Here is a 144,179-nt window from a genome sequence, read left to right on the forward strand (position 1 = left end):
AGCAGCAGCACAGCTCTTCCAGTGCCAAAACAACTCCACCTGCCTCATGAACTTCACATACCATCAGCTGTCCTGGAAGCTATTAGGAAACCCTGTTGGGTCACTTCCGGTCCCATGCCCATTGAGCCCAGTGGGATGGAATCAAGCAGCTTCAGCACCCACACAAAACGAACATGGAGCTCCTCACTCAAGGCGCTCAAAACTCCAAAGCCAAAGACAAGTTCAGTGCCCAAGCCATTTCCCGCTGCCATGGAAACCAAGTGCTTTGGCAGCACATATGTCTGAAAGTGGATATGACACCTAGGGAAGGGAGTGTGCTCGTGAATGGCAACTGCCCAAAGCTGCAGCAGCACAGCTCTTCCACTGCCAAAACAACTCCACCTGCCTCATGAACTTCACATACCATCAGCTGTCCTGGCAGCTATCTAGGAAACCCTGTGGGTCACTTCCGGTCCCATGCCCATTGAGCCCAGTGGGATGGAATCAAGCTGCTTGAGCACCCACACAAAACGAACATGGAGCTCCTCACTCAAGGCGCTCAAAACTCCACGGCCAAAGACAAGTTCAGTGCCCAAACCATTTCCCGCTGCCATGGAAACCAAGTGCTCTGGCAGCACATATGTCTGAAAGTGGATATGACACCTAGGGAAGGGAGTGCGTTGGTGAATTGCAACTGCCTGAAGCAGCAGCACAGCTCTTCCACTGCCAAAACAACTCCACCTGCCTCATGAACTTCACATACCATCAGCTGTCCTGGCAGCTATCTAGGAAACCATGTTGGGTCACTTCCGGTCCCATGCCCATTGAGCCCAGTGGGATGGAATCAAGCAGCTTCAGCACCCACACAAAACGAACATGGAGCTCCTCACTCAAGGCGCTCAAAACTCCACAGCCAAAGACAAGTTCAGTGCCCAAGCCATTTCCCGCTGCCATGGAAACCAAGTGCTCTGGCAGCACATATGTCTGAAAGTGGATATGACACCTAGGGAAGGGATTGTGTTGGTGAATGGCAACTGCCCGAAGCAGCAGCACAGCTCTTCCAGTGCCAAAACAACTCACCTGCCTCATGAACTTCACATACCATCAGCTGTCCTGGCAGCTGTCTAGGAAACCCTGTTGGCTCACTTCCGGTCCCATGCCCATTGAGCCCAGTGGGATGGAATCAAGCAGCTTGAGCACCCACACAAAACGAACATGGAGCTTCTAACTCAAGGCGCTCAAAACTCCACGGCCAAAGACAAGTTCAGTGCCCAAGCCATTTCCCGCTGCCATGGAAACCAAGTGCTCTGGCAGCACATATGTCTGAAAGTGGATATGACACCTATGGAAGGGAGTGTGCTGGTGAATGGCAACTGCCCGAAGCTGCAGCAGCACAGCTCTTCCACTGCCAAAACAACCCCGCCTGCCTCATGAACTTCACATACCATCAGCTGTCCTGGCAGCTATCTAGGAAACCCTGTTGGGTCACTTCCGGTCCAATGCCCATTGAGCCTAGGGGGATGGAATCAAGCAGCTTCAGCACCCACACAAAACGAACATGGAGCTCCTCACTCAAGGCGCTCAAAACTCCACAGCCAAAGACAAGTTCAGTGCCCAAACCATTTCCCTCTGACATGGAAACCAAGTGCTCTGGCAGCACATATGTCTGAAAGTGGATATGACACCTAGGGAAGGGAGTGTGCTGGTGAATGGTAACTGTCCGAAGCAGCAGCACAGCTCTTCCACTGCCAAAACAACCCCGCCTGCCTCATGAACTTCACATACCATCAGCTGTCCTGGCAGCTATCTAGGAAACCCTGTTGGGTCACTTCCGGTCCCATGCCCATTGAGCCCAGTGGGATGGAATCAAGCAGCTTGAGCACCCACACAAAACGAACATGGAGCTCCTCACTCAAGGCGCTCAAAACTCCACAGCCAAAGACAAGTTCAGTGCCCAAGCCATTTCCCGCTGCCATGGAAACCAAGTGCTCTCGCAGCACATATGTCTGAAAGTGGATATGACACCTAGGGAAGGGAGTGTGCTGGTGAATGGCAACTGTCCGAAGCAGCGGCACATCTCTTCCACTGCCAAAACAACTCCACCTGCCTCATGAACTTCACATACCATCAGCTGTCCTGGCAGCTATCTAGGAAACCCTGTTGGGTCACTTCCGGTCCCATGCCCATTGAGCCCAGTGGGATGGAATCAAGCAGCTTTAGCACCCACACAAAACGAACATGGAGCTCCTCACTCAAGGCGCTCAAAACTCCACAACCAAAGACAAGTTCAGTGCCCAAGCCATTTCCCGCTGCCATGGAAACCAAGTACTCTGGCAGCACATATGTTTGAAAGTGGATATGACACCTAGGGAAGGGAGTGTGCTGGTGAATGGCAACTGCCCAAAGCTGCAGCACAGCTCTTCCAGTGCCAAAACAACTCCACCTGCCTCATGAACTTCACATACCATCAGCTGTCCTGGCAGCTATTTAGGAAACCCTGTAGGGTCACTTCCGGTCCCATGCCCATTGAGCCCAGTGGGATGGAATCAAGCAGCTTCAGCACCCACACAAAACGAACATGGAGCTCCTCACTCAAGGCGCTCAAAACTACATGGCGAAAGACAAGTTCAGTGCCCAAGCCATTTCCCGCTGCCATGGAAACCAAGTGCTCTGGCAGCACATATGTCTGAAAGTGGATATGACACCTAGGGAAGGGAGTGCGTTGGTGAATGGCAACTGCCCGAACGCAGCAGCACAGCTCTTCCACTGCCAAAACAACTCCACCTGCCTCATGAACTTCACATACCATCAGCTGTCCTGGCAGCTATCTAGGAAACCCTGTTGGGTCACTTCCGGTCCCATGCCCATTGAGCCCAGTGGGATGGAATCAAGCAGCTTCAGCACCCACACAAAACGAACATGGAGCTCCTCACTCAAGGCGCACAAAACTCCACAGCCAAAGACAAGTTCAGTGCCCAAGCCATTTCCCGCTGCCATGGAAACCAAGTGCTCTGGCAGCACATATGTCTGAAAGTGGATATGACACCTAGGGAAGGGAGTGTGTTGGTGAATGGCAACTGCCCGAAGCAGCAGCACAGCTCTTCCAGTGCCAAAACAACTCACCTGCCTCATGAACTTCACATACCATCAGCTGTCCTGGCAGCTCTCTAGGAAACCCTGTTGGCTCACTTCCGGTCCCATGCCCATTGAGCCCAGTGGGATGGAATCAAGCAGCTTGAGCACCCACACAAAACGAACATGGAGCTCCTCACTCAAGGCGCTCAAAACTCCACAGCCAAAGACAAGTTCAGTGCCCAAGCCATTTCCCGCTGCCATGGAAACCACGTGCTCTGGCAGCACATATGTCTGAAAGTGGATATGACACCTAGGGAAGGGAGTGTGCTGGTGAATGGCAACTGCCCGAAGCAGCAGCACAGCTCTTCCACTGCCAAAACAACTCCACCTGCCTCATGAACTTCACATACCATCAGCTGTCCTGGCAGCTATCTAGGAAACCCTGTTGGGTCACTTCCGGTCCCATGCCCATTGAGCCCAGTGGGATGCAATCAAGCAGCTTCAGCACCCACACAAAACGAACATGGAGCTTCTAACTCAAGGCGCTCAAAACTCCACGGCCAAAGACAAGTTCAGTGCCCAAGCCATTTCCCGCTGCCATGGAAACCAAGTGCTCTGGCAGCACATATGTCTGAAAGTGGATATGACACCTATGGAAGGGAGTGTGCTGGTGAATGGCAACTGCCCGAAGCTGCAGCAGCACAGCTCTTCCACTGCCAAAACAACCCCGCCTGCCTCATGAACTTCACATACCATCAGCTGTCCTGGCAGCTATCTAGGAAACCCTGTTGGGTCACTTCCGGTCCAATGCCCATTGAGCCTAGGGGGATGGAATCAAGCAGCTTCAGCACCCACACAAAACGAACATGGAGCTCCTCACTCAAGGCGCTCAAAACTCCACAGCCAAAGACAAGTTCAGTGCCCAAACCATTTCCCTCTGACATGGAAACCAAGTGCTCTGGCAGCACATATGTCTGAAAGTGGATATGACACCTAGGGAAGGGAGTGTGCTGGTGAATGGTAACTGTCCGAAGCAGCAGCACAGCTCTTCCACTGCCAAAACAACCCCGCCTGCCTCATGAACTTCACATACCATCAGCTGTCCTGGCAGCTATCTAGGAAACCCTGTTGGGTCACTTCCGGTCCCATGCCCATTGAGCCCAGTGGGATGGAATCAAGCAGCTTGAGCACCCACACAAAACGAACATGGAGCTCCTCACTCAAGGCGCTCAAAACTCCACAGCCAAAGACAAGTTCAGTGCCCAAGCCATTTCCCGCTGCCATGGAAACCAAGTGCTCTGGCAGCACATATGTCTGAAAGTGGATATGACACCTAGGGAAGGGAGTGTGCTGGTGAATGGCAACTGCCCAAAGCTGCAGCACAGCTCTTCCAGTGCCAAAACAACTCCACCTGCCTCATGAACTTCACATACCATCAGCTGTCCTGGCAGCTCTCTAGGAAACCCTGTAGGGTCACTTCCGGTCCCATGCCCATTGAGCCCAGCGGGATGGAATCAAGCAGCTTCAGCACCCACACAAAACGAACATGGAGCTCCTCACTCAAGGCGCTCAAAACTACATGGCGAAAGACAAGTTCAGTGCCCAAGCCATTTCCCGCTGCCATGGAAACCAAGTGCTCTGGCAGCACATATGTCTGAAAGTGGATATGACACCTAGGGAAGGGAGTGTGGTGGTGAATGGCAACTGCCCGAAGCAGCAGCACAGCTCTTCCAGTGCCAAAACAACTCCAACTGCCTCATGAACTTCACATACCATCAGCTGTCCTGCCAGCTATCTAGGAAACCCTGTTGGGTCACTTCCGGTCCCATGCCCATTGAGCCCAGTGGATTGGAATCAAGCAGCTTGAGCACCTACACAAAACGAACATGGAGCTCCTCACTCAAGGCGCTCAAAACTCCACGGCCAAAGACAATTTTAGTGCCGAAGCCATTTCCCGCTGCCATGGAAACCAAGTGCTTTGGCAGCACATATGTCTGAAAGTGGATATGACACCTAGGGAAGGGAGTGTGCTGGTGAATGGCAACTGTCCGAAGCAGCAACACAGCTCTTCCACTGCCAAAACAACTCCACCTGCCTCATGAACTTCACATACCATCAGCTGTCCTGGCAGCTGTCTAGGAAACCCTGTTGGGTCACTTCCGGTCCCATGCCCATTGAGCCCAGTGGGATGGAATCAAGCAGCTTCAGCACCCACACAAAACCAACATGGAGCTCCTCACTCAAGGCGCTCAAAACTCCACGGCCAAAGACAAGTTCAGTGCCCAAGCCATTTCCCGCTGCCATGGAAACCAAGTGCTCTGGCAGCACATATGTCTGAAAGTGGATATGACACCTAGGGAACGGAGTGTGCTGGTGAATGGCAACTGCCTGAAGCAGCAGCACAGTTCTTCCACTGCCAAAACAACTCCACCTGCCTCATGAACTTCACATACCATCAGCTGTCCTGGCAGCTATCTAGGAAACCCTGTTGGGTCACTTCCGGTCCCATGCCCATTGAGCCCAGTGGGATGGAATCAAGCAGCTTGAGCACCCACACAAAACGAACATGGAGCTCCTCACTCAAGGCGCTCAAAGCTACACGGCCAAAGACAAGTTCAGTGCCCAAGCCATTTCCCGCTGCCATGGAAACCAAGTGCTCTGGCAGCACATATGTCTGAAAGTGGATATGACACCTAGGGAAGGGAGTGTGCTGGTGAATGGCAACTGCCCGAAGCAGCAGCACAGCTCTTCCAGTGCCAAAACACCCCCGCCTGCCTCATGAACTTCACATACCATCAGCTGTCCTGGCAGCTATCAAGGAAACCCTGTTGGCTCACTTCCGGTCCCATGCCCATTGAGCCCAGTGGGATGGAATCAAGCAGCTTGAGCACCCACACAAAACGAACATGGAGCTCCTCGCTCAAGGCGCTCAAAACTCCACGGCCAAAGACAAGTTCAGTGCCCAAGCCATTTCCCTCTGCCATGGAAACCAAGTGCTCTGGCAGCACATATGTCTGAAAGTGGATATGACACCTAGGGAAGGGAGTGTGCTGGTGAATGGCAACTGCCCGAAGCAGCAGCACAGCTCTTCCACTGCCAAAACAACTCCACCTGCCTCATGAACTTCACATACCATCAGCTGTCCTGGCAGCTATCTAGGAAACCCTGTTGGGTCACTTCCGGTCCCATGCCCATTGAGCCCAGTGGGATGGAATCAAGCAGCTTCAGCACCCACACAAAACGAACATGGAGCTTCTCACTCAAGGCGCTCAAAACTCCATGGCCAAAGACAAGTTCAGTGCCCAAGCCATTTCCCGCTGCCATGGAAACCAAGTGCTCTGGCAGCACATATGTCTGAAAGTGGATATGACACCTATGGAAGGGAGTGTGTTGGTGAATGGCAACTGCCCGAAGCTGCAGCAGCACAGCTCTTCCAGTGCCAAAACAACCCCGCCTGCCTCATGAACTTCACATACCATCAGCTGTCCTGGCAGCTATCTAGGAAACCCTGTTGGGTCACTTCCGGTCCCATGCCCATTGAGCCCAGTGGGATGGAATCAAGCAGCTTCAGCACCCACACAAAACGAACATGGAGTTCCTCACTCAAGGCGCTCAAAACTTCACAGCCAAAGACAAGTTCAGTGCCCAAGCCATTTCCCTCTGCCATGGAAACCAAGTGCTCTGGCAGCACATATGTCTGAAAGTGGATATGACACCTAGGGAAGGGAGTGTGCTGGTGAATGGCAACTGTCCGAAGCAGCGGCACAGCTCTTCCACTGCCAAAACAACTCCACCTGCCTCATGAACTTCACATACCATCAGCTGTCCTGGCAGCTATCTAGGAAACCCTGTTGGGTCACTTCCGGTCCCATGCCCATTGAGCCCAGTGGGATGGAATCAAACAGCTTGAGCACCCACACAAAACGAACATGGAGCTCCTCACTCAAGGCGCTCAAAACTCCACAGCCAAAGACAAGTTCAGTGCCCAAGCCATTTCCCGCTGCCATGGAAACCAAGTGCTCTGGCAGCACATATGTCTGAAAGTGGATATGACACCTAGGGAAGGGAGTGTGCTGGTGAATGGTAACTGCCCGAAGCAGTAGCACAGCTCTTCCACTGCCAAAACAACCCCGCCTGCCTCATGAACTTCACATACCATCAGCTGTCCTGGCAGCTATCTAGGAAACCCTGTTGGGTCACTTCCGGTCCCATGCCCATTGAGCCCAGTGGGATGGAATCAAGCAGCTTGAGCACCCACACAAAACGAACATGGAGCTCCTCACTCAAGGCGCTCAAAACTGCACAGCCAAAGACAAGTTCAGTGCCCAAGCCATTTCCCGCTGCCATGGAAACCAAGTGCTCTGGCAGCACATATGTCTGAAAGTGGATATGACACCTAGGGAAGGGAGTGTGCTGGTGAATGGCAACTGCCCGAAGCTGCAGCGGCACATCTCTTCCACTGCCAAAACAACTCCACCTGCCTCATGAACTTCACATACCATCAGCTGTCCTGGCAGCTATCTAGGAAACCCTGTGGGTCACTTCCGGTCCCATGCCCATTGAGCCCAGTGGGATGGAATCAAGCTGCTTGAGCACCCACACAAAACGAACATGGAGCTCCTCACTCAAGGCGCTCAAAACTCCACGGCCAAAGACAAGTTCAGTGCCCAAACCATTTCCCGCTGCCATGGAAACCAAGTGCTCTGGCAGCACATATGTCTGAAAGTGGATATGACACCTAGGGAAGGGAGTGCGTTGGTGAATTGCAACTGCCTGAAGCAGCAGCACAGCTCTTCCACTGCCAAAACAACTCCACCTGCCTCATGAACTTCACATACCATCAGCTGTCCTGGCAGCTATCTAGGAAACCATGTTGGGTCACTTCCGGTCCCATGCCCATTGAGCCCAGTGGGATGGAATCAAGCAGCTTGAGCACCCACACAAAACGAACATGGAGCTCCTCACTCAAGGCGCTCAAAACTCCACAGCCAAAGACAAGTTCAGTGCCCAAGCCATTTCCCGCTGCCATGGAAACCAAGTGCTCTGGCAGCACATATGTCTGAAAGTGGATATGACACCTAGGGAAGGGATTGTGTTGGTGAATGGCAACTGCCCGAAGCAGCAGCACAGCTCTTCCAGTGCCAAAACAACTCACCTGCCTCATGAACTTCACATACCATCAGCTGTCCTGGCAGCTGTCTAGGAAACCCTGTTGGCTCACTTCCGGTCCCATGCCCATTGAGCCCAGTGGGATGGAATCAAGCAGCTTGAGCACCCACACAAAACGAACATGGAGCTCCTCACTCAAGGCGCTCAAAACTCCACGGCCAAAGACAAGTTCAGTGCCCAAGCCATTTCCCGCTGCCATGGAAACCAAGTGCTTTGGCAGCACATATGTCTGAAAGTGGATATGACACCTAGGGAAGGGAGTGTGCTCGTGAATGGCAACTGCCCGAAGCAGCAGCACAGCTCTTCCACTGCCAAAACAACTCCACCTGCCTCATGAACTTCACATACCATCAGCTGTCCTGGTAGCTATCTAGGAAACCCTGTTGGGTCACTTCCGGTCCCATGCCCATTGAGCCCAGTGGGATGCAATCAAGCAGCTTCAGCACCCACACAAAACGAACATGGAGCTCCTCACTCAAGGCGCTCAAAACTCCACGGCCAAAGACAAGTTCAATGCCCAAACCATTTCCCGCTGCCATGGAAACCAAGTGCTCTGGCAGCACATATGTCTGAAAGTGGATATGACACCTAGGGAAGGGAGTGCGTTGGTGAATGGCAACTGCCCGAACGCAGCAGCACAGCTCTTCCACTGCCAAAACAACTCCACCTGCCTCATGAACTTCACATACCATCAGCTGTCCTGGCAGCTATCTAGGAAACCCTGTTGGGTCACTTCCGGTCCCATGCCCATTGAGCCCAGTGGGATGGAATCAAGCAGCTTCAGCACCCACACAAAACGAACATGGAGCTTCTCACTCAAGGCGCACAAAACTCCACAGCCAAAGACAAGTTCAGTGCCCAAGCCATTTCCCGCTGCCATGGAAACCAAGTGCTCTGGCAGCACATATGTCTGAAAGTGGATATGACACCTAGGGAAGGGAGTGTGTTGGTGAATGGCAACTGCCCGAAGCAGCAGCACAGCTCTTCCAGTGCCAAAACAACTCACCTGCCTCATGAACTTCACATACCATCAGCTGTCCTGGCAGCTCTCTAGGAAACCCTGTTGGGTCACTTCCGGTCCCATGCCCATTGAGCCCAGTGGGATGGAATCAAGCAGCTTCAGCACCCACACAAAACGAACATGGAGCTCCTCACTCAAGGCGCTCAAAACTCCACAGCCAAAGACAAGTTCAGTGCCCAAGCCATTTCCCGCTGCCATGGAAACCACGTGCTCTGGCAGCACATATGTCTGAAAGTGGATATGACACCTAGGGAAGGGAGTGTGCTGGTGAATGGCAACTGCCCGAAGCAGCAGCACAGCTCTTCCACTGCCAAAACAACTCCACCTGCCTCATGAACTTCACATACCATCAGCTGTCCTGGCAGCTATCTAGGAAACCCTGTAGGGTCACTTCCGGTCCCATGCCCATTGAGCCCAGTGGGATGCAATCAAGCAGCTTCAGCACCCACACAAAACGAACATGGAGCTTCTAACTCAAGGCGCTCAAAACTCCACGGCCAAAGACAAGTTCAGTGCCCAAGCCATTTCCCGCTGCCATGGAAACCACGTGCTCTGGCAGCACATATGTCTGAAAGTGGATATGACACCTATGGAAGGGAGTGTGCTGGTGAATGGCAACTGCCCGAAGCTGCAGCAGCACAGCTCTTCCACTGCCAAAACAACCCCGCCTGCCTCATGAACTTCACATACCATCAGCTGTCCTGGCAGCTATCTAGGAAACCCTGTTGGCTCACTTCCGGTCCAATGCCCATTGAGCCTAGGGGGATGGAATCAAGCAGCTTCAGCACCCACACAAAACGAACATGGAGCTCCTCACTCAAGGCGCTCAAAACTCCACAGCCAAAGACAAGTTCAGTGCCCAAACCATTTCCCTCTGACATGGAAACCAAGTGCTCTGGCAGCACATATGTCTGAAAGTGGATATGACACCTAGGGAAGGGAGTGTGCTGGTGAATGGTAACTGTCCGAAGCAGCAGCACAGCTCTTCCACTGCCAAAACAACCCCGCCTGCCTCATGAACTTCACATACCATCAGCTGTCCTGGCAGCTATCTAGGAAACCCTGTTGGGTCACTTCCGGTCCCATGCCCATTGAGCCCAGTGGGATGGAATCAAGCAGCTTGAGCACCCACACAAAACGAACATGGAGCTCCTCACTCAAGGCGCTCAAAACTCCACAGCCAAAGACAAGTTCAGTGCCCAAGCCATTTCCCGCTGCCATGGAAACCAAGTGCTCTCGCAGCACATATGTCTGAAAGTGGATATGACACCTAGGGAAGGGAGTGTGCTGGTGAATGGCAACTGTCCGAAGCAGCGGCACATCTCTTCCACTGCCAAAACAACTCCACCTGCCTCATGAACTTCACATACCATCAGCTGTCCTGGCAGCTATCTAGGAAACCCTGTTGGGTCACTTCCGGTCCCATGCCCATTGAGCCCAGTGGGATGGAATCAAGCAGCTTTAGCACCCACACAAAACGAACATGGAGCTCCTCACTCAAGGCGCTCAAAACTCCACAGCCAAAGACAAGTTCAGTGCCCAAGCCATTTCCCGCTGCCATGGAAACCAAGTACTCTGGCAGCACATATGTTTGAAAGTGGATATGACACCTAGGGAAGGGAGTGTGCTGGTGAATGGCAACTGCCCAAAGCTGCAGCACAGCTCTTCCAGTGCCAAAACAACTCCACCTGCCTCATGAACTTCACATACCATCAGCTGTCCTGGCAGCTATCTAGGAAACCCTGTAGGGTCACTTCCGGTCCCATGCCCATTGAGCCCAGTGGGATGGAATCAAGCAGCTTCAGCACCCACACAAAACGAACATGGAGCTCCTCACTCAAGGCGCTCAAAACTACATGGCGAAAGACAAGTTCAGTGCCCAAGCCATTTCCCGCTGCCATGGAAACCAAGTGCTCTGGCAGCACATATGTCTGAAAGTGGATATGACACCTAGGGAAGGGAGTGTGTTGGTGAATGGCAACTGCCCGAAGCAGCAGCACAGCTCTTCCAGTGCCAAAACAACTCACCTGCCTCATGAACTTCACATACCATCAGCTGTCCTGGCAGCTCTCTAGGAAACCCTGTTGGCTCACTTCCGGTCCCATGCCCATTGAGCCCAGTGGGATGGAATCAAGCAGCTTCAGCACCCACACAAAACGAACATGGAGCTCCTCACTCAAGGCGCTCAAAACTCCACAGCCAAAGACAAGTTCAGTGCCCAAGCCATTTCCCGCTGCCATGGAAACCACGTGCTCTGGCAGCACATATGTCTGAAAGTGGATATGACACCTAGGGAAGGGAGTGTGCTGGTGAATGGCAACTGCCCGAAGCAGCAGCACAGCTCTTCCACTGCCAAAACAACTCCACCTGCCTCATGAACTTCACATACCATCAGCTGTCCTGGCAGCTATCTAGGAAACCCTGTTGGGTCACTTCCGGTCCCATGCCCATTGAGCCCAGTGGGATGCAATCAAGCAGCTTCAGCACCCACACAAAACGAACATGGAGCTTCTAACTCAAGGCGCTCAAAACTCCACGGCCAAAGACAAGTTCAGTGCCCAAGCCATTTCCCGCTGCCATGGAAACCAAGTGCTCTGGCAGCACATATGTCTGAAAGTGGATATGACACCTATGGAAGGGAGTGTGCTGGTGAATGGCAACTGCCCGAAGCTGCAGCAGCACAGCTCTTCCACTGCCAAAACAACCCCGCCTGCCTCATGAACTTCACATACCATCAGCTGTCCTGGCAGCTATCTAGGAAACCCTGTTGGGTCACTTCCGGTCCAATGCCCATTGAGCCTAGGGGGATGGAATCAAGCAGCTTCAGCACCCACACAAAACGAACATGGAGCTCCTCACTCAAGGCGCTCAAAACTCCACAGCCAAAGACAAGTTCAGTGCCCAAACCATTTCCCTCTGACATGGAAACCAAGTGCTCTGGCAGCACATATGTCTGAAAGTGGATATGACACCTAGGGAAGGGAGTGTGCTGGTGAATGGTAACTGTCCGAAGCAGCAGCACAGCTCTTCCACTGCCAAAACAACCCCGCCTGCCTCATGAACTTCACATACCATCAGCTGTCCTGGCAGCTATCTAGGAAACCCTGTTGGGTCACTTCCGGTCCCATGCCCATTGAGCCCAGTGGGATGGAATCAAGCAGCTTGAGCACCCACACAAAACGAACATGGAGCTCCTCACTCAAGGCGCTCAAAGCTCCACAGCCAAGACAAGTTCAGTGCCCAAGCCATTTCCCGCTGCCATGGAAACCAAGTGCTCTGGCAGCACATATGTCTGAAAGTGGATATGACACCTAGGGAAGGGAGTGTGCTGGTGAATGGCAACTGTCCGAAGCAGCGGCACATCTCTTCCACTGCCAAAACAACTCCACCTGCCTCATGAACTTCACATACCATCAGCTGTCCTGGCAGCTATCTAGGAAACCCTGTTGGGTCACTTCCGGTCCCATGCCCATTGAGCCCAGTGGGATGGAATCAAGCAGCTTTAGCACCCACACAAAACGAACATGGAGCTCCTCACTCAAGGCGCTCAAAACTCCACAACCAAAGACAAGTTCAGTGCCCAAGCCATTTCCCGCTGCCATGGAAACCAAGTACTCTGGCAGCACATATGTTTGAAAGTGGATATGACACCTAGGGAAGGGAGTGTGCTGGTGAATGGCAACTGCACAAAGCTGCAGCACAGCTCTTCCAGTGCCAAAACAACTCCACCTGCCTCATGAACTTCACATACCATCAGCTGTCCTGGCAGCTCTCTAGGAAACCCTGTAGGGTCACTTCCGGTCCCATGCCCATTGAGCCCAGTGGGATGGAATCAAGCAGCTTCAGCACCCACACAAAACGAACATGGAGCTCCTCACTCAAGGCGCTCAAAACTACATGGCGAAAGACAAGTTCAGTGCCCAAGCCATTTCCCGCTGCCATGGAAACCAAGTGCTCTGGCAGCACATATGTCTGAAAGTGGATATGACACCTAGGGAAGGGAGTGTGGTGGTGAATGGCAACTGCCCGAAGCAGCAGCACAGCTCTTCCAGTGCCAAAACAACTCCAACTGCCTCATGAACTTCACATACCATCAGCTGTCCTGGCAGCTATCTAGGAAACCCTGTTGGGTCACTTCCGGTCCCATGCCCATTGAGCCCAGTGGATTGGAATCAAGCAGCTTGAGCACCTACACAAAACGAACATGGAGCTCCTCACTCAAGGCGCTCAAAACTCCACGGCCAAAGACAATTTTAGTGCCGAAGCCATTTCCCGCTGCCATGGAAACCAAGTGCTCTGGCAGCACATATGTCTGAAAGTGGATATGACACCTAGGGAAGGGAGTGTGCTGGTGAATGGCAACTGTCCGAAGCAGCAACACAGCTCTTCCACTGCCAAAACAACTCCACCTGCCTCATGAACTTCACATACCATCAGCTGTCCTGGCAGCTGTCTAGGAAACCCTGTTGGGTCACTTCCGGTCCCATGCCCATTGAGCCCAGTGGGATGGAATCAAGCAGCTTCAGCACCCACACAAAACCAACATGGAGCTCCTCACTCAAGGCGCTCAAAACTCCACGGCCAAAGACAAGTTCAGTGCCCAAGCCATTTCCCGCTGCCATGGAAACCAAGTGCTCTGGCAGCACATATGTCTGAAAGTGGATATGACACCTAGGGAACGGAGTGTGCTGGTGAATGGCAACTGCCTGAAGCAGCAGCACAGTTCTTCCACTGCCAAAACAACTCCACCTGCCTCATGAACTTCACATACCATCAGCTGTCCTGGCAGCTTTCTAGGAAACCCTGTTGGGTCACTTCCGGTCCCATGCCCATTGAGCCCAGTGGGATGGAATCAAGCAGCTTGAGCACCCACACAAAACGAACATGGAGCTCCTCACTCAAGGCGCTCAAAGCTACACGGCCAAAGACAAGTTCAGTGCCCAAGCCATTTCCCGCTGCCATGGAAACCAAGTGCTCTGGCAGCACATATGTCTGAAAGTGGATATGACACCTAGGGAACGGAGTGTGCTGGTGAATGGCAACTGCCCGAAGCAGCAGCACAGCTCTTCCAGTGCCAAAACAACCCCGCCTGCCTCATGAACTTCACATACCATCAGCTGTCCTGGCAGCTATCAAGGAAACCCTGTTGGCTCACTTCCGGTCCCATGCCCATTGAGCCCAGTGGGATGGAATCAAGCAGCTTGAGCACCCACACAAAACGAACATGGAGCTCCTCGCTCAAGGCGCTCAAAACTCCACGGCCAAAGACAAGTTCAGTGCCCAAGCCATTTCCCGCTGCCATGGAAACCAAGTGCTCTGGCAGCACATATGTCTGAAAGTGGATATGACACCTAGGGAAGGGAGTGTGCTGGTGAATGGCAACTGCCCGAAGCAGCAGCACAGCTCTTCCACTGCCAAAACAACTCCACCTGCCTCATGAACTTCACATACCATCAGCTGTCCTGGCAGCTATCTAGGAAACCCTGTTGGGTCACTTCCGGTCCCATGCCCATTGAGCCCAGTGGGATGGAATCAAGCAGCTTCAGCACCCACACAAAACGAACATGGAGCTTCTCACTCAAGGCGCTCAAAACTCCATGGCCAAAGACAAGTTCAGTGCCCAAGCCATTTCCCGCTGCCATGGAAACCAAGTGCTCTGGCAGCACATATGTCTGAAAGTGGATATGACACCTATGGAAGGGAGAGTGTTGGTGAATGGCAACTGCCCGAAGCTGCAGCAGCACAGCTCTTCCAGTGCCAAAACAACCCCGCCTGCCTCATGAACTTCACATACCATCAGCTGTCCTGGCAGCTATCTAGGAAACCCTGTTGGCTCACTTCCGGTCCCATGCCCATTGAGCCCAGTGGGATGGAATCAAGCAGCTTCAGCACCCACACAAAACGAACATGGAGTTCCTCACTCAAGGCGCTCAAAACTTCACAGCCAAAGACAAGTTCAGTGCCCAAGCCATTTCCCTCTGCCATGGAAACCAAGTGCTCTGGCAGCACATATGTCTGAAAGTGGATATGACACCTAGGGAAGGGAGTGTGCTGGTGAATGGCAACTGTCCGAAGCAGCGGCACAGCTCTTCCACTGCCAAAACAACTCCACCTGCCTCATGAACTTCACATACCATCAGCTGTCCTGGCAGCTATCTAGGAAACCCTGTTGGGTCACTTCCGGTCCCATGCCCATTGAGCCCAGTGGGATGGAATCAAACAGCTTGAGCACCCACACAAAACGAACATGGAGCTCCTCACTCAAGGCGCTCAAAACTCCACAGCCAAAGACAAGTTCAGTGCCCAAGCCATTTCCCGCTGCCATGGAAACCAAGTGCTCTGGCAGCACATATGTCTGAAAGTGGATATGACACCTAGGGAAGGGAGTGTGCTGGTGAATGGTAACTGCCCGAAGCAGTAGCACAGCTCTTCCACTGCCAAAACAACCCCGCCTGCCTCATGAACTTCACATACCATCAGCTGTCCTGGCAGCTATCTAGGAAACCCTGTTGGGTCACTTCCGGTCCCATGCCCATTGAGCCCAGTGGGATGGAATCAAGCAGCTTTAGCACCCACACAAAACGAACATGGAGCTCCTCACTCAAGGCGCTCAAAACTCCACAACCAAAGACAAGTTCAGTGCCCAAGCCATTTCCCGCTGCCATGGAAACCAAGTACTCTGGCAGCACATATGTTTGAAAGTGGATATGACACCTAGGGAAGGGAGTGTGCTGGTGAATGGCAACTGCCCGAAGCAGCAGCACAGCTCTTCCACTGCCAAAACAACTCCACCTGCCTCATGAACTTCACATACCATCAGCTGTCCTGGCAGCTCTCTATGAAACCCTGTAGGGTCACTTCCGGTCCCATGCCCTTTGAGCCCAGTGGGATGGAATCAAGCAGCTTGAGCACCCACACAAAACGAACATGGAGCTCCTCACTCAAGGCGCTCAAAACTCCACGGCCAAAGACAAGTTCAGTGCCCAAGCCATTTCCCGCTGCCATGGAAACCAAGTGCTCTGGCAGCACATATGTCTGAAAGTGGATATGACACCTAGGGAAGGGAGTGTGCTGGTGAATGGCAACTGTCCGAAGCAGCGGCACAGCTCTTCCACTGCCAAAACAACTCCACCTGCCTCATGAACTTCACATACCATCAGCTGTCCTGGCAGCTATCTAGGCAACCCTGTTGGGTCACTTCCGGTCCCATGCCCATTGAGCCCAGTGGGATGGAATCAAGCAGCTTCAGCACCCACACAAAACGAACATGGAGCTCCTCACTCCAGGCGCTCAAAACTCCACGGCCAAAGACAAGTTCAGTGCCCAAGCCATTTCCCGCTGCCATGGAAACCAAGTGCTCTGGCAGCACATATGTCTGAAAGTGGATATGACACCTAGGGAAGGGAGTGTGCTGGTGAATGGCAACTGTCCGAAGCAGTAGCACAGCTCTTCCACTGCCAAAACAACCCCGCCTGCCTCATGAACTTCACATACCATCAGCTGTCCTGGCAGCTATCTAGGAAACCCTGTTGGGTCACTTCCGGTCTCATGCCCATTGAGCCCAGTGGGATGGAATCAAGCAGCTTTAGCACCCACACAAAACGAACATGGAGCTCCTCACTCAAGGCGCTCAAAACTCCACAACCAAAGACAAGTTCAGTGCCCAAGCCATTTCCCGCTGCCATGGAAACCAAGTACTCTGGCAGCACATATGTTTGAAAGTGGATATGACACCTAGGGAAGGGAGTGTGCTGGTGAATGGCAACTGCCCGAAGCAGCAGCACAGCTCTTCCACTGCCAAAACAACTCCACCTGCCACATGAACTTCACATACCATCAGCTGTCCTGGCAGCTCTCTATGAAACCCTGTAGGGTCACTTCCGGTCCCATGCCCTTTGAGCCCAGTGGGATGGAATCAAGCAGCTTCAGCACCCACACAAAACGAACATGGAGCTCCTCACTCAAGGCGCTCCAAACTCCACGGCCAAAGACAAGTTCAGTGCCCAAGCCATTCCCCTCTGCCATGGAAACCAAGTGCTCTGGCAGCACATATGTCTGAAAGTGGATATGACACCTAGGGAAGGGAGTGTGCTGGTGAATGGCAACTGTCCGAAGCAGCGGCACAGCTCTTCCACTGCCAAAACAACTCCACCTGCCTCATGAACTTCACATACCATCAGCTGTCCTGGCAGCTATCTAGGAAACCCTGTTGGGTCACTTCCGGTCCCATGCCCATTGAGCCCAGTGGGATGGAATCAAGCAGCTTCAGCACCCACACAAAACGAACATGGAGCTCCTCACTCCAGGCGCTCAAAACTCCACGGCCAAAGACAAGTTCAGTGCCCAAGCCATTTCCCGCTGCCATGGAAAACAAGTGCTCTGGCAGCACATATGTCTGAAAGTGGATATGACACCTAGGGAAGGGAGTGTGCTGGTGAATGGCAACTGCCCAAAGCAGCAGCACAGCTCTTCCACTGCCAAAACAACTCCACCTGCCTCATGAACTTCACATACCATCAGCTGTCCTGGCAGCTATCTAGGAAACCCTGTTGGGTCACTTCCGGTCCCATGCCCATTGAGCCCAGTGGGATGGAATCAAGCAGCTTCAGCACCCACACAAAACGAACATGGAGCTCCTCACTCAAGGCGCTCAAAACTCCACGGCCAAAGACAAGTTCAGTGCCCAAGCCATTTCCCGCTGCCATGGAAACCAAGTGCTCTGGCAGCACATATGTCTGAAAGAGGATATGACACCTAGGGAAGGGAGTGTGCTGGTGAATGGCAACTGCCCGAAGCAGCAGCATAGCTCTTCCAGTGCCAAAACAACCCCGCCTGCCTCATGAACTTCACATACCATCAGCTGTCCTGGCAGCTATCTAGGAAACCCTGTTGGGTCACTTCCGGTCCCATGCCCATTGAGCCCAGTGGGATGGAATCAAGCAGCTTGAGCACCCACACAAAACGAACATGGAGCTCCTCACTCAAGGCGCTCAAAACTCCACGGCCAAAGACAAGTTCAGTGCCCAAGCCATTTCCCGCTGCCATGGAAACCAAGTGCTCTGGCAGCACATATGTCTGAAAGTGGATATGACACCTATGGAAGGGAGTGTGCTGGTGAATGGCAACTGTCCGAAGCAGTAGCACAGCTCTTCCACTGCCAAAACAACCCCGCCTGCCTCATGAACTTCACATACCATCAGCTGTCCTGGCAGCTATCTAGGAAACCCTGTTGGGTCACTTCCGGTCTCATGCCAATTGAGCCCAGTGGTATGGAATCAAGCAGCTTCAGCACCCACACAAAACGAACATGGAGCTCCTCACTCAAGGCGCTCAAATCTCCACAACCAAAGACAAATTCATTGCCCAAGCCATTTCTCTCTGCCATGGAAACCAAGTGCTCTGGCAGCACATATGTCTGAAAGTGGATATGACACCTAGGGAAGGGAGTGTGCTGGTGAATGGCAACTGCCCGAAGCAGCAGCACAGCTCTTCCACTGCCAAAACAACCCTGCCTGCCTCAGGAACTTCACATACCATCAGCTGTCCTGGCAGCTATCTAGGAAACCCTGTTGGGTCACTTCCGGTCCCATGCCCATTGAGCCCAGTGGGATGGAATCAAGCAGCTTGAGCACCCACACAAAACGAACATGGAGCTCCTCACTCAAGGCGCTCAAAACTCCACGGCCAAAGACAAGTTCAGTGCCCAAGAAATTTCCCGCTGCCATGGAAACCAAGTGCTCTGGCAGCACATATGTCTGAAAGTGGATATGACACCTAGGGAAGGGAGTGTGCTGGTCAATGGTAACTGAATCAGCGGCACAGCTCTTCCACTGCCAAAACAACTCCACCTGCCTCATGAACTTCACATACCATCAGCTGTCCTGGCAGCTATCTAGGAAACCCTGTTGGGTCACTTCCGGTCCCATGCCCATTGAGCCCAGTGGGATGGAATCAAGCAGCTTCAGCACCCACACAAAACGAACATGGAGCTCCTCACTCAAGGCGCTCAAAACTTCACAGCCAAAGACAAGTTCAGTGCCCAAGCCATTTCCCGCTGCCATGGAAACCAAGTGCTCTGGCAGCACATATGTCTGAAAGTGGATATGACACCTAGGGAAGGGAGTGTGCTGGTCAATGGCAACTGCCCGAAGCTGCAGCACAGCTCTTCCACTGCCAAAACAACTCCACCTGCCTCATGAACTTCACATACCATCAGCTGTCCTGGCAGCTATCTAGGAAACCCTGTTGGGTCACTTCCGGTCCCATGCCCATTGAGCCCAGTGGGATGGAATCAAGCAGCTTCAGCACCCACACAAAACGAACATGGAGCTCCTCACTCAAGCCGCACAAAACTCCACAGCCAAAGACAAGTTCAGTGCCCAAGCCATTTCCCGCTGCCATGGAAACCACGTGCTCTGGCAGCACATATGTCTGAAAGTGGATATGACACCTAGGGAAGGGAGTGTGTTGGTGAATGGCAACTGCCCGAAGCAGCAACACAGTTCTTCCACTGCCAAAACAACTCCAGCTGCCTCATGAACTTCACATACCATCAGCTGTCCTGGCAGCTATCTAGGAAACCCTGTTGGGTCACTTCCGGTCCCATGCCCATTGAGCCCAGTGGGATGGAATCAAGCAGCTTCAGCACCCACACAAAACGAACATGGAGCTCCTCACTCAAGGCGCTCAATACTAGTGAGCGAAGGACAAGTTCAGTGCCCAAGCCATTTCCCGCTGCCATGGAAACCAAGTGCTCTGGCAGCACATATGTCTGAAAGTGGATATGACACCTATGGAAGGGATTGTGCTGGTGAATGGCAACTGCCCGAAGCAGCAGCACAGCTCTTCCAGTGCCAAAACAACCCCGCCTGCCTCATGAACTTCACATACCATCAGCTGTCCTGGCAGCCATCTAAGAAACCCTGTTGGGTCACTTCCGGTCCCATGCCCATTGAGCCCAGTGGGATGGAATCAAGCAGCTTGAGCACCCACACAAAACGAACATGGAGCTCCTCACTCCAGGCGCTCAAAACTCCACGGCCAAAGACAAATTCAATGCCCAAACCATTTCCCGCTGCCATGGAAACCAAGTGCTCTGGCAGCACATATGTCTGAAAGTGGATATGACACCTAGGCAAGGGAGTGTGCTGGTGAATGGCAACTGCCCGAAGCTGCAGCACAGCTCTTCCACTGCCAAAACAACTCCACCTGCCTCATGAACTTCACATACCATCAGCTGTCCTGGCAGCTATCTAGGAAACCCTGTTGGGTCACTTCCGGTCCCATGCCCATTGAGCCCAGTGGGATGGAATCAAGCAGCTTGAGCACCCACACAAAACGAACATGGAGCTCCTCACTCAAGCCGCACAAAACTCCACAGCCAAAGACAAGTTCAGTGCCCAAGCCATTTCCCGCTGCCATGGAAACCACGTGCTCTGGCAGCACATATGTCTGAAAGTGGATATGACACCTAGGGAAGGGAGTGTGTTGGTGAATGGCAACTGCCCGAAGCAGCAACACAGTTCTTCCACTGCCAAAACAACTCCAGCTGCCTCATGAACTTCACATACCATCAGCTGTCCTGGCAGCTATCTAGGAAACCCTGTTGGCTCACTTCCGGTCCCATGCCCATTGAGCCCAGTGGGATGGAATCAAGCAGCTTCAGCACCCACACAAAACGAACATGGAGCTCCTCACTCAAGACGCTCAAAACTCCACAGCCAAAGACAAGTTCAGTGCCCAAGCCATTTCCCGCTGCCATGGAAACCAAGTGCTCTGGCAGCACATATGTCTGAAAGTGGATATGACACCTATGGAAGGGAGTGTGCTGGTGAATGGCAACTGTCCGAAGCAGCGGCACAGCTCTTCAAGTGCCAAAACAACTCCACCTGCCTCATGAACTTCACATACCATCAGCTGTCCTGGCAGCTATCTAGGAAACCCTGTTGGGTCACTTCCGGTCCCATGCCCATTGAGCCCAGTGGGATGGAATCAAGCAGCTTCAGCACCCACACAAAACGAACATGGAGCTCCTCACTCAAGGCGCTCCAAACTCCACGGCCAAAGACAAGTTCAGTGCCCAAGCCATTTCCCGCTGCCATGGAAACCAAGTGCTCTGGCAGCACATATGTCTGAAAGTGGATATGACACCTAGGGAAGGGAGTGTGTTGGTGAATGGCAACTGCCCGAAGCAGCAGCACAGCTCTTCCAGTGCCAAAACAACCCCGCCTGCCTCATGAACTTCACATACCATCAGCTGTCCTGGCAGCCATCTAAGAAACCCTGTTGGGTCACTTCCGGTCCCATGCCCATTGAGCCCAGTGGGATGGAATCAAGCAGCTTCAGCACCCACACAAAACGAACATGGAGCTCCTCACTCCAGGCGCTCAAAACTCCACGGCCAAAGACAAATTCAATGCCCAAGCCATTTCCCGCTGCCATGGAAACCAAGTGCTCTGGCAGCACATATGTCTGAAAGTGGATATGACACCTAGGCAAAGGAGTGTGTTGGTGAATGGGAAATGTCCGAAGCAGCAGCACAGCTCTTCCAGTGCCAAAACAACTCCACCTGCCTCATGAACTTCACATACCATCAGCTGTCCTTGCAGCTATCTAGGAAACCCTGTTGGGTCACTTCCGGTCCCATGCCCATTGAGCCCAGTGGGATGGAATCAAGCAGCTTCAGCACCCACACAAAACGAACATGGAGCTCCTCACTCAAGGCGCTCAATACTAGTGAGCGAAGGACAAGTTCAGTGCCCAAGCCATTTCCCGCTGCCATGGAAAACAAGTGCTCTGGCAGCACATATGTCTGAAAGTGGATATGACACCTAGGGAAGGGAGTGTGCTGGTGAATGGCAACTGCCCGAAGCAGCAGCACAGCTCTTCCACTGCCAAAACAACCCCGCCTACCTCATGAACTTCACATACCATCAGCTGTCCTGGCAGCTATCTAGGAAACCCTGTTGGGTCACTTCCGGTCCCATGCCCATTGAGCCCAGTGGGATGGAATCAAGCAGCTTCAGCACCCACACAAAATGAACATGGAGCTCCTCACTCAAGGCGCTCAAAACTCCACAGCCAAAGACAAGTTCAGTGCCGAAGCCATTTCCCTCTGCCATGGAAACCAAGTGCTCTGGCAGCACATATGTCTGAAAGTGGATATGACACCTAGGGAAGGGAGTGTGTTGGTGAATGGCAACTGTCCGAGCAGCAACACAGTTCTTCCAGTGCCAAAACAACTCCACCTGCCTCATGAACTTCACATACCATCAGCTGTCCTGGCAGCTGTCTAGGAAACCCTGTTGGCTCACTTCCGGTCCCATGCCCATTGAGCCCAGTGGGATGGAATCAAGCAACTTGAGCACCCACACAAAACGAACATGGAGCTCCTCACTCAAGGCGCTCAAAACTCCACGGCCAAAGACAAGTTCAGTGCCCAAGCCATTTCCCGCTGCCATGGAAACCAAGTGCTCTGGCAGCACATATGTCTGAAAGTGGATATGACACCTATGGAAGGGAGTGTGCTGGTGAATGGCAACTGCCTGAAGCAGCAGCACAGCTCTTCCACTGCCAAAACAACCCCGCCTGCCTCATGAACTTCACATACCATCAGCTGTCCTGGCAGCTATCTAGGAAACCCTGTTGGGTCACTTCCGGTCCCATGCCCATTGAGCCCAGTGGGATGGAATCAAGCAGCTTCAGCACCCACACAAAACGAACATGGAGCTCCTCATCAAGGCGCTCAAAACTTCACAGCCAAAGACAAGTTCAGTGCCCAAGCCATTTCCCGCTGCCATGGAAACCAAGTGCTCTGGCAGCACATATGTCTTAAAGTGGATATGACACCTAGGGAAGGGAGTGTGCTGGTGAATGGCAACTGCCCGAAGCAGCAGCACAGCTCTTCCACTACCAAAACAACTCACCTGCCTCATGAACTTCACATACCATCAGCTGTCCTGGCAGCTATCTAGGAAACCCTGTTGGGTCACTTCCGGTCCCATGACCTTTGAGCCCAGTGGGATGGAATCAAGCAGCTTGAGCACCCACACAAAACGAACATGGAGCGCCTCACTCAAGGCGCACAAAACTCCACAGCCAAAGACAAGTTCAGTGCCCAAGCCATTTCCCGCTGCCATGGAAACCACGTGCTCTGGCAGCACATATGTCTGAAAGTGGATATGACACCTAGGGAAGGGAGTGTGCTGGTGAATGGGAACTGCCCGAAGCAGCAGCACAGCTCTTCCACTGCCAAAACAACCCCGCCTGCCTCATGAACTTCACATACCATCAGCTGTCCTGGCAGCTATCTAGGAAACCCTGTTGGCTCACTTCCGGTCCCATGCCCATTGAGCCCAGTGGGATGGAATCAAGCAGCTTCAGCACCCACACAAAATGAACATGGAGCTCCTCACTCAAGGCGCTCAAAACTCCACGGCCAAAGACAAGTTCAGTGCCCAAGCCATTTCCCGCTGCCATGGAAACCACGTGCGCTGGCAGCACATATGTCTGAAAGTGGATATGACACCTAGGGAAGGGAGTGTGTTGGTGAATGGCAACTGTCCGAGCAGCAACACAGTTCTTCCAGTGCCAAAACAACTCCACCTGCCTCATGAACTTCACATACCATCAGCTGTCCTGGCAGCTGTCTAGGAAACCCTGTTGGCTCACTTCCGGTCCCATGCCCATTGAGCCAGGGGGATGAATCAAGCAGCTTGAGCACCCACACAAAACGAACATGGAGCTCCTCACTCAAGGCGCTCAAAACTCCACGGCCAAAGACAAGTTCACTGCCCAAGCCATTTCCCGCTGCCATGGAAACCAAGTGCTCTGGCAGCACATATGTCTGAAAGTGGATATGACACCTAGGGAAGGGAGTGTGCTGGTGAATGGTAACTGTCCGAAGCAGCGGCACAGCTCTTCCACTGCCGAAAACAACTCCACCTGCCTCATGAACTTCACATACCATCAGCTGTCCTGGCAGCTATCTAGGAAACCCTGTTGGCTCACTTCCGGTCCCATGCCCATTGAGCCCAGTGGGATGGAATCAAGCAGCTTCAGCACCCACACAAAACGAACATGGAGCTCCTCACTCAAGGCGCTCCAAACTCCACGGACAAAGACAAGTTCAGTGCCCAAGCCATTTCCCGCTGCCATGGAAACCAAGTGCTCTGGCAGCACATATGTCTGAAAGTGGATATGACACCTAGGGAAGGGAGTGTGTTGGTGAATGGCAACTGCCCGAAGCAGCAGCACAGCTCTTCCAGTGCCAAAACAACCCCGCCTGCCTCATGAACTTCACATGCCATCAGCTGTCCTGGCAGCCATCTAAGAAACCCTGTTGGGTCACTTCCGGTCCCATGCCCATTGAGCCCAGTGGGATGGAATCAAGCAGCTTCAGCACCCACACAAAACGAACATGGAGCTCCTCAGTCCCAGGCGCTCAAAACTCCACGGCCAAAGACAAATTCAATGCCCAAGCCATTTCCCGCTGCCATGGAAACCAAGTGCTCTGGCAGCACATATGTCTGAAAGTGGATATGACACCTAGGCAAAGGAGTGTGTTGGTGAATGGGAAATGTCCGAAGCAGCAGCACAGCTCTTCCAGTGCCAAAACAACTCCACCTGCCTCATGAACTTCACATACCATCAGCTGTCCTTGCAGCTATCTAGGAAACCCTGTTGGGTCACTTCCGGTCCCATGCCCATTGAGCCCAGTGGGATGGAATCAAGCAGCTTCAGCACCCACCACAAAACGAACATGGAGCTCCTCACTCAAGGCGCTCAATACTAGTGAGCGAAGGACAAGTTCAGTGCCCAAGCCATTTCCCGCTGCCATGGAAACCAAGTGCTCTGGCAGCACATATGTCTGAAAGTGGATATGACACCTAGGGAAGGTGAGTGTGCTGGTGAATGGCAACTGTCCGAAGCAGCGGCACAGCTCTTCCACTGCCAAAACAACTCCACCTGCCTCATGAACTTCACATACCATCAGCTGTCCTGGCAGCTATCTAGGAAACCCTGTTGGGTCACTTCCGGTAACATGCCCATTGAGCCCAGTGGGATGGAATCAAGCAGCTTCAGCACCCACACAAAATGAACATGGAGCTCCTCACTCAAGGCGCTCAAAACTCCACGGCCAAAGACAAGTTCAGTGCCCAAGCCATTTCCCGCTGCCATGGAAACCAAGTGCTCTGGCAGCACATATGTCTGAAAGTGGATATGACACCTAGGCAAAGGAGTGTGTTGGTGTATGGGAAATGTCCGAAGCAGCAGCACAGCTCTTCCAGTGCCAAAACAACTCCACCTGCCTCATGAACTTCACATACCATCAGCTGTCCTGGCAGCTGTCTAGGAAACCCTGTTGGCTCACTTCCGGTCCCATGCCCATTGAGCCCAGGGGGATGGAATCAAGCAGCTTGAGCACCCACACAAAACGAACATGGAGCTCCTCACTCAAGGCGCTCAAAACTATACGGCCAAAGACAAGTTCACTGCCCAAGCCATTTCCCGCTGCCATGGAAACCAAGTGCTCTGGCAGCACATATGTCTGAAAGTGGATATGACACCTAGGGAAGGGAGTGTGCTGGTGAATGGCAACTGCCCGAAGCTGCAGCACAGCTCTTCCACTGCCAAAACAACTCACCTGCCTCATGAACTTCACATACCATCAGCTGTCCTGGCAGCTATCTAGGAAACCCTGTTGGGTCACTTCCGGTCCCATGACCTTTGAGCCCAGTGGGATGGAATCAAGCAGCTTGAGCACCCACACAAAACGAACATGGAGCTCCTCACTCAAGGCGCACAAAACTCCACAGCCAAATACAAGTTCAGTGCCCAAGCCATTTCCCGCTGCCATGGAAACCACGTGCTCTGGCAGCACATATGTCTGAAAGTGGATATGACACCTAGGGAAGGGAGTGTGCTGGTGAATGGCAACTGCCCGAAGCAGCAACACAGTTCTTCCACTGCCAAAACAACTCCACCTGCCTCATGAACTTCACATACCATCAGCTGTCCTGGCAGCTATCTAGGAAACCCTGTTGGCTCACTTCCGGTCCCATGCCCATTGAGCCCAGTGGGATGGAATCAAGCAGCTTCAGCACCCACACAAAACGAACATGGAGCTCCTCACTCAAGACGCTCAAAACTCCACAGCCAAAGACAAGTTCAGTGCCCAAGCCATTTCCCGCTGCCATGGAAACCAAGTGCTCTGGCAGCACATATGTCTGAAAGTGGATATGACACCTAGGCAAGGGAGTGTGTTGGTGAATGGGAAATGTCCGAAGCAGCAGCACAGCTCTTCCAGTGCCAAAACAACTCCACCTGCCTCATGAACTTCACATACCATCAGCTGTCCTCGCAGCTATCTAGGAAACCCTGTTGGGTCACTTCCGGTCCCATGCCCATTGAGCCCAGTGGGATGCAATCAAGCAGCTTCAGCACCCACACAAAACGAACATGGAGCTCCTCACTCAAGGCGCTCAAAACTTCACAGCCAAAGACAAGTTCAGTGCCCAAGCCATTTCCCGCTGCCATGGAAACCAGGTGCTCTGGCAGCACATATGTCTGAAAGTGGATATGACACCTAGGGAAGGGAGTGTGGTGGTGAATGGCAACTGCCCGAAGCAGCAGCACAGCTCTTCCAGTGCCAAAACAACTCCACCTGCCTCATGAACTTCACATACCATCAGCTGTCTTGGCAGCTATCTAGGAAACCCTGTTGGGTCACTTCCGGTCCCATGCCAATTGAGTCCAGTGGGATGGAATCGAGCAGCTTCAGCACCCACACAAAACGAACATGGAGCTCCTGACTCAAGGCGCTCAAAACTCCACAGCCAAAGACAAGTTCAGTGCCCAAGCCATTTCCCGCTGCCATGGAAACCAAGTGCTCTGGCAGCACATATGTCTGAAAGTGGATATGACACCTAGGGAAGGGAGTGTGCTGGTGAATGGCAACTGCCCGAAGCAGCAGCACAGCTCTTCAAGTGCCAAAACAACTCCACCTGCCTCATGAACTTCACATACCATCAGCTGTCCTGGCAGCTATCTAGGAAACCCTGTTGGGTCACTTCCGGTCCCATGCCCATTGAGCCCAGTGGGATGGAATCAAGCAGCTTCAGCACCCACACAAAACGAACATGGAGCTCCTCACTCCAGGCGCTCAAAACTCCACGGCCAAAGACAAGTTCAGTGCCCAAGCCATTTCCCGCTGCCATGGAAACCAAGTGCTCTGGCAGCACATATGTCTGAAAGTGGATATGACACCTAGGGAAGGGAGTGTGTTGGTGAATGGGAAATGTCCGAAGCAGCAGCACAGCTCTTCCAGTGCCAAAACAACCCCGCCTGCCTCATGAACTTCACATACCATCAGCTGTCCTGGCAGCCATCTAAGAAACCCTGTTGGGTCACTTCCGGTCCCATGCCCATTGAGCCCAGTGGGATGGAATCAAGCAGCTTCAGCACCCACACAGATCTAACATGGAGCTCCTCACTCCAGGCGCTCAAAACTCCACGGCCAAAGACAAATTCAATGCCCAAGCCATTTCCCGCTGCCATGGAAATCAAGTGCTCTGGCAGCACATATGTCTGAAAGTGGATATGACACCTAGGCAAAGGAGTGTGTTGGTGAATGGGAAATGTCCGAAGCAGCAGCACAGCTCTTCCAGTGCCAAAACAACTCCACCTGCCTCATGAACTTCACATACCATCAGCTGTCCTTGCAGCTATCTAGGAAACCCTGTTGGGTCACTTCCGGTCCCATGCCCATTGAGCCCAGTGGGATGGAATCAAGCAGCTTCAGCACCCACACAAAACGAACATGGAGCTCCTCACTCAAGGCGCTCAATACTAGTGAGCGAAGGACAAGTTCAGAGCCCAAGCCATTTCCCGCTGCCATGGAAACCAAGTGCTCTGGCAGCACATATGTCTGAAAGTGGATATGACACCTAGGGAAGGGAGTGTGCTGGTGAATGGCAACTGTCCGAAGCAGCGGCACAGCTCTTCCACTGCCAAAACAACTCCACCTGCCTCATGAACTTCACATACCATCAGCTGTCCTGGCAGCTATCTAGGAAACCCTGTTGGGTCACTTCCGGTCCCATGCCCATTGAGCCCAGTGGGATGGAATCAAGCAGCTTCAGCACCCACACAAAACGAACATGGAGCTCCTCACTCAAGGCGCTCAAAACTGCACAGCCAAAGACAAGTTCAGTGCCCAAGCCATTTCCCGCTGCCATGGAAACCAGGTGCTCTGGCAGCACATATGTCTGAAAGTGGATATGACACCTAGGGAAGGGAGTGTGCTGGTGAATGGCAACTGCCCGAAGCAGCAGCACAGCTCTTCCACTGCCAAAACAACTCCACCTGCCTCATGAACTTCACATACCATCAGCTGTCCTGACAGCTATCTAGGAAACCCTGTTGGGTCACTTCCGGTCCCATGCCAATTGAGTCCAGTGGGATGGAATCAAGCAGCTTCAGCACCCACACAAAACGAACATGGAGCTCCTGACTCAAGGCGCTCAAAACTCCACAGCCAAAGACAAGTTCAGTGCCCAAGCCATTTCCCGCTGCCATGGAAACCAAGTGCTCTGGCAGCACATATGTCTGAAAGTGGATATGACACCTAGGGAAGGGAGTGTGCTGGTGAATGGCAACTGCCCGAAGCAGCAGCACAGCTCTTCCACTGCCAAAACAACCCCGCCTACCTCATGAACTTCACATACCATCAGCTGTCCTGGCAGCTATCTAGGAAACCCTGTTGGCTCACTTCCGGTCCCATGCCCATTGAGCCCAGTGGGATGGAATCAAGCAGCTTCAGCACCCACACAAAACGAACATGGAGCTCCTCACTCAAGGCGCTCAAAACTCCACGGCCAAAGACAAGTTCAGTGCCCAAGCCATTTCCCTCTGCCATGGAAACCACGTGCGCTGGCAGCACATATGTCTGAAAGTGGATATGACACCTAGGGAAGGGAGTGTGTTGGTGAATGGCAACTGTCCGAGCAGCAACACAGTTCTTCCAGTGCCAAAACAACTCCACCTGCCTCATGAACTTCACATACCATCAGCTGTCCTGGCAGCTGTCTAGGAAACCCTGTTGGCTCACTTCCGGTCCCATGCCCATTGAGCCCAGCGGGATGGAATCAAGCAGCTTCAGCACCCACACAAAACGAACATGGAGCTCCTCACTCAAGGCGCTCAAAACTCCACGGCCAAAGACAAGTTCAGTGCCCAAGCCATTTCCCGCTGCCATGGAAACCAAGTGCTCTGGCAGCACATATGTCTGAAAGTGGATATGACACCTAGGGAAGGGAGTGTGCTGGTGAATGGTAACTGTCCGAAGCAGCGGCACAGCTCTTCCACTGCCAAAACAACTCCACCTACCTCATGAACTTCACATACCATCAGCTGTCCTGGCAGCTATCTAGGAAACCCTGTTGGGTCACTTCCGGTCCCATGCCCATTGAGCCCAGTGGGATGGAATCAAGCAGCTTGAGCACCCACACAAAACGAACATGGAGCTCCTCACTCAAGGCGCTCAAAACTCCACGGCCAAAGACAAGTTCAGTGCCCAAGCCATTTCCCGCTGCCATGGAAACCAAGTGCTCTGGCAGCACATATGTCTGAAAGTGGATATGACACCTAGGGAAGGGAGTGTGCTGGTGAATGGTAACTGTCTGAATCAGCGGCACAGCTCTTCCAGTGCCAAAACAACTCCACCTGCCTCATGAACTTCACATACCATCAGCTGTCCTTACAGCTATCTAGGAAACCCTGTTGGGTCACTTCCGGTCCCATGCCCATTGAGCCCAGTGGGATGGAATCAAGCAACTTGAGCACCCACACAAAACGAACATGGAGCTCCTCACTCAAGGCGCTCAAAACTCCACGGCCAAAGACAAGTTCAGTGCCCAAGCCATTTCCCGCTGCCATGGAAACCAAGTGCTCTGGCAGCACATATGTCTCAAAGTGGATATGACACCTATGGAAGGGAGTGTGCTGGTGAATGGCAACTGCCTGAAGCAGCAGCACAGCTCTTCCACTGCCAAAACAACCACGCCTGCCTCATGAACTTCACATACCATCAGCTGTCCTGGCAGCTATCTAGGAAACCCTGTTGGGTCACTTCCGGTCCCATGCCCATTGAGCCCAGTGGGATGGAATCAAGCAGCTTGAGCACCCACACAAAACGAACATGGAGCTCCTCACTCAAGGCGCTCAAAACTTCACAGCCAAAGACAAGTTCAGTGCCCAAGCCATTTCCCGCTGCCATGGAAACCAAGTGCTCTGGCAGCACATATGTCTGAAAGTGGATATGACACCTAGGGAAGGGAGTGTGCTGGTGAATGGCAACTGCCCGAAGCTGCAGCACAGCTCTTCCACTGCCAAAACAACTCCAACTGCCTCATGAACTTCACATACCATCAGCTGTCCTGGCAGCTATCTAGGAAACCCTGTTGGCTCACTTCCGGTCCCATGCCCATTGAGCCCAGTTGGATGGAATCAAGCAGCTTCAGCACCCACACAAAACGAACATGGAGCTCCTCACTCAAGACGCTCAAAACTCCACAGCCAAAGACAAGTTCAGTGCCCAAGCCATTTCCCGCTGCCATGGAAACCAAGTGCTCTGGCAGCACATATGTCTGAAAGTGGATATGACACCTATGGAAGGGAGTGTGCTGGTGAATGGCAACTGCCTGAAGCAGCAGCACAGCTCTTCCACTGCCAAAACAACCCCGCCTGCCTCATGAACTTCACATACCATCAGCTGTCCTGGCAGCTATCTAGGAAACCCTGTTGGGTCACTTCCGGTCCCATGCCCATTGAGCCCAGTGGGATGGAATCAAGCAGCTTCAGCACCCACACAAAACGAACATGGAGCTCCTCACTCAAGGCGCTCAAAACTTCACAGCCAAAGACAAGTTCAGTGCCCAAGCCATTTCCCGCTGCCATGGAAACCAAGTGCTCTGGCAGCACATATGTCTGAAAGTGGATATGACACCTAGGGAAGGGAGTGTGCTGGTGAATGGCAACTGCCCGAAGCTGCAGCACAGCTCTTCCACTGCCAAAACAACTCCACCTGCCTCATGAACTTCACATACCATCAGCTGTCCTGGCAGCTATCTAGGAAACCCTGTTGGGTCACTTCCGGTCCCATGCCAATTGAGCCCAGTGGGATGGAATCAAGCAGCATGAGCACCCACACAAAACGAACATGGAGCTCCTCACTCAAGCCGCACAAAACTCCACAGCCAAAGACAAGTTCAGTGCCCAAGCCATTTCCCGCTGCCATGGAAACCACGTGCTCTGGCAGCACATATGTCTGAAAGTGGATATGACACCTAGGGAAGGGAGTGTGTTGGTGAATGGCAACTGCCCGAAGCAGCAACACAGTTCTTCCAGTGCCAAAACAACTCCAACTGCCTCATGAACTTCACATACCATCAGCTGTCCTGGCAGCTATCTAGGAAACCCTGTTGGCTCACTTCCGGTCCCATGCCCATTGAGCCCAGTGGGATGGAATCAAGCAGCTTCAGCACCCACACAAAACGAACATGGAGCTCCTCACTCAAGACGCTCAAAACTCCACAGCCAAAGACAAGTTCAGTGCCCAAGCCATTTCCCGCTGCCATGGAAACCAAGTGCTCTGGCAGCACATATGTCTGAAAGTGGATATGACACCTATGGAAGGGAGTGTGCTGGTGAATGGCAACTGCCCGAAGCAGCAGCACAGATCTTCAAGTGCCAAAACAACTCCAACTGCCTCATGAACTTCACATACCATCAGCTGTCCTCGCAGCTATCTAGGAAACCCTGTTGGGTCACTTCCGGTCCCATGCCCATTGAGCCCAGTGGGATGGAATCAAGCAGCTTGAGCACCCACACAAAACGAACATGGAGCTCCTCACTCAAGGCGCTCAAAACTCCACGGCCAAAGACAAGTTCAGTGCCCAAGACATTTCCCGCTGCCATGGAAACCAAGTGCTCTGGCAGCACATATGTCTGAAAGTGGATATGACACCTAGGCAAAGGAGTGTGTTGGTGAATGGGAAATGTCCGAAGCAGCAGCACAGCTCTTCCACTGCCAAAACAACTCCACCTGCCTCATGAACTTCACATACCATCAGCTGTCCTTGCAGCTATCTAGGAAACCCTGTTGGGTCACTTCCGGTCCCATGCCCATTGAGCCCAGTGGGATGGAATCAAGCAGCTTCAGCACCCACACAAAACGAACATGGAGCTCCTCACTCAAGGCGCTCAATACTAGTGAGCGAAGGACCAGTTCAGTGCCCAAGCCATTTCCCGCTGCCATGGAAACCAAGTGCTCTGGCAGCACATATGTCTGAAAGTGGATATGACACCTAGGGAAGGGAGTGTGCTGGTGAATGGCAACTGTCCGAAGCAGCGGCACAGCTCTTCAAGTGCCAAAACAACTCCACCTGCCTCATGAACTTCACATACCATCAGCTGTCCTGGCAGCTATCTAGGAAACCCTGTTGGGTCACTTCCGGTCCCATGCCCATTGAGCCCAGTGGGATGGAATCAAGCAGCTTCAGCACCCACACAAAATGAACATGGAGCTCCTCACTCCAGGCGCTCAAAACTCCACGGCCAAAGACAAGTTCAGTGCCCAAGCCATTTCCCGCTGCTATGGAAACCAAGTGCTCTGGCAGCACATATGTTTGAAAGTGGATATGACACCTAGGGAAGGGAGTGTGCTGGTAAATGGCAACTGCCCGAAGCAGCAGCACAGCTCTTCCAGTGCCAAAACAACTCCACCTGCCTCATGAACTTCACATACCATCAGCTGTCCTGGCAGCTATCTAGGAAACCCTGTTGGGTCACTTCCGGTCCCATGCCCATTGAGCCCAGTGGGATGGAATCAAGCAGCTTCAGCACCCACACAAAACGAACATGGAGCTCCTCACTCAAGGCGCTCAAAACTCCACGGCCAAAGACAAGTTCAGTGCCCAAGCCATTTCCCGCTGCCATGGAAACCAAGTGCTCTGGCAGCACATATGTCTGAAAGTGGATATGACACCTAGGGAACGGAGTGTGCTGGTGAATGGCAACTGCCCGAAGCAGCAGCACAGCTCTTCCAGTGCCAAAACAACTCAACCTGCCTCATGAACTTCACATACCATCAGCTGTCCTGGCAGCTATCTAGGAAACCCTGTTGGGTCACTTCCGGTCCCATGCCCATTGAGCCCAGTGGGATGGAATCAAGCAGATTGAGCACCCACACAAAACGAACATGGAGCTCCTCACTCAAGGCGCTCAAAACTCCACAGCCAAAGACAAGTTCAGTGCCCAAGCCATTTCCCGCTGCCATGGAAACCAAGTGCTCTGGCAGCACATATGTCTGAAAGTGGATATGACACCTAGGGAAGGGAGTGTGTTGGTGAATGGCAACTGCCCGAAGCAGCAGCACAGCTCTTCCAGTGCAAAAACAACCCCGCCTGCCTCATGAACTTCACATACCATCAGCTGTCCTGGCAGCCATCTAGGAAACCCTGTTGGGTCACTTCCGGTCCCATGCCCATTGAGCCCAGTGGGATGGAATCAAGCAGCTTGAGCACCCACACAAAACGAACATGGAGCTCCTCACTCAAGGCGCTCAAAACTCCACGGCCAAAGACAAGTTCAGTGCCCAAGCCATTTCCGGCTGCCATGGAAACCAAGTGCTCTGGCAGCACATATGTCTGAAAGTGGATATGACACCTAGGGAAGGGAGTGTGTTGGTGAATGGGAAATGTACGAAGCAGCAGCACAGCTCTTCCAGTGCCAAAACAACTCCACCTGCCTCATGAACTTCACATACCATCAGCTGTCCTGGCAGCTATCTAGGAAACCCTGTTGGGTCACTTCCGGTCCCATGCCCATTGAGCCCAGTGGGATGGAATCAAGCAGCTTCAGCACCCACACAAAACGAACATGGAGCTCCTCACTCAAGGCGCTCAAAACTTCACAGCCAAAGACAAGTTCAGTGCCCAAGCCATTTCCCGCTGCCATGGAAACCAGGTGCTCTGGCAGCACATATGTCTGAAAGTGGATATGACAGCTAGGGAAGGGAGTGTGTTGGTTAATGGCAACTGCCCGAAGCAGCAGCACAGCTCTTCCAGTGCCAAAACAACTCCACCTGCCTCATGAACTTCACATACCATCAGCTGTCTTGGCAGCTATCTAGGAAACCCTGTTGGGTCACTTCCGGTCCCATGCCCATTGACCCCAGTGGGATGGAATCAAGCAGCTTGAGCACCCACACAAAACGAACATGGAGCTCCTCACTCAAGGCGCTCAAAACTCCACGGCCAAAGACAAGTTCAGTGCCCAAGCCATTTCCCGCTGCCATGGAAACCAAGTGCTCTGGCAGCACATATGTCTGAAAGTGGATATGACACCTAGGGAAGGGAGTGTGCTGGTGAATGATAACTGTCCGAAGCAGCGGCACAGCTCTTCCAGTGCCAAAACAACTCCACCTACCTCATGAACTTCACATACCATCAGCTGTCCTGGCAGCTATCTAGGAAACCCTGTTGGGTCACTTCCGGTCCCATGCCCATTGAGCCCAGTGGGATGGAATCAAGCAACTTGAGCACACACACAAAACGAACATGGAGCTCCTCACTCAAGGCGCTCAAAACTCCACGGCCAAAGACAAGTTCAGTGCCCAAGCCATTTCCCGCTGCAATGGAAACCAAGTGCTCTGGCAGCACATATGTCTGAAAGTGGATATGACACCTAGGGAAGGGAGTGTGCTGGTGAATGGCAACTCCCCGAAGCAGCAGCACAGCTCTTCCACTACCAAAACAACTCACCTGCCTCATGAACTTCACATACCATCAGCTGTCCTGGCAGCAATCTAGGAAACCCTGTTGGGTCACTTCCGGTCCCATGACCTTTGAGCCCAGTGGGATGGAATCAAGCAGCTTGAGCACCCACACAAAACGAACATGGAGCTCCTCACTCAAGGCGCACAAAACTCCACAGCCAAAGACAAGTTCAGTGCCCAAGCCATTTCCCGCTGCCATGGAAACCACGTGCTCTGGCAGCACATATGTCTGAAAGTGGATATGACACCTAGGGAAGGGAGTGTGCTGGTGAATGGCAACTGCCCGAAGCAGCAGCACAGCTCTTCCACTGCCAAAACAACCCCGCCTACCTCATGAACTTCACATACCATCAGCTGTCCTGGCAGCTATCTAGGAAACCCTGTTGGGTCACTTCCGGTCCCATGCCCATTGAGCCCAGTGGAATGGAATCAAGCAGCTTGAGCACCCAAACAAAACGAACATGGAGCTCCTCACTCAAGGCGCTCAAAACTAGTTGGCGAAAGACAAGTTCAGTGCCCAAGCCATTTCCCGCTGCCATGGAAACCAAGTGCTCTGGCAGCACATATGTCTGAAAGTGGATATGACACCTAGGCAAGGGAGTGTGCTGGTGAATGGCAACTGCCTGAAGCAGCAGCACAGTTCTTCCACTGCCAAAACAACTCCACCTGCCTCATGAACTTCACATACCATCAGCTGTCCTGGCAGCTATCTAGGAAACCCTGTTGGGTCACTTCCGGTCCCATGCCCATTGAGCCCAGTGGGATGGAATCAAGCAGCTTCAGCACCCACACAAAACGAACATGGAGCTCCTCACTCAAGGCGCTCAAAACACCACAGCCAAAGACAAGTTCAGTGCCCAAGCCATTCCCGCTGCCATGGAAACCAAGTGCTCTGGCAGCACATATGTCTGAAAGTGGATATGACACCTAGGGAAGGGAGTGTGTTGGTGAATGGCAACTGCCCGAAGCAGCAGCACAGCTCTTCCAGTGCCAAAACAACTCCACCTGCCTCATGAACTTCACATACCATCAGCTGTCCTGGCAGCTATCTAGGAAACCCTGTTGGGTCACATCCGGTCCCATGCCCATTGAGCCCAGTGGGATGGAATCAAGCAGCTTGAGCACCCACACAAAACGAACATGGAACTCCTCACTCAAGGCGCTCAAAACTACTTGGCGAAAGACAAGTTCAGTGCCCAAGCTATTTCCCTCTGCAATGGAAACCAAGTGCTCTGGCAGCACATATGTCTGAAAGTGGATATGACACCTAGGGAAGGGAGTGTGTTGGTGAATGGGAAATGTCCGAAGCAGCAGCACAGCTCTTCCAGTGCCAAAACAACCCCGCCTGCCTCATGAACTTCACATACCATCAGCTGTCCTGGCAGCCATCTAAGAAACCCTGTTGGGTCACTTCCGGTCCCATGCCCATTGAGCCCAGTGGGATGGAATCAAGCAGCTTCAGCACCCACACAAAACGAACATGGAGCTCCTCACTCCAGGCGCTCAAAACTCCACGGCCAAAGACAAATTCAATGCCCAAGCCATTTCCCGCTGCCATGGAAATCAAGTGCTCTGGCAGCACATATGTCTGAAAGTGGATATGACACCTAGGCAAAGGAGTGTGTTGGTGAATGGGAAATGTCCGAAGCAGCAGCACAGCTCTTCCAGTGCCAAAACAACTCCACCTGCCTCATGAACTTCACATACCATCAGCTGTCCTTGCAGCTATCTAGGAAACCCTGTTGGGTCACTTCCGGTCCCATGCCCATTGAGCCCAGTGGGATGGAATCAAGCAGCTTCAGCACCCACACAAAACGAACATGGAGCTCCTCACTCAAGGCGCTCAATACTAGTGAGCGAAGGACAAGTTCAGAGCCCAAGCCATTTCCCGCTGCCATGGAAACCAAGTGCTCTGGCAGCACATATGTCTGAAAGTGGATATGACACCTAGGGAAGGGAGTGTGCTGGTGAATGGCAACTGTCCGAAGCAGCGGCACAGCTCTTCCACTGCCAAAACAACTCCACCTGCCTCATGAACTTCACATACCATCAGCTGTCCTGGCAGCTATCTAGGAAACCCTGTTGGGTCACTTCCGGTCCCATGCCCATTGAGCCCAGTGGGATGGAATCAAGCAGCTTCAGCACCCACACAAAACGAACATGGAGCTCCTCACTCAAGGCGCTCAAAACTGCACAGCCAAAGACAAGTTCAGTGCCCAAGCCATTTCCCGCTGCCATGGAAACCAGGTGCTCTGGCAGCACATATGTCTGAAAGTGGATATGACACCTAGGGAAGGGAGTGTGCTGGTGAATGGCAACTGCCCGAAGCAGCAGCACAGCTCTTCCACTGCCAAAACAACTCCACCTGCCTCATGAACTTCACATACCATCAGCTGTCCTGGCAGCTATCTAGGAAACCCTGTTGGGTCACTTCCGGTCCCATGCCAATTGAGTCCAGTGGGATGGAATCAAGCAGCTTCAGCACCCACACAAAACGAACATGGAGCTCCTGACTCAAGGCGCTCAAAACTCCACAGCCAAAGACAAGTTCAGTGCCCAAGCCATTTCCCGCTGCCATGGAAACCAAGTGCTCTGGCAGCACATATGTCTGAAAGTGGATATGACACCTAGGGAAGGGAGTGTGCTGGTGAATGGCAACTGCCCGAAGCAGCAGCACAGCTCTTCCACTGCCAAAACAACCCCGCCTACCTCATGAACTTCACATACCATCAGCTGTCCTGGCAGCTATCTAGGAAACCCTGTTGGCTCACTTCCGGTCCCATGCCCATTGAGCCCAGTGGGATGGAATCAAGCAGCTTCAGCACCCACACAAAACGAACATGGAGCTCCTCACTCAAGGCGCTCAAAACTCCACGGCCAAAGACAAGTTCAGTGCCCAAGCCATTTCCCTCTGCCATGGAAACCACGTGCGCTGGCAGCACATATGTCTGAAAGTGGATATGACACCTAGGGAAGGGAGTGTGTTGGTGAATGGCAACTGTCCGAGCAGCAACACAGTTCTTCCAGTGCCAAAACAACTCCACCTGCCTCATGAACTTCACATACCATCAGCTGTCCTGGCAGCTGTCTAGGAAACCCTGTTGGCTCACTTCCGGTCCCATGCCCATTGAGCCCAGCGGGATGGAATCAAGCAGCTTCAGCACCCACACAAAACGAACATGGAGCTCCTCACTCAAGGCGCTCAAAACTCCACGGCCAAAGACAAGTTCAGTGCCCAAGCCATTTCCCGCTGCCATGCAAACCAAGTGCTCTGGCAGCACATATGTCTGAAAGTGGATATGACACCTAGGGAAGGGAGTGTGCTGGTGAATGGTAACTGTCCGAAGCAGCGGCACAGCTCTTCCACTGCCAAAACAACTCCACCTACCTCATGAACTTCACATACCATCAGCTGTCCTGGCAGCTATCTAGGAAACCCTGTTGGGTCACTTCCGGTCCCATGCCCATTGAGCCCAGTGGGATGGAATCAAGCAGCTTGAGCACCCACACAAAACGAACATGGAGCTCCTCACTCAAGGCGCTCAAAACTCCACGGCCAAAGACAAGTTCAGTGCCCAAGCCATTTCCCGCTGCCATGGAAACCAAGTGCTCTGGCAGCACATATGTCTGAAAGTGGATATGACACCTAGGGAAGGGAGTGTGCTGGTGAATGGTAACTGTCTGAATCAGCGGCACAGCTCTTCCAGTGCCAAAACAACTCCACCTGCCTCATGAACTTCACATACCATCAGCTGTCCTTACAGCTATCTAGGAAACCCTGTTGGCTCACTTCCGGTCCCATGCCCATTGAGCCCAGTGGGATGGAATCAAGCAACTTGAGCACCCACACAAAACGAACATGGAGCTCCTCACTCAAGGCGCTCAAAACTCCACGGCCAAAGACAAGTTCAGTGCCCAAGCCATTTCCCGCTGCCATGGAAACCAAGTGCTCTGGCAGCACATATGTCTCAAAGTGGATATGACACCTATGGAAGGCAGTGTGCTGGTGAATGGCAACTGCCTGAAGCAGCAGCACAGCTCTTCCACTGCCAAAACAACCACGCCTGCCTCATGAACTTCACATACCATCAGCTGTCCTGGCAGCTATCTAGGAAACCCTGTTGGGTCACTTCCGGTCCCATGCCCATTGAGCCCAGTGGGATGGAATCAAGCAGCTTGAGCACCCACACAAAACGAACATGGAGCTCCTCACTCAAGGCGCTCAAAACTTCACAGCCAAAGACAAGTTCAGTGCCCAAGCCATTTCCCGCTGCCATGGAAACCAAGTGCTCTGGCAGCACATATGTCTGAAAGTGGATATGACACCTAGGGAAGGGAGTGTGCTGGTGAATGGCAACTGCCCGAAGCTGCAGCACAGCTCTTCCACTGCCAAAACAACTCCAACTGCCTCATGAACTTCACATACCATCAGCTGTCCTGGCAGCTATCTAGGAAACCCTGTTGGCTCACTTCCGGTCCCATGCCCATTGAGCCCAGTTGGATGGAATCAAGCAGCTTCAGCACCCACACAAAACGAACATGGAGCTCCTCACTCAAGACGCTCAAAACTCCACAGCCAAAGACAAGTTCAGTGCCCAAGCCATTTCCCGCTGCCATGGAAACCAAGTGCTCTGGCAGCACATATGTCTGAAAGTGGATATGACACCTATGGAAGGGAGTGTGCTGGTGAATGGCAACTGCCTGAAGCAGCAGCACAGCTCTTCCACTGCCAAAACAACCCCGCCTGCCTCATGAACTTCACATACCATCAGCTGTCCTGGCAGCTATCTAGGAAACCCTGTTGGGTCACTTCCGGTCCCATGCCCATTGAGCCCAGTGGGATGGAATCAAGCAGCTTCAGCACCCACACAAAACGAACATGGAGCTCCTCACTCAAGGCGCTCAAAACTTCACAGCCAAAGACAAGTTCAGTGCCCAAGCCATTTCCCTCTGCCATGGAAACCACGTGCTCTGGCAGCACATATGTCTGAAAGTGGATATGACACCTAGGGAAGGGAGTGTGCTGGTGAATGGCAACTGCCCGAAGCTGCAGCACAGCTCTTCCACTGCCAAAACAACTCCACCTGCCTCATGAACTTCACATACCATCAGCTGTCCTGGCAGCTATCTAGGAAACCCTGTTGGGTCACTTCCGGTCCCATGCCAATTGAGCCCAGTGGGATGGAATCAAGCAGCATGAGCACCCACACAAAACGAACATGGAGCTCCTCACTCAAGGCGCACAAAACTCCACAGCCAAAGACAAGTTCAGTGCCCAAGCCATTTCCCGCTGCCATGGAAACCACGTGCTCTGGCAGCACATATGTCTGAAAGTGGATATGACACCTAGGCAAGGGAGTGTGTTGGTGAATGGCAACTGCCCGAAGCAGCAACACAGTTCTTCCAGTGCCAAAACAACTCCAACTGCCTCATGAACTTCACATACCATCAGCTGTCCTGGCAGCTATCTAGGAAACCCTGTTGGCTCACTTCCGGTCCCATGCCCATTGAGCCCAGTGGGATGGAATCAAGCAGCTTCAGCACCCACACAAAACGAACATGGAGCTCCTCACTCAAGACGCTCAAAACTCCACAGCCAAAGACAAGTTCAGTGCCCAAGCCATTTCCCGCTGCCATGGAAACCAAGTGCTCTGGCAGCACATATGTCTGAAAGTGGATATGACACCTATGGAAGGGAGTGTGCTGGTGAATGGCAACTGTCCGAAGCAGCGGCACAGCTCTTCAAGTGCCAAAACAACTCCACCTGCCTCATGAACTTCACATACCATCAGCTGTCCTCGCAGCTATCTAGGAAACCCTGTTGGGTCACTTCCGGTCCCATGCCCATTGAGCCCAGTGAGATGGAATCAAGCAGCTTGAGCACCCACACAAAACGAACATGGAGCTCCTCACTCAAGGCGCTCAAAACTCCACGGCCAAAGACAAGTTCAGTGCCCAAGCCATTTCCCGCTGCCATGGAAACCAAGTGCTCTGGCAGCACATATGTCTGAAAGTGGATATGACACCTAGGCAAAGAAGTGTGTTGGTGAATGGGAAATGTCCGAAGCAGCAGCACAGCTCTTCCACTGCCAAAACAACTCCACCTGCCTCATGAACTTCACATACCATCAGCTGTCCTTGCAGCTATCTAGGAAACCCTGTTGGGTCACTTCCGGTCCCATGCCCATTGAGCCCAGTGGGATGGAATCAAGCAGCTTCAGCACCCACACAAAACGAACATGGAGCTCCTCACTCAAGGCGCTCAATACTAGTGAGCGAAGGACCAGTTCAGTGCCCAAGCCATTTCCCGCTGCCATGGAAACCAAGTGCTCTGGCAGCACATATGTCTGAAAGTGGATATGACAGCTAGGGAAGGGAGTGTGCTGGTGAATGGCAACTGTCCGAAGCAGCGGCACAGCTCTTCCACAGCCAAAACAACTCCACCTGCCTCATGAACTTCACATACCATCAGCTGTCCTGGCAGCTATCTAGGAAACCCTGTTGGGTCACTTCCGGTCCCATGCCCATTGAGCCCAGTGGGATGGAATCAAGCAGCTTCAGCACCCACACAAAATGAACATGGAGCTCCTCACTCCAGGCGCTCAAAACTCCACGGCCAAAGACAAGTTCAGTGCCCAAGCCATTTCCCGCTGCTATGGAAACCAAGTGCTCTGGCAGCACATATGTTTGAAAGTGGATATGACACCTAGGGAAGGGAGTGTGCTGGTAAATGGCAACTGCCCAAAGCAGCAGCACAGCTCTTCCAGTGCCAAAACAACTCCACCTGCCTCATGAACTTCACATACCATCAGCTGTCCTGGCAGCTATCTAGGAAACCCTGTTGGGTCACTTCCGGTCCCATGCCCATTGAGCCCAGTGGGATGGAATCAAGCAGCTTCAGCACCCACACAAAACGAACATGGAGCTCCTCACTCAAGGCGCTCAAAACTCCACGGCCAAAGACAAGTTCAGTGCCCAAGCCATTTCCCGCTGCCATGGAAACCAAGTGCTCTGGCAGCACATATGTCTCAAAGTGGATATGACACCTAGGGAACGGAGTGTGCTGGTGAATGGCAACTGCCCGAAGCAGCAGCACAGCTCTTCCAGTGCCAAAACAACTCAACCTGCCTCATGAACTTCACATACCATCAGCTGTCCTGGCAGCTATCTAGGAAACCCTGTTGGGTCACTTCCGGTCCCATGCCCATTGAGCCCAGTGGGATGGAATCAAGCAGATTGAGCACCCACACAAAACGAACATGGAGCTCCTCACTCAAGGCGCTCAAAACTCCACAGCCAAAGACAAGTTCAGTGCCCAAGCCATTTCCCGCTGCCATGGAAACCAAGTGCTCTGGCAGCACATATGTCTGAAAGTGGATATGACACCTAGGGAAGGGAGTGTGTTGGTGAATGGCAACTGCCTGAAGCAGCAGCACAGCTCTTCCACTGCCAAAACAACCCCGCCTGCCTCATGAACTTCACATACCATCAGCTGTCCTGGCAGCCATCTAGGAAACCCTGTTGGGTCACTTCCGGTCCCATGCCCATTGAGCCCAGTGGGATGGAATCAAGCAGCTTGAGCACCCACACAAAACGAACATGGAGCTCCTCACTCAAGGCGCTCAAAACTCCACGGCCAAAGACAAGTTCAGTGCCCAAGCCATTTCCCGCTGCCATGGAAACCAAGTGCTCTGGCAGCACATATGTCTGAAAGTGGATATGACACCTAGGCAAGGGAGTGTGTTGGTGAATGGGAAATGTACGAAGCAGCAGCACAGCTCTTCCAGTGCCAAAACAACTCCACCTGCCTCATGAACTTCACATACCATCAGCTGTCCTGGCAGCTATCTAGGAAACCCTGTTGGGTCACTTCCGGTCCCATGCCCATTGAGCCCAGTGGGATGGAATCAAGCAGCTTCAGCACCCACACAAAACGAACATGGAGCTCCTCACTCAAGGCGCTCAAAACTTCACAGCCAAAGACAAGTTCAGTGCCCAAGCCATTTCCCGCTGCCATGGAAACCAGGTGCTCTGGCAGCACATATGTCTGAAAGTGGATATGACAGCTAGGGATGGGAGTGTGTTGGTTAATGGCAACTGCCCGAAGCAGCAGCACAGCTCTTCCAGTGCCAAAACAACTCCACCTGCCTCATGAACTTCACATACCATCAGCTGTGTTGGCAGCTATCTAGGAAACCCTGTTGGGTCACTTCCGGTCCCATGCCCATTGACCCCAGGGGGATGGAATCAAGCAGCTTGAGCACCCACACAAAACGAACATGGAGCTCCTCACTCAAGGCGCTCAAAACTCCACGGCCAAAGACAAGTTCAGTGCCCAAGCCATTTCCCGCTGCCATGGAAACCAAGTGCTCTGGCAGCACATATGTCTGAAAGTGGATATGACACCTAGGGAAGGGAGTGTGCTGGTGAATGATAACTGCCCGAAGCAGCAGCACAGCTCTTCCAGTGCCAAAACAACTCCACCTGCCTCATGAACTTCACATACCATCAGCTGTCCTGGCAGCTATCTAGGAAACCCTGTTGGGTCACTTCCGGTCCCATGCCCATTGAGCCCAGTGGAATGGAATCAAGCAGCTTCAGCACCCAAACAAAACGAACATGGAGCTCCTCACTCAAGGCGCTCAAAACTCCACAGCCAAAGACAAGCTCAGTGCCCAAGCCATTTCCCGCTGCCATGGAAACCAAGTGCTCTGGCAGCACATATGTCTGAAAGTGGATATGACACCTAGGCAAGGGAGTGTGGTGGTGAATGGCAACTGCCCGAAGCTGCAGCACAGCTCTTCCACTGCCAAAACAACTCCACCTGCCTCATGAACTTCACATACCATCAGCTGTCCTGGCAGCTATCTAGGAAACCCTGTTGGGTCACTTCCGGTCCCATGCCCATTGAGCCCAGTGGGATGGAATCAAGCAGCTTCAGCACCCACACAAAACGAAAATGGAGCTCCTCACTCAAGGCGCTCAAAACTAGTTGGCGAAAGACAAGTTCAGTGCCCAAGCCATTTCCCGCTGCCATGGAAACCAAGTGCTCTGGCAGCACATATGTCTGAAAGTGGATATGACACCTAGGCAAGGGAGTGTGCTGGTGAATGGCAACTGCCTGAAGCAGCAGCACAGTTCTTCCACTGCCAAAACAACTCCACCTGCCTCATGAACTTCACATACCATCAGCTGTCCTGGCAGCTATCTAGGAAACCCTGTTGGGTCACTTCCGGTCCCATGCCCATTGAGCCCAGTGGGATGGAATCAAGCAGCTTCAGCACCCACACAAAACGAACATGGAGCTCCTCACTCAAGGCGCTCAAAACACCACAGCCAAAGACAAGTTCAGTGCCCAAGCCATTCCCGCTGCCATGGAAACCAAGTGCTCTGGCAGCACATATGTCTGAAAGTGGATATGACACCTAGGGAAGGGAGTGTGTTGGTGAATGGCAACTGCCCGAAGCAGCAGCACAGCTCTTCCAGTGCCAAAACAACTCCACCTGCCTCATGAACTTCACATACCATCAGCTGTCCTGGCAGCTATCTAGGAAACCCTGTTGGGTCACATCCGGTCCCATGCCCATTGAGCCCAGTGGGATGGAATCAAGCAGCTTGAGCACCCACACAAAACGAACATGGAACTCCTCACTCAAGGCGCTCAAAACTACTTGGCGAAAGACAAGTTCAGTGCCCAAGCTATTTCCCTCTGCAATGGAAACCAAGTGCTCTGGCAGCACATATGTCTGAAAGTGGATATGACACATAGGCAAGGGAGTGTGCTGGTGAATGGCAACTGCCCGAAGCAGCAGCACAGCTCTTCCAGTGCCAAAACAACTCCACCTGCCTCATGAACTTCACATACCATCAGCTGTCCTGGCAGCTATCTAGGAAACCCTGTTGGGTCACTTCCGGTCCCATGCCCATTGAGCCCAGTGGGATGGAATCAAGCAGCTTCAGCACCCACACAAAACGAACATGGAGCTCCTCACTCAAGGCGCTCAAAACTCCACGGCCAAAGACAAGTTCAGTGCCCAAGCCATTTCCCTCTGCCATGGAAACCAAGTGCTCTGGCAGCACATATGTCTGAAAGTGGATATGACAGCTAGGGAAGGGAGTGTGTTGGTTAATGGCAACTGCCTGAAGCTGCAGCACAGCTCTTCCAGTGCCAAAACAACTCTGCCTGCCTCATGAACTTCACATACCATCTGCTGTCCTGGCAGCTCTCTAGGAAACCCTGTAGGGTCACTTCCGGTCCCATGCCCATTGAGCCCAGTGGGATGGAATCAAGCAGCTTGAGCACCCACACAAAACGAACATGGAGCTCCTCACTCAAGGCGCTCAAAACTAGTTGGCGAAAGACAAGTTCAGTGCCGAAGCCATTTCCCGCTGCCATGGAAACGAAGTGCTCTGGCAGCACATATGTCTGAAAGTGGATATGACACCTAGGCAAGGGAGTGTGCTCGTGAATGGCAACTGCCTGAAGCAGCAGCACAGCTCTTCCACTGAGAAAACAACTCCACCTGCCTCATGAACTTCACATACCATCAGCTGTCCTGGCAGCTATCTAGGAAACCCTGTTGGGTCACTTCCGGTCCCATGCCCATTGAGCCCTGTGGGATGGAATCAAGCAGCTTCAGCACCCACACAAAACGAACATGGAGCTCCTCACTCAAGGCGCTCAAAACTAGTTGGCGAAAGACAAGTTCAGTGCCCAAGCCATTTCCTGCTGCCATGGAAACCAAGTGCTCTGGCAGCACATATGTCTGAAAGTGGATATGACACCTAGGGAAGGGAGTGTGCTGGTGAATGGCAACTGTCCGAAGCAGCAGCACAGCTCTTCACTGCCAAAACAACTCCACCTGCCTCATGAACTTCACATACCATCAGCTGTCCTGGCAGCTATCTAGGAAACCCTGTTGGGTCACTTCCGGTCCCATGCCCATTGAGCCCCATGGGATGAAATCAAGCTGCTTGAGCACCCACACAAAACGAACATGGAGCTCCTCACTCCAGGCGCTCAAAACTCCACGGCCAAAGACAAGTTCAGTGCCCAAGCTATTTCCCGCTGCCATGGAAACCAAGCACTCTGGCAGCACATATGTCTGAAAGTGGATATGACACCTAGGGAAGGGAGTGTGCTGGTGAATGGCAACTGCCCGAAGCAACAGCACAGCTCTTCCACTGCCAAAACAACTCCACCTGCCTCATGAACTTCGCATACCATCAGCTGTCCTGGCAGCTATCTAGGAAACCCTGTTGGGTCACTTCTGGTCCCATGCCCATTGAGCCCAGTGGGATGGAATCAAGCAGCTTGAGCACCCACACAAAACGAACATGGAGCTCCTCACTCAAGGCGCTCAAAACTAGTTGGCGAAAGACAAGTTCAGTGCCCAAGCCATTTCCCGCTGCCATGGAAACCAAGTGCTCTGGCAGCACATATGTCTGAAAGTGGATATGACACCTAGGCAAGGGAGTGTGCTGGTGAATGGCAACTGCCCGAAGCAGCAGTACAGCTCTTCCACTGAGAAAACAACTGCACCTGCCTCATGAACTTCACATACCATCAGCTGTCCCGGCAGCTATCTAGGAAACCCTGTTGGGTCACTTCCGGTCCCATGCCCATTGAGCCCAGTGGGATGGAATCAAGCAGCTTCAGCACCCACACAAAACGAACATGGAGCTCCTCACTCAAGGCGCTCAAAACTCCACAGCCAAAGACAAGTTCAGTGCCCAAGCCATTTCCCGCTGCTATGGAAACCAAGTGCTCTGGCAGCACATATGTGTGAAAGTGGATATGACACCTAGGCAAGGGAGTGTGCTCGTGAATGGGTACTGTCCGAAACAGCAGCACAGCTCTTCCACTGCCAAAACAACTCCAACTGCCTCATGAACTTCACATACCATCAGCTGTCCTGGCAGCTATCTAGGAAACCCTGTTGGGTCACTTCCGGTCCCATGCCCATTGAGCCCAGTGGGATGGAATCAAGCAGCTTCAGCACCCACACAAAACGAACATGGAGCTCCTCACTCAAGGCGCTCAAAACTCCACAGCCAAAGACAAGTTCAGTGCCCAAGCCATTTCCCTCTGCCATGGAAACCAAGTGCTCTGGCAGCACATATGTCTGAAAGTGGATATGACACCTAGGGAACGGAGTGTGCTGGTGAATGGCAACTGCCCGAAGCAGCAGCACAGCTCTTCCAGTGCCAAAACAACTCAACCTGCCTCATGAACTTCACATACCATCAGCTGTCCTGGCAGCTATCTAGGAAAACCTGTTGGGTCACTTCTGGTCCCATGCCCATTGAGCCCAGTGGGATGGAATCAAGCAGCTTGAACAGCCACACAAAACGAACATGGAGCTCCTCACTCAAGGCGCTCAAAACTCCACAGCCAAAGACAAGTTCAGTGCCCAAGCCATTTCCCGCTGCCATGGAAATGAAGTGCTCTGGCAGCACATATGTCTGAAAGTGGATATGACACCTAGGCAAGGGAGTGTGCTCGTGAATGGCAACTGCCCGAAGCAGCAGCACAGCTGTTCCACTGAGAAAACAACTCCACCTGCCTCATGAACTTCACATACCATCAGCTGTCCTGGCAGCTCTCTAGGAAACCCTGTTGGGTCACTTCCGGTCCCATGCCCATTGAGCCCAGTGGGATGGAATCAAGCAGCTTCAGCACCCACACAAAACGAACATGGAGCTCCTCACTCAAGGCGCTCAAAACTCCACGGCCAAAGACAAGTTCAGTGCCGAAGCCATTTCCCGCTGCCATGGAAACCAAGTGCTCTGGCAGCACATATGTCTGAAAGTGGATATGACACCTAGGGAAGGGAGTGTGTTGGTGAATGGCAACTGCCCGAAACAGCGGCACAGCTCTTCCACTGCCAAAATAACTCCACCTGCCTCATGAACTTCACATACCATCAGCTGTCCTGGCAGCTATCTAGGAAACCCTGTTGGGTCACTTCCGGTCCCATGCCCATTGAGCCCAGTGGGATGGAATCAAGCAGCTTCAGCACCCACACAAAACGAACATGGAGCTCCTCACTCAAGGCGCTCAAAACTCCACAGCCAAAGACAAGTTCAGTGCCCAAGCCATTTCCCGCTGCTATGGAAACCAAGTGCTCTGGCAGCACATATGTCTGAAAGTGGATATGACACCTAGGGAAGGGAGTGTGTTGGTGAATGGCAACTGCCTGAAGCAGCAGCACAGCTCTTCCAGTGCCAAAACAACTCCACCTGCCTCATGAACTTCACATACCATCAGCTGTCCTGGCAGCTATCTAGGAAACCCTGTTGGGTCACTTCCGGTCCCATGCCCATTGAGCCCAGTGGGATGGAATCAAGCAGCTTCAGCACCCACACAAAACGAACATGGAGCTCCTCACTCAAGGCGCTCAAAACTAGTTCGCGAATGACAAGTTCAGTGCCCAAGCCATTTCCCGCTGCCATGGAAACCAAGTGCTCTGGCAGCACATATGTCTGAAAGTGGATATGACACCTAGGGAAGGGAGTGTGTTGGTGAATGGCAACTGCCCGAAACAGCACAGCTCTTCCTCTGACAAAACAACTCCACCTGCCTCATGAACTTCACATACCATCAGCTGTCCTGGCAGCTATCTAGGAAACCCTGTTGGGTCACTTCCGGTCCCATGCCCATTGAGCCCAGGGGGATGGAATCAAGCAGCTTCAGCACCCACACAAAACGAACATGGAGCTCCTCACTCGAGGCGCTCAAAACTCCACAGCCAAAGACAAGTTCAGTGCCCAAGCCATTTCCCGCTGCTATGGAAACCAAGTGCTCTGGCAGCACATATGTCTGAAAGTGGATATGACACCTAGGGAACGGAGTGTGCTGGTGAATGGCAACTGCCCGAAGCAGCAGCACAGCTCTTCCAGTGCCAAAACAACTCCACCTGCCTCATGAACTTCACATACCATCAGCTGTCCTGGCAGCTATCTAGGAAAACCTGTTGGGTCACTTCTGGTCCCATGCCCATTGAGCCCAGTGGAATGGAATCAATCAGATTGAACACCCACACAAAACGAACATGGAGCTCCTCACTCAAGGCGCTCAAAACTCCACAGCCAAAGACAAGTTCAGTGCCCAAGCCATTTCCCGCTGCCATGGAAACCAGGTGCTCTGGCAGCACATATGTCTGAAAGTGGATATGACACCTAGGCAAGGGAGTGTGGTGGTGAATGGGAACTTTCCGAAAGAGCAGCACAGCTCTTCCAGTGCCAAAATAATTCTGCCTGCCTCATGAACTTCACATACCATCAGCTGTCCTGGCAGCTATCTAGGAAACCCTGTAGGGTCACTTCTGGTCCCATGCCCATTGATCCCCATGGGATGGAATGAAGCAGCTTCAGCACCCACACAAAACGAACATGGAGCTCCTCACTCGAGGCGCTCAAAACTCCACGGCCAAAGACAAGGTCAGTGCCCAAGCCATTTCCCGCTGCCATGGAAACCAAGTGCTCTGGCAGCACATATGTCTGAAAGTGGATATGACACCTAGGGAAGGGAGTGTGTTGGTGAATGGCAACTGCCCGAAGCAGCAGCACAGCTCTTCCTGTGCGAAAATAATTCCGCCTGCCTCATGAACTTCACATACCATCAGCTGTCCTGGCAGCTATCTAGGAAACCCTGTTGGGTCACTTCTGGTCCCATGCACATTGAGCCCCATGGGATGGAATCAAGCAGCTTGAGCACCCACACAAAACGAACATGGAGCTCCTCACTCGAGGCGCTCAAAACTCCACGGCCAAAGACAAGTTCAGTGCCCAAGCCATTTCCCGCTGCCATGGATACGAAGTGCTCTGGCAGCACATATGTCTGAAAGTGGATATGACACCTAGGGAAGGGAGTGTGCTGGTGAATGGCAACTGTCCGAAGCAGCAGCACAGCTCTTCCACTGCCAAAACAACTCCACCTGCCTCATGAACTTCACATACCATCAGCTGTTTTGGCGGCTATCTAGGAAACCCTGTTGGGTCACTTCCGGTCCCATGCCCATTGAGCCCAGTGGGATGGAATCACGCAGCTTGAGCACCCACACAAAACGAACATGGATCTCCTCACTCAAGCCGCACAAAACTCCACAGCCAAAGACAAGTTCAGTGCCCAAGCCATTTCCCGCTGCCATGGAAACCAAGTGCTCTGGCAGCACATATGTCTGAAAGTGGATATGACACCTAGGGAAGGGAGTGTGGTGATGAATGGCAACTGCCCGAAGCAGCAGCACAGCTCTTCCACTGACAAAAAAACTCCACCTGCCTCATGAACTTTACATACCATCAGCTGTCCTGGCAGCTATCTAGGAAACCCTGTTGGGTCACATCCGGTCCCATGCCCATTGAGCCCAGTGGGATGGAATCAAGCAGCTTGAGCACCCACACAAAACGAACATGGAGCTCCTCACTCGAGGCGCAAAAAACTCCACGGCCAAAGACAAGTTCAGTGCCCAAGCCATTTCCCGCTGCCATGGAAACCAAGTGTTCTGGCAGCACATATGTCTGAAAGTGGATATGACACCTAGGGAAGGGAGTGTGTTGGTGAATGGCAACTGCCCGAAGCAGCAGCACAGCTCTTCCACTGCCAAAACAACTCCACCTGCCTCATGAACTTCACATACCATCAGCTGTCCTGGCAGCTATCTAGGAAACCCTGTTGGGTCACTTCCGGTCCCATGCCCATTGAGCCCAGTGGGATGGAATCAAGCAGCTTGAGCACCCACACAAAACGAACATGGAGCTCCTCACTCAAGGCGCTCAAAACTCCACAGCCAAAGACAAGTTCAGCGCCCAAGCCATTTCCCGCTGCCATGGAAACCAAGTGCTCTGGCAGCACATATGTCTGAAAGTGGATATGACACCTAGGGAAGGGAGTGTGCTGGTGAATGGCAACTGCCTGAAGCAGCAGCACAGCTCTTCCACTGCCAAAACAACTCCACCTGCCTCATGAACTTCACATACCATCAGCTGTCCTGGCAGCTATCTAGGAAACCCTGTTGGGTCACTTCCGGTCCCATGCCCATTGAGCCCAGTGGGATGGAATCAAGCAGCTTGAACACCCACACAAAACGAACATGGAGCTCCTCACTCAAGGCGCTCAAAACTCCACAGCCAAAGACAAGTTCAGTGCCCAAGCCATTTCCCGCTGCCATGGAAACCAGGTGCTCTGGCATCACATATGTCTGAAAGTGGATATGACACCTAGGGAAGGGAGTGTGCTGGTGAATGGCAACTGCCCGAAGCAGCAGCACAGCTCTTCCACTGACAAAAAACTCCACCTGCCTCATGAACTTCACATACCATCAGCTGTCCTGGCAGCTATCTAGGAAACCCTGTTGGGTCACTTCCGGTCCCATGCCCATTGAGCCCAGTGGGATGGAAGCAAGCAGCTTCAGCACCCACACAAAACGAACATGGAGCTCCTCACTCAAGGCGCTCAAAACTCCACGGCCAAAGACAAGTTCAGTGCCCAAGCCATTTCCCGCTGCCATGGAAACCAAGTGCTCTGGCAGCACATATGTCTGAAAGTGGATATGACACCTAGGGAAGGGAGTGTGTTGGTGAATGGCAACTGCCTGAAGCAGCAGCACAGTTCTTCCAGTGCCAAAACAACTCCACCTGCCTCATGAACTTCACATACCATCAGCTGTCCTGGCAGCTATCTAGGAAACCCTGTTGGGTCACTTCCGGTCCCATGCCCATTGAGCCCAGTGGGATGGAATCAAGCAGCTTGAGCACCCACACAAAACGAACATGGAGCTCCTCACTCAAGGCACTCAAAACTCCACAGCCAAAGACAAGTTCAGTGCCCAAGCCATTTCCCGCTGCCATGGAAACCAAGTGCTCTGGCAGCACATATGTTTGAAAGTGGATATGAGACCTAGGGAACGGAGTGTGCTGGTGAATGGCAACTGCCCGAAGCAGCAGTACAGCTCTTTCACTGCCAAAACAACTCCACCTGCCTCATGAACTTCACATACCATCAGCTGTCCTGGCAGCTATCTAGGAAACCCTGTAGGATCACTTCCGGTCCCATGCCCATTGAGCCCAGTGGGATGGAATCAAGCAGCTTGAGCACCCACACAAAACGAACATGGAGCTCCTCACTCAAGGCGCTCAAAACTCCACAGCCAAAGACAAGTTCAGTGCCCAAGCCATTTCCCTCTGCCATGGAAACCAAGTGCTCTGGCAGCACATATGTCTGAAAGTGGATATGACACCTAGGGAACGGAGTGTGCTGGTGAATGGCAACTGCCCGAAGCAGCAGCACAGCTCTTCCAGTGCCAAAACAACTCAACCTGCCTCATGAACTTCACATACCATCAGCTGTCCTGGCAGCTATCTAGGAAAACCTGTTGGGTCACTTCTGGTCCCATGCCCATTGAGCCCAGTGGGATGGAATCAAGCAGCTTGAACAGCCACACAAAACGAACATGGAGCTCCTCACTCAAGGCGCTCAAAACTCCACAGCCAAAGACAAGTTCAGTGCCCAAGCCATTTCCCGCTGCCATGGAAACGAAGTGCTCTGGCAGCACATATGTCTGAAAGTGGATATGACACCTAGGCAAGGGAGTGTGCTCGTGAATGGCAACTGCCCGAAGCAGCAGCACAGCTCTTCCACTGACAAAAAAACTCCACCTGCCTCATGAACTTCACATACCATCAGCTGTCCTGGCAGCTCTCTAGGAAACCCTGTTGGGTCACTTCCGGTCCCATGCCCATTGAGCCCAGTGGGATGGAATCAAGCAGCTTGAGCACCCACACAAAACGAACATGGAGTTCCTCACTCAAGGCGCTCAAAACTCCACAGCCAAAGACAAGTTCAGTGCCCAAGCCATTTCCCGCTGCCATGGAAACCAAGTGCTCTGGCAGCACATATGTCTGAAAGTGGATATGACACCTAGGAAAGGGAGTGTGCTCGTGAATGGCAACTGCCCGAAGCAGCAGCACAGCTCTTCCACTGAGAAAACAACTCCACCTGCCTCATGAACTTCACATACCATCAGCTGTCCTGGCAGCTATCTAGGAAACCCTGTTGGGTCACTTCCGGTCCCATGCCCATTGAGCCCAGTGGGATGGAATCAAGCAGCTTCAGCACCCACACAAAACGAACATGGAGCTCCTCACTCAAGGCGCTCAAAACTCCACGGCCAAAGACAAGTTCAGTGCCGAAGCCATTTCCCGCTGCCATGGAAACCAAGTGCTCTGGCAGCACATATGTCTGAAAGTGGATATGACACCTAGGGAAGGGAGTGTGTTGGTGAATGGCAACTGCCCGAAACAGCGGCACAGCTCTTCCACTGCCAAAATAACTCCACCTGCCTCATGAACTTCACATACCATCAGCTGTCCTGGCAGCTATCTAGGAAACCCTGTTGGGTCACTTCCGGTCCCATGCCCATTGAGCCCAGTGGGATGGAATCAAGCAGCTTCAGCACCCACACAAAACGAACATGGAGCTCCTCACTCAAGGCGCTCAAAACTCCACAGCCAAAGACAAGTTCAGTGCCCAAGCCATTTCCCGCTGCTATGGAAACCAAGTGCTCTGGCAGCACATATGTCTGAAAGTGGATATGACACCTAGGGAAGGGAGTGTGTTGGTGAATGGCAACTGCCTGAAGCAGCAGCACAGCTCTTCCAGTGCCAAAACAACTCCACCTGCCTCATGAACTTCACATACCATCAGCTGTCCTGGCAGCTATCTAGGAAACCCTGTTGGGTCACTTCCGGTCCCATGCCCATTGAGCCCAGTGGGATGGAATCAAGCAGCTTGAGCACCCACACAAAACGAACATGGAGCTCCTCACTCAAGGCGCTCAAAACTAGTTCGCGAATGACAAGTTCAGTGCCCAAGCCATTTCCCGCTGCCATGGAAACCAAGTGCTCTGGCAGCACATATGTCTGAAAGTGGATATGACACCTAGGGAAGGGAGTGTGTTGGTGAATGGCAACTGCCCGAAACAGCACAGCTCTTCCTCTGACAAAACAACTCCACCTGCCTCATGAACTTCACATACCATCAGCTGTCCTGGCAGCTATCTAGGAAACCCTGTTGGGTCACTTCCGGTCCCATGCCCATTGAGCCCAGGGGGATGGAATCAAGCAGCTTCAGCACCCACACAAAACGAACATGGAGCTCCTCACTCGAGGCGCTCAAAACTCCACAGCCAAAGACAAGTTCAGTGCCCAAGCCATTTCCCGCTGCTATGGAAACCAAGTGCTCTGGCAGCACATATGTCTGAAAGTGGATATGACACCTAGGGAACGGAGTGTGCTGGTGAATGGCAACTGCCCGAAGCAGCAGCACAGCTCTTCCACTGAGAAAACAACTCAACCTGCCTCATGAACTTCACATACCATCAGCTGTCCTGGCAGCTATCTAGGAAAACCTGTTGGGTCACTTCTGGTCCCATGCCCATTGAGCCCAGTGGAATGGAATCAATCAGATTGAACACCCACACAAAACGAACATGGAGCTCCTCACTCAAGGCGCTCAAAACTCCACAGCCAAAGACAAGTTCAGTGCCCAAGCCATTTCCCGCTGCCATGGAAACCAGGTGCTCTGGCAGCACATATGTCTGAAAGTGGATATGACACCTAGGGAAGGGAGTGTGCTCGTGAATGGCAACTGCCCGAAGCAGCAGCACAGCTCTTCCACTGACAAAAAAACTCCACCTGCCTCATGAACTTCACATACCATCAGCTGTCCTGGCAGCTATCTAGGAAACCCTGTTGGGTCACTTCCGGTCCCATGCCCATTGAGCCCAGGGGGATGGAATCAAGCAGCTTCAGCACCCACACAAAACGAACATGGAGTTCCTCACTCAAGGCGCTCAAAACTCCACGGCCAAAGACAAGTTCAGTGCCCAAGCCATTTCCCGCTGCCATGGAAACCAGGTGCTCTGGCAGCACATATGTCTGAAAGTGGATATGACACCTAGGCAAGGGAGTGTGGTGGTGAATGGGAACTTTCCGAAAGAGCAGCACAGCTCTTCCAGTGCCAAAATAATTCTGCCTGCCTCATGAACTTCACATACCATCAGCTGTCCTGGCAGCTATCTAGGAAACCCTGTAGGGTCACTTCTGGTCCCATGCCCATTGATCCCCATGGGATGGAATCAAGCAGCTTCAGCACCCACACAAAACGAACATGGAGCTCCTCACTCGAGGCGCTCAAAACTCCACGGCCAAAGACAAGGTCAGTGCCCAAGCCATTTCCCGCTGCCATGGAAACCAAGTGCTCTGCCAGCACATATGTCTGAAAGTGGATATGACACCTAGGGAAGGGAGTGTGTTGGTGAATGGCAACTGCCCGAAGCAGCAGCACAGCTCTTCCTGTGCGAAAATAATTCCGCCTGCCTCATGAACTTCACATACCATCAGCTGTCCTGGCAGCTATCTAGGAAACCCTGTTGGGTCACTTCTGGTCCCATGCACATTGAGCCCCATGGGATGGAATCAAGCAGCTTGAGCACCCACACAAAACGAACATGGAGCTCCTCACTCGAGGCGCTCAAAACTCCACGGCCAAAGACAAGTTCAGTGCCCAAGCCATTTCCCGCTGCCATGGAAACCAAGTGCTCTGGCAGCACATATGTCTGAAAGTGGATATGACACCTAGGCAAGGGAGTGTGCTGGTGAATGGCAACTGCCCGAAGCAGCAGCACAGCTCTTCCACTGCCAAAACAACTCCACCTGCCTCATGAACTTCACATACCATCAGCTGTTTTGGCGGCTATCTAGGAAACCCTGTTGGGTCACTTCCGGTCCCATGCCCATTGAGCCCAGTGGGATGGAATCACGCAGCTTGAGCACCCACACAAAACGAACATGGATCTCCTCACTCAAGCCGCACAAAACTCCACAGCCAAAGACAAGTTCAGTGCCCAAGCCATTTCCCGCTGCCATGGAAACCAAGTGCTCTGGCAGCACATATGTCTGAAAGTGGATATGACACCTAGGGAAGGGAGTGTGGTGATGAATGGCAACTGCCCGAAGCAGCAGCACAGCTCTTCCACTGACAAAAAAACTCCACCTGCCTCATGAACTTCACATACCATCAGCTGTCCTGGCAGCTATCTAGGAAACCCTGTTGGGTCACATCCGGTCCCATGCCCATTGAGCCCAGTGGGATGGAATCAAGCAGCTTGAGCACCCACACAAAACGAACATGGAGCTCCTCACTCGAGGCGCAAAAAACTCCACGGCCAAAGACAAGTTCAGTGCCCAAGCCATTTCCCGCTGCCATGGAAACCAAGTGTTCTGGCATCACATATGTCTGAAAGTGGATATGACACCTAGGGAAGGGAGTGTGTTGGTGAATGGCAACTGCCCGAAGCAGCAGCACAGCTCTTCCACTGCCAAAACAACTCCACCTGCCTCATGAACTTCACATACCATCAGCTGTCCTGGCAGCTATCTAGGAAACCCTGTTGGGTCACTTCCGGTCCCATGCCCTTTGAGCCCAGTGGGATGGAATCAAGCAGCTTGAACACCCACACAAAACGAACATGGAGCTCCTCACTCAAGGCGCTCAAAACTCCACAGCCAAAGACAAGTTCAGTGCCCAAGCCATTTCCCGCTGCCATGGAAACCAGGTGCTCTGGCAGCACATATGTCTGAAAGTGGATATGACACCTAGGGAAGGGAGTGTGCTGGTGAATGGCAACTGCCCGAAGCAGCAGCACAGCTCTTCCACTGACAAAAAACTCCACCTGCCTCATGAACTTCAGATACCATCAGCTGTCCTGGCAGCTATCTAGGAAACCCTGTTGGGTCACTTCCGGTCCCATGCCCATTGAGCCCAGTGGGATGGAAGCAAGCAGCTTCAGCACCCACACAAAACGAACATGGAGCTCCTCACTCAAGGCGCTCAAAACTCCACGGCCAAAGACAAGTTCAGTGCCCAAGCCATTTCCCGCTGCCATGGAAACCAAGTGCTCTGGCAGCACATATGTCTGAAAGTGGATATGACACCTAGGGAAGGGAGTGTGTTGGTGAATGGCAACTGCCTGAAGCAGCAGCACAGTTCTTCCAGTGCCAAAACAACTCCACCTGCCTCATGAACTTCACATACCATCAGCTCTCCTGGCAGCTATCTAGGAAACCCTGTTGGGTCACTTCCGGTCCCATGCCCATTGAGCCCAGTGGGATGGAATCAAGCAGCTTGAGCACCCACACAAAACGAACATGGAGCTCCTCACTCAAGGCACTCAAAACTCCACAGCCAAAGACAAGTTCAGTGCCCAAGCCATTTCCCGCTGCCATGGAAACCAAGTGCTCTGGCAGCACATATGTTTGAAAGTGGATATGACACCTAGGGAACGGAGTGTGCTGGTGAATGGCAACTGCCCGAAGCAGCAGCACAGCTCTTTCACTGCCAAAACAACTCCACCTGCCTCATGAACTTCACATACCATCAGCTGTCCTGGCAGCTATCTAGGAAACCCTGTAGGATCACTTCCGGTCCCATGCCCATTGAGCCCAGTGGGATGGAATCAAGCAGCTTGAGCACCCACACAAAACGAACATGGAGCTCCTCACTCAAGGCGCTCAAAACTCCACGGCCAAAGACAAGTTCAGTGCCGAAACAATTTACGCTGCCATGGAAACCAAGTGCTCTGGCAGCACATATGTCTGAAAGTGGATATGACACCTAGGGAAGGGAGTGTGCTGGTGAATGGCAACTGCCCGAAGCAGCAGCACAGCTCTTCCACTGCCAAAACAACTCCACCTGCCTCATGAACTTCACATACCATCAGCTGTCCTGGCAGCTATCTAGGAAACCCTGTTGGGTCACTTCCGGTTACATGCCCATTGAGCCCAGTGGGATGGAATGAAGCAGCTTCAGCACCCACACAAAACGAACATGGAGCTCCTCACTCAAGGCGCTCAAAACTCCACGGCCAAAGACAAGTTCAGTGCCGAAACAATTTACGCTGCCATGGAAACCAAGTGCTCTGGCAGCACATATGTCTGAAAGTGGATATGACACCTAGGGAAGGGAGTGTGCTGGTGAATGGAAACTGTCCGAAGCAGCAGCACAGCTCTTCCAGTGCCAAAACAACTCCACCTGCCTCATGAACTTCACATACCATCAGCTGTCCTGGCAGCTATCTAGGAAACCCTGTTGGGTCACTTCCGGTCCCATGCCCATTGAGCCCAGTGGGATGGAATCAAGCAGCTTGAGCACCCACACAAAACGAACATGGAGCTCCTCACTCAAGGTACTCAAACTACATGGCGAAAGACAAGTTCAGTGCCCAAGCCATTTCCCGCTGCCATGCAAACCAAGTGCTCTGGCAGCACGTATGTCTGAAAGTGGATATGACAGCTAGGGAAGGGAGTGTGCTGGTGAATGGCAACTGCCCGAAGCAGCAGCACAGCTCTTCCAGTGCCAAAACAACTCCACCTGCCTCATGAACTTCACATACCATCAGCTGTCCTGGCAGCTATCTAGGAAACCCTGTTGGGTCACTTCCGGTCCCATGCCCATTGAGCCCAGTGGAATGGAATCAAGCAGCTTCAGCACCCACACAAAACGAACATGGAGCTCCTCACTCAAGGCGATCAAAACTCCACAGCCAAAGACAAGTTCAGTGCCGAAACAATTTCCCGCTGCCATGGAAACCAAGTGCTCTGGCAGCACATATGTCTGAAAGTGGATATGACACCTAGGCAAGGGAGTGTGCTCGTGAATGGCAACTGCCCGAAGCAGCAGCACAGCTCTTCCACTGACAAAAAAACTCCACCTGCCTCATGAACTTCACATACCATCAGCTGTCCTGGCAGCTATCTAGGAAACCCTGTTGGGTCACTTCCGGTCCCATGCCCATTGAGCCCAGGGGGATGGAATCAAGCAGCTTCAGCACCCACACAAAACGAACATGGAGCTCCTCACTCAAGGCGCTCAAAACTCCACAGCCAAAGACAAGTTCAGTGCCCAAGCCATTTCCCGCTGCCATGGAAACCAAGTGTTCTGGCAGCACATATGTCTGAAAGTGGATATGACACCTAGGGAAGGGAGTGTGATGGTGAATGGGAACTGCCCGAAGCAGCAGCACAGCTCTTCCACTGCCAAAACAACTCCACCTGCCTCATGAACTTCACATACCATCAGCTGTCCTGGCAGCTATCTAGGAAACCCTGTTGGGTCACTTCCGGTCCCATGCCCATTGAGCCCAGTGGCATGGAATCAAGCAGCTTGAGCACCCACACAAAACGAACATGGAGCTCCTCACTCAAGGCACTCAAACTACATGGTGAAAGACAAGTTCAGTGATCAAGCCATTTCCCGCTGCCATGGAAACCAAGTGCTCTGGCAGCACGTTTGTCTGAAAGTGGATATGACACCTAGGGAAGGGAGTGTGCTGGTGAATGGCAACTGCCCGAAGCAGCAGCACAGCTCTTCCAGTGCCAAAACAACTCCACCTGCCTCATGAACGTCACATACCATCAGCTGTCCTGGCAGCTATCTAGGAAACCCTGTAGGGTCACTTCCGGTCCCATGCCCATTGAGCCCAGGGGGATGGAATCAAGCAGCTTGAGCACCCACACAAAACGAACATGGAGCTCCTCACTCAAGGCGCTCAAAACTCCACGGCCAAAGACAAGTTCAGTGCCCAAGCCATTTCCCGCTGCCATGGAAACCAAGTGCTCTGGCAGCACATATGTCTGAAAGTGGATATGACACCTAGGGAAGGGAGTGTGCTGGTGAATGGCAACTGCCCGAAGCAGCAGCACAGCTCTTCCACTGCCAAAACAACTCCACCTGCCTCATGAACTTCACATACCATCAGCTGTCCTGGCAGCTATCTAGGAAACCCTGTTGGGTCACTTCCGGTCCCATGCCCATTGAGCCCGGTGGCATGGAATCAAGCAGCTTCAGCACCCACACAAAACGAACATGGAGCTCCTCACTCAAGGCACTCAAACTACATGGTGAAAGACAAGTTCAGTGATCAAGCCATTTCCCGCTGCCATGGAAACCAAGTGCTCTGGCAGCACGTATGTCTGAAAGTGGATATGACACCTAGGGAAGGGAGTGTGCTGGTGAATGGCAACTGCTCGAAGCAGCAGCACAGCTCTTCCACTGCAAAAACAACTCCACCTGCCTCATGAACGTCACATACCATCAGCTGTCCTGGCAGCTATCTAGGAAACCCTGTTGGGTCACTTCCGGTCCCATGCCCATTGAGCCCAGTGGCATGGAATCAAGCAGCTTCAGCACCCACACAAAACGAACATGGAGCTCCTCACTCAAGGCGCTCAAAACTCCACAGCCAAAGACAAGTTCAGTGCCCAAGCCATTTCCCGCTGCCATGGAAACCAAGTGCTCTGGCAGCACATATGTTTGAAAGTGGATATGACACCTAGGGAACGGAGTGTGCTGGTGAATGGCAACTGCCCGAAGCAGCAGCACAGCTCTTCCACTGCCAAAACAACTCCACCTGCCTCATGAACTTCACATACCATCAGCTGTCCTGGCAGCTATCTAGGAAACCCTGTAGGATCACTTCCGGTCCCATGCCCATTGAGCCCAGGGGGATGGAATCAAGCAGCTTGAGCACCCACACAAAACGAACATGGAGCTCCTCACTCAAGGCGCTCAAAACTCCACGGCCAAAGACAAGTTCAGTGCCTAAGCCATTTCCCGCTGCCATGGAAACCAAGTGCTCTGGCAGCACATATGTCTGAAAGTGGATATGACACCTAGGGAAGGGAGTGTGCTGGTGAATGGCAACTGCCCGAAGCAGCAGCACAGCTCTTCCACTGCCAAAACAACTCCACCTGCCTCATGAACTTCACATACCATCAGCTGACCTGGCAGCTATCTAGGAAACCCTGTTGGGTCACTTCCGGTCCCATGCCCATTGAGCCCAGTGGGATGGAATCAAGCAGCTTCAGCACCCACACAAAACGAACATGGAGCTCCTCACTCAAGGCGCTCAAAACTCCACGGCCAAAGACAAGTTCAGTGCCCAAGCCATTTCCCGCTGCCATGGAAACCAAGTGCTCTGGCAGCACATATGTCTGAAAGTGGATATGACACCTAGGGAAGGGAGTGTGCTGGTGAATGGAAACTGTCCGAAGCAGCAGCACAGCTCTTCCAGTGCCAAAACAACTCCACCTGCCTCATGAACTTCACATACCATCAGCTGTCCTGGCAGCTATCTAGGAAACCCTGTTGGGTCACTTCCGGTCCCATGCCCATTGAGCCCAGTGGGATGGAATCAAGCAGCTTGAGCACCCACACAAAACGAACATGGAGCTCCTCACTCAAGGCACTCAAACTACATGGCGAAAGACAAGTTCAGTGCCCAAGCCATTTCCCGCTGCCATGCAAACCAAGTGCTCTGGCAGCACATAAGTCTGAAAGTGGATATGACACCTAGGGAAGGGAGTGTGCTGGTGAATGGCAACTGCCCGAAGCAGCAGCACAGCTCTTCCACTGCCAAAACAACTCCACCTGCCTCATGAACTTCACATACCATCAGCTGTCCTGGCAGCTATCTAGGAAACCCTGTAGGGTCACTTCCGGTCCCATGCCCATTGAGCCCAGTGGGATGGAATCAAGCAGCTTCAGCACCCACACAAAACGAACATGGAGCTCCTCACTCAAGGCGCTCAAAACTCCACAGCCAAAGACAAGTTCAGTGCCCAAGCCATTTCCCGCTGCCATGGAAACCAAGTGCTCTGGCAGCACATATGTCTGAAAGTGGATATGACACCTAGGGAAAGAAGTGTGATGGTGAATGGGAACTGCCCGAAGCAGCAGCACAGCTCTTCCACTGCCAAAACAACTCCACCTGCCTCATGAACTTCACATACCATCAGCTGTCCTGGCAGCTATCTAGGAAACCCTGTTGGGTCACTTCCGGTCCCATGCCCATTGAGCCCAGGGGGATGGAATCAAGCAGTATCAGCACCCACACAAAACGAACATGGAGCTCCTCACTCAAGGCGCTCAAAACTCCACAGCCAAAGACAAGTTCAGTGCCCAAGCCATTTCCCGCTGCCATGGAAACCAAGTGCTCTGGCAGCACATATGTCTGAAAGTGGATATGACACCTAGGGAAGGGAGTGTGCTGGTGAATGGCAACTGCCCGAAGCAGCAGCACAGCTCTTCCACTGCCAAAACAACTCCACCTGCCTCATGAACTTCACATACCATCAGCTGTCCTGGCAGCTATCTAGGAAACCCTGTAGGGTCACTTCCGGTCCCATGCCCATTGAGCCCAGGGGGATGGAATCAAGCAGCTTCAGCACCCACACAAAACGAACATGGAGCTCCTCACTCAAGGCGCTCAAAACTCCACAGCCAAAGACAAGTTCAGTGCCCAAGCCATTTCCCGCTGCCATGGAAACCAAGTGCTCTGGCAGCACATATGTCTGAAAGTGGATATGACACCTAGGGAAGGGAGTGTGGTGGTGAATTGGAACTGTCCGAAGCAGCAGCACAGCTCTTCCAGTTCCAAAACAACTCCACCTGCCTCATGAACTTCACATACCATCAGCTGTCCTGGCAGCTATCTAGGAAACCCTGTTGGGTCACTTCCGGTCCCATGCCCATTGAGCCCAGGGGGATGGAATCAAGCAGCTTGAGCACCCACACAAAACGAACATGGAGCTCCTCACTCAAGGCGCTCAAAACTCCACGGCCAAAGACAAGTTCAGTGCCCAAGCCATTTCCCGCTGCCATGCAAACCAAGTGCTCTGGCAGCACATATGTCTGAAAGTGGATATGACACCTAGGGAAGGGAGTGTGCTGGTGAATGGCAACTGCCCGAAGCAGCAGCACAGCTCTTCCACTGCCAAAACAACTCCACCTGCATCATGAACTTCACATACCATCAGCTGTCCTGGCAGCTATCTAGGAAACCCTGTTGGGTCACTTCCGGTCCCATGCCCATTGAGCCCAGTGGGATGGAATCAGGCAGCTTCAGCACCCACACAAAACGAACATGGAGCTCCTCACTCAAGGCACTCAAAACTCCACGGCCAAAGACAAGTTCAGTGCCCAAGCCATTTCCCGCTGCCATGCAAACCAAGTGCTCTGGCAGCACATATGTCTGAAAGTGGATATGACACCTAGGGAAGGGAGTTTGGTGGTGAATGGCAACTGCCCGAAGCAGCAGCACAGCTCTTCCACTGCCAAAACAACTCCACCTGCCTCATGAACTTCACATACCATCAGCTGTCCTGGCAGCTCTCTAGGAAACCCTGTTGGGTCACTTCCGGTCCCATGCCCATTGAGCCCAGTGGCATGGAATCAAGCAGCTTGAGCACCCACACAAAACGAACATGGAGCTCCTCACTCAAGGCACTCATACTACATGGCGAAAGACAAGTTCAGTGCCCAAGCCATTTCCCGCTGCCATGGAAACCAAGTGCTCTGGCAGCACATATGTCTGAAAGTGGATATGACACCTAGGGAAGGGAGTGTGATGGTGAATGGCAACTGCCCGAAGCAGCAGCACAGCTCTTCCAGTGCCAAAACAACTCCACCTGCCTCATGAACTTCACATACCATCAGCTGTCCTGGCAGCTATCTAGGAAACCCTGTTGGGTCACTTCCGGTCCCATGCCCATTGAGCCCAGTGGGATGGAATCAAGCAGCTTGAGCACCCACACAAAACGAACATGGAGCTCCTCACTCGAGGCGCTCAAAACTCCTTGGCCAAAGACAAGTTCAGTGCCCAAGCCATTTCCCGCTGCAATGCAAACCAAGTGCTCTGGCAGCACATATGTCTGAAAGTGGATATGACACCTAGGGAAGGGAGTTTGGTGGTGAATGGCAACTGCCCGAAGCAGCAGCACAGCTCTTCCACTGCCAAAACAACTCCACCTGCCTCATGAACTTCACATACCATCAGCTGTCCTGGCAGCTATCTAGGAAACCCTGTTGGGTCACTTCCGGTCCCATGCCCATTGAGCCCAGTGGCATGGAATCAAGCAGCTTGAGCACCCACACAAAACGAACATGGAGCTCCTCACTCAAGGCACTCAAACTACATGGCGAAAGACAAGTTCAGTGCCCAAGCCATTTCCCGCTGCCATGGAAACCAAGTGCTCTGGCAGCACATATGTCTGAAAGTGGATATGACACCTAGGGAAGGGAGTGTGCTGGTGAATGGGAACTGCCCGAAGCAGCAGCACAGCTCTTCCACTGCCAAAACAACTCCACCTGCCTCATGAACTTCACATACCATCAGCTGTCCTGGCAGCTATCTAGGAAACCCTGTTGGGTCACTTCCGGTCCCATGCCCATTGAGCCCAGGGGGATGGAATCAAGCAGCTTGAGCACCCACACAAAACGAACATGGAGCTCCTCACTCAAGGCGCTCAAAACTCCACGGCCAAAGACAAGTTCAGTGCCCAAGCCATTTCCCGCTGCCATGGAAACCAAGTGCTCTGGCAGCACATATGTCTGAAAGTGGATATGACACCTAGGGAAGGGAGTGTGCTGGTGAATGGCAACTGCCCGAAGCAGCAGCACAGCTCTTCCAGTGCCAAAACAACTCCACCTGCCTCATGAACTTCACATACCATCAGCTGTCCTGGCAGCTATCTAGGAAACCCTGTTGGGTCACTTCCGGTCCCATGCCCATTGAGCCCAGTGGGATGGAATCAAGCAGCTTGAGCACCCACACAAAACGAACATGGAGCTCCTCACTCAAGGCGCTCAAAACTGCACAGCCAAAGACAAGTTCAGTGCCCAAGCCATTTCCCGCTGCCATGGAAACCAAGTGCTCTGGCAGCACATATGTCTGAAAGTGGATATGACACCTAGGGAAGGGAGTGTGTTGGTGAATGGCAACTGCCTGAAGCAGCAGCACAGCTCTTCCACTGCAAAAACAACTCCGCCTTCCTCATGAACTTCACATACCATCAGCTGTCCTGGCAGCTATCTAGGAAACCCTGTAGGGTCACTTCCGGTCCCATGCCCATTGAGCCCAGTGGGATGGAATCAAGCAGCTTGAGCACCCATACAAAACGAACATGGAGCTCCTCACTCAAGGCGCTCCAAACTCCACAGCCAAGGGCAAGTTCAGTGCCCAAGCCATTTCCCGCTGCCATGGAAACAAGTGCTCTGGCAGCACATATGTCTGAAAGTGGATATGACACCTAGGGAAGGGAGTGTGTTGGTGAATGGGAACTGTCCGAAGCAGCAGCACAGCTCTTCCAGTGCCAAAACAACTCCACCTGCCTCATGAACTTCACATACCATCAGCTGTCCTGGCAGCTATCTAGGAAACCCTGTTGGGTCACTTCCGGTCCCATGCCCATTGAGCCCAGTGGGATGGAATCAAGCAGCTTGAGCACCCACACAAAACGAACATGGAGCTCCTCACTCAAGGCGCTCAAAACTCCACAGCCAAAGACAAGTTCAGTGCCCAAGCCATTTCCCGCTGCCATGGAAACCAAGTGCTCTGGCAGCACATATGTCTGAAAGTGGATATGACACCTAGGGAAGGGAGTGTGCTGGTGAATGGCAACTGCCCGAAGCAGCAGCACAGCTCTTCCACTGCAAAAACAACTCCGCCTGCCTCATGAACTTCACATACCATCAGCTGTCCTGGCAGCTATCTAGGAAACCCTGTTGGGTCACTTCCGGTCCCATGCCCATTGAGCCCAGTGGGATGGAATCAAGCAGCTTCAGCACCCACACAAAACGAACATGGAGCTCCTCACTCAAGGCGTTCAAAACTCCACGGCCAAAGGCAAGTTCAGTGCCCAAGCCATTTCCCGCTGCCATGGAAACAAGTGCTCTGGCAGCACATATGTCTGAAAGTGGATATGACACCTAGGGAAGGGAGTGTGCTGGTCAATGGGAACTGCCCGAAGCAGCAGCACAGCTCTTCCACTGCCAAAACAACTCCACCTGCCTCATGAACTTCACATACCATCAGCTGTCCTGGCAGCTATCTAGGAAACCATGTAGGGTCACTTCCGGTCCCATGCCCATTGAGCCCAGTGGGATGGAATCAAGCAGCTTCAGCACCCACAAAAAACGAACATGGAGCTCCTCACTCAAGGCGCTCAAAACTACATGGCGAAAGACAAGTTAGTGCCGAAAAATTTCTCGCTGCCATGGAAACCAAGTGCTCTGGCAGCACATATGTCTGAAAGTGGATATGACACCTAGGGAAGGGAGTGTGTTGGTGAATGGGAACTGTCCGAAGCAGCAGCACAACTCTTCCACTGCCAAAACAACTCCACCTGCCTCATGAACTTCACATACCATCAGCTGTCCTGGCAGCTATCTAGGAAACCCTGTTGGGTCACTTCCGGTAACATGCCCATTGAGCCCAGTGGGATGGAATCAAGCAGCTTCAGCACCCACACAAAACGAATATGGAGCTCCTCACTCCAGGCGCACAAAACTACTCGGCGAAAGACAAGTTCAGTGCCCAAGCCATTTCCCGCTGCCATGGAAACCAAGTGCTCTGGCAGCACATATGTCTGAAAGTGGATATGACACCTAGGGAAGGGAGTTTGGTGGTGAATGGGAACTGTCCGAAGCAGCAGCACAGCTCTTCCACTGCCAAAACAACTCCACCTGCCTCATGAACTTCACATACCATCAGCTGTCCTGGTAGCTATCTAGGAAACCCTGTTGGGTCACTTCCGGTCCCATGCCCATTGAGCCCAGTCTAATGGAATCAAGCAGCTTCAGCAACCACGCAAAACTAACATGGAGCTCCTCACTCAAGGCGCTCAAAGCTCCACGGCCAAAGACAAGTTCAGTGCCCAAGCCATTTCCCGCTGCCATGCAAACCAAGTGCTCTGGCAGCACATATGTCTGAAAGTGGATATGACACCTAGGGAAGGGAGTGTGTTGGTGAATGGCAACTGCCCGAAGCAGCAGCACAGCTCTTCCACTGCCAAAACAACTCCACCTGCCTCATGAACTTCACATACCATCAGCTGTCCTGGCAGCTATCTAGGAAACCCTGTTGGGTCACTTCCGGTCCCATGCCCATTGAGCCCAGGGGGATGGAATCAAGCAGCTTGAGCACCCACACAAAACGAACATGGAGCTCCTCACTCAAGGCGCTCAAAACTCCACGGCCAAAGACAAGTTCAGTGCCCAAGCCATTTCCCGCTGCCATGGAAACCAAGTGCTCTGGCAGCACATATGTCTGAAAGTGGATATGACACCTAGGGAAGGGAGTGTGCTGGTGAATGGCAACTGCCCGAAGCAGCAGCACAGCTCTTCCAGTGCCAAAACAACTCCACCTGCCTCATGAACTTCACATACCATCAGCTGTCCTGGCAGCTATCTAGGAAACCCTGTTGGGTCACTTCCGGTCCCATGCCCATTGAGCCCAGTGGGATGGAATCAAGCAGCTTGAGCACCCACACAAAACGAACATGGAGCTCCTCACTCAAGGCGCTCAAAACTGCACAGCCAAAGACAAGTTCAGTGCCCAAGCCATTTCCCGCTGCCATGGAAACCAAGTGCTCTGGCAGCACATATGTCTGAAAGTGGATATGACACCTAGGGAAGGGAGTGTGTTGGTGAATGGCAACTGCCTGAAGCAGCAGCACAGCTCTTCCACTGCAAAAACAACTCCGCCTTCCTCATGAACTTCACATACCATCAGCTGTCCTGGCAGCTATCTAGGAAACCCTGTAGGGTCACTTCCGGTCCCATGCCCATTGAGCCCAGTGGGATGGAATCAAGCAGCTTGAGCACCCATACAAAACGAACATGGAGCTCCTCACTCAAGGCGCTCCAAACTCCACAGCCAAGGGCAAGTTCAGTGCCCAAGCCATTTCCCGCTGCCATGGAAACAAGTGCTCTGGCAGCACATATGTCTGAAAGTGGATATGACACCTAGGGAAGGGAGTGTGTTGGTGAATGGGAACTGTCCGAAGCAGCAGCACAGCTCTTCCAGTGCCAAAACAACTCCACCTGCCTCATGAACTTCACATACCATCAGCTGTCCTGGCAGCTATCTAGGAAACCCTGTTGGGTCACTTCCGGTCCCATGCCCATTGAGCCCAGTGGGATGGAATCAAGCAGCTTGAGCACCCACACAAAACGAACATGGAGCTCCTCACTCAAGGCGCTCAAAACTCCACAGCCAAAGACAAGTTCAGTGCCCAAGCCATTTCCCGCTGCCATGGAAACCAAGTGCTCTGGCAGCACATATGTCTGAAAGTGGATATGACACCTAGGGAAGGGAGTGTGCTGGTGAATGGCAACTGCCCGAAGCAGCAGCACAGCTCTTCCACTGCAAAAACAACTCCGCCTGCCTCATGAACTTCACATACCATCAGCTGTCCTGGCAGCTATCTAGGAAACCCTGTTGGGTCACTTCCGGTCCCATGCCCATTGAGCCCAGTGGGATGGAATCAAGCAGCTTCAGCACCCACACAAAACGAACATGGAGCTCCTCACTCAAGGCGTTCAAAACTCCACGGCCAAAGGCAAGTTCAGTGCCCAAGCCATTTCCCGCTGCCATGGAAACAAGTGCTCTGGCAGCACATATGTCTGAAAGTGGATATGACACCTAGGGAAGGGAGTGTGCTGGTCAATGGGAACTGCCCGAAGCAGCAGCACAGCTCTTCCACTGCCAAAACAACTCCACCTGCCTCATGAACTTCACATACCATCAGCTGTCCTGGCAGCTATCTAGGAAACCATGTAGGGTCACTTCCGGTCCCATGCCCATTGAGCCCAGTGGGATGGAATCAAGCAGCTTCAGCACCCACAAAAAACGAACATGGAGCTCCTCACTCAAGGCGCTCAAAACTACATGGCGAAAGACAAGTTAGTGCCGAAAAATTTCTCGCTGCCATGGAAACCAAGTGCTCTGGCAGCACATATGTCTGAAAGTGGATATGACACCTAGGGAAGGGAGTGTGTTGGTGAATGGGAACTGTCCGAAGCAGCAGCACAACTCTTCCACTGCCAAAACAACTCCACCTGCCTCATGAACTTCACATACCATCAGCTGTCCTGGCAGCTATCTAGGAAACCCTGTTGGGTCACTTCCGGTAACATGCCCATTGAGCCCAGTGGGATGGAATCAAGCAGCTTCAGCACCCACACAAAACGAATATGGAGCTCCTCACTCCAGGCGCACAAAACTACTCGGCGAAAGACAAGTTCAGTGCCCAAGCCATTTCCCGCTGCCATGGAAACCAAGTGCTCTGGCAGCACATATGTCTGAAAGTGGATATGACACCTAGGGAAGGGAGTTTGGTGGTGAATGGGAACTGTCCGAAGCAGCAGCACAGCTCTTCCACTGCCAAAACAACTCCACCTGCCTCATGAACTTCACATACCATCAGCTGTCCTGGTAGCTATCTAGGAAACCCTGTTGGGTCACTTCCGGTCCCATGCCCATTGAGCCCAGTCTAATGGAATCAAGCAGCTTCAGCAACCACGCAAAACTAACATGGAGCTCCTCACTCAAGGCGCTCAAAGCTCCACGGCCAAAGACAAGTTCAGTGCCCAAGCCATTTCCCGCTGCCATGCAAACCAAGTGCTCTGGCAGCACATATGTCTGAAAGTGGATATGACACCTAGGGAAGGGAGTGTGTTGGTGAATGGCAACTGCCCGAAGCAGCAGCACAGCTCTTCCACTGCCAAAACAACTCCACCTGCCTCATGAACTTCACATACAATCAGCTGTCTTGGCAGCTATCTAGGAAACCCTGTTGGGTCACTTCCGGTCCCATGCCCATTGAGCCCAGTGGGATGGAATCAAGCAGCTTCAGCACCCACACAAAACGAACATGGAGCTCCTCACTCAAGGCGCTCAAAACTGCACAGCCAAAGACAAGTTCAGTGCCCAAGCCATTTCCCGCTGCCATGGAAACCAAGTGCTCTGGCAGCACATATGTCTGAAAGTGGATATGACACCTAGGGAAGGGAGTGTGCTGGTGAATGGCAACTGCCCGAAGCAGCAGCACAGCTCTTCCACTGCCAAAACAACTCCACCTGCCTCATGAACTTCACATACCATCAGCTGTCCTGGCAGCTATCTAGGAAACCGTGTTGGGTCACTTCCGGTCCCATGCCCATTGAGCCCAGTGGGATGGAATCAAGCAGCTTCAGCACCCACACAAAACGAACATGGAGCTCCTCACTCAAGGTGCACAAAATTACATGGCAAAAGACAAGTTCAGTGCCCAAGCCATTTCCCGCTGCCATGGAAACCAAGTGCTCTGGCAGCACATATGTCTGAAAGTGGATATGACACCTAGGGAAGGGAGTGTGCTGGTGAATGGCAACTGCCCGAAGCAGCAGCACAGCTCTTCCACTGCAAAAACAACTCCGCCTTCCTCATGAACTTCACATACCATCAGCTGTCCTGGCAGCTATCTAGGAAACCCTGTTGGGTCACTTCCGGTCCCATGCCCATTGAGCCCAGTGGGATGGAATCAAGCAGCTTCAGCACCCACACAAAACGAATATGGAGCTCCTCACTCAAGGCGCACAAAACTACTTGGCGAAAGACAAGTTCAGTGAGCAAGCCATTTCCCGCTGCCATGGAAACCAAGTGCTCTGGCAGCACATATGTCTGAAAGTGGATATGACACCTAGGGAAGGGAGTGTGTTGGTGAATGGGAACTGCCCGAAGCAGCAGCACAGCTCTTCCACTGCCAAAACAACTCCACCTGCCTCATGAACTTCACATACCATCAGCTGTCCTGGTAGCTATCTAGGAAACCCTGTTGGGTCACTTCCGGTCCCATGCCCATTGAGCCCAGTGGGATGGAATCAAGCAGCTTGAGCAACCACGCAAAACTAACATGGAGCTCCTCACTCAAGGCGCTCAAAGCTCCACGGCCAAAGACAAGTTCAGTGCCCAAGCCATTTCCCGCTGCCATGGAAACCAAGTGCTCTGGCAGCACATATGTCTGAAAGTGGATATGACACCTAGGGAAGGGAGTGTGTTGGTGAATGGCAACTGCCCGAAGCAGCAGCACAGCTCTTCCACTGCCAAAACAACTCCACCTGCCTCATGAACTTCACATACAATCAGCTGTCTTGGCAGCTATCTAGGAAACCCTGTTGGGTCACTTCCGGTCCCATGCCCATTGAGCCCAGTGGGATGGAATCAAGCAGCTTCAGCACCCACACAAAACGAACATGGAGCTCCTCATTCAAGGCGCTCAAAACTGCACAGCCAAAGACAAGTTCAGTGCCCAAGCCATTTCCCGCTGCCATGGAAACCAAGTGCTCTGGCAGCACATATGTCTGAAAGTGGATATGACACCTAGGGAAGGGAGTGTGTTGGTGAATGGCAACTGCCCGAAGCAGCAGCACAGCTCTTCCACTGCCAAAACAACTCCTCCTGTCTCATGAACTTCACATACCATCAGCTGTCCTGGCAGCTATCTAGGAAACCCTGTTGGGTCACTTCCGGTCCCATGCCCATTGAGCCCAGTGGGATGGAATCAAGCAGCTTCAGCACCCACACAAAACGAACATGGAGCTCCTCACTCAAGGCGCTCAAAACTACATGGAGAACGACAAGTTCAGTGCCCAAGCCATTTCCCGCTGCCATGCAAACCAAGTGCTCTGGCAGCACATATGTCTGAAAGTGGATATGACACCAAGGGAAGGGAGTGTGCTGGTGAATGGGAACTGCCCAAAGCAGCAGCACAGCTCTTCCAGTGCCAAAACAACTCCACCTACCTCATGAACTTCACATACCATCAGCTGTCCTGGCAGCTATCTAGGAAACCCTGTTGGGCCACTTCCGGTCCCATGCCCATTGAGCCCAGTGGGATGGAATCAAGCAGCTTTAGCACCCACACACAACGAACATGGAGCTCCTCACTCAAGGCGCTCAAAACTACATGGCGAAAGACAAGTTAGTGCCGAAACAATTTCTCGCTGCCATGGAAACCAAGTGCTCTGGCAGCACATATGTCTGAAAGTGGATATGACACCTAGGGAAGGGAGTGTGTTGGTGAATGGGAACTGTCCGAAGCAGCAGCACAACTCTTCCACTGCCAAAACAACTCCACCTGCCTCATGAACTTCACATACCATCAGCTGTCCTGGCAGCTATCTAGGAAACCCTGTTGGGTCACTTCCTGTAACATGCCCATTGAGCCCAGTGGGATGGAATCAAGCAGCTTCAGCACCCACACAAAACGAATATGGAGCTCCTCACTCAAGGCGCACAAAACTACTTGGCGAAAGACAAGTTCAGTGCCCAAGCCATTTCCCGCTGCCATGGAAACCAAGTGCTCTGGCAGCACATATGTCTGAAAGTGGATATGACACCTAGGGAATGGAGTGTGTTGGTGAATGGGAACTGCCCGAAGCAGCAGCACAGCTCTTCCACTGCCAAAACAACTCCACCTGCCTCATGAACTTCACATACCATCAGCTGTCCTGGTAGCTATCTAGGAAACCCTGTTGGGTCACTTCCGGTCCCATGCCCATTGAGCCCAGTGGGATGGAATCAAGCAGCTTGAGCAACCACGCAAAACTAACATGGAGCTCCTCACTCAAGGCGCTCAAAGCTCCACGGCCAAAGACAAGTTCAGTGCCCAAGCCATTTCCCGCTGCCATGGAAACCAAGTGCTCTGGCAGCACATATGTCTGAAAGTGGATATGACACCTAGGGAAGGGAGTGTGTTGGTGAATGGCAACTGCCCGAAGCAGCAGCACAGCTCTTCCACTGCCAAAACAACTCCACCTGCCTCATGAACTTCACATACCATCAGCTGTCCTGGCAGCTATCTAGGAAACCCTGTTGGGTCACTTCCGGTAACATGCCCATTGAGCCCAGTGGGATGGAATCAAGCAGCTTCAGCACCCACACAAAACGAACATGGAGCTCCTCATTCAAGGCGCTCAAAACTGCACAGCCAAAGACAAGTTCAGTGCCCAAGCCATTTCCCGCTGCCATGGAAACCAAGTGCTCTGGCAGCACATATGTCTGAAAGTGGATATGACACCTAGGGAAGGGAGTGTGTTGGTGAATGGCAACTGCCTGAAGCAGCAGCACAGCTCTTCCACTGCCAAAACAACTCCTCCTGTCTCATGAACTTCACATACCATCAGCTGTCCTGGCAGCTATCTAGGAAACCCTGTTGGGTCACTTCCGGTCCCATGCCCATTGAGCCCAGGAGGATGGAATCAAGCAGCTTCAGCACCCACACAAAACGAACATGGAGCTCCTCACTCAAGGCGCTCAAAACTCCACGGCCAAAGACAAGTTCAGTGCCCAAGCCATTTCCCGCTGCCATGGAAACCAAGTGCTCTGGCAGCACATATGTCTGAAAGTGGATATGACACCTAGGGAAGGGAGTGTGCTGGTGAATGGCAACTGCCCGAAGCAGCAGCACAGCTCTTCCACTGCCAAAACAACTCCACCTGCCTCATGAACTTCACATACCATCAGCTGTCCTGGCAGCTATCTAGGAAACTGTGTTGGGTCACTTCCGGTCCCATGCCCATTGAGCCCAGTGGGATGGAATCAAGCAGCTTGAGCACCCACACAAAACGAACATGGAGCTCCTCACTCAAGGCGCTCAAAACTGCACAGCCAAAGACAAGTTCAGTGTCGAAACAATTTCCCGCTGCCATGGAAACCAAGTGCTCTGGCAGCACATATGTCTGAAAGTGGATATGACACCTAGGGAAGGGAGTGTGGTGGTGAATGGCAACTGCCCGAAGCAGCAGCACAGCTCTTCCACTGCCAAAACAACTCCACCTGCCTCATGAACTTCACATACCATCAGCTGTCCTGGCAGCTATCTAGGAAACCCTGTTGGGTCACTTCCGTTCCCATGCCCATTGAGCCCAGGGGGATGGAATCAAGCAGCTTCAGCACCCACACAAAACGAACATGGAGCTCCTCACTCAAGGCACTCAAAACTCCACGGCCAAAGACAAGTTCAGTGCCCAAGCCATTTCCCGCTGCCATGGAAACCAAGTGCTCTGGCAGCACATATGTCTGAAAGTGGATATGACACCTAGGGAAGGGAGTGTGTTGGTGAATGGCAACTGCCCGAAGCAACAGCACAGCTCTTCCAGTTGCAAAACAACTCCACCTGCCTCATGAACTTCACATACCATCAGCTGTCCTGGCAGCTATCTAGGAAACCCTGTTGGGTCACTTCCGGTCCCATGCCCATTGAGCCCAGCGGGATGGAATCAAGCAGCTTGAGCACCCACACAAAACGAACATGGAGCTCCTCACTCAAGGCGCTCAAAACTCCACGGCCAAAGACAAGTTCAGTGCCCAAGCCATTTCCCGCTGCCATGGAAACCAAGTGCCCTGGCAGCACATATGTCTGAAAGTGGATATGACACCTAGGGAAGGGAGTGTAGTGATGAATGGCAACTGCCCGAAGCAGCAGCACAGCTCTTCCAGTGCCAAAACAACTCCGTCTGCCTCATGAACTTCACATACCATCAGCTGTCCAGGCAGCTATCTAGGAAACCCTGTTGGGTCACTTCCGGTCCCATGCGTATTGAGCCCAGAGTGATGGATTCAAGCAGCTTGAGCACCCACACAAAACGAACATGGAGCTCCTCACTCAAGGCGCACAAAATTACATGGCAAAAGACAAGTTCAGTGCCCAAGCCATTTCCCGCTGCCATGGAAACCAAGTGCTCTGGCAGCACATATGTCTGAAAGTGGATATGACACCTAGGGAACGGAGTGTGCTGGTGAATGGCAACTGCCCGAAGCAGCAGCACAGCTCTTCCACTGCCAAAACAACTCCACCTGCCTCATGAACGTCACATACCATCATCTGTCCTGGCAGCTATCTAGGAAACCCTGTTGGGTCACTTCCGTTCCCATGCCCATTGAGCCCAGTGGGATGGAATCAAGCAGCTTGAGCACCCACACAAAACGAACATGGAGCTCCTCACTCAAGGCACTCAAAATTACATGGCAAAAGACAAGTTCAGTGCCCAAGCCATTTCCCGCTGCCATGGAAACCAAGTGCTCTTGCAGCACATATGTCTGAAAGTGGATATGACACCTAGGGAAGGGAGTGTGCTGGTGAATGGCAACTGCCCGAAGCAGCAGCACAGCTCTTCCACTGCCAAAACAACTCCACCTGCCTCATGAACTTCACATACCATCAGCTGTCCTGACAGCTATCTAGGAAACCCTGTTGGGTCACTTCCGTTCCCATGCCCATTGAGCCCAGTGGGATGGAATCAAGCAGCTTCAGCACCCACACAAAACGAACATGGAGCTCCTCACTCAAGGTGCACAAAATTACATGGCAAAAGACAAGTTCAGTGCCCAAGCCATTTCCCGCTGCCATGGAAACCAAGTGCTCTGGCAGCACATATGTCTGAAAGTGGATATGACACCTAGGCAAAGGAGTGTGCTGGTGAATGGCAACTGCCCGAAGCAGCAGCACAGCTCTTCCACTGCCAAAACAACTCCACCTGCCTCATGAACTTCACATACCATCAGCTGTCCTGGCAGCTATCTAGGAAACCCTGTTGGGTCACTTCCGGTCCCATGCCCATTGAGCCCAGTGGGATGGAATCAAGCAGCTTCAGCACCCACACAAAACGAACATGGAGCTCCTCACTCAAGGCACTCAAAACTCCACAGCCAAAGAGAAGTTCAGTGCCCAAGCCATTTCCCGCTGCCATGGAAACCAAGTGCTCTGGCAGCACATATGTCTGAAAGTGGATATGACACCTAGGGAAGGGAGTGTGCTGGTGAATGGCAACTGCCCGAAGCAGCAGCACAGCTCTTCCACTGCCAAAACAACTCCACCTGCCTCATGAACTTCACATACCATCAGCTGTCCTGACAGCTATCTAGGAAACCCTGTTGGGTCACTTCCGGTCCCATGCCCATTGAGCCCAGGGGGATGGAATCAAGCAGCTTCAGCACCCACACAAAACGAACATGGAGCTCCTCACTCAAGGTGCACAAAATTACATGGCAAAAGACAAGTTCAGTGCCCAAGCCATTTCCCGCTGCCATGGAAACCAAGTGCTCTGGCAGCACATATGTCTGAAAGTGGATATGACACCTAGGGAAGGGAGTGTGCTGGTGAATGGCAACTGCCCGAAGCAGCAGCACAGCTCTTCCACTGCCAAAACAACTCCACCTGCATCATGAACTTCACATACCATCAGCTGTCCTGGCAGCTATCTAGGAAAACCTGTTGGGTCACATCCGGTCCCATGCCCATTGAGCCCAGGGGGATGGAATCAAGCAGCTTCAGCACCCACACAAAACGAACATGGAGCTCCTCACTCAAGGCACTCAAAACTCCACGGCCAAAGACAAGTTCAGTGCCCAAGCCATTTCCCGCTGCCATGGAAACCAAGTGCTCTGGCAGCACATATGTCTGAAAGTGGATATGACACCTAGGGAAGGGAGTGTGTTGGTGAATGGCAACTGCCCGAAGCAACAGCACAGCTCTTCCACTGCCAAAACAACTCCACCTGCCTCATGAACTTCACATACCATCAGCTGTCCTGGCAGCAATCTAGGAAACCCTGTTGGGTCACTTCCGGTCCCATGCCCATTGAGCCCAGCGGGATGGAATCAAGCAGCTTGAGCACCCACACAAAACGAACATGGAGCTCCTCACTCAAGGCGCTCAAAACTCCACAGCCAAAGACAAGTTCAGTGCCCAAGCCATTTCCCGCTGCCATGGAAACCAAGTGCTCTGGCAGCACATATGTCTGAAAGTGGATATGACACCTAGGGAAGGGAGTGTGGTGATGAATGGCAACTGCCCGAAGCAGCAGCACAGCTCTTCCAGTGCCAAAACAACTCCGTCTGCCTCATGAACTTCACATACCATCAGCTGTCCTGGCAGCTATCTAGGAAACCCTGTTGGGTCACTTCCGGTCCCATGCCCATTGAGCCCAGTGGCATGGAATCAAGCAGCTTCAGCACCCACACAAAACGAACATGGAGCTCCTCACTCAAGGCGCACAAAATTACATGGCAAAAGACAAGTTCAGTGCCCAAGCCATTTCCCGCTGCCATGGAAACCAAGTGCTCAGGCAGCACATATGTCTGAAAGTGGATATGACACCTAGGGAAGGGAGTGTGCTGGTGAATGGCAACTGCCCGAAGCAGCAGCACAGCTCTTCCACTGCCAAAACAACTCCACCTGCCTCATGAACTTCACATACCATCAGCTGTCCTGACAGCTATCTAGGAAACCCTGTTGGGTCACTTCCGGTCCCATGCCCATTGAGCCCAGGGGGATGGAATCAAGCAGCTTCAGCACCCACACAAAACGAACATGGAGCTCCTCACTCAAGGTGCACAATATTACATGGCAAAAGACAAGTTCAGTGCCCAAGCCATTTCCCGCTGCCATGGAAACCAAGTGCTCTGGCAGCACATATGTCTGAAAGTGGATATGACACCTAGGGAAGGGAGTGTGCTGGTGAATGGCAATTGCCCGAAGCAGCAGCACAGCTCTTCCAGTGCCACAACAGCTCCGTCTGCCTCATGAACTTCACATACCATCAGCTGTCCTGGCAGCTATCTAGGAAACCCTGTTGGGTCACTTCCGGTCCCATGCCCATTGAGCCCAGTGGGATGGAATCAAGCAGCTTCAGCACCCACACAAAACGAACATGGAGCTCCTCACTGAAGGCGCTCAAAACTCCACAGCCAAAGACATGTTCAGTGCCCAAGCCATTTCCCGCTGCCATGGAAACCAAGTGCTCTGGCAGCACATATGTCTGAAAGTGGATATGACACCTAGGGAAGGGAGTGTGCTGGTGAATGGCAACTGCCCGAAGCAGCAGCACAGCTCTTCCAGTGCCAAAACAACTCCACCTGCCTCATGAACGTCACATACCATCATCTGTCCTGGCAGCTATCTAGGAAACCCTGTTGGGTCACTTCCGGTCCCATGCCCATTGAGCCCAGGGGGATGGAATCAAGCAGCTTGAGCACCCACACAAAACGAACATGGAGCTCCTCACTCAAGGCGCCCAAAATTACATGGACAAAGACAAGTTCAGTGCCCAAGCCATTTCCCTCTGCCATGGAAACCAAGTGCCCTGGCAGCACATATGTCTGAAAGTGGATATGACACCTAGGGAAGGGAGTGTGCTGGTGAATGGCAACTGCCCGAAGCAGCAGCCCAGCTGTTCCACTGCCAAAACAACTCCACCTGCCTCATGAACTTCACATAGCATCAGCTGTCCTGGCAGCTATCTAGGAAACCCTGTTGGGTCACTTCCGATCCCATGCCCATTGAGCCCAGTGGGATGGAATCAAGCAGCTTCAGCACCCACACAAAACGAACATGGAGCTCCTCACTCAAGGCGCCCAAAATTACATGGCCAAAGACAAGTTCAGTGCCCAAGCCATTTCCCGCTGCCATGGAAACCAAGTGCCCTGGCAGCACATATGTCTGAAAGTGGAAATGACACCTAGGGAAGGGAGTGTGCTGGTGAATGGCAACTGCCCGAAGCAGCAGCACAGCTCTTCCAGTGCCAAAACAACTCCACCTGCCTCATGAACTTCACATACCATCAGCTGTCCTGGCAGCTATCTAGGAAACCCTGTTGGGTCACTTCCGTTCCCATGCCCATTGAGCCCAGTGGGATGGAATCAAGCAGCTTCAGCAGCCACACAAATCTAACATGGAGCTCCTCACTCAAGGCGCACAAAATTACATGGCAAAAGACAAGTTCAGTGCCCAAGCCATTTCCCGCTGCCATGGAAACCAAGTGCTCTGGCAGCACATATGTCTGAAAGTGGATATGACACCTAGGGAAGGGAGTGTGGTGATGAATGGCAACTGCCCGAAGCAGCAGCACAGCTCTTCCAGTGCCACAACAGCTCCGTCTGCCTCATGAACTTCACATACCATCAGCTGTCCTGGCAGCTATCTAGGAAACCCTGTTGGGTCACTTCCGGTCCCATGCCCATTGAGCCCAGTGGGATGGAATCAAGCAGCTTCAGCACCCACACAAAACCAACATGGAGCTCCTCACTCAAGGCGCTCAAAACTCCACAGCCAAAGACATGTTCAGTGCCCAAGCCATTTCCCGCTGCCATGGAAACCAAGTGCTCTGGCAGCACATATGTCTGAAAGTGGATATGACACCTAGGGAAGGGAGTGTGCTGGTGAATGGCAACTGCCCAAAGCAGCAGCACAGCTCTTCCACTGCCAAAACAACTCCACCTGCCTCATGAACGTCACATACCATCAGCTGTCCTGGCAGCTATCTAGGAAACCCTGTTGGGTCACTTCCGGTTACATGCCCATTGAGCCCAGTGGGATGGAATCAAGCAGCTTCAGCACCCACACAAAACGAACATGGAGCTCCTCACTCAAGGCGCTCACAACTCCGCAGCCAAAGACAAGTTCAGTGCCCAAGCCATTTCCCGCTGCCATGGAAACCAAGTGCTCTGGCAGCACATATGTCTGAAAGTGGATATGACACCTAGGGAAGGGAGTGTGCTGATGAATGGCAACTGCCCGAAGCAGCAGCACAGCTCTTCCACTGCCAAAACAACTCCACCTGCCTCATGAACTTCACATACCATCAGCTGTCCTGGCAGCTATCTAGGAAACCCTGTTGGGTCACTTCCGCTCCCATGCCCATTGAGCCCAGGGGGATGGAATCAAGCAGCTTCAGCACCCACACAAAACGAACATGGAGTTCCTCACTCAAGGCGCCCAAAATTACATGGCCAAAGACAAGTTCAGTGCCCAAGCCATTTCCCGCTGCCATGGAAACCAAGTGCCCTGGCAGCACATATGTCTGAAAGTGGATATGACACCTAGGGAAGGGAGTGTGCTGGTGAATGGCAACTGCCCGAAGCAGCAGCACAGCTCTTCCACTGCCAAAACAACTCCACCTACCTCATGAACTTCACATACCATCAGCTGTCCTGGCAGCTATCTAGGAAACCCTGTTGGGTCACTTCCGGTCCCATGCAGATTGAGCCCAGTGGGATGGAATCAAGCAGCTTCAGCACCCACACAAAACGAACATGGAGCTCCTCACTCAAGGCGCTCAAAACTCCGCAGCCAAAGACAAGTTCAGTGCCCAAGCCATTTCCCGCTGCCATGGAAACCAAGTGCTCTGGCAGCACATATGTCTGAAAGTGGATATGACACCTAGGGAAGGGAGTGTGGTGATGAATGGCAACTGCCCGAAGCAGCAGCACAGCTCTTCCACTGCCAAAACAACTCCACCTGCCTCATGAACTTCACATACCATCAGCTGTCCTGGCAGCTATCTAGGAAACCCTGTTGGGTCACTTCCGGTCCCATGCCCATTGAGCCCAGGGAGATGGAATCAAGCAGCTTCAGCACCCACACAAAACGAAGATGGAGTTCCTCACTCAAGGTGCTCAAAACTCCACAGCCAAAGACAAGTTCAGTGCCCAAGCCATTTCCCGCTGCCATGGAAACCAAGTGCCCTGGCAGCACATATGTCTGAAAGTGGATATGACACCTAGGGAAGGGAGTGTGCTGGTGAATGGCAACTGCCCGAAGCAGCAGCACAGCTCTTCCACTGCCAAAACAACTCCACCTACCTCATGAACTTCACATACCATCAGCTGTCCTGGCAGCTATCTAGGAAACCCTGTTGGCTCACTTCCGGTCCCATGCAGATTGAGCCCAGTGGGATGGAATCAAGCAGCTTCAGCACCCACACAAAACGAACATGGAGCTCCTCACTCAAGGCGCTCAAAACTCCACAGCCAAAGACAAGTTCAGTGCCCAAGCCATTTCCCGCTGCCATGGAAACCAAGTGCTCTGGCAGCACATATGTCTGAAAGTGGAAATGACACCTAGGGAAGGGAGTGTGCTGGTGAATGGCAACTGCCCGAAGCAGCAGCACAGCTCTTCCACTGCCAAAACAACTCCACCTGCCTCATGAACTTCACATACCATCAGCTGTCCTGGCAGCTATCTAGGAAACCCTGTTGGGTCACTTCCGGTCCCATGCCCATTGAGCCCAGTGGGATGGAAGCAAGCAGCTTCAGCACCCACACAAAACGAACATGGAGCTCCTCACTCAAGGCGCACAAAATTACATGGCAAAAGACAAGTTCAGTGCCCAAGCCATTTCCCGCTGCCATGGAAACCAAGTGCTCTGGCAGCACATATGTCTGAAAGTGGATATGACACCTAGGGAAGGGAGTGTGGTGGTGAATGGCAACTGCCCGAAGCAGCAGCACAGCTCTTCCAGTGCCACAACAGCTCCGTCTGCCTCATGAACTTCACATACCATCAGCTGTCCTGGCAGCTATCTAGGAAACCCTGTTGGGTCACTTCCGGTCCCATGCCCATTGAGCCCAGTGGGATGGAATCAAGCAGCTTCAGCACCCACACAAAACGAACATGGAGCTCCTCACTCAAGGCGCTCAAAACTTCACAGCCAAAGACATGTTCAGTGCCGAAGCCATTTCCCGCTGCCATGGAAACCAAGTGCTCTGGCAGCACATATGTCTGAAAGTGGATATGACACCTAGGGAAGGGAGTGTGCTGGTGAATGGCAACTGCCCGAAGCAGCAGCACAGCTCTTCCACTGCCAAAACAACTCCACTTGCCTCATGAACGTCACATACCATCAGCTGTCCTGGCAGCTATCTAGGAAACCCTGTTGGGTCATTTCCGGTTACATGCCCATTGAGCCCAGTGGGATGGAATCAAGCAGCTTCAGCACCCACACAAAACGAACATGGAGCTCCTCACTCAAGGCGCTCAAAACTCTGCAGCCAAAGACAAGTTCAGTGCCCAAGCCATTTCCCGCTGCCATGGAAACCAAGTGCTCTGGCAGCACATATGTCTGAAAGTGGATATGACACCTAGGGAAGGGAGTGTGGTGATGAATGGCAACTGCCCGAAGCAGCAGCACAGCTCTTCCACTGCCAAAACAACTCCACCTGCCTCATGAACTTCACATACCATCAGCTGTCCTGGCAGCTATCTAGGAAACCCTGTTGGGTCACTTCCGGTCCCATGCCCATTGAGCCCAGGGGGATGGAATCAAGCAGCTTCAGCACCCACACAAAACGAACATGGAGTTCCTCACTCAAGGCGCCCAAAATTACATGGCCAAAGACAAGTTCAGTGCCCAAGCCATTTCCCGCTGCCATGGAAACCAAGTGCTCTGGCAGCACATATGTCTGAAAGTGGATATGACACCTAGGGAAGGGAGTGTGCTGGTGAATGGCAACTGCCCGAAGCAGCAGCACAGCTCTTCCACTGCCAAAACAACTCCACCTGCCTCATGAACGTCACATACCATCAGCTGTCCTGGCAGCTATCTAGGAAACCCTGTTGGCTCACTTCCGGTCCCATGCCCATTGAGCTCAGTGGGATGGAATCAAGCAGCTTGAGCACCCACACAAAACGAACATGGAGCTCCTCACTCAAGGCGCTCACAACTCCACGGCCAAAGACAAGTTCAGTGCCCAAGCCATTTCCCGCTGCCATGGAAACCAAGTGCTCTGGCAGCACATATGTCTGAAAGTGGATATGACACCTAGGGAAGGGAGTGTGCTGGTGAATGGCAACTGCCCGAAGCAGCAGCACAGCTCTTCCACTGCCAAAACAACTCCGTCTGCCTCATGAACTTCACATACCATCAGCTGTCCTGGCAGCTATCTAGGAAACCCTGTTGGGTCACTTCCGGTCCCATGCCCATTGAGCCCAGGGGGATGGAATCAAGCAGCTTCAGCACCCACACAAAACGAACATGGAGCTCCTCACTCAAGGCGCCCAAAATTACATGGCCAAAGACAAGTCAGTGCCCAAGCCATTTCCCGCTGCCATGGAAACCAAGTGCCCTGGCAGCACATATGTCTGAAAGTGGATATGACACCTAGGGAAGGGAGTGTGCTGGTGAATGGCAACAGCCCGAAGCCGCAGCACAGCTCTTCCAGTGCCAAAACAACTCCACCTGCCTCATGAACTTCACATACCATCAGCTGTCCTGGCAGCTATCTAGGAAACCCTGTTGGGTCACTTCCGTTCCCATGCCCATTGAGCCCAGTGGGATGGAATCAAGCAGCTTCAGCACCCACACAAATCTAACATGGAGCTCCTCACTCAAGGCGTACAAAATTACATGGCAAAAGACAAGTTCAGTGCCTAAGCCATTTCCCGCTGCCATGGAAACCAAGTGCTCTGGCAGCACATATGTCTGAAAGTGGATATGACACCTAGGGAAGGGAGTGTGGTGATGAATGGCAACTGCCCGAAGCAGCAGCACAGCTCTTCCAGTGCCAAAACAACTCCACCTGCCTCATGAACTTCACATACCATCAGCTGTCCTGGCAGCTATCTAGGAAACCCTGTTGGGTCACTTCCGGTCCCATGCCCATTGAGCCCAGTGGCATGGAATCAAGCAGCTTCAGCACCCACACAAAACGAACATGGAGCTCCTCACTCAAGGCACTCAAAACTACATGGCGAAAGACAAGTTCAGTGCCCAAGCCATTTCCCGCTGCCATGGAAACCAAGTGCTCTGGCAGCACATATGTCTGAAAGTGGATATGACACCTAGGGAAGGGAGTGTGCTGGTGAATGGCAACTGCCCGAAGCAGCAGCACAGCTCTTCCACTGCCAAAACAACTCCACCTGCCTCATGAACTTCACATACCATCAGCTGTCCTGGCAGCTATCTAGGAAACCCTGTTGGGTCACTTCCGGTCCCATGCCCTTTGAGCCCAGTGGGATGGAATCAAGCAGCTTGAGCACCCACACAAAACGAACATGGAGCTCCTCACTCAAGGCGGACAAAACTCCACAGCCAAAGACAAGTTCAGTGCCCAAGCCATTTCCCGCTGCCATGGAAACCAAGTGCTCTGGCAGCACATATGTCTGAAAGTGGAAATGACACCTAGGGAAGGGAGTGTGGTGATGAATGGCAACTGCCCGAAGCAGCAGCCCAGCTCTTCCACTGCCAAAACAACTCCACCTGCCTCATGAACTTCACATACCATCAGCTGTCCTGGCAGCTATCGAGGAAACCCTGTTGGGTCACTTCCGGTCCCATGCCCATTGAGTCCATTGGGATGGAATCAAGCAGCTTGAGCACCCACACAAAACGAACATGGAGCTCCTCACTCAAGGCGCTCAAAACTCCATGGCCAAAGACGAGTTCAGTGCCCAAGCCATTTCCCGCTGCCATGGAAACCAAGTGCTCTGGCAGCACATATGTCTGAAAGTGGATATGACACCTAGGGAAGGGAGTGTGCTGGTGAATGGCAACTGCCCGAAGCAGCAGCACAGCTCTTCCACTGCCAAAACAACTCCAGCTGCCTCATGAACTTCACATACCATCAGCTGTCCTGGCAGCTATCTAGGAAACCCTGTTGGGTCACTTCCGGTCCCATGCCCATTGAGCCCAGTGGGATGGAATCAAGCAGCTTCAGCACCCACACAAAACGAACATGGAGCTCCTCACTCAAGGCGCTCAAAACTCCACGGCCTAAGACAAGTTCAGTGCCCAAGCCATTTCCTGCTGCCATGGAAACCAAGTGCTCTGGCAGCACATATGTCTGAAAGTGGATATGACACCTAGGGAAGGGAGTGTGGTGGTGAATGGGAACTGCCCGAAGCAGCAGCACAGCTCTTCCACTGCCAAAACAACTCCACCTGCCTCATGAACTTCACATACCATCAGCTGTCCTGGCAGCTATCTAGGAAATCATGTTGGGTCACTTCCGGTCCCATGCCCATTGAGTCCAGTGGGATGGAATCAAGCAGCTTCAGCACCCACACAAAACGAACATGGAGCTCCTCACTCAAGGCGCTCAAAACTCCACAGCCAAAGACAAGTTCAGTGCCCAAGCCATTTCCCGCTGCCATGGAAACCAAGTGCTCTGGCAGCACATATGTCTGAAAGTGGATATGACACCTAGGGAAGGGATTGTGCTGGTGAATGGCAACTGCCCGAAGCAGCAGCACAGCTCTTCCACTGCCAAAACAACTCCAACTGCCTCATGAACTTCACATACCATCAGCTGTCCTGGCAGCTATCTAGGAAACCCTGTTGGGTCACTTCCGGTCCCATGCCCATTGAGCCCAGTGGGATGGAATCAAGCAGCTTCAGCACCCACACAAAACGAACATGGAGCTCCTCACTCAAGGCGCTCAAAACTCCGCAGTCAAAGACAAGTTCAGTGCATAAGCCACTTCCCGCTGCCATGGAAACCAAGTGCTCTGGCAGCACATAGGTCTGAAAGTGGATATGACACCTAGGGAAGGGAGTGTGTTATTGAATGGCAACTGCCCGAAGCAGCAGCACAGCTCTTCCACTGCCAAAACAACTCCACCTGCCTCATGAACTTCACATACCATCAGCTGTCCTGGCAGCTATCTAGGAAACCCTGTAGGCTCACTTCCGGTCCCATGCCCATTGAGCCCAGGGGGATGGAATCAAGCAGCTTGAGCACCCACACAAAACGAACATGGAGCTCCTCACTCAAGGCGCTAAAATCTCCGCAGCCAAAGACAAGTTCAGTGCCCAAGCCATTTCCCGCTGCCATGGAAACCAAGTGCTCTGGCAGCACATATGTCTGAAAGTGGATATGACACCTAGGGAAGGGATTGTGGTGATGAATAGCAACTGCCCGAAGCAGCAGCACAGCTCTTCCAGTGCCAAAACAACTCCACCTGCCTCATGAACTTCACATACCATCAGCTGTCCTGGCACCTGTTTAGGAAACCCTGTTGGGTCACTTCCGTTCCCATGCCCATTGAGCCCAGTGGGATGGAATCAAGCAGCTTCAGCACCCACACAAAACGAACATGGAGCTCCTCACTCAAGGCGCTCAAAACTACATGGCCAAAGACAAGTTCAGTGCCCAAGCCATTTCCCGCTGCCATGGAAACCAAGTGCTCTGGCAGCACATATGTCTGAAAGTGGATATGACACCTAGGAAAGGGAGTGTGCTGGTGAATGGCAATTGCCCGAAGCAGCAGCACAGCTCTTCCAGTGCCAAAACAACTCCACCTGCCTCATGAACTTCACATACCATCAGCTGTCCTGGCAGCTATCTAGGAAACCCTGTTGGGTCACTTCCGGTCCCATGCCCATTGAGCCCAGTGGGATGGAATCAAGCAGCTTGAGCACCCACACAAAACGAACATGGAGCTCCTCACTCAAGGCGCTCAAAACTACATGGCGAAAGACAAGTTCAGTGCCCAAGCCATTTCCCGCTGCCATGGAAACCAAGTGCTCTGGCAGCACATATGTCTGAAAGTGGATATGACACCTAGGGAAGGGAGTGTGCTGGTGAATTTCAACTGCCCGAAGCAGCAGCACAGCTCTTCCACTGCCAAAACAACTCCACCTGCCTCATGAACTTCACATACCATCATCTGTCCTGGCAGCTATCTAGGAAACCCTGTTGGGTCACTTCCGGTCCCATGCCCATTGAGTCCAGTGGGATGGAATCAAGCAGCTTCAGCACCCACACAAAACGAACATGGAGCTCCTCACTCAAGGCGCTCAAAACTCCACAGCGAAAGACGAGTTCAGTGCCCAAGCCATTTCCCGCTGCCATGGAAACCAAGTGCTCTGGCAGCACATATGTCTGAAAGTGGATATGACACCTAGGGAAGGGATTGTGCTGGTGAATGGCAACTGCCCGAAGCAGCAGCACAGCTCTTCCACTGCCAAAACAACTCCAACTGCCTCATGAACTTCACATACCATCAGCTGTCCTGGCAGCTATCTAGGAAACCCTGTTGGGTCACTTCCGGTCCCATGCCCATTGAGCCCAGTGGGATGGAATCAAGCAGCTTCAGCACCCACACAAAACGAACATGGAGCTCCTCACTCAAGGCGCTCAAAACTCCGCAGTCAAAGACAAGTTCAGCGCATAAGCCATTTCCCGCTGCCATGGAAACCAAGTGCTCTGGCAGCACCTATGTCTGAAAGTGGATATGACACCTAGGGAAGGGAGTGTGTTGGTGAATGGCAACTGCCCGAAGCAGCAGCACAGCTCTTCCACTGCCAAAACAACTCCACCTGCCTCATGAACTTCACATACCATCAGCTGTCCTGGCAGCTATCTAGGAAACCCTGTTGGGTCACTTCCGGTACCATGCCCATTGAGTCCAGTGGGATGGAATCAAGCAGCTTCAGCACCCACACAAAACTAAGATGGAGCTCCTCACTCAAGGCGCTCAAAACTCCACAGCCAAAGACAAGTTCAGTGCCAGAGCCATTTCCAGCTGCCATGGAAACCAGGTGCTCTGGCAGCACATATGTGTGAAAGTGGATATGACACCTAGGGAAGGGATTGTGCTGGTGAATGGCAACTGCCCGAAGCAGCAGCACAGCTCTTCCACTGCCAAAACAACTCCACCTGCCTCATGAACTTCACATACCATCAGCTGTCCTGGCAGCTATCTAGGAAACCCTGTTGGGTCACTTCCGGTCCCATGCCCATTGAGCCCAGTGGGATGGAATCAAGCAGCTTCAGCACCCACACAAAACGAACATGGAGCTCCTCACTCAAGGAGCTAAAAATTCAATGGCCAAAGACAAGTTCAGTGCCCAAGCCATTTCCCGCTGCCATGGAAACCAAGTGCTCTGGCAGCACATATGTCTGAAAGTGGATATGACACCTAGGGAAGGGAGTGTGCTGGTGAATGGCAACTGCCCGAAGCAGCAGCACAGCTCTTCCACTGCCAAAACTACTCCACCTGCCTCATGAACTTCACATACCATCAGCTGTCCTGGCAGCTATCTAGGAAACCCTGTGGGGTCACTTCCGGTCCCATGCCCATTGAGCCCATTGGGATGGAATCATGCAGCTTGAGCACCCACACAAAACGAACATGGAGCTCCTCACTCAAGGCGCTCAAAACTCCATGGCCAAAGACAAGTTCAGTGCCCAAGCCATTTCCCGCTGCCATGGAAACCAAGTGCTCTGGCAGCACATATGTCTGAAAGTGGATATGACACCTAGGGAAGGGAGTGTGGTGGTGAATGGCAATTGCCCGAAGCAGCAGCACAGCTCTTCCACTGCCAAAACAACTCCACCTGCCTCATGAACTTCACATACCATCAGCTGTCCTGGCAGCTATCTAGGAAACCCTGTTGGGTCACTTCCGGTCCCATGCCCATTGAGCCCTGTGGGATGGAATCAAGCAGCTTCAGCACCCACACAAAACGAACATGGAGCTCCTCACTCAAGGCGCTCAAAGCTCCACAGCCAAAGACAAGTTCAGTGCCCAAGCCATTTCCCGCTGCCATGGAAACCAAGTGCTCTGGCAGCACCTATGTGTGAAAGTGGATATGACACCTAGGGAAGGGAGTGTGGTGATGAATAGCAACTGCCCAAAGCAGCAGCACAGCTCTTCCAGTGACAAAATAACTCCACCTGCCTCATGAACTTCACATGCCATCAGCTGTCCTGGCAGCTATTTAGGAAACCCTGTTGGGTCACTTCCGTTCCCATGCCCATTGAGCCCAGTGGGATGGAATCAAGCAGCTTCAGCACCCACACAAAACGAACATGGAGCTCCTCACTCAAGGCGCTCAAAACTACATGGCCAAAGACAAGTTCAGTGCCCAAGCCATTTCCCGCTGCCATGGAAACCAAGTGCTCTGGCAGCACATATGTCTGAAAGTGGATATGACACCTAGGGAAGGGAGTGTGCTGGTGAATGGCAATGGCCCGAAGCAGCAGCACAGCTCTTCCACTGCCAAAACAACTCCACCTGCCTCATGAACTTCACATACCATCAGCTGTCCTGGCAGCTATCTAGGAAACCCTGTTGGGTCACTTCCGGTCCCATGCCCATTGAGCCCAGTGGGATGGAATCAAGCAGCTTCAGCACCCACACAAAACGAACATGGAGCTCCTCACTCAAGGCGCTCAAAACTACATGGCCAAAGACAAGTTCAGTGCCCAAGCCATTTCCCGCTGCCATGGAAACCAAGTGCTCTGGCAGCACATATGTCTGAAAGTGGATATGACACCTAGGGAAGGGAGTGTGCTGGTGAATGGCAACTGCCCGAAGCAGCAGCACAGCTCTTCCACTGCCAAAACAACTCCACCTGCCTCATGAACTTCACATACCATCAGCTGTCCTGGCAGCTATCTAGGAAGGGCTTTTGGGTCACTTCCGGTCCCATGCCCATTGAGCCCAGTGGGATGGAATCAAGCAGCTTCAGCACCCACACAAAACGAACATGGAGCTCCTCACTCAAGGCGCTAAAAACTACATGGCGAAAGACAAGTTCAGTGCCCAAGCCTTTTCCCGCTGCCATGGAAACCAAGTGCTCTGGCAGCACATAGGTCTGAAAGTGGATATGACACCTAGGGAAGGGAGCGTGGTGATGAATGCCAACTGCCCGAAGCAGCAGCCCAGCTCTTCCACTGTCAAAACAACTCCACCTGCCTCATGAACTTCACATACCATCAGCTGTCCTGGCAGCTATCTAGGAAACCCTGTTGGGTCACTTCCGGTCCCATGCCCATTGAGCCCAGTGGGATGGAATCAAGCAGCTTGAGCACCCACACAAAACGAACATGGAGCTCCTCACTCAAGGCGCTCAAAACTCCACAGCCAAAGACAAGTTCAGTGCCCAAGCCATTTCCCGCTGCCATGGAAACCAAGTGCTCTGGCAGCACATAGGTCTGAAAGTGGATATGACACCTAGGGAAGGGAGTGTGGTGGTGAATGGCAACTTCCCGAAGCAGCAGCCCAGCTGTTCCACTGCCAAAACAACTCCACCTGCCTCATGAACTTCACATACCATCAGCTGTCCTGGCAGCTATCTAGGAAACCCTGTTGGGTCACTTCCGGTCCCATGCCCATTGAGCCCAGTGGGATGGAATCAAGCAGCTTGAGCACCCACACAAAACGAACATGGAGCTCCTCACTCAAGGCGCTCAAAACTCCACATCAAAGACAAGTTCAGTGCCCAAGCCATTTCCCGCTGCCATGGAAACCAAGTGCTCTGGCAGCACATATGTGTGAAAGTGGATATGACACCTAGGGAAGGGAGTGTGCTGGTGAATGGCAACTGCCCGAAGCAGCAGCACAGCTCTTCCACTGCCAAAACAACTCCACCTGCCTCATGAACTTCACATACCATCAGCTGTCCTGGCAGCTATCTAGGAAACCCTGTTGGGTCACTTCCGGTCCCATGCCCATTGAGCCCAGTGGGATGGAATCAAGCAGCTTCAGCACCCACACAAAACGAACATGGAGCTCCTCACTCAAGGCGCTCAAAACTAAATGGCCAAAGACAAGTTCAGTGACGAAGCCATTTCCCGCTGCCATGGAAACCAAGTGCTCTGGCAGCACATATGTGTGAAAGTGGATATGACACCTAGGGAAGGGAGTGTGGTGGTGAATGGCAACTGCCCGAAGCAGCAGCACAGCTCTTCCTGTGCCAAAACAACTCCCACTGCCTCATGAATTTCACATACCATCAGCTGTCCTGGCAGCTATCTAGGAAACCCTGTTGTGTCACTTCCGGTCCCATGCCCATTGAGCCCAGTGGGATGGAATCAAGCAGCTTGAGCACCCACACAAAACGAACATGGAGCTCCTCACTCAAGGCGCTCAAAACTCCACGGCCAAAGACAAGTTCAGTGCCCAAGCCATTTCCTGCTGCCATGGAAACCAAGTGCTCTGACAGCACATATGTCTGAAAGTGGATATGACACCTAGGGAAGGGAGTGTGCTGGTGAATGGCAACTGCCCGAAGCAGCAGCACAGCTCTTCCACTGCGAAAACAACTCCACCTGCCTCATGAACTTCACATACCATCAGCTGTCCTGGCAGCTATCTAGGAAACCCTGTTGGGTCACTTCTGGTCCCATGCCCATTGAGCCCAGTGGGATGGAATCAAGCAGCTTCAGCACCCACACAAAACAAACATGGAGCTCCTCACTCAAGGCGCTCAAAATTACATGGCGAAAGACAAGTTCAGTGCCCAAGCCATTTCCCGCTGCCATGGAAACCAAGTGCTCTGGCAGCACATAGGTCTGAAAGTGGATATGACACCTAGGGAAGGGAGTGTGGTGGTGAATGGCAACTGCCCCAAGCAGCAGCACAGCTCTTCCACTGCCAAAACAACTCCCACTGCCTCATGACTTTCACATATCATCAGCTGTCCTGGCAGCTATCTAGGAAACCCTGTTGGGTCACTTCCGGTCCCATGCCCATTGAGCCCAGTGGGATGGAATCAAGCAGCTTCAGCACCCACACAAAACGAACATGGAGCTCCTCACTCAAGGCGCTCAAAACTCCATGGCCAAAGACAAGTTCAGTGCCCAAGCCATTTCCCGCTGCCATGGAAACCAAGTGCTCTGGCAGCACATATGTCTGAAAGTGGATATGACACCTAGGGAAGGGAGTGTGCTGGTGAATGGCAACTGCCTGAAGCAGCAGCCCAGCTCTTCCACTGCCAAAACAACTCCACCTGCCTCATGAACTTCACATACCATCAGCTGTCCTGGCAGCTATCTAGGAAACCCTGTTGGGTCACTTCCGGTCCCATGCCCATTGAGGCCAGTGGGATGGAATCAAGCAGCTTCAGCACCCACACAAAACCAACATGGAGCTCCTCACTCAAGGCGCTCAAAATTACATGGCGAAAGACAAGTTCAGTGCCCAAGCCATTTCCCGCTGCCATGGAAACCAAGTGCTCTGGCAGCACATATGTGTGAAAGTGGATATGACACCTAGGGAAGGGAGTGTGGTGGTGAATGGCAACTGCCCGAAGCAGCAGCACAGCTCTTCCAGTGCCAAAACAACTCCACCTGCCTCATGAACTTCACATACCATCAGCTGTCCTGGCAGCTATCTAGGAAACCCTGTTGGGTCACTTCCGGTCCCATGCCCATTGAGCCCAGTGGGATGGAATCAAGCAGCTTCAGCACCCACACAAAACGAACATGGAGCTCCTCACTCAAGGCGCTCAAAACTGCACAGCCAAAGACAAGTTCAGTGCCCAAGCCATTTCCCGCTGCCATGGAAACCAAGTGCTCTGGCAGCACATATGTCTGAAAGTGGATATGACACCTAGGGAAGGGAGTGTGCTGGTGAATGGCAACTGCCCGAAGCAGCAGCACAGCTCTTCCACTGCCAAAACAACTCCACCTGCCTCATGAACTTCACATACCATCAGCTGTCCTGGCAGCTATCTAGGAAACCCTGTTGGGTCACTTCCGGTCCCATGCCCATTGAGCCCAGTGGGATGGAATCAAGCAGCTTCAGCACCCACACAAAACGAACATGGAGCTCCTCACTCAAGGCGCTCAAAACTCCACAGCCAAAGACAAGTTCAGTGCCCAAGCCATTTCCCGCTGCCATGGAAACCAAGTGCTCTGGCAGCACATATGTCTGAAAGTGGATATGACACCTAGGGAAGGGAGTGTGGTGGTGAATGGCAACTGCCCGAAGCAGCAGCACAGCTCTTCCACTGCAAAAACAACTCCGCCTTCCTCATGAACTTCACATACCATCAGCTGTCCTGGCAGCTATCTAGGAAACCCTGTTGGGTCACTTCCGGTCCCATGCCCATTGAGCCCAGTGGGATGGAATCAAGCAGCTTCAGCACCCACACAAAACGAATATGGAGCTCCTCACTCAAGGCGCACAAAACTACTTGGCGAAAGACAAGTTCAGTGAGCAAGCCATTTCCCGCTGCCATGGAAACCAAGTGCTCTGGCAGCACATATGTCTGAAAGTGGATATGACACCTAGGGAAGGGAGTGTGTTGGTGAATGGGAACTGCCCGAAGCAGCAGCACAGCTCTTCCACTGCCAAAACAACTCCACCTGCCTCATGAACTTCACATACCATCAGCTGTCCTGGTAGCTATCTAGGAAACCCTGTTGGGTCACTTCCGGTCCCATGCCCATTGAGCCCAGTGGGATGGAATCAAGCAGCTTGAGCAACCACGCAAAACTAACATGGAGCTCCTCACTCAAGGCGCTCAAAGCTCCACGGCCAAAGACAAGTTCAGTGCCCAAGCCATTTCCCGCTGCCATGGAAACCAAGTGCTCTGGCAGCACATATGTCTGAAAGTGGATATGACACCTAGGGAAGGGAGTGTGTTGGTGAATGGCAACTGCCCGAAGCAGCAGCACAGCTCTTCCACTGCCAAAACAACTCCACCTGCCTCATGAACTTCACATACAATCAGCTGTCTTGGCAGCTATCTAGGAAACCCTGTTGGGTCACTTCCGGTCCCATGCCCATTGAGCCCAGTGGGATGGAATCAAGCAGCTTCAGCACCCACACAAAACGAACATGGAGCTCCTCATTCAAGGCGCTCAAAACTGCACAGCCAAAGACAAGTTCAGTGCCCAAGCCATTTCCCGCTGCCATGGAAACCAAGTGCTCTGGCAGCACATATGTCTGAAAGTGGATATGACACCTAGGGAAGGGAGTGTGTTGGTGAATGGCAACTGCCCGAAGCAGCAGCACAGCTCTTCCACTGCCAAAACAACTCCTCCTGTCTCATGAACTTCACATACCATCAGCTGTCCTGGCAGCTATCTAGGAAACCCTGTTGGGTCACTTCCGGTCCCATGCCCATTGAGCCCAGTGGGATGGAATCAAGCAGCTTCAGCACCCACACAAAACGAACATGGAGCTCCTCACTCAAGGCGCTCAAAACTCCACGGCCAAAGACAAGTTCAGTGCCCAAGCCATTTCCCGCTGCCATGGAAACCAAGTGCTCTGGCAGCACATATGTCTGAAAGTGGATATGACACCTAGGGAAGGGAGTGTGCTGGTGAATGGCAACTGCCCGAAGCAGCAGCACAGCTCTTCCACTGCCAAAACAACTCCACCTGCCTCATGAACTTCACATACCATCAGCTGTCCTGGCAGCTATCTAGGAAACTGTGTTGGGTCACTTCCGGTCCCATGCCCATTGAGCCCAGTGGGATGGAATCAAGCAGCTTCAGCACCCACACAAAACGAACATGGAGCTCCTCACTCAAGGCGCTCAAAACTTCACAGCCAAAGACAAGTTCAGTGCCCAGGCCATTTCCCGCTGCCATGGAAACCAAGTGCTCTGGCAGCACATATGTCTGAAAGTGGATATGACACCTAGGGAAGGGAGTGTGTTGGTGAAGGGGAACTGTCCGAAGCAGCAGCACAACTCTTCCACTGCCAAAACAACTCCACCTGCCTCATGAACTTCACATACCATCAGCTGTCCTGGCAGCTATCTAGGAAACCCTGTTGGGTCACTTCCTGTAACATGCCCATTGAGCCCAGTGGGATGGAATCAAGCAGCTTCAGCACCCACACAAAACGAATATGGAGCTCCTCACTCAAGGCGCCCAAAACTACTTGGCGAAAGACAAGTTCAGTGCCCAAGCCATTTCCCGCTGCCATGGAAACCAAGTGCTCTGGCAGCACATATGTCTGAAAGTGGATATGACACCTAGGGAATGGAGTGTGTTGGTGAATGGGAACTGTCCGAAGCAGCAGCACAGCTCTTCCACTGCCAAAACAACTCCACCTGCCTCATGAACTTCACATACCATCAGCTGTCCTGGTAGCTATCTAGGAAACCCTGTTGGGTCACTTCCGGTCCCATGCCCATTGAGCCCAGTCTAATGGAATCAAGCAGCTTGAGCAACCACGCAAAACTAACATGGAGCTCCTCACTCAAGGCGCTCAAAGCTCCACGCCCAAAGACAAGTTCAGTGCCCAAGCCATTTCCCGCTGCCATGGAAACCAAGTGCTCTGGCAGCACATATGTCTGAAAGTGGATATGACACCTAGGGAAGGGAGTGTGTTGGTGAATGGCAACTGCCCGAAGCAGCAGCACAGCTCTTCCACTGCCAAAACAACTCCACCTGCCTCATGAACTTCACATACCATCAGCTGTCCTGGCAGCTATCTAGGAAACCCTGTTGGGTCACTTCCGTTCCCATGCCCATTGAGCCCAGTGGGATGGAATCAAGCAGCTTGAGCACCCACACAAAACGAACATGGAGCTCCTCATTCAAGGCGCTCAAAACTGCACAGCCAAAGACAAGTTCAGTGCCCAAGCCATTTCCCGCTGCCATGGAAACCAAGTGCTCTGGCAGCACATATGTCTGAAAGTGGATATGACACCTAGGGAAGGGAGTGTGTTGGTGAATGGCAACTGCCTGAAGCAGCAGCACAGCTCTTCCACTGCCAAAACAACTCCTCCTGTCTCATGAACTTCACATACCATCAGCTGTCCTGGCAGCTATCTAGGAAACCCTGTTGGGTCACTTCCGGTCCCATGCCCATTGAGCCCAGGAGGATGGAATCAAGCAGCTTCAGCACCCACACAAAACGAACATGGAGCTCCTCACTCAAGGCGCTCAAAACTCCACGGCCAAAGACAAGTTCAGTGCCCAAGCCATTTCCCGCTGCCATGGAAACCAAGTGCTCTGGCAGCACATATGTCTGAAAGTGGATATGACACCTAGGGAAGGGAGTGTGCTGGTGAATGGCAACTGCCCGAAGCAGCAGCACAGCTCTTCCACTGCCAAAACAACTCCACCTGCCTCATGAACTTCACATACCATCAGCTGTCCTGGCAGCTATCTAGGAAACTGTGTTGGGTCACTTCCGGTCCCATGCCCATTGAGCCCAGTGGGATGGAATCAAGCAGCTTCAGCACCCACACAAAACGAACATGGAGCTCCTCACTCAAGGCGCTCAAAACTCCACAGCCAAAGACAAGTTCAGTACCCAAGCCATTTCCCGCTGCCATGGAAACCAAGTGCTCTGGCAGCACATATGTCTGAAAGTGGATATGACACCTAGGGAAGGGAGTGTGTTGGTGAATGGCAACTGCCTGAAGCAGCAGCACAACTCTTCCACTGCAAAAACAACTCCGCCTTCCTCATGAACTTCACATACCATCAGCTGTCCTGGCAGCTATCTAGGAAACCCTGTAGGGTCACTTCCGGTCCCATGCCCATTGAGCCCAGTGGGATGGAATCAAGCAGCTTCAGCACCCACACAAAACGAACATGGAGCTTCTCACTCAAGGCGCTCAAAACTCCACGGCCAAAGAGAAGTTCAGTGCCCAAGCCATTTCCCGCTGCCATGGAAACCAAGTGCTCTGGCAGCACATATGTCTGAAAGTGGATATGACACCTAGGGAAGGGAGTGTGTTGGTGAATGGGAACTGTCCGAAGCAGCAGCACAACTCTTCCACTGCCAAAACTACTCCGCCTTCCTCATGAACTTCACATACCATCAGCTGTCCTGGCAGCTATCTAGGAAACCCTGTTGGGTCACTTCCGGTCCCATGCCCATTGAGCCCAGCGGGATGGAATCAAGCAGCTTCAGCACCCACACAAAACGAACATGGAGCTCCTCACTCAAGGCACTCAAAACTACATGGAGAACGACAAGTTCAGTGCCCAAGCCATTTCCCGCTGCCATGCAAACCAAGTGCTCTGGCAGCACATATGTCTGAAAGTGGATATGACACCAAGGGAAGGGAGTGTGCTGGTGAATGGGAACTGCCCAAAGCAGCAGCACAGCTCTTCCAGTGCCAAAACAACTCCACCTACCTCATGAACTTCACATACCATCAGCTGTCCTGGCAGCTATCTAGGAAACCCTGTTGGGTCACTTCCGGTCCCATGCCCATTGAGCCCAGTGGGATGGAATCAAGCAGCTTCAGCACCCACACACAACGAACATGGAGCTCCTCACTCAAGGCGCTCAAAACTACATGGCGAAAGACAAGTTAGTGGCGAAACAATTTCTCGCTGCCATGGAAACCAAGTGCTCTGGCAGCACATATGTCTGAAAGTGGATATGACACCTAGGGAAGGGAGTGTGTTGGTGAAGGGGAACTGTCCGAAGCAGCAGCACAACTCTTCCACTGCCAAAACAACTCCACCTGCCTCATGAACTTCACATACCATCAGCTGTCCTGGCAGCTATCTAGGAAACCCTGTTGGGTCACTTCCTGTAACATGCCCATTGAGCCCAGTGGGATGGAATCAAGCAGCTTCAGCACCCACACAAAACGAATATGGAGCTCCTCACTCAAGGCGCACAAAACTACTTGGCGAAAGACAAGTTCAGTGCCCAAGCCATTTCCCGCTGCCATGGAAACCAAGTGCTCTGGCAGCACATATGTCTGAAAGTGGATATGACACCTAGGGAATGGAGTGTGTTGGTGAATGGGAACTGTCCGAAGCAGCAGCACAGCTCTTCCACTGCCAAAACAACTCCACCTGCCTCATGAACTTCACATACCATCAGCTGTCCTGGCAGCTATCTAGGAAACCCTGTTGGGTCACTTCCGGTCCCATGCCCATTGAGCCCAGTCTAATGGAATCAAGCAGCTTGAGCAACCACGCAAAACTAACATGGAGCTCCTCACTCAAGGCGCTCAAAGCTCCACGGCCAAAGACAAGTTCAGTGCCCAAGCCATTTCCCGCTGCCATGGAAACCAAGTGCTCTGGCAGCACATATGTCTGAAAGTGGATATGACACCTAGGGAAGGGAGTGTGTTGGTGAATGGCAACTGCCCGAAGCAGCAGCACAGCTCTTCCACTGCCAAAACAACTCCACCTGCCTCATGAACTTCACATACCATCAGCTGTCCTGGCAGCTATCTAGGAAACCCTGTTGGGTCACTTCCGGTAACATGCCCATTGAGCCCAGTGGGATGGAATCAAGCAGCTTCAGCACCCACACAAAACGAACATGGAGCTCCTCATTCAAGGCGCTCAAAACTGCACAGCCAAAGACAAGTTCAGTGCCCAAGCCATTTCCCGCTGCCATGGAAACCAAGTGCTCTGGCAGCACATATGTCTGAAAGTGGATATGACACCTAGGGAAGGGAGTGTGTTGGTGAATGGCAACTGCCTGAAGCAGCAGCACAGCTCTTCCACTGCCAAAACAACTCCTCCTGTCTCATGAACTTCACATACCATCAGCTGTCCTGGCAGCTATCTAGGAAACCCTGTTGGGTCACTTCCGGTCCCATGCCCATTGAGCCCAGGAGGATGGAATCAAGCAGCTTCAGCACCCACACAAAACGAACATGGAGCTCCTCACTCAAGGCGCTCAAAACTCCACGGCCAAAGACAAGTTCAGTGCCCAAGCCATTTCCCGCTGCCATGGAAACCAAGTGCTCTGGCAGCACATATGTCTGAAAGTGGATATGACACCTAGGGAAGGGAGTGTGCTGGTGAATGGCAACTGCCCGAAGCAGCAGCACAGCTCTTCCACTGCCAAAACAACTCCACCTGCCTCATGAACTTCACATACCATCAGCTGTCCTGGCAGCTATCTAGGAAACTGTGTTGGGTCACTTCCGGTCCCATGCCCATTGAGCCCAGTGGCATGGAATCAAGCAGCTTCAGCACCCACACAAAACGAACATGGAGCTCCTCACTCAAGGCGCTCAAAACTCCACAGCCAAAGACAAGTTCAGTGCCCAAGCCATTTCCCGCTGCCATGGAAACCAAGTGCTCTGGCAGCACATATGTCTGAAAGTGGATATGACACCTAGGGAAGGGAGTGTGTTGGTGAATGGCAACTGCCTGAAGCAGCAGCACAACTCTTCCACTGCAAAAACAACTCCGCCTTCCTCATGAACTTCACATACCATCAGCTGTCCTGGCAGCTATCTAAGAAACCCTGTAGGGTAACTTCCGGTCCCATGCACATTGAGCCCAGTGGGATGGAATCAAGCAGCTTCAGCACCCACACAAAACGAACATGGAGCTTCTCACTCAAGGCGCTCAAAACTCCACGGCCAAAGAGAAGTTCAGTGCCCAAGCCATTTCCCGCTGCCATGGAAACCAAGTGCTCTGGCAGCACTTATGTCTGAAAGTGGATATGACACCTAGGGAAGGGAGTGTGTTGGTGAATGGGAACTGTCCGAAGCAGCAGCACAACTCTTCCAGTGCCAAAACAACTCCACCTGCATCATGAACTTCACATACCATCAGCTGTCCTGGCAGCTATCTAGGAAACCCTGTTGGGTCACTTCTGGTCCCATGCCCAGTGAGCCCAGTGGGATGGAATCAAGCAGCTTCAGCACCCACACAAAACTAACATGGAGCTCCTCACTCAAGGCGCTCAAAACTGCACAGCCAAAGACAAGTTCAGTGTCGAAACAATTTCCCGCTGCCATGGAAACCAAGTGCTCTGGCAGCACATATGTCTGAAAGTGGATATGACACCTAGGGAAGGGAGTGTGGTGGTGAATGGCAACTGCCCGAAGCAGCAGCACAGCTCTTCCACTGCCAAAACAACTCCACCTGCCTCATGAACTTCACATACCATCAGCTGTCCTGGCAGCTATCTAGGAAACCCTGTTGGGTCACTTCCGTTCCCATGCCCATTGAGCCCAGGGGGATGGAATCAAGCAGCTTCAGCACCCACACAAAACGAACATGGAGCTCCTCACTCAAGGCACTCAAAACTCCACGGCCAAAGACAAGTTCAGTGCCCAAGCCATTTCCCGCTGCCATGGAAACCAAGTGCTCTGGCAGCACATATGTCTGAAAGTGGATATGACACCTAGGGAAGGGAGTGTGTTGGTGAATGGCAACTGCCCGAAGCAGCAGCACAGCTCTTCCACTGCCAAAACAACTCCACCTGCCTCATGAACTTCACATACCATCAGCTGTCCTGGCAGCTATCTAGGAAACCCTGTTGGGTCACTTCCGGTCCCATGCCCATTGAGCCCAGCGGGATGGAATCAAGCAGCTTGAGCACCCACACAAAACGAACATGGAGCTCCTCACTCAAGGCGCTCAAAACTCCACGGCCAAAGACAAGTTCAGTGCCCAAGCCATTTCCCGCTGCCATGGAAACCAAGTGCTCTGGCAGCACATATGTCTGAAAGTGGATATGACACCTAGGGAAGGGAGTGTAGTGATGAATGGCAACTGCCCGAAGCAGCAGCACAGCTCTTCCAGTGCCAAAACAACTCCGTCTGCCTCATGAACTTCACATACCATCAGCTGTCCAGGCAGCTATCTAGGAAACCCTGTTGGGTCACTTCCGGTCCCATGCGTATTGAGCCCAGAGTGATGGATTCAAGCAGCTTGAGCACCCACACAAAACGAACATGGAGCTCCTCACTCAAGGCGCACAAAATTACATGGCAAAAGACAAGTTCAGTGCCCAAGCCATTTCCCGCTGCCATGGAAACCAAGTGCTCTGGCAGCACATATGTCTGAAAGTGGATATGACACCTAGGGAACGGAGTGTGCTGGTGAATGGCAACTGCCCGAAGCAGCAGCACAGCTCTTCCACTGCCAAAACAACTCCACCTGCCTCATGAACGTCACATACCATCATCTGTCCTGGCAGCTATCTAGGAAACCCTGTTGGGTCACTTCCGTTCCCATGCCCATTGAGCCCAGTGGGATGGAATCAAGCAGCTTGAGCACCCACACAAAACGAACATGGAGCTCCTCACTCAAGGCACTCAAAATTACATGGCAAAAGACAAGTTCAGTGCCCAAGCCTTTTCCCGCTGCCATGGAAACCAAGTGCTCTGGCAGCACATATGTCTGAAAGTGGATATGACACCTAGGGAAGGGAGTGTGCTGGTGAATGGCAACTGCCCGAAGCAGCAGCACAGCTCTTCCACTGCCAAAACAACTCCACCTGCCTCATGAACTTCACATACCATCAGCTGTCCTGACAGCTATCTAGGAAACCCTGTTGGGTCACTTCCGTTCCCATGCCCATTGAGCCCAGGGGGATGGAATCAAGCAGCTTCAGCACCCACACAAAACGAACATGGAGCTCCTCACTCAAGGTGCACAAAATTACATGGCAAAAGACAAGTTCAGTGCCCAAGCCATTTCCCGCTGCCATGGAAACCAACTGCTCTGGCAGCACATATGTCTGAAAGTGGATATGACACCTAGGCAAAGGAGTGTGCTGGTGAATGGCAACTGCCCGAAGCAGCAGCACAGCTCTTCCACTGCCAAAACAACTCCACCTGCCTCATGAACTTCACATACCATCAGCTGTCCTGGCAGCTATCTAGGAAACCCTGTTGGGTCACTTCCGGTCCCATGCCCATTGAGCCCAGGGGGATGGAATCAAGCAGCTTCAGCACCCACACAAAACGAACATGGAGCTCCTCACTCAAGGCACTCAAAACTCCACGGCCAAAGAGAAGTTCAGTGCCCAAGCCATTTCCCGCTGCCATGGAAACCAAGTGCTCTGGCAGCACATATGTCTGAAAGTGGATATGACACCTAGGGAAGGGAGTGTGCTGGTGAATGGCAACTGCCCGAAGCAGCAGCACAGCTCTTCCACTGCCAAAACAACTCCACCTGCCTCATGAACTTCACATACCATCAGCTGTCCTGACAGCTATCTAGGAAACCCTGTTGGGTCACTTCCGGTCCCATGCCCATTGAGCCCAGGGGGATGGAATCAAGCAGCTTCAGCACCCACACAAAACGAACATGGAGCTCCTCACTCAAGGTGCACAAAATTACATGGCAAAAGACAAGTTCAGTGCCCAAGCCATTTCCCGCTGCCATGGAAACCAAGTGCTCTGGCAGCACATATGTCTGAAAGTGGATATGACACCTAGGGAAGGGAGTGTGCTGGTGAATGGCAACTGCCCTAAGCAGCAGCACAGCTCTTCCACTGCCAAAACAACTCCACCTGCATCATGAACTTCACATACCATCAGCTGTCCTGGCAGCTATCTAGGAAAACCTGTTGGGTCACATCCGGTCCCATGCCCATTGAGCCCAGGGGGATGGAATCAAGCAGCTTCAGCACCCACACAAAACGAACATGGAGCTCCTCACTCAAGGCACTCAAAACTCCACGGCCAAAGACAAGTTCAGTGCCCAAGCCATTTCCCGCTGCCATGGAAACCAAGTGCTCTGGCAGCACATATGTCTGAAAGTGGATATGACACCTAGGGAAGGGAGTGTGTTGGTGAATGGCAACTGCCCGAAGCAACAGCACAGCTCTTCCACTGCCAAAACAACTCCACCTGCCTCATGAACTTCACATACCATCAGCTGTCCTGGCAGCTATCTAGGAAACCCTGTTGGGTCACTTCCGGTCCCATGCCCATTGAGCCCAGCGGGATGGAATCAAGCAGCTTGAGCACCCACACAAAACGAACATGGAGCTCCTCACTCAAGGCGCTCAAAACTCCACAGCCAAAGACAAGTTCAGTGCCCAAGCCATTTCCCGCTGCCATGGAAACCAAGTGCTCTGGCAGCACATATGTCTGAAAGTGGATATGACACCTAGGGAATGGAGTGTGGTGATGAATGGCAACTGCCCGAAGCAGCAGCACAGCTCTTCCAGTGCCAAAACAACTCCGTCTGCCTCATGAACTTCACATATCATCAGCTGTCCTGGCAGCTATCTAGGAAACCCTGTTGGGTCACTTCCGGTCCCATGCCCATTGAGCCCAGTGGGATGGAATCAAGCAGCTGCAGCACCCACACAAAACGAACATGGAGCTCCTCACTCAAGGCGCACAAAATTACATGGCAAAAGACAAGTTCAGTGCCCAAGCCATTTCCCGCTGCCATGGAAACCAAGTGCTCAGGCAGCACATATGTCTGAAAGTGGATATGACACCTAGGGAAGGGAGTGTGCTGGTGAATGGCAACTGCCCGAAGCAGCAGCACAGCTCTTCCACTGCCAAAACAACTCCACCTGCCTCATGAACTTCACATACCATCAGCTGTCCTGACAGCTATCTAGGAAACCCTGTTGGGTCACTTCCGGTCCCATGCCCATTGAGCCCAGGGGGATGGAATCAAGCAGCTTCAGCACCCACACAAAACGAACATGGAGCTCCTCACTCAAGGTGCACAATATTACATGGCAAAAGACAAGTTCAGTGCCCAAGCCATTTCCCGCTGCCATGGAAACCAAGTGCTCTGGCAGCACATATGTCTGAAAGTGGATATGACACCTAGGGAAGGGAGTGTGCTGGTGAATGGCAATTGCCCGAAGCAGCAGCACAGCTCTTCCAGTGCCACAACAGCTCCGTCTGCCTCATGAACTTCACATACCATCAGCTGTCCTGGCAGCTATCTAGGAAACCCTGTTGGCTCACTTCCGGTCCCATGCCCATTGAGCCCAGTGGGATGGAATCAAGCAGCTTCAGCAGCCACACAAATCTAACATGGAGCTCCTCACTCAAGGCGCACAAAATTACATGGCAAAAGACAAGTTCAGTGCCCAAGCCATTTCCCGCTGCCATGGAAACCAAGTGCTCTGGCAGCACATATGTCTGAAAGTGGATATGACACCTAGGGAAGGGAGTGTGCTGGTGAATGGCAACTGCCCGAAGCAGCAGCACAGCTCTTCCAGTGCCAAAACAACTCCACCTGCCTCATGAACGTCACATACCATCATCTGTCCTGGCAGCTATCTAGGAAACCCTGTTGGGTCACTTCCGGTCCCATGCCCATTGAGCCCAGTGGGATGGAATCAAGCAGCTTGAGCACCCACACAAAACGAACATGGAGCTCCTCACTCAAGGCGCCCAAAATTACATGGACAAAGACAAGTTCAGTGCCCAAGCCATTTCCCTCTGCCATGGAAACCAAGTGCCCTGGCAGCACATATGTCTGAAAGTGGATATGACACCTAGGGAAGGGAGTGTGCTGGTGAATGGCAACTGCCCGAAGCAGCAGCCCAGCTGTTCCACTGCCAAAACAACTCCACCTGCCTCATGAACTTCACATAGCATCAGCTGTCCTGGCAGCTATCTAGGAAACCCTGTTGGGTCACTTCCGGTCCCATGCCCATTGAGCCCAGTGGGATGGAATCAAGCAGCTTCAGCACCCACACAAAACGAACATGGAGCTCCTCACTCAAGGCGCCCAAAATTACATGGCCAAAGACAAGTTCAGTGCCCAAGCCATTTCCCGCTGCCATGGAAACCAAGTGCCCTGGCAGCACATATGTCTGAAAGTGGAAATGACACCTAGGGAAGGGAGTGTGCTGGTGAATGGCAACTGCCCGAAGCAGCAGCACAGCTCTTCCAGTGCCAAAACAACTCCACCTGCCTCATGAACTTCACATACCATCAGCTGTCCTGGCAGCTATCTAGGAAACCCTGTTGGGTCACTTCCGTTCCCATGCCCATTGAGCCCAGTGGGATGGAATCAAGCAGCTTCAGCAGCCACACAAATCTAACATGGAGCTCCTCACTCAAGGCGCACAAAATTACATGGCAAAAGACAAGTTCAGTGCCCAAGCCATTTCCCGCTGCCATGGAAACCAAGTGCTCTGGCAGCACATATGTCTGAAAGTGGATATGACACCTAGGGAAGGGAGTGTGGTGATGAATGGCAACTGCCCGAAGCAGCAGCACAGCTCTTCCAGTGCCACAACAGCTCCGTCTGCCTCATGAACTTCACATACCATCAGCTGTCCTGGCAGCTATCTAGGAAACCCTGTTGGGTCACTTCCGGTCCCATGCCCATTGAGCCCAGTGGGATGGAATCAAGCAGCTTCAGCACCCACACAAAACCAACATGGAGCTCCTCACTCAAGGCGCTCAAAACTCCACAGCCAAAGACATGTTCAGTGCCCAAGCCATTTCCCGCTGCCATGGAAACCAAGTGCTCTGGCAGCACATATGTCTGAAAGTGGATATGACACCTAGGGAAGGGAGTGTGCTGGTGAATGGCAACTGCCCGAAGCAGCAGCACAGCTCTTCCAGTGCCAAAACAACTCCACCTGCCTCATGAACGTCACATACCATCATCTGTCCTGGCAGCTATCTAGGAAACCCTGTTGGGTCACTTCCGGTCCCATGCCCATTGAGCCCAGGGGGATGGAATCAAGCAGCTTCAGCACCCACACAAAACGAACATGGAGTGCCTCACTCAAGGCGCCCAAAATTACATGGCCAAAGACAAGTTCAGTGCCCAAGCCATTTCCCGCTGCCATGGAAACCAAGTGCCCTGGCAGCACATATGTCTGAAAGTGGATATGACACCTAGGGAAGGGAGTGTGCTGGTGAATGGCAACTGCCCGAAGCAGCAGCACAGCTCTTCCACTGCCAAAACAACTCCACCTACCTCATGAACTTCACATACCATCAGCTGTCCTAGCAGCTATCTAGGAAACCCTGTTGGGTCACTTCCGGTCCCATGCAGATTGAGCCCAGTGGGATGGAATCAAGCAGCTTCAGCACCCACACAAAACGAACATGGAGCTCCTCACTCAAGGCGCTCAAAACTCCGCAGCCAAAGACAAGTTCAGTGCCCAAGCCATTTCCCGCTGCCATGGAAACCAAGTGCTCTGGCAGCACATATGTCTGAAAGTGGATATGACACCTAGGGAAGGGAGTGTGGTGATGAATGGCAACTGCCCGAAGCAGCAGCACAGCTCTTCCACTGCCAAAACAACTCCACCTGCCTCATGAACTTCACATACCATCAGCTGTCCTGGCAGCTATCTAGGAAACCCTGTTGGGTCACTTCCGGTCCCATGCCCATTGAGCCCAGGGAGATGGAATCAAGCAGCTTCAGCACCCACACAAAACGAAGATGGAGTTCCTCACTCAAGGTGCTCAAAACTCCACAGCCAAAGACAAGTTCAGTGCCCAAGCCATTTCCCGCTGCCATGGAAACCAAGTGCCCTGGCAGCACATATGTCTGAAAGTGGATATGACACCTAGGGAAGGGAGTGTGCTGGTGAATGGCAACTGCCCGAAGCAGCAGCACAGCTCTTCCACTGCCAAAACAACTCCACCTACCTCATGAACTTCACATACCATCAGCTGTCCTGGCAGCTATCTAGGAAACCCTGTTGGGTCACTTCCGGTCCCATGCAGATTGAGCCCAGTGGGATGGAATCAAGCAGCTTCAGCACCCACACAAAACGAACATGGAGCTCCTCACTCAAGGCGCTCAAAACTCCACAGCCAAAGACAAGTTCAGTGCCCAAGCCATTTCCCGCTGCCATGGAAACCAAGTGCTCTGGCAGCACATATGTCTGAAAGTGGAAATGACACCTAGGGAAGGGAGTGTGCTGGTGAATGGCAACTGCCCGAAGCAGCAGCACAGCTCTTCCACTGCCAAAACAACTCCACCTGCCTCATGAACTTCACATACCATCAGCTGTCCTGGCAGCTATCTAGGAAACCCTGTTGGGTCACTTCCGTTCCCATGCCCATTGAGCCCAGTGGGATGGAATCAAGCAGCTTCAGCAGCCACACAAATCTAACATGGAGCTCCTCACTCAAGGCGCACAAAATTACATGGCAAAAGACAAGTTCAGTGCCCAAGCCATTTCCCGCTGCCATGGAAACCAAGTGCTCTGGCAGCACATATGTCTGAAAGTGGATATGACACCTAGGGAAGGGAGTGTGGTGGTGAATGGCAACTGCCCGAAGCAGCAGCACAGCTCTTCCAGTGCCACAACAGCTCCGTCTGCCTCATGAACTTCACATACCATCAGCTGTCCTGGCAGCTATCTAGGAAACCCTGTTGGGTCACTTCCGGTCCCATGCCCATTGAGCCCAGTGGGATGGAATCAAGCAGCTTCAGCACCCACACAAAACGAACATGGAGCTCCTCACTCAAGGCGCTCAAAACTTCACAGCCAAAGACATGTTCAGTGCCGAAGCCATTTCCCGCTGCCATGGAAACCAAGTGCTCTGGCAGCACATATGTCTGAAAGTGGATATGACACCTAGGGAAGGGAGTGTGCTGGTGAATGGCAACTGCCCGAAGCAGCAGCACAGCTCTTCCACTGCCAAAACAACTCCACCTGCCTCATGAACGTCACATACCATCAGCTGTCCTGGCAGCTATCTAGGAAACCCTGTTGGGTCATTTCCGGTTACATGCCCATTGAGCCCAGTGGGATGGAATCAAGCAGCTTCAGCACCCACACAAAACGAACATGGAGCTCCTCACTCAAGGCGCTCAAAACTCCATGGCCAAAGACAAGTTCAGTGCCCAAGCCATTTCCCGCTGCCATGGAAACCAAGTGCTCTGGCAGCACATATGTCTGAAAGTGGATATGACACCTAGGGAAGGGAGTGTGGTGATGAATGGCAACTGCCCGAAGCAGCAGCACAGCTCTTCCACTGCCAAAACAACTCCACCTGCCTCATGAACTTCACATACCATCAGCTGTCCTGGCAGCTATCTAGGAAACCCTGTTGGGTCACTTCCGGTCCCATGCCCATTGAGCCCAGGGGGATGGAATCAAGCAGCTTCAGCACCCACACAAAACGAACATGGAGTTCCTCACTCAAGGCGCCCAAAATTACATGGCCAAAGACAAGTTCAGTGCCCAAGCCATTTCCCGCTGCCATGGAAACCAAGTGCTCTGGCAGCACATATGTCTGAAAGTGGATATGACACCTAGGGAAGGGAGTGTGCTGGTGAATGGCAACTGCCCGAAGCAGCAGCACAGCTCTTCCACTGCCAAAACAACTCCACCTGCCTCATGAACGTCACATACCATCAGCTGTCCTGGCAGCTATCTAGGAAACCCTGTTGGGTCACTTCCGGTCCCATGCCCATTGAGCTCAGTGGGATGGAATCAAGCAGCTTGAGCACCCACACAAAACGAACATGGAGCTCCTCACTCAAGGCGCTCACAACTCCACGGCCAAAGACAAGTTCAGTGCCCAAGCCATTTCCTGCTGCCATGGAAACCAAGTGCTCTGGCAGCACATATGTCTGAAAGTGGATATGACACCTAGGGAAGGGAGTGTGGTGATGAATGGCAACTGCCCGAAGCAGCAGCACAGCTCTTCCACTGCCAAAACAACTCCACCTGCCTCATGAACTTCACATACCATCAGCTGTCCTGGCAGCTATCTAGGAAACCCTGTTGGGTCACTTCCGGTCCCATGCCCATTGAGCCCAGGGAGATGGAATCAAGCAGCTTCAGCACCCACACAAAACGAAGATGGAGTTCCTCACTCAAGGTGCTCAAAACTCCACAGCCAAAGACAAGTTCAGTGCCCAAGCCATTTCCCGCTGCCATGGAAACCAAGTGCCCTGGCAGCACATATGTCTGAAAGTGGATATGACACCTAGGGAAGGGAGTGTGCTGGTGAATGGCAACTGCCCGAAGCAGCAGCACAGCTCTTCCACTGCCAAAACAACTCCACCTACCTCATGAACTTCACATACCATCAGCTGTCCTGGCAGCTATCTAGGAAACCCTGTTGGGTCACTTCCGGTCCCATGCAGATTGAGCCCAGTGGGATGGAATCAAGCAGCTTCAGCACCCACACAAAACGAACATGGAGCTCCTCACTCAAGGCGCTCAAAACTCCACAGCCAAAGACAAGTTCAGTGCCCAAGCCATTTCCCGCTGCCATGGAAACCAAGTGCTCTGGCAGCACATATGTCTGAAAGTGGAAATGACACCTAGGGAAGGGAGTGTGCTGGTGAATGGCAACTGCCCGAAGCAGCAGCACAGCTCTTCCACTGCCAAAACAACTCCACCTGCCTCATGAACTTCACATACCATCAGCTGTCCTGGCAGCTATCTAGGAAACCCTGTTGGGTCACTTCCGTTCCCATGCCCATTGAGCCCAGTGGGATGGAATCAAGCAGCTTCAGCAGCCACACAAATCTAACATGGAGCTCCTCACTCAAGGCGCACAAAATTACATGGCAAAAGACAAGTTCAGTGCCCAAGCCATTTCCCGCTGCCATGGAAACCAAGTGCTCTGGCAGCACATATGTCTGAAAGTGGATATGACACCTAGGGAAGGGAGTGTGGTGGTGAATGGCAACTGCCCGAAGCAGCAGCACAGCTCTTCCAGTGCCACAACAGCTCCGTCTGCCTCATGAACTTCACATACCATCAGCTGTCCTGGCAGCTATCTAGGAAACCCTGTTGGGTCACTTCCGGTCCCATGCCCATTGAGCCCAGTGGGATGGAATCAAGCAGCTTCAGCACCCACACAAAACGAACATGGAGCTCCTCACTCAAGGCGCTCAAAACTTCACAGCCAAAGACATGTTCAGTGCCGAAGCCATTTCCCGCTGCCATGGAAACCAAGTGCTCTGGCAGCACATATGTCTGAAAGTGGATATGACACCTAGGGAAGGGAGTGTGCTGGTGAATGGCAACTGCCCGAAGCAGCAGCACAGCTCTTCCACTGCCAAAACAACTCCACCTGCCTCATGAACGTCACATACCATCAGCTGTCCTGGCAGCTATCTAGGAAACCCTGTTGGGTCATTTCCGGTTACATGCCCATTGAGCCCAGTGGGATGGAATCAAGCAGCTTCAGCACCCACACAAAACGAACATGGAGCTCCTCACTCAAGGCGCTCAAAACTCTGCAGCCAAAGACAAGTTCAGTGCCCAAGCCATTTCCCGCTGCCATGGAAACCAAGTGCTCTGGCAGCACATATGTCTGAAAGTGGATATGACACCTAGGGAAGGGAGTGTGGTGATGAATGGCAACTGCCCGAAGCAGCAGCACAGCTCTTCCACTGCCAAAACAACTCCACCTGCCTCATGAACTTCACATACCATCAGCTGTCCTGGCAGCTATCTAGGAAACCCTGTTGGGTCACTTCCGGTCCCATGCCCATTGAGCCCAGGGGGATGGAATCAAGCAGCTTCAGCACCCACACAAAACGAACATGGAGTTCCTCACTCAAGGCGCCCAAAATTACATGGCCAAAGACAAGTTCAGTGCCCAAGCCATTTCCCGCTGCCATGGAAACCAAGTGCTCTGGCAGCACATATGTCTGAAAGTGGATATGACACCTAGGGAAGGGAGTGTGCTGGTGAATGGCAACTGCCCGAAGCAGCAGCACAGCTCTTCCACTGCCAAAACAACTCCACCTGCCTCATGAACGTCACATACCATCAGCTGTCCTGGCAGCTATCTAGGAAACCCTGTTGGCTCACTTCCGGTCCCATGCCCATTGAGCTCAGTGGGATGGAATCAAGCAGCTTGAGCACCCACACAAAACGAACATGGAGCTCCTCACTCAAGGCGCTCACAACTCCACGGCCAAAGACAAGTTCAGTGCCCAAGCCATTTCCCGCTGCCATGGAAACCAAGTGCTCTGGCAGCACATATGTCTGAAAGTGGATATGACACCTAGGGAAGGGAGTGTGCTGGTGAATGGCAACTGCCCGAAGCAGCAGCACAGCTCTTCCACTGCCAAAACAACTCCGTCTGCCTCATGAACTTCACATACCATCAGCTGTCCTGGCAGCTATCTAGGAAACCCTGTTGGGTCACTTCCGGTCCCATGCCCATTGAGCCCAGGGGGATGGAATCAAGCAGCTTCAGCACCCACACAAAACGAACATGGAGCTCCTCACTCAAGGCGCCCAAAATTACATGGCCAAAGACAAGTCAGTGCCCAAGCCATTTCCCGCTGCCATGGAAACCAAGTGCCCTGGCAGCACATATGTCTGAAAGTGGATATGACACCTAGGGAAGGGAGTGTGCTGGTGAATGGCAACAGCCCGAAGCCGCAGCACAGCTCTTCCAGTGCCAAAACAACTCCACCTGCCTCATGAACTTCACATACCATCAGCTGTCCTGGCAGCTATCTAGGAAACCCTGTTGGGTCACTTCCGTTCCCATGCCCATTGAGCCCAGTGGGATGGAATCAAGCAGCTTCAGCACCCACACAAATCTAACATGGAGCTCCTCACTCAAGGCGTACAAAATTACATGGCAAAAGACAAGTTCAGTGCCTAAGCCATTTCCCGCTGCCATGGAAACCACGTGCGCTGGCAGCACATATGTCTGAAAGTGGATATGACACCTAGGGAAGGGAGTGTGGTGATGAATGGCAACTGCCCGAAGCAGCAGCACAGCTCTTCCAGTGCCAAAACAACTCCACCTGCCTCATGAACTTCACATACCATCAGCTGTCCTGGCAGCTATCTAGGAAACCCTGTTGGGTCACTTCCGGTCCCATGCCCATTGAGCCCAGTGGCATGGAATCAAGCAGCTTCAGCACCCACACAAAACGAACATGGAGCTCCTCACTCAAGGCACTCAAAACTACATGGCGAAAGACAAGTTCAGTGCCCAAGCCATTTCCCGCTGCCATGGAAACCAAGTGCTGTGGCAGCACATATGTCTGAAAGTGGATATGACACCTAGGGAAGGGAGTGTGCTGGTGAATGGCAACTGCCCGAAGCAGCAGCACAGCTCTTCCACTGCCAAAACAACTCCACCTGCCTCATGAACTTCACATACCATCAGCTGTCCTGGCAGCTATCTAGGAAACCCTGTTGGCTCACTTCCGTTCCCATGCCCATTGAGCCCAGTGGGATGGAATCAAGCAGCTTGAGCACCCACACAAAACGAACATGGAGCTCCTCACTCAAGGCGGACAAAACTCCACAGCCAAAGACAAGTTCAGTGCCCAAGCCATTTCCCGCTGCCATGGAAACCAAGTGCTCTGGCAGCACATATGTCTGAAAGTGGAAATGACACCTAGGGAAGGGAGTGTGGTGATGAATGGCAACTGCCCGAAGCAGCAGCCCAGCTCTTCCACTGCCAAAACAACTCCACCTGCCTCATGAACTTCACATACCATCAGCTGTCCTGGCAGCTATCGAGGAAACCCTGTTGGGTCACTTCCGGTCCCATGCCCATTGAGTCCATTGGGATGGAATCAAGCAGCTTGAGCACCCACACAAAACGAACATGGAGCTCCTCACTCAAGGCGCTCAAAACTCCATGGCCAAAGACGAGTTCAGTGCCCAAGCCATTTCCCGCTGCCATGGAAACCAAGTGCTCTGGCAGCACATATGTCTGAAAGTGGATATGACACCTAGGGAAGGGAGTGTGCTGGTGAATGGCAACTGCCCGAAGCAGCAGCACAGCTCTTCCACTGCCAAAACAACTCCAGCTGCCTCATGAACTTCACATACCATCAGCTGTCCTGGCAGCTATCTAGGAAACCCTGTTGGGTCACTTCCGGTCCCATGCCCATTGAGCCCAGTGGGATGGAATCAAGCAGCTTCAGCACCCACACAAAACGAACATGGAGCTCCTCACTCAAGGCGCTCAAAACTCCATGGCCAAAGACAAGTTCAGTGCCCAAGCCATTTCCCGCTGCCATGGAAACCAAGTGCTCTGGCAGCACATATGTCTGAAAGTGGATACGACACCTAGGGAAGGGAGTGTAGTGATGAATGGCAACTGCCCGAAGCAGCAGCACAGCTCTTCCAGTGCCAAAACAACTCCGTCTGCCTCATGAACTTCACATACCATCAGCTGTCCAGGCAGCTATCTAGGAAACCCTGTTGGGTCACTTCCGGTCCCATGCGTATTGAGCCCAGAGTGATGGATTCAAGCAGCTTGAGCACCCACACAAAACGAACATGGAGCTCCTCACTCAAGGCGCACAAAATTACATGGCAAAAGACAAGTTCAGTGCCCAAGCCATTTCCCGCTGCCATGGAAACCAAGTGCTCTGGCAGCACATATGTCTGAAAGTGGATATGACACCTAGGGAACGGAGTGTGCTGGTGAATGGCAACTGCCCGAAGCAGCAGCACAGCTCTTCCACTGCCAAAACAACTCCACCTGCCTCATGAACGTCACATACCATCATCTGTCCTGGCAGCTATCTAGGAAACCCTGTTGGGTCACTTCCGTTCCCATGCCCATTGAGCCCAGTGGGATGGAATCAAGCAGCTTGAGCACCCACACAAAACGAACATGGAGCTCCTCACTCAAGGCACTCAAAATTACATGGCAAAAGACAAGTTCAGTGTCCAAGCCATTTCCCGCTGCCATGGAAACCAAGTGCTCTGGCAGCACATATGTCTGAAAGTGGATATGACACCTAGGGAAGGGAGTGTGCTGGTGAATGGCAACTGCCCGAAGCAGCAGCACAGCTCTTCCACTGCCAAAACAACTCCACCTGCCTCATGAACTTCACATACCATCAGCTGTCCTGACAGCTATCTAGGAAACCCTGTTGGGTCACTTCCGTTCCCATGCCCATTGAGCCCAGGGGGATGGAATCAAGCAGCTTCAGCACCCACACAAAACGAACATGGAGCTCCTCACTCAAGGTGCACAAAATTACATGGCAAAAGACAAGTTCAGTGCCCAAGCCATTTCCCGCTGCCATGGAAACCAAGTGCTCAGGCAGCACATATGTCTGAAAGTGGATATGACACCTAGGCAAAGGAGTGTGCTGGTGAATGGCAACTGCCCGAAGCAGCAGCACAGCTCTTCCAGTGCCAAAACAACTCCACCTGCCTCATGAACTTCACATACCATCAGCTGTCCTGGCAGCTATCTAGGAAACCCTGTTGGGTCACATCCGGTCCCATGCCCATTGAGCCCAGTGGGATGGAATCAAGCAGCTTCAGCAGCCACACAAATCTAACATGGAGCTCCTCACTCAAGGCGCACAAAATTACATGGCAAAAGACAAGTTCAGTGCCCAAGCCATTTCCCGCTGCCATGGAAACCAAGTGCTCTGGCAGCACATATGTCTGAAAGTGGATATGACACCTAGGGAAGGGAGTGTGGTGATGAATGGCAACTGCCTGAAGCAGCAGCACAGCTCTTCCAGTGCCACAACAGCTCCGTCTGCCTCATGAACTTCACATACCATCAGCTGTCCTGGCAGCTATCTAGGAAACCCTGTTGGGTCACTTCCGGTCCCATGCCCATTGAGCCCAGTGGGATGGAATCAAGCAGCTTCAGCACCCACACAAAACGAACATGGAGCTCCTCACTCAAGGCGCTCAAAACTCCACAGCCAAAGACATGTTCAGTGCCCAAGCCATTTCCCGCTGCCATGGAAACCAAGTGCTCTGGCAGCACATATGTCTGAAAGTGGATATGACACCTAGGGAAGGGAGTGTGGTGGTGAATGGCAACTGCCCGAAGCAGCAGCACAGCTCTTCCACTGCCAAAACAACTCCACCTGCCTCATGAACGTCACATACCATCAGCTGTCCTGGCAGCTATCTAGGAAACCCTGTTGGGTCACTTCCGGTTACATGCCCATTGAGCCCAGTGGGATGGAATCAAGCAGCTTGAGCACCCACACAAAACGAACATGGAGCTCCTCACTCAAGGCGCTCAAAACTCCACAGCCAAAGACAAGTTCAGTGCCCAAGCCATTTCCCGCTGCCATGGAAACCAAGTGCTCTGGCAGCACATATGTCTGAAAGTGGATATGACACCTAGGGAAGGGAGTGTGTTGGTGAATGGCAACTGCCTGAAGCAGCAGCACAACTCTTCAACTGCAAAAACAACTCCGCCTTCCTCATGAACTTCACATACCATCAGCTGTCCTGGCAGCTATCTAGGAAACCCTGTAGGGTCACTTCCGGTCCCATGCCCAGTGAGCCCAGTGGGATGGAATCAAGCAGCTTCAGCACCCACACAAAACTAACATGGAGCTCCTCACTCAAGGCGCTCAAAACTGCACAGCCAAAGACAAGTTCAGTGCCGAAACAATTTCCCGCTGCCATGGAAACCAAGTGCTCTGGCAGCACATATGTCTGAAAGTGGATATGACACCTAGGGAAGGGAGTGTGGTGGTGAATGGCAACTGCCCGAAGCAGCAGCACAGCTCTTCCACTGCCAAAACAACTGCACCTGCCTCATGAACTTCACATACCATCAGCTGTCCTGGCAGCTATCGAGGAAACCCTGTTGGGTCACTTCCGTTCCCATGCCCATTGAGCCCAGGGGGATGGAATCAAGCAGCTTCAGCACCCACACAAAACGAACATGGAGCTCCTCACTCAAGGCACTCAAAACTCCACGGCCAAAGACAAGTTCAGTGCCCAAGCCATTTCCCGCTGCCATGGAAACCAAGTGCTCTGGCAGCACATATGTCTGAAAGTGGATATGACACCTAGGGAAGGGAGTGTGTTGGTGAATGGCAACTGCCCGAAGCAACAGCACAGCTCTTCCAGTTGCAAAACAACTCCACCTGCCTCATGAACTTCACATACCATCAGCTGTCCTGGCAGCTATCTAGGAAACCCTGTTGGGTCACTTCCGGTCCCATGCCCATTGAGCCCAGCGGGATGGAATCAAGCAGCTTGAGCACCCACACAAAACGAACATGGAGCTCCTCACTCAAGGCGCTCAAAACTCCATGGCCAAAGACAAGTTCAGTGCCCAAGCCATTTCCCGCTGCCATGGAAACCAAGTGCTCTGGCAGCACATATGTCTGAAAGTGGATATGACACCTAGGGAAGGGAGTGTAGTGATGAATGGCAACTGCCCGAAGCAGCAGCACAGCTCTTCCAGTGCCAAAACAACTCCGTCTGCCTCATGAACTTCACATACCATCAGCTGTCCAGGCAGCTATCTAGGAAACCCTGTTGGGTCACTTCCGGTCCCATGCGTATTGAGCCCAGAGTGATGGATTCAAGCAGCTTGAGCACCCACACAAAACGAACATGGAGCTCCTCACTCAAGGCGCACAAAATTACATGGCAAAAGACAAGTTCAGTGCCCAAGCCATTTCCCGCTGCCATGGAAACCAAGTGCTCTGGCAGCACATATGTCTGAAAGTGGATATGACACCTAGGGAAGGGAGTGTGCTGGTGAATGGCAACTGCCCGAAGCAGCAGCACAGCTCTTCCACTGCCAAAACAACTCCACCTGCCTCATGAACGTCACATACCATCATCTGTCCTGGCAGCTATCTAGGAAACCCTGTTGGGTCACTTCCGTTCCCATGCCCATTGAGCCCAGTGGGATGGAATCAAGCAGCTTGAGCACCCACACAAAACGAACATGGAGCTCCTCACTCAAGGCACTCAAAATTACATTGCAAAAGACAAGTTCAGTGCCCAAGCCATTTCCCGCTGCCATGGAAACCAAGTGCTCTGGCAGCACATATGTCTGAAAGTGGATATGACACCTAGGGAAGGGAGTGTGCTGGTGAATGGCAACTGCCCGAAGCAGCAGCACAGCTCTTCCACTGCCAAAACAACTCCACCTGCCTCATGAACTTCACATACCATCAGCTGTCCTGACAGCTATCTAGGAAACCCTGTTGGGTCACTTCCGGTCCCATGCCCATTGAGCCCAGGGGGATGGAATCAAGCAGCTTCAGCACCCACACAAAACGAACATGGAGCTCCTCACTCAAGGTGCACAAAATTACATGGCAAAAGACAAGTTCAGTGCCCAAGCCATTTCCCGCTGCCATGGAAACCAAGTGCTCAGGCAGCACATATGTCTGAAAGTGGATATGACACCTAGGGAAGGGAGTGTGGTGGTGAATGGCAACTGCCCGAAGCAGCAGCACAGCTCTTCCACTGCCAAAACAACTCCACCTGCCTCATGAACTTCACATACCATCAGCTGTCCTGGCAGCTATCTAGGAAACCCTGTTGGGTCACATCCGGTCCCATGCCCATTGAGCCCAGTGGGATGGAATCAAGCAGCTTGAGCACCCACACAAAACGAACATGGAGCTCCTCACTCAAGGCACTCAAAACTCCACGGCCAAAGACAAGTTCAGTGCCCAAGCCATTTCCCGCTGCCATGGAAACCAAGTGCTCTGGCAGCACATATGTCTGAAAGTGGATATGACACCTAGGGAAGGGAGTGTGTTGGTGAATGGCAACTGCCCGAAGCAACAGCACAGCTCTTCCACTGCCAAAACAACTCCACCTGCCTCATGAACTTCACATACCATCAGCTGTCCTGGCAGCTATCTAGGAAACCCTGTTGGGTCACTTCCGGTCCCATGCCCATTGAGCCCAGCGGGATGGAATCAAGCAGCTTGAGCACCCACACAAAACGAACATGGAGCTCCTCACTCAAGGCGCTCAAAACTCCACAGCCAAAGACAAGTTCAGTGCCCAAGCCATTTCCCGCTGCCATGGAAACCAAGTGCTCTGGCAGCACATATGTCTGAAAGTGGATATGACACCTAGGGAAGGGAGTGTGGTGATGAATGGCAACTGCCCGAAGCAGCAGCACAGCTCTTCCAGTGCCAAAACAACTCCGTCTGCCTCATGAACTTCACATACCATCAGCTGTCCTGGCAGCTATCTAGGAAACCCTGTTGGGTCACTTCCGGTCCCATGCCCATTGAGCCCAGTGGCATGAAATCAAGCAGCTTCAGCACCCACACAAAACGAACATGGAGCTCCTCACTCAAGGCGCACAAAATTACATGGCAAAAGACAAGTTCAGTGCCCAAGCCATTTCCCGCTGCCATGGAAACCAAGTGCTCAGGCAGCACATATGTCTGAAAGTGGATATGACACCTAGGGAAGGGAGTGTGCTGGTGAATGGCAACTGCCCGAAGCAGCAGCACAGCTCTTCCACTGCCAAAACAACTCCACCTGCCTCATGAACTTCACATACCATCAGCTGTCCTGACAGCTATCTAGGAAACCCTGTTGGGTCACTTCCGGTCCCATGCCCATTGAGCCCAGGGGGATGGAATCAAGAAGCTTCAGCACCCACACAAAACGAACATGGAGCTCCTCACTCAAGGTGCACAAAATTACATGGCAAAAGACAAGTTCAGTGCCCAAGCCATTTCCCGCTGCCATGGAAACCAAGTGCTCTGGCAGCACATATGTCTGAAAGTGGATATGACACCTAGGGAAGGGAGTGTGCTGGTGAATGGCAACTGCCCGAAGCAGCAGCACAGCTCTTCCAGTGCCAAAACAACTCCACCTGCCTCATGAACGTCACATACCATCAGCTGTCCTGGCAGCTATCTAGGAAACCCTGTTGGGTCACTTCCTGTCCCATGCCCATTGAGCCCAGTGGGATGGAATCAAGCAGCTTCAGCACCCACACAAAACGAACATGGAGCTCCTCACTCAAGGCGCCCAAAATTACATGGACAAAGACAAGTTCAGTGCCCAAGCCATTTCCCTCTGCCATGGAAACCAAGTGCCCTGGCAGCACATATGTCTGAAAGTGGATATAACACCTAGGGAAGGGAGTGTGCTGGTGAATGGCAACTGCCCGAAGCAGCAGCCCAGCTGTTCCACTGCCAAAACAACTCCACCTGCCTCATGAACTTCACATAGCATCAGCTGTCCTGGCAGCTATCTAGGAAACCCTGTTGGGTCACTTCCGGTCCCATGCCCATTGAGCCCAGTGGGATGGAATCAAGCAGCTTCAGCACCCACACAAAACGAACATGGAGCTCCTCACTTAAGGCGCCCAAAATTACATGGCCAAAGACAAGTTCAGTGCCCAAGCCATTTCCCGCTGCCATGGAAACCAAGTGCCCTGGCAGCACATATGTCTGAAAGTGGAAATGACACCTAGGGAAGGGAGTGTGCTGGTGAATGGCAACTGCCCGAAGCAGCAGCACAGCTCTTCCACTGCCAAAACAACTCCACCTGCCTCATGAACGTCACATACCATCAGCTGTCCTGGCAGCTATCTAGGAAACCCTGTTGGGTCACTTCCGGTCCCATGCCCATTGAGCCCAGTGGGATGGAATCAAGCAGCTTCAGCAGCCACACAAATCTAACATGGAGCTCCTCACTCAAGGCGCACAAAATTACATGGCAAAAGACAAGTTCAGTGCCCAAGCCATTTCCCGCTGCCATGGAAACCAAGTGCTCTGGCAGCACATATGTCTGAAAGTGGATATGACACCTAGGGAAGGGAGTGTGGTGATGAATGGCAACTGCCCGAAGCAGCAGCACAGCTCTTCCAGTGCCACAACAGCTCCGTCTGCCTCATGAACTTCACATACCATCAGCTGTCCTGGCAGCTATCTAGGAAACCCTGTTGGGTCACTTCCGGTCCCATGCCCATTGAGCCCAGTGGGATGGAATCAAGCAGCTTCAGCACCCACACAAAACGAACATGGAGCTCCTCACTCAAGGCGCTCAAAACTCCACAGCCAAAGACATGTTCAGTGCCCAAGCCATTTCCCGCTGCCATGGAAACCAAGTGCTCTGGCAGCACATATGTCTGAAAGTGGATATGACACCTAGGGAAGGGAGTGTGCTGGTGAATGGCAACTGCCCGAAGCAGCAGCACAGCTCTTCCAGTGCCAAAACAACTCCACCTGCCTCATGAACGTCACATACCATCAGCTGTCCTGGCAGCTATCTAGGAAACCCTGTTGGGTCACTTCCGGTTACATGCCCATTGAGCCCAGTGGGATGGAATCAAGCAGCTTCAGCACCCACACAAAACGAACATGGAGCTCCTCACTCAAGGCGCCCAAAATTACATGGCCAAAGACAAGTTCAGTGCCCAAGCCATTTCCCGCTGCCATGGAAACCAAGTGCCCTGGCAGCACATATGTCTGAAAGTGGAAATGACACCTAGGGAAGGGAGTGTGCTGGTGAATGGCAACTGCCCGAAGCAGCAGCACAGCTCTTCCACTGCCAAAACAACTCCACCTGCCTCATGAACTTCACATACCATCAGCTGTCCTGGCAGCTATCTAGGAAACCCTGTTGGGTCACTTCCGGTCCCATGCCCATTGAGCCCAGTGGGATGGAATCAAGCAGCTTCAGCAGCCACACAAATCTAACATGGAGCTCCTCACTCAAGGCGCACAAAATTACATGGCAAAAGACAAGTTCAGTGCCCAAGCCATTTCCCGCTGCCATGGAAACCAAGTGCTCTGGCAGCACATATGTCTGAAAGTGGATATGACACCTAGGGAAGGGAGTGTGGTGATGAATGGCAACTGCCCGAAGCAGCAGCACAGCTCTTCCAGTGCCACAACAGCTCCGTCTGCCTCATGAACTTCACATACCATCAGCTGTCCTGGCAGCTATCTAGGAAACCCTGTTGGGTCACTTCCGGTCCCATGCCCATTGAGCCCAGTGGGATGGAATCAAGCAGCTTCAGCACCCACACAAAACGAACATGGAGCTCCTCACTCAAGGCGCTCAAAACTCCACAGCCAAAGACATGTTCAGTGCCCAAGCCATTTCCCGCTGCCATGGAAACCAAGTGCTCTGGCAGCACATATGTCTGAAAGTGGATATGACACCTAGGGAAGGGAGTGTGCTGGTGAATGGCAACTGCCCGAAGCAGCAGCACAGCTCTTCCAGTGCCAAAACAACTCCACCTGCCTCATGAACGTCACATACCATCAGCTGTCCTGGCAGCTATCTAGGAAACCCTGTTGGGTCACTTCCGGTTACATGCCCATTGAGCCCAGGGGGATGGAATCAAGCAGCTTGAGCACCCACACAAAACGAACATGGAGCTCCTCACTCAAGGCGCTCAAAACTCCACAGCCAAAGACAAGTTCAGTGCCCAAGCCATTTCCCGCTGCCATGGAAACCAAGTGCTCTGGCAGCACATATGTCTGAAAGTGGATATGACACCTAGGGAAGGGAGTGTGGTGATGAATGGCAACTGCCCGAAGCAGCAGCACAGCTCTTCCACTGCCAAAACAACTCCACCTGCCTCATGAACTTCACATACCATCAGCTGTCCTGGCAGCTATCTAGGAAACCCTGTTGGGTCACTTCCGGTCCCATGCCCATTGAGCCCAGTGGGATGGAATCAAGCAGCTTCAGCACCCACACAAAACGAACATGGAGTTCCTCACTTAAGGCGCCCAAAATTACATGGCCAAAGACAAGTTCAGTGCCCAAGCCATTTCCCGCTGCCATGGAAACCAAGTGCCCTGGCAGCACATATGTCTGAAAGTGGATATGACACCTAGGGAAGGGAGTGTGCTGGTGAATGGCAACTGCCCGAAGCAGCAGCACAGCTCTTCCACTGCCAAAACAACTCCACCTACCTCATGAACTTCACATACCATCAGCTGTCCTGGCAGCTATCTAGGAAACCCTGTTGGGTCACTTCCGGTCCCATGCAGATTGAGCCCAGTGGGATGGAATCAAGCAGCTTCAGCACCCACACAAAACGAACATGGAGCTCCTCACTCAAGGCGCTCAAAACTCCGCAGCCAAAGACAAGTTCAGTGCCCAAGCCATTTCCCGCTGCCATGGAAACCAAGTGCTCTGGCAGCACATATGTCTGAAAGTGGATATGACACCTAGGGAAGGGAGTGTGGTGATGAATGGCAACTGCCCGAAGCAGCAGCACAGCTCTTCCACTGCCAAAACAACTCCACCTGCCTCATGAACTTCACATACCATCAGCTGTCCTGGCAGCTATCTAGGAAACCCTGTTGGGTCACTTCCGGTCCCATGCCCATTGAGCCCAGGGAGATGGAATCAAGCAGCTTCAGCACCCACACAAAACGAAGATGGAGTTCCTCACTCAAGGTGCTCAAAACTCCACAGCCAAAGACAAGTTCAGTGCCCAAGCCATTTCCCGCTGCCATGGAAACCAAGTGCCCTGGCAGCACATATGTCTGAAAGTGGATATGACACCTAGGGAAGGGAGTGTGCTGGTGAATGGCAACTGCCCGAAGCAGCAGCACAGCTCTTCCACTGCCAAAACAACTCCACCTACCTCATGAACTTCACATACCATCAGCTGTCCTGGCAGCTATCTAGGAAACCCTGTTGGGTCACTTCCGGTCCCATGCAGATTGAGCCCAGTGGGATGGAATCAAGCAGCTTCAGCACCCACACAAAACGAACATGGAGCTCCTCACTCAAGGCGCTCAAAACTCCACAGCCAAAGACAAGTTCAGTGCCCAAGCCATTTCCCGCTGCCATGGAAACCAAGTGCTCTGGCAGCACATAGGTCTGAAAGTGGAAATGACACCTAGGGAAGGGAGTGTGCTGGTGAATGGCAACTGCCCGAAGCAGCAGCACAGCTCTTCCACTGCCAAAACAACTCCACCTGCCTCATGAACTTCACATACCATCAGCTGTCCTGGCAGCTATCTAGGAAACCCTGTTGGGTCACTTCCGTTCCCATGCCCATTGAGCCCAGGGGGATGGAATCAAGCAGCTTCAGCAGCCACACAAATCTAACATGGAGCTCCTCACTCAAGGCGCACAAAATTACATGGCAAAAGACAAGTTCAGTGCCCAAGCCATTTCCCGCTGCCATGGAAACCAAGTGCTCTGGCAGCACATATGTCTGAAAGTGGATATGACACCTAGGGAAGGGAGTGTGGTGGTGAATGGCAACTGCCCGAAGCAGCAGCACAGCTCTTCCAGTGCCACAACAGCTCCGTCTGCCTCATGAACTTCACATACCATCAGCTGTCCTGGCAGCTATCTAGGAAACCCTGTTGGGTCACTTCCGGTCCCATGCCCATTGAGCCCAGTGGGATGGAATCAAGCAGCTTCAGCACCCACACAAAACGAACATGGAGCTCCTCACTCAAGGCGCTCAAAACTCCATGGCCAAAGACAAGTTCAGTGCCCAAGCCATTTCCCGCTGCCATGGAAACCAAGTGCTCTGGCAGCACATATGTCTGAAAGTGGATATGACACCTAGGGAAGGGAGTGTGGTGATGAATGGCAACTGCCCGAAGCAGCAGCACAGCTCTTCCACTGCCAAAACAACTCCACCTGCCTCATGAACTTCACATACCATCAGCTGTCCTGGCAGCTATCTAGGAAACCCTGTTGGGTCACTTCCGGTCCCATGCCCATTGAGCCCAGGGAGATGGAATCAAGCAGCTTCAGCACCCACACAAAACGAAGATGGAGTTCCTCACTCAAGGTGCTCAAAACTCCACAGCCAAAGACAAGTTCAGTGCCCAAGCCATTTCCCGCTGCCATGGAAACCAAGTGCCCTGGCAGCACATATGTCTGAAAGTGGATATGACACCTAGGGAAGGGAGTGTGCTGGTGAATGGCAACTGCCCGAAGCAGCAGCACAGCTCTTCCACTGCCAAAACAACTCCACCTACCTCATGAACTTCACATACCATCAGCTGTCCTGGCAGCTATCTAGGAAACCCTGTTGGGTCACTTCCGGTCCCATGCAGATTGAGCCCAGTGGGATGGAATCAAGCAGCTTCAGCACCCACACAAAACGAACATGGAGCTCCTCACTCAAGGCGCTCAAAACTCCACAGCCAAAGACAAGTTCAGTGCCCAAGCCATTTCCCGCTGCCATGGAAACCAAGTGCTCTGGCAGCACATATGTCTGAAAGTGGAAATGACACCTAGGGAAGGGAGTGTGCTGGTGAATGGCAACTGCCCGAAGCAGCAGCACAGCTCTTCCACTGCCAAAACAACTCCACCTGCCTCATGAACTTCACATACCATCAGCTGTCCTGGCAGCTATCTAGGAAACCCTGTTGGGTCACTTCCGTTCCCATGCCCATTGAGCCCAGTGGGATGGAATCAAGCAGCTTCAGCAGCCACACAAATCTAACATGGAGCTCCTCACTCAAGGCGCACAAAATTACATGGCAAAAGACAAGTTCAGTGCCCAAGCCATTTCCCGCTGCCATGCAAACCAAGTGCTCTGGCAGCACATATGTCTGAAAGTGGATATGACACCTAGGGAAGGGAGTGTGGTGGTGAATGGCAACTGCCCGAAGCAGCAGCACAGCTCTTCCAGTGCCACAACAGCTCCGTCTGCCTCATGAACTTCACATACCATCAGCTGTCCTGGCAGCTATCTAGGAAACCCTGTTGGGTCACTTCCGGTCCCATGCCCATTGAGCCCAGTGGGATGGAATCAAGCAGCTTCAGCACCCACACAAAACGAACATGGAGCTCCTCACTCAAGGCGCTCAAAACTCCACAGCCAAAGACATGTTCAGTGCCCAAGCCATTTCCCGCTGCCATGGAAACCAAGTGCTCTGGCAGCACATATGTCTGAAAGTGGATATGACACCTAGGGAAGGGAGTGTGCTGGTGAATGGCAACTGCCCGAAGCAGCAGCACAGCTCTTCCACTGCCAAAACAACTCCACCTGCCTCATGAACGTCACATACCATCAGCTGTCCTGGCAGCTATCTAGGAAACCCTGTTGGGTCATTTCCGGTCCCATGCCCATTGAGCCCAGTGGGATGGAATCAAGCAGCTTCAGCACCCACACAAAACGAACATGGAGCTCCTCACTCAAGGCGCTCAAAACTCTGCAGCCAAAGACAAGTTCAGTGCCCAAGCCATTTCCCGCTGCCATGGAAACAAGTGCTCTGGCAGCACATATGTCTGAAAGTGGATATGACACCTAGGGAAGGGAGTGTGGTGATGAATGGCAACTGCCCGAAGCAGCAGCACAGCTCTTCCACTGCCAAAACAACTCCACCTGCCTCATGAACTTCACATACCATCAGCTGTCCTGGCAGCTATCTAGGAAACCCTGTTGGGTCACTTCCGGTCCCATGCCCATTGAGCCCAGGGGGATGGAATCAAGCAGCTTCAGCACCCACACAAAACGAACATGGAGTTCCTCACTCAAGGCGCCCAAAATTACATGGCCAAAGACAAGTTCAGTGCCCAAGCCATTTCCCGCTGCCATGGAAACCAAGTGCTCTGGCAGCACATATGTCTGAAAGTGGATATGACACCTAGGGAAGGGAGTGTGCTGGTGAATGGCAACTGCCCGAAGCAGCAGCACAGCTCTTCCAGTGCCAAAACAACTCCACCTGCCTCATGAACGTCACATACCATCAGCTGTCCTGGCAGCTATCTAGGAAACCCTGTTGGCTCACTTCCGGTCCCATGCCCATTGAGCTCAGTGGGATGGAATCAAGCAGCTTGAGCACCCACACAAAACGAACATGGAGCTCCTCACTCAAGGCGCTCAAAACTCCACGGCCAAAGACAAGTCCAGTGCCCAAGCCATTTCCCGCTGCCATGGAAACCAAGTGCTCTGGCAGCACATATGTCTGAAAGTGGATATGACACCTAGGGAAGGGAGTGTGCTGGTGAATGGCAACTGCCCGAAGCAGCAGCACAGCTCTTCCACTGCCAAAACAACTCCACCTGCCTCATGAACTTCACATACCATCAGCTGTCCTGGCAGCTATCTAGGAAACCCTGTTGGGTCACTTCCGGTCCCATGCCCATTGAGCCCAGGGGGATGGAATCAAGCAGCTTCAGCACCCACACAAAACGAACATGGAGCTCCTCACTCAAGGCGCCCAAAATTACATGGCCAAAGACAAGTCAGTGCCCAAGCCATTTCCCGCTGCCATGGAAACCAAGTGCCCTGGCAGCACATATGTCTGAAAGTGGATATGACACCTAGGGAAGGGAGTGTGCTGGTGAATGGCAACTGCCCGAAGCCGCAGCACAGCTCTTCCACTGCCAAAACAACTCCACCTGCCTCATGAACTTCACATACCATCAGCTGTCCTGGCAGCTATCTAGGAAACCCTGTTGGGTCACTTCCGTTCCCATGCCCATTGAGCCCAGTGGGATGGAATCAAGCAGCTTCAGCACCCACACAAATCTAACATGGAGCTCCTCACTCAAGGCGTACAAAATTACATGGCAAAAGACAAGTTCAGTGCCTAAGCCATTTCCCGCTGCCATGGAAACCAAGTGCTCTGGCAGCACATATGTCTGAAAGTGGATATGACACCTAGGGAAGGGAGTGTGGTGATGAATGGCAACTGCCCGAAGCAGCAGCACAGCTCTTCCAGTGCCAAAACAACTCCACCTGCCTCATGAACTTCACATACCATCAGCTGTCCTGGCAGCTATCTAGGAAACCCTGTTGGGTCACTTCCGGTCCCATGCCCATTGAGCCCAGTGGGATGGAATCAAGCAGCTTCAGCACCCACACAAAACGAACATGGAGCTCCTCACTCAAGGCACTCAAAACTACATGGCGAAAGACAAGTTCAGTGCCCAAGCCATTTCCCGCTGCCATGGAAACCAAGTGCTGTGGCAGCACATATGTCTGAAAGTGGATATGACACCTAGGGAAGGGAGTGTGCTGGTGAATGGCAACTGCCCGAAGCAGCAGCACAGCTCTTCCACTGCCAAAACAACTCCACCTGCCTCATGAACTTCACATACCATCAGCTGTCCTGGCAGCTATCTAGGAAACCCTGTTGGCTCACTTCCGGTCCCATGCCCATTGAGCCCAGTGGGATGGAATCAAGCAGCTTCAGCACCCACACAAAACGAACATGGAGCTCCTCACTCAAGGCGCTCAAAACTCCACAGCCAAAGACAAGTTCAGTGCCCAAGCCATTTCCCGCTGCCATGGAAACCAAGTGCTCTGGCAGCACATATGTCTGAAAGTGGATATGACACCTAGGGAAGGGAGTGTGCTGGTGAATGGCAACTGCCCGAAGCAGCAGCACAGCTCTTCCACTGCCAAAACAACTCCAGCTGCCTCATGAACTTCACATACCATCAGCTGTCCTGGCAGCTATCTAGGAAACCCTGTTGGGTCACTTCCGGTCCCATGCCCATTGAGCCCAGTGGGATGGAATCAAGCAGCTTCAGCACCCACACAAAACGAACATGGAGCTCCTCACTCAAGGCGCTCAAAACTCCACGGCCTAAGACAAGTTCAGTGCCCAAGCCATTTCCTGCTGCCATGGAAACCAAGTGCTCTGGCAGCACATATGTCTGAAAGTGGATATGACACCTAGGGAAGGGAGTGTGGTGGTGAATGGGAACTGCCCGAAGCAGCAGCACAGCTCTTCCACTGCCAAAACAACTCCACCTGCCTCATGAACTTCACATACCATCAGCTGTCCTGGCAGCTATCTAGGAAATCATGTTGGGTCACTTCCGGTCCCATGCCCATTGAGTCCAGTGGGATGGAATCAAGCAGCTTCAGCACCCACACAAAACGAACATGGAGCTCCTCACTCAAGGCGCTCAAAACTCCACGGCCAAAGACAAGTTCAGTGCCCAAGCCATTTCCCGCTGCCATGGAAACCAAGTGCTCTGGCAGCACATATGTCTGAAAGTGGATATGACACCTAGGGAAGGGATTGTGCTGGTGAATGGCAACTGCCCGAAGCAGCAGCACAGCTCTTCCACTGCCAAAACAACTCCACCTGCCTCATGAACTTCACATACCATCAGCTGTCCTGGCAGCTATCTAGGAAACCCTGTTGGGTCACTTCCGGTCCCATGCCCATTGAGCCCAGTGGGATGGAATCAAGCAGCTTCAGCACCCACACAAAACGAACATGGAGCTCCTCACTCAAGGCGCTCAAAACTCCGCAGTCAAAGACAAGTTCAGTGCATAAGCCATTTCCCGCTGCCATGGAAACCAAGTGCTCTGGCAGCACATAGGTCTGAAAGTGGATATGACACCTAGGGAAGGGAGTGTGTTGGTGAATGGCAACTGCCCGAAGCAGCAGCACAGCTCTTCCAGTGCCAAAACAACTCCACCTGCCTCATGAACTTCACATACCATCAGCTGTCCTGGCAGCTATCTAGGAAACCCTGTTGGGTCACTTCCGGTCCCATGCCCATTGAGCCCAGTGGGATGGAATCAAGCAGCTTCAGCACCCACACAAAACGAACATGGAGCTCCTCACTCAAGGAGCTAAAAATTCAACGGCCAAAGACAAGTTCAGTGCCCAAGCCATTTCCCTCTGCCATGGAAACCAAGTGCTCTGGCAGCACATATGTCTGAAAGTGGATATGACACCTAGGGAAGGGAGTGTGCTGGTGAATGGCAACTGCCCGAAGCAGCAGCACAGCTCTTCCACTGCCAAAACTACTCCACCTGCCTCATGAACTTCACATACCATCAGCTGTCCTGGCAGCTATCTAGGAAACCCTGTTGGGTCACTTCCGGTCCCATGCCCATTGAGCCCAGTGGGATGGAATCATGCAGCTTGAGCACCCACACAAAACGAACATGGAGCTCCTCACTCAAGGCGCTCAAAACTCCATGGTCAAAGACAAGTTCAGTGCCCAAGCCATTTCCCGCTGCCATGGAAACCAAGTGCTCTGGCAGCACATATGTCTGAAAGTGGATATGACACCTAGGGAAGGGAGTGTGCTGGTGAATGGCAATTGCCCGAAGCAGCAGCACAGCTCTTCCACTGCCAAAACAACTCCACCTGCCTCATGAACTTCACATACCATCAGCTGTCCTGGCAGCTATCTAGGAAACCCTGTAGGCTCACTTCCGGTCCCATGCCCATTGAGCCCAGTGGGATGGAATCAAGCAGCTTGAGCACCCACACAAAACGAACATGGAGCTCCTCACTCAAGGCGCTAAAAACTCCGCAGCCAAAGACAAGTTCAGTGCCCAAGCCATTTCCCGCTGCCATGGAAACCAAGTGCTCTGGCAGCACATATGTCTGAAAGTGGAAATGACACCTAGGGAAGGGAGTGTGGTGATGAATAGCAACTGCCCGAAGCAGCAGCACAGCTCTTCCAGTGCCAAAACAACTCCAAATGCCTCATGAACTTCACATACCATCAGCTGTCCTGGCACCTATTTAGGAAACCCTGTTGGGTCACTTCCGTTCCCATGCCCATTGAGCCCAGTGGGATGGAATCAAGCAGCTTCAGCACCCACACAAAACGAACATGGAGCTCCTCACTCAAGGCGCTCAAAACTACATGGCGAAAGACAAGTTCAGTGCCCAAGCCATTTCCCGCTGCCATGGAAACCAAGTGCTCTGGCAGCACATATGTCTGAAAGTGGATATGACACCTAGGAAAGGGAGTGTGCTGGTGAATGGCAATTGCCCGAAGCAGCAGCACAGCTCTTCCAGTGCCAAAACAACTCCACCTGCCTCATGAACTTCACATACCATCAGCTGTCCTGGCAGCTATCTAGGAAACCCTGTTGGGTCACTTCCGGTCCCATGCCCATTGAGCCCAGTGGGATGGAATCAAGCAGCTTGAGCACCCACACAAAACGAACATGGAGCTCCTCACTCAAGGCGCTCAAAACTACATGGCGAAAGACAAGTTCAGTGCCCAAGCCATTTCCCGCTGCCATGGAAACCAAGTGCTCTGGCAGCACATATGTGTGAAAGTGGATATGACACCTAGGGAAGGGAGTGTGCTGGTGAATGGCAACTGCCCGAAGCAGCAGCACAGCTCTTCCACTGCCAAAACAACTCCACCTGCCTCATGAACTTCACATACCATCATCTGTCCTGGCAGCTATCTAGGAAATCATGTTGGGTCACTTCTGGTCCCATGCCCATTGAGTCCAGTGGGATGGAATCAAGCAGCTTCAGCACCCACACAAAACGAACATGGAGCTCCTCACTCAAGGCGCTCAAAACTCCACAGCGAAAGACGAGTTCAGTGCCCAAGCCATTTCCCGCTGCCATGGAAACCAAGTGCTCTGGCAGCACATATGTCTGAAAGTGGATATGACACCTAGGGAAGGGATTGTGCTGGTGAATGGCAACTGCCCGAAGCAGCAGCACAGCTCTTCCACTGCCAAAACAACTCCAACTGCCTCATGAACTTCACATACCATCAGCTGTCCTGGCAGCTATCTAGGAAACCCTGTTGGGTCACTTCCGGTCCCATGCCCATTGAGCCCAGTGGGATGGAATCAAGCAGCTTCAGCACCCACACAAAACGAACATGGAGCTCCTCACTCAAGGCGCCCAAAATTACATGGCCAAAGACAAGTCAGTGCCCAAGCCATTTCCCGCTGCCATGGAAACCAAGTGCTCTGGCAGCACATATGTCTGAAAGTGGATATGACACCTAGGGAAGGGAGTGTGGTGATGAATGGCAACTGCCCGAAGCAGCAGCACAGCTCTTCCAGTGCCAAAACAACTCCACCTGCCTCATGAACTTCACATACCATCAGCTGTCCTGGCAGCTATCTAGGAAACCCTGTTGGGTCACTTCCGGTCCCATGCCCATTGAGCCCAGTGGGATGGAATCAAGCAGCTTCAGCACCCACACAAAACGAACATGGAGCTCCTCACTCAAGGCACTCAAAACTACATGGCGAAAGACAAGTTCAGTGCCCAAGCCATTTCCCGCTGCCATGGAAACCAAGTGCTGTGGCAGCACATATGTCTGAAAGTGGAAATGACACCTAGGGAACGAGTGTGGTGATGAATGGCAACTGCCCGAAGCAGCAGCCCAGCTCTTCCACTGCCAAAACAACTCCACCTGCCTCATGAACTTCACATACCATCAGCTGTCCTGGCAGCTATCGAGGAAACCCTGTTGGGTCACTTCCGGTCCCATGCCCATTGAGTCCATTGGGATGGAATCAAGCAGCTTGAGCACCCACACAAAACGAACATGGAGCTCCTCACTCAAGGCGCTCAAAACTCCATGGCCAAAGACGAGTTCAGTGCCCAAGCCATTTCCCGCTGCCATGGAAACCAAGTGCTCTGGCAGCACATATGTCTGAAAGTGGATATGACACCTAGGGAAGGGAGTGTGGTGGTGAATGGGAACTGCCCGAAGCAGCAGCACAGCTCTTCCACTGCCAAAACAACTCCACCTGCCTCATGAACTTCACATACCATCAGCTGTCCTGGCAGCTATCTAGGAAATCATGTTGGGTCACTTCCGGTCCCATGCCCATTGAGTCCAGTGGGATGGAATCAAGCAGCTTCAGCACCCACACAAAACGAACATGGAGCTCCTCACTCAAGGCGCTCAAAACTCCACGGCCAAAGACAAGTTCAGTGCCCAAGCCATTTCCCGCTGCCATGGAAACCAAGTGCTCTGGCAGCACATATGTCTGAAAGTGGATATGACACCTAGGGAAGGGATTGTGCTGGTGAATGGCAACTGCCCGAAGCAGCAGCACAGCTCTTCCAGTGCCAAAACAACTCCACCTGCCTCATGAACTTCACATACCATCAGCTGTCCTGGCAGCTATCTAGGAAACCCTGTTGGCTCACTTCCGGTCCCATGCCCATTGAGCCCAGTGGGATGGAATCAAGCAGCTTGAGCACCCACACAAAACGAACATGGAGCTCCTCACTCAAGGCGCTCAAAACTACATGGCGAAAGACAAGTTCAGTGCCCAAGCCATTTCCCGCTGCCATGGAAACCAAGTGCTCTGGCAGCACATATGTGTGAAAGTGGATATGACACCTAGGGAAGGGAGTGTGCTGGTGAATGGCAACTGCCCGAAGCAGCAGCACAGCTCTTCCACTGCCAAAACAACTCCACCTGCCTCATGAACTTCACATACCATCATCTGTCCTGGCAGCTATCTAGGAAACCCTGTTGGGTCACTTCTGGTCCCATGCCCATTGAGTCCAGTGGGATGGAATCAAGCAGCTTCAGCACCCACACAAAACGAACATGGAGCTCCTCACTCAAGGCGCCCAAAATTACATGGCCAAAGACAAGTCAGTGCCCAAGCCATTTCCCGCTGCCATGGAAACCAAGTGCTCTGGCAGCACATATGTCTGAAAGTGGATATGACACCTAGGGAAGGGAGTGTGGTGATGAATGGCAACTGCCCGAAGCAGCAGCACAGCTCTTCCAGTGCCAAAACAACTCCACCTGCCTCATGAACTTCACATACCATCAGCTGTCCTGGCAGCTATCTAGGAAACCCTGTTGGGTCACTTCCGGTCCCATGCCCATTGAGCCCAGTGGGATGGAATCAAGCAGCTTCAGCACCCACACAAAACGAACATGGAGCTCCTCACTCAAGGCACTCAAAACTACATGGCGAAAGACAAGTTCAGTGCCCAAGCCATTTCCCGCTGCCATGGAAACCAAGTGCTGTGGCAGCACATATGTCTGAAAGTGGATATGACACCTAGGGAAGGGAGTGTGCTGGTGAATGGCAACTGCCCGAAGCAGCAGCACAGCTCTTCCACTGCCAAAACAACTCCACCTGCCTCATGAACTTCACATACCATCAGCTGTCCTGGCAGCTATCTAGGAAACCCTGTTGGCTCACTTCCGGTCCCATGCCCATTGAGCCCAGTGGGATGGAATCAAGCAGCTTGAGCACCCACACAAAACGAACATGGAGTTCCTCACTCAAGGCGGACAAAACTCCACAGGCAAAGACAAGTTCAGTGCCCAAGCCATTTCCCGCTGCCATGGAAACCAAGTGCTCTGGCAGCACATATGTCTGAAAGTGGAAATGACACCTAGGGAAGGGAGTGTGGTGATGAATAGCAACTGCCCGAAGCAGCAGCCCAGCTCTTCCACTGCCAAAACAACTCCACCTGCCTCATGAACTTCACATACCATCAGCTGTCCTGGCAGCTATCTAGGAAACCCTGTTGGGTCACTTCCGGTCCCATGCCCATTGAGCCCAGTGGGATGGAATCAAGCAGCTTCAGCACCCACACAAAACGAACATGGAGCTCCTCACTCAAGGCGCTCAAAACTCCGCAGTCAAAGACAAGTTCAGTGCATAAGCCATTTCCCGCTGCCATGGAAACCAAGTGCTCTGGCAGCACATAGGTCTGAAAGTGGATATGACATCTAGGGAAGGGAGTGTGTTGGTGAATGGCAACTGCCCGAAGCAGCAGCACAGCTCTTCCAGTGCCAAAACAACTCCACCTGCCTCATGAACTTCACATACCATCAGCTGTCCTGGCAGCTATCTAGGAAACCCTGTTGGGTCACTTCCGGTCCCATGCCCATTGAGCCCAGTGGGATGGAATCAAGCAGCTTCAGCACCCACACAAAACGAACATGGAGCTCCTCACTCAAGGCGCTCAAAACTCCATGGTCAAAGACAAGTTCAGTGCCCAAGCCATTTCCCGCTGCCATGGAAACCAAGTGCTCTGGCAGCACATATGTCTGAAAGTGGATATGACACCTAGGGAAGGGAGTGTGCTGGTGAATGGCAATTGCCCGAAGCAGCAGCACAGCTCTTCCACTGCCAAAACAACTCCACCTGCCTCATGAACTTCACATACCATCAGCTGTCCTGGCAGCTATCTAGGAAACCCTGTAGGCTCACTTCCGGTCCCATGCCCATTGAGCCCAGTGGGATGGAATCAAGCAGCTTGAGCACCCACACAAAACGAACATGGAGCTCCTCACTCAAGGCGCTAAAAACTCCGCAGCCAAAGACAAGTTCAGTGCCCAAGCCATTTCCCGCTGCCATGGAAACCAAGTGCTCTGGCAGCACATATGTCTGAAAGTGGATATGACACCTAGGGAAGGGAGTGTGGTGATGAATAGCAACTGCCCGAAGCAGCAGCACAGCTCTTCCAGTGCCAAAACAACTCCACCTGCCTCATGAACTTCACATACCATCAGCTGTCCTGGCACCTATTTAGGAAACCCTGTTGGGTCACTTCCGTTCCCATGCCCATTGAGCCCAGTGGGATGGAATCAAGCAGCTTCAGCACCCACACAAAACGAACATGGAGCTCCTCACTCAAGGCGCTCAAAACTACATGGCGAAAGACAAGTTCAGTGCCCAAGCCATTTCCCGCTGCCATGGAAACCAAGTGCTCTGGCAGCACATATGTCTGAAAGTGGATATGACACCTAGGAAAGGGAGTGTGCTGGTGAATGGCAATTGCCCGAAGCAGCAGCACAGCTCTTCCAGTGCCAAAACAACTCCACCTGCCTCATGAACTTCACATACCATCAGCTGTCCTGGCAGCTATCTAGGAAACCCTGTTGGCTCACTTCCGGTCCCATGCCCATTGAGCCCAGTGGGATGGAATCAAGCAGCTTGAGCACCCACACAAAACGAACATGGAGCTCCTCACTCAAGGCGCTCAAAACTACATGGCGAAAGAGAAGTTCAGTGCCCAAGCCATTTCCCGCTGCCATGGAAACCAAGTGCTCTGGCAGCACATAGGTGTGAAAGTGGATATGACACCTAGGGAAGGGAGTGTGCTGGTGAATGGCAACTGCCCGAAGCAGCAGCACAGCTCTTCCACTGCCAAAACAACTCCACCTGCCTCATGAACTTCACATACCATCATCTGTCCTGGCAGCTATCTAGGAAATCATGTTGGGTCACTTCTGGTCCCATGCCCATTGAGTCCAGTGGGATGGAATCAAGCAGCTTCAGCACCCACACAAAACGAACATGGAGCTCCTCACTCAAGGCGCTCAAAACTCCACAGCCAAAGACGAGTTCAGTGCCCAAGCCATTTCCCGCTGCCATGGAAACCAAGTGCTCTGGCAGCACATATGTCTGAAAGTGGATATGACACCTAGGGAAGGGATTGTGCTGGTGAATGGCAACTGCCCGAAGCAGCAGCACAGCTCTTCCACTGCCAAAACAACTCCAACTGCCTCATGAACTTCACATACCATCAGCTGTCCTGGCAGCTATCTAGGAAACCCTGTTGGGTCACTTCCGGTCCCATGCCCATTGAGCCCAGTGGGATGGAATCAAGCAGCTTCAGCACCCACACAAAACGAACATGGAGCTCCTCACTCAAGGCGCCCAAAATTACATGGCCAAAGACAAGTCAGTGCCCAAGCCATTTCCCGCTGCCATGGAAACCAAGTGCTCTGGCAGCACCTATGTCTGAAAGTGGATATGACACCTAGGGAAGGGAGTGTGTTGGTGAATGGCAACTGCCCGAAGCAGCAGCACAGCTCTTCCACTGCCAAAACAACTCCACCTGCCTCATGAACTTCACATACCATCAGCTGTCCTGGCAGCTATCTAGGAAACCCTGTTGGGTCACTTCCGGTACCATGCCCATTGAGTCCAGTGGGATGGAATCAAGCAGCTTCAGCACCCACACAAAACTAAGATGGAGCTCCTCACTCAAGGCGCTCAAAACTCCACAGCCAAAGACAAGTTCAGTGCCAGAGCCATTTCCAGCTGCCATGGAAACCAGGTGCTCTGGCAGCACATATGTGTGAAAGTGGATATGACACCTAGGGAAGGGATTGTGCTGGTGAATGGCAACTGCCCGAAGCAGCAGCACAGCTCTTCCACTGCCAAAACAACTCCACCTGCCTCATGAACTTCACATACCATCAGCTGTCCTGGCAGCTATCTAGGAAACCCTGTTGGGTCACTTCCGGTCCCATGCCCATTGAGCCCATTGGGATGGAATCAAGCAGCTTCAGCACCCACACAAAACGAACATGGAGCTCCTCACTCAAGGCGCTAAAAAGTCCACAGCCAAAGACAAGTTCAGTGCCCAAGCCATTTCCCTCTGCCATGGAAACCAAGTGCTCTGGCAGCACATATGTCTGAAAGTGGATATGACACCTAGGGAAGGGAGTGTGCTGGTGAATGGCAACTGCCCGAAGCAGCAGCACAGCTCTTCCACTGCCAAAACTACTCCACCTGCCTCATGAACTTCACATACCATCAGCTGTCCTGGCAGCTATCTAGGAAACCCTGTTGGGTCACTTCCGGTCCCATGCCCATTGAGCCCATTGGGATGGAATCATGCAGCTTGAGCACCCACACAAAACGAACATGGAGCTCCTCACTCAAGGCGCTCAAAACTCCATGGCCAAAGACAAGTTCAGTGCCCAAGCCATTTCCCGCTGCCATGGAAACCAAGTGCTCTGGCAGCACATATGTCTGAAAGTGGATATGACACCTAGGGAAGGGAGTGTGCTGGTGAATGGCAATTGCCCCAAGCAGCAGCACAGCTCTTCCACTGCCAAAACAACTCCACCTGCCTCATGAACTTCACATACCATCAGCTGTCCTGGCAGCTATCTAGGAAACCCTGTTGGGTCACTTCCTGTCCCATGCACATTGAGCCCAGTGGGATGGAATCAAGCAGCTTGAGCACCCACACAAAACGAACATGGAGCTCCTCACTCAAGGCGCTCAAAGCTCCACAGCCAAAGACAAGTTCAGTGCCCAAGCCATTTCCCGCTGCCATGGAAACCAAGTGCTCTGGCAGCACCTATGTGTGAAAGTGGATATGACACCTAGGGAAGGGAGTGTGGTGATGAATAGCAACTGCCCAAAGCAGCAGCACAGCTCTTCCAGTGACAAAATAACTCCACCTGCCTCATGAACTTCACATGCCATCAGCTGTCCTGGCAGCTATTTAGGAAACCCTGTTGGGTCACTTCCGGTCCCATGCCCATTGAGCCCAGTGGGATGGAATCAAGCAGCTTCAGCACCCACACAAAACGAACATGGAGCTCCTCACTCAAGGCGCTCAAAACTACATGGCCAAAGACAAGTTCAGTGCCCAAGCCATTTCCCGCTGCCATGGAAACCAAGTGCTCTGGCAGCACATAGGTGTGAAAGTGGATATGACACCTAGGGAAGGGAGTGTGGTGGTGAATGGCAACTTCCCGAAGCAGCAGCCCAGCTGTTCCACTGCCAAAACAACTCCACCTGCCTCATGAACTTCACATACCATCAGCTGTCCTGGCAGCTATCTAGGAAACCCTGTTGGGTCACTTCCGGTCCCATGCCCATTGAGCCCAGTGGGATGGAATCAAGCAGCTTGAGCACCCACACAAAACGAACATGGAGCTCCTCACTCAAGGCGCTCAAAACTCCATGGCCAAAGACAAGTTCAGTGACGAAGCCATTTCCCGCTGCCATGGAAACCAAGTGCTCTGGCAGCACATATGTGTGAAAGTGGATATGACACCTAGGGAAGGGAGTGTGGTGGTGAATGGCAACTGCCCGAAGCAGCAGCACAGCTCTTCCTGTGCCAAAACAACTCCCACTGCCTCATGAATTTCACATACCATCAGCTGTCCTGGCAGCTATCTAGGAAACCCTGTTGTGTCACTTCCGGTCCCATGCCCATTGAGCCCAGTGGGATGGAATCAAGCAGCTTGAGCACCCACACAAAACGAACATGGAGCTCCTCACTCAAGGCGCTCAAAACTCCACGGCCAAAGACAAGTTCAGTGCCCAAGCCATTTCCTGCTGCCATGGAAACCAAGTGCTCTGGCAGCACATATGTCTGAAAGTGGATATGACACCTAGGGAAGGGAGTGTGGTGGTGAATGGCAACTGCCCGAAGCAGCAGCCCAGCTCTTCCACTGCGAAAACAACTCCACCTGCCTCATGAACTTCACATACCATCAGCTGTCCTGGCAGCTATCTAGGAAACCCTGTTGGGTCACTTCTGGTCCCATGCCCATTGAGCCCAGTGGGATGGAATCAAGCAGCTTCAGCACCCACACAAAACAAACATGGAGCTCCTCACTCAAGGCGCTCAAAATTACAGGGCGAAAGACAAGTTCAGTGCCCAAGCCATTTCCCGCTGCCATGGAAACCAAGTGTTCTGGCAGCACATATGTGTGAAAGTGGATATGACACCTAGGGAAGGGAGTGTGGTGGTGAATGGCAACTGCCCGAAGCAGCAGCACAGCTCTTCCACTGCCAAAACAACTCCAAATGCCTCATGAATTTCACATATCATCAGCTGTGCTGGCAGCTATCTAGGAAACCCTGTTGGGTCACTTCCGGTCCCATGCCCATTGAGCCCAGTGGGATGGAATCAAGCAGCTTGAGCACCCACACAAAACGAACATGGAGCTCCTCACTCAAGGCGCTCAAAACTCCATGGCCAAAGACAAGTTCAGTGCCCAAGCCATTTCCCGCTGCCATGGAAACCAAGTGCTCTGGCAGCACATATGTCTGAAAGTGGATATGACACCTAGGGAAGGGAGTGTGCTGGTGAATGGCAACTGCCCGAAGCAGCAGCCCAGCTCTTCCACTGCCAAAACAACTCCACCTGCCTCATGAACTTCACATACCATCAGCTGTCCTGGCAGCTATCTAGGAAACCCTGTTGGGTCACTTCCTGTCCCATGCCCATTGAGCCCAGTGGGATGGAATCAAGCAGCTTCAGCACCCACACAAAACGAACATGGAGCTCCTCACTCAAGGCGCTCAAAGCTACACGTCCAAAGACAAGTTCAGTGCCCAAGCCATTTCCCGCTGCCATGGAAACCAAGTGCTCTGGCAGCACATATGTCTGAAAGTGGATATGACACCTAGGGAAGGGAGTGTGCTGGTGAATGGCAACTGCCCGAAGCAGCAGCACAGCTCTTCCACTGCCAAAACAACTCCACCTGCCTCATGAACTTCACATACCATCAGCTGTCCTGGCAGCTATCTCGGAAACCCTGTTGGGTCACTTTCGGTCCCATGCCCATTGAGCCCAGTGGGATGGAATCAAGCAGCTTCAGCACCCACACGAAACGAACATGGAGCTCCTCACTCAAGGCGCTCAAAACTACATGGCGAAAGACAAGTTCAGTGCCCAAGCCATTTCCCGCTGCCATGGAAACCAAGTGCTCTGGCAGCACATATGTCTGAAAGTGGATATGACACCTATGGAAGGGAGTGTGGTGGTGAATGGCAACTGCCCAAAGCAGCAGCCCAGCTCTTCCAGTGCCAAAACAACTCCACCTGCCTCATGAACTTCACATACCATCAGCTGTCCTGGCAGCTATCTAGGAAACCCTGTTGGGTCACTTCCGGTCCCATGCCCATTGAGCCCAGTGGGATGGAATCAAGCAGCTTCAGCACCCACACAAAACGAACATGGAGCTCCTCACTCAAGGCGCTCAAAACTACATGGCGAAAGACAAGTTCAGTGCCCAAGCCTTTTCCCACTCTCATGGAAACCAAGTGCTCTGGCAGCACATAGGTCTGAAAGTGGATATGACACCTAGGGAAGGGAGCGTGGTGATGAATGGCAACTGCCCGAAGCAGCAGCACAGCTCTGCCACTGCCAAAACAACTCCACCTGCCTCATGAACTTCACATACCATCAGCTGTCCTGGCAGCTATCTAGGAAACCCTGTTGGCTCACTTCCGGTCGCATGCCCATTGAGCCCAGTGGGATAGAATCAAGCAACTTCAGCACCCACACAAAACGAACATGGAGCTCCTCACTCAAGGAGCTAAAAATTACATGGCGAAAGACAAGTACAGTGACGAAGCCATTTCCCTCTGCCATGGAAACCACGTGCTCTGGCAGCACATATGTCTGAAAGTGGATATGACACCTAGGGAAGGGAGTGTGGTGGTGAATGGCAATTGCCCGAAGCAGCAGCACAGCTCTTCCACTGCCAAAACAACTCCACCTGCCTCATGAACTTCACATACCATCAGCTGTCCTGGCAGCTATCTAGGAAACCGTGTTGGGTCACTTCCGGTCCCATGCCCATTGAGCTCAGTGGGATGGAATCAAGCAGCTTGAGCACCCACACAAAATGAACATGGAGCTCCTCATTCAAGGAGCTAAAAACTCCGCAGCCAAAGACAAGTTCAGTGCCCAAGCCATTTCCCGCTGCCATGGAAACCAAGTGCTCTGGCAGCACATATGTGTGGAACTGGATATGACACCTAGGGAAGGAAGTGTGCTGGTGAATGGCAACTGCCCGAAGCAGCAGCACAGCTCTTCCAGTGCCAAAACAACTCCACCTGCCTCATGAACTTCACATACCATCAGCTGTCCTGGCAGCTATCTAGGAAACCCTGTTGGGTCACTTCCGGTCCCATGCCCATTGAGCCCAGTGGGATGGAATCAAGCAGCTTCAGCACCCACACAAAACGAACATGGAGCTCCTCACTCAAGGCGCTCAAAACTACATGGCCAAAGACAAGTTCAGTGCCCAAGCCATTTCCCGCTGCCATGGAAACCAAGTGCTCTGGCAGCACATATGTCTGAAAGTGGATATGACACCTAGGGAAGGGAGTGTGGTGATGAATGGCAACTGCCCGAAGCAGCAGCACAGCTCTTCCACTGCCAAATCAACTCCACCTGCCTCATGAACTTCACATACCATCAGCTGTCCTGGCAGCTATCTAGGAAACCCTGTTGGGTCACTTCCGGTCCCATGCCCTTTGAGCCCAGGGGGATGGAATCAAGCAGCTTCAGCACCCACACAAAACGAACATGGAGCTCCTCACTCAAGGCGCTCAAAACTACACGTCCAAAGACAAGTTCAGTGCCCAAGCCATTTCCTGCTGCCATGGAAACCAAGTGCTCTGGCAGCACATATGTCTGAAAGTGGATATGACACCTAGGGAAGGGAGTGTGCTGGTGAATGGCAACTGCCCGAAGCAGCAGCACAGCTCTTCCACTGCCAAAACAACTCCACCTGCCTCATGAACTTCACATACCATCAGCTGTCCTGGCAGCTATCTCGGAAACCCTGTTGGCTCACTTCCGGTCCCATGCCCATTGAGCCCAGTGGGATGGAATCAAGCAGCTTCAGCACCCACACGAAACGAACATGGAGCTCCTCACTCAAGGCGCTCAAAACTCCACAGCCAAAGACAAGTTCAGTGCCCAAGCCATTTCCCGCTGCCATGGAAACCAAGTGCTCTGGCAGCACATATGTCTGAAAGTGGATATGACACCTAGGGAAGGGAGTGTGCTGGTGAATGGCAACTGCCCGAAGCAGCAGCACAGCTCTTCCACTGCCAAAACAACTCCACCTGCCTCATGAACTTCACATACCATCAGCTGTCCTGGCAGCTATCTAGGAAACCCTGTTGGCTCACTTCCGGTCCCATGCCCATTGAGCCCAGTGGGATGGAATCAAGCAGCTTCAGCACCCACACAAAACGAACATGGAGCTCCTCACTCAAGGCGCTCAAAACTACATGGCGAAAGACAAGTTCAGTGCCCAAGCCATTTCCCGCTGCCATGGAAACCAAGTGCTCTGGCAGCACATATGTGTGAAAGTGGATATGACACCTAGGGAAGGGAGTGTGGTGATGAATGGCAACTGCCCAAAGTAGCAGCCCAGCTCTTCCAGTGCCAAAACAACTCCACCTGCCTCATGAACTTCACATACCATCAGCTGTCCTGGCAGCTATCTAGGAAACCCTGTTGGGTCACTTCCGGTCCCATGCCCATTGAGCCCAGTGGGATGGAATCAAGCAGCTTCAGCACCCACACAAAACGAACATGGAGCTCCTCACTCAAGGCGCTCAAAATTACATGGCGAAAGACAAGTTCAGTGACGAAGCCATTTCCCGCTGCCATAGAAACCAAATGCTCTGGCAGCACATATGTGTGAAAGTGGATATGACACCTAGGGAAGGGAGTGTGGTGGTGAATGGCAACTGCCCGAAGCAGCAGCCCAGCTCTTCCACTGCCAAAACAACTCCCACTACCTCATGAATTTCACATACCATCAGCTGTCCTGGCAGCTATCTAGGAAACCGTGTTGGGTCACTTCCGGTCCCATGCCCATTGAGCCCAGTGGGATGGAATCAAGCAGCTTGAGCACCCACACAAAACGAACATGGAGCTCCTCACTCAAGGCGCTCAAAACTCCATGGCCAAAGACAAGTTCAGTGCCCAAGCCATTTCCCGCTGCCATGGAAACCAAGTGCTCTGGCAGCACATATGTCTGAAAGTGGATATGACACCTTGGGAAGGGAGTGTGCTGGTGAATGGCAACTGCCCGAAGCAGCAGCACAGCTCTTCCACTGCCAAAACAACTCCACCTGCCTCATGAACTTCACATACCATCAGCTGTCCTGGCAGCTATCTAGGAAACCCTTTTGGGTCACTTCCGGTCCCATGCCCATTGAGCCCAGTGGGATGGAATCAAGCAGCTTGAGCACCCACACAAAACGAACATGGAGCTCCTCACTCAAGGCGCTCAAAACTACATGGCCAAAGACAAGTTCAGTGCCCAAGCCATTTCCCGCTGCCATGGAAACCAAGTGCTCTGGCAGCACATATGTCTGAAAGTGGATATGACACCTTGGGAAGGGAGTGTGCTGGTGAATGGCAACTGCCCGAAGCAGCAGCACAGCTCTTCCACTGCCAAAACAACTCCACCTGCCTCATGAACTTCACATACCATCAGCTGTCCTGGCAGCTATCTAGGAAACCCTTTTGGGTCACTTCCGGTCCCATGCCCATTGAGCCCAGTGGGATGGAATCAAGCAGCTTCAGCACCCACACAAAACGAACATGGAGCTCCTCACTCAAGACGCTAAAAATTCCACGGCCAAAGACAAGTTCAGTGTCTAAGCCATTTCCCGCTGCCATGGAAACCAAGTGCTCTGGCAGCACCTATGTCTGAAAGTGGATATGACACCTAGGGAAGGGAGTGTGGTGATGAATGGCAACTGCCCGAAGCAGCAGCACAGCTCTTCCACTTCCAAAACAACTCCACCTGCCTCATGAACTTCACATACCATCAGCTGTCCTGGCAGCTATCTCGGAAACCCTGTTGGGTCACTTCCGGTCCCATGCCCATTGAGCCCAGTGGGATGGAATCAAGCAGCTTGAGCACCCACACAAAACGAACATGGAGCTCCTACTCAAGGCGCTCAAAGCTACACGGCCAAAGACAAGTTCAGTGCCCAAGCCATTTCCCGCTGCCATGGAAACCAAGTGCTCTGGCAGCACATATGTCTGAAAGTGGATATGACACCTAGGGAAGGGAGTGTGCTGGTGAATGGCAACTGCCAGAAGCAGCAGCACAGCTCTTCCACTGCCAAACAACTCCACCTGCCTCATGAACTTCACATACCAGTAGCTGTCCTTGCAGCTATCTAGGAAACCGTGTTGGGTCACTTCCGGTCCCATGCCCATTGAGCCCAGGGGGATGGAATCAAGCAGCTTGAGCACCCACGCAAAACGAACATGGATCTCCTCACTCAAGACGCTAAAAATACCACGGCCAAAGACAAATTCAGTGCCTAAGCCATTTCCCGCTGCCATGGAAACCAAGTGCTCTGGCAGCACCTATGTCTGAAAGTGGATATGACACCTAGGGAAGGGAGTGTGGTGATGAATGGCAACTGCCCGAAGCAGCAGCACAGCTCTTCCACTGCCAAAACAACTCCACCTGCCTCATGAACTTCACATACCATCAGCTGTCCTGGCAGCTATCTAGGAAACCCTGTTGGGTCACTTCCGGTCCCATGCCCATTGAGCCCAGTGGGATGGAATCAAGCAGCTTCACCACCCACACAAAACGAACATGGAGCTCCTCACTCAAGGCGCTCAAAACTCCACAGCCAAAGGCAAGTTCAGTGCCCAAGCCATTTCCCGCTGCCATGGAAACCAAGTGCTCTGGCAGCACATATGTCTGAAAGTGGATATGACACCTAGGGAAGGGAGTGTGGTGATGAATGGCAACTGCCCGAAGCAGCAGCACAGCTCTTCCACTGCCAAAACAACTCCACCTGCCTCATGAACTTCACATACCATCAGCTGTCCTGGCAGCTATCTCGGAAACCGTGTTGGGTCACTTCCGGTCCCATGCCCATTGAGCCCAGTGGGATGGAATCAAGCAGCTTGAGCACCCACACAAAACGAACATGGAGCTCCTACTCAAGGCGCTCAAAGCTACACGGCCAAAGACAAGTTCAGTGCCCAAGCCATTTCCCGCTGCCATGGAAACCAAGTGCTCTGGCAGCACATATGTCTGAAAGTGGATATGACACCTAGGGAAGGGAGTGTGCTGGTGAATGGCAACTGCCAGAAGCAGCAGCACAGCTCTTCCACTGCCAAACAACTCCACCTGCCTCATGAACTTCACATACCATTAGCTGTCCTTGCAGCTATCTAGGAAACCGTGTTGGGTCACTTCCGGTCCCATGCCCATTGAGCCCAGTGGGATGGAATCAAGCAGCTTGAGCACCCACGCAAAACGAACATGGAGCTCCTCACTCAAGACGCTAAAAATTCCACGGCCAAAGACAAATTCAGTGCCTAAGCCATTTCCCGCTGCCATGGAAACCAAGTGCTCTGGCAGCACCTATGTCTGAAAGTGGATATGACACCTAGGGAAGGGAGTGTGGTGATGAATGGCAACTGCCCGAAGCAGCAGCACAGCTCTTCCACTGCCAAAACAACTCCACCTGCCTCATGAACTTCACATACCATCAGCTGTCCTGGCAGCTATCTCGGAAACCCTGTTGGGTCACTTCCGGTCCCATGCCCATTGAGCCCAGTGGGATGGAATCAAGCAGCTTCAGCACCCACACAAAACGAACATGGAGCTCCTCACTCAAGGCGCTCAAAACTCCACATCCAAAGACAAGTTCAGTGCCCAAGCCATTTCCCGCTGCCATGGAAACCAAGTGCTCTGGCAGCACATATGTCTGAAAGTGGATATGACACCTAGGGAAGGGAGTGTGCTGGTGAATGGCAACTGCCCGAAGCAGCAGCACAGCTCTTCCACTGCCAAAACAACTCCCACTGCCTCATGAATTTCACATACCATCAGCTGTCCTGGCAGCTATCTAGGAAACCCTGTTGGGTCACTTCCGGTCCCATGCCCATTGAGCCCAGTGGGATGGAATCAAGCAGCTTGAGCACCCACACAAAACGAACATGGAGCTCCTCACTCAAGGCGCTCAAAACTCCATGGCCAAAGACAAGTTCAGTGCCCAAGCCATTTCCCGCTGCCATGGAAACCAAGTGCTCTGGCAGCACATATGTCTGAAAGTGGATATGACACCTAGGGAAGGGAGTGTGGTGGTGAATGGCAACTGCCCGAAGCAGCAGCACAGCTCTTCCACTGCCAAAACAACTCCACCTGCCTCATGAACTT

The sequence above is a fragment of the Ochotona princeps genome, chromosome 1 (genome assembly GCF_030435755.1).
Source record: "Ochotona princeps isolate mOchPri1 chromosome 1, mOchPri1.hap1, whole genome shotgun sequence".
NCBI lineage: Eukaryota > Metazoa > Chordata > Mammalia > Lagomorpha > Ochotonidae > Ochotona > Ochotona princeps.